Here is a 144,179-nt window from a genome sequence, read left to right as displayed (position 1 = left end):
AAAGAGAACAATTAAAAATGTCTTCTCTGCCTCCACTTGGAGATGACAAATACAGCTACTTTGGGTTAGATTTCTTGAGTCTCTTAGAGACAAAAATTATGTACTACAAAAATGCGTAAAAAAGATGAGAGACTTGAAACCCATTGATTTTAATAGGATACAAGCATCTGATTTACCTCAATTATAAGAGGTGCTTAAACACTTTAAAACCTGATCCTGTCCTTACTATAGGGATTGTTCAAGTTGTATCAATAGGAATTTCATCAAACTCTTTGTCATTTCCCATCAAATCACATATGTTCCAGCCCTTTGAATAAAAGAAACATAATCAGATTATATATAACAACATCTTTTTGGTGATTTGATACAGAATGTGACTACAATCATCTCTCACACATTATTCACCTTGCATGATTTATTATTTATTACACATTTGGCTGGCTTGGTGGATGAGGGGAGAGCACTGGATGTTGTTTATCTTCACTTCATTAAGGCTTTTGACACAGTCTCTCATAACGTTCTCATAGACAAACTGATGAAATATGGACTAGCTAAGTGGACAGTGAGGTGGTCTGATAACTGTCTGAACTGCCGGGTTCAAAGGGTTGTGATCAGTGATGTGAAGACCAGCTGGAAGCCAGTAACTACTGGTGTACCGTAAGGGTTGATAGTGGGGCCAATATTATTTAACGTCTGCATTAATTACCTGTACGATGGCATAAAAGTGCACCCTCAGCAAGACTGTAGATGATACAGAACTAGAAGGAGTGGCTGATACACTAGACAGTTATGTAGCCATTCAGAAGGACCTTGAACAGGGTAGGGAACTGGGCCAACAGGAACCTCATGAAGTCCAACAAACACAAATGCAAAGCCCTGCACCTGGGGAGGAGTAACTGTGCACCAGTACAGGCTGGGGGCTGACCTGCTAGAAAGCAGATTTATAGAGAAGGACCTGGGGCTCCTGGTGGACACCAAGTTGAACGTGAGCCAGCAATGCGCTCTTGCAGCAAAGGCAGCCAACAGCATCCTGAGCTGCATAAGGAAGACTGGTGCCAGTAGGTCAAGGGAGATGGTCCTCTCCTTCTGTTCAGCACTGGTGACGCCACACCTGGAGTGCTATGTCTAGTGCTGTGCTGCTCAGTACAAGACAGACACAGACTGGCTAGAGTGAGTCCTGCAAAGGGTCACAAACATGATTAATGGACTGGAGCATCTTTCCTAGTAGGAGAGGCTGGGACAGTTCAGCCTTGAGAAGAAAAGGCTCAGGGGGGATCTTATTAATGTGCTTAAATACCTGATGGGAGGGAGTAAAGAAGACGCAGCCAGACTCTTCTCAGTGGTATCCAGTGAAAAGACAAGGGGCATAAACCAAAATACAAGAAATTCTGTTTAAATTTTTTTGTTGTTGTTTTTACTATAAGGGTGATCAAACACTGGAACAGATTGCCCAGAGAGGCTGTGGAGTCTCCTTCCTTGGAGATGCTCAAAACCCAACTGGACATGGTCCTGGGCAGCCTGCTCTAGCTAATCCTGCCCTGAGAAGGAAGCTGATGCTCTGGGATGGAGGTGATGATCTCTAGAGGTCCCTCCCAACCTCAACGATTATATGATTTTATGATTTAATTCAGATCATAAATACTTCTAAACAGGCATCTTACTGTGTTGTAGTATTAATAAAACATAACGTGACAAACTACAGAAAATTCCAGTGACTGATTCAATTACATTCTGAATTGAGCTAGAATTTTTCTGTCATGTTTCCCCAGTGGGACACCCAGAAAAGGAGGATCTTCTACTTTCTCTGATGTGCTTTTTTCCAAAACTGAAGTTATGACCACCTGCAAAACATTAACTGAATAAACAACACCCAATAATCTAAAACATCTGCTTTTTGTGAGCAAATCTGAAAAAACAAACTGAAAGCTTTCTAATAAAAATGCTGTCTATCAGCATAATCTTGGAACAGTCTGACAAGTTGCCCAATTCTTTCATGGCTGGTGCCTTTTAAAACTACTCCCTGTTGTGCAGCTGTTTGCCTGAAGTTCCTAAAGTCTGTCTTGCCTGGCCAAGGGTGCTCTCCTTGTTTCCCAGTTCAAAGGCATGCCATGCAGAGCACAGGATTTTTATGTCATCAATAATTATTGTTTAGCATTTTATCCCGCCCTGAGTGTGCCAGATACTTCTCAGAAAACGTATCACAGAAACACTTGCGCCTGGCTTTATCTCTTTGACAGTCTTCACGCCTAACATGGCGCGTTTCCTTTTCTGCCATGTTATGTATTTGTTACATACAGAAATAGCAGGTTCCAGTGTTTGTGAAATCATTTCACTTATTGTCTAGAAAACACAGGACCAGTGCAGCCTTCTTCTATAAGTGATTACCATCTGCAAGCAGAGCTATTGACGGGAGCAATATAATGAACAGCCATTTTTGCTCTATCACTGGGATGTAACAGGAGAAGAAATTGAAAAGCCCGTTAATACTTCTCTCTCTAGCCCCTGGCAGGTTGCAGGTTCAGCTCACCTGAATTGCTACGTCACCTGGACATCATCTTGGACTCAGATTTTGTTCCAGGAGGTTCCAGTCTTACATTAAGGCTATGTTTGATTCCCACCATTTTTTTCATAATACCTTCTCTGAAAAGCAGACTTTCCTATTCACTTGCAAAATTCTTCAAGCTTTGGTATCAAATTTCTATCAGTTTTTTTTTCTTCCTTTGGCAGACATTATTTTGTCCTCTCAAAAGTAGGAAGAAGAAAATTTTTTTCAGCCTATTTGACCCTGTCACAGTCCTCTGGGCAATTTTTCACTAATTTCTTCCTTTTTCCTCTTCTCTAGCAAATACAAGCTACAAGCTTTTTTATCCTCTCTTAGACTCTTCAGGGCCCACCCGCCCTGCCTATTATATCTGACTTCTACTGAGCGATTGGCTCCAGTATTCTCTTGAAAGCAGCACTCTAAAACACTCTTCCCTAGATAGCCAACAGAAAATATGATAATTAAATTTGTGGTTTGCTTTTCATGCTGACCAACAGCATTTCAGTGTTCCCTTGTACTTATCTGACAGTAGCTGCCTGATGGCTCGTTTTGTATTGTTAGCTTTTTGGCAACTGTCATCTGGTGACTGAATTTGTGCCTAACACAGTGGCTTCAGGAGTGAGGCTTGTCAGCACTAAGGTAATTCTATTATTAACTTATTAGATAATGTGAGTAATTAGGTAATAATAGCTAATACACCTATTGTTATTGCTGATGTCAAGAAATGTCCTGAAGATATTAATCTTGCTACAGCGTAAATAGTGACAGTATCATAGATTAACAAATCTAAAACAGGCTTGCACTAATAACTGGCATTCCCTGTGTTGTCCCAGAGAAATGCAAGCCTTTACCAGAAGGTGGTGCTTCAGTGCCACTAAACAAAAAGATTTGGTCCTCTGAATTCAGAGAAGTTCTCAGATAGCAGGATAGAAAACAAAACAAAATCATTTACTATTCCTGCCCTTCTTTTTGGAAAGATGGGCTGAACTACGAAGAGAAAGAAACAATATCTTTCTCCCATAGAAGATGATTTTTCCACATTTGTAAAAGGGACATTCAGATTGACAGTGAAGTAAGTTTTTCATGCTGCCAAGTGCTAATTCTTGCACAGAACAATGGAAATAATTTATAACCATCTTTTTAAATGAATATGTAAGGTGTTGCAAAAATGATTTAAGCTGTATTACTAAATACCTGACAAGAAGCTGCAGTTTTGACAATTTTGATTTTTACTATTTCAGATTAAGAAAATGTTTTCTGATGCCAAAAAGTGAGGATAAAGATATATTCTAGAGCAAAATTAATTCAGAGAGGCCCTTTGAAATTAAACTGTGAGGAATTTGGATGTAACAAACTTCTATAAGTAAAACAATTTCATTTAAATAACATTTTTATTTATGCAATATCTTTCATCCCACAGGAATTCAAAAATTGTTTCACAGGCTTTTGCAATCAATATTTAGCATTTTGGAAGTTCTGTTTAGAAAGCTGGTTTGGAGGGAGAGGGGAATTGTAGCCTCTCTCTTTGTTATCAGTTGTTTGTAAGTTCACGAAAACTACCGGTCTTGGTCTGAAACTTTGTTTGCTTAGTCTACCTTTAACAAATGGTCTTCATTCCCTGATTTCAACCACAGGGCTGAAGGCACAAGAGACCAGAAGTAACTCCTCTCTCATGTCTATACTTCCCGGATGTGCTGCTAGCTCAGAGCATAGCATCTTCAGAGATGCCCAAACTTGAAAGCTATTCTGCTATCCAAAACAGCATGATGCACAACAGTGCTATGGTCATTCCAGCTATTCCTGGCCACCTGCCCTAAAATTGAAGAGAAACAGGCAACTTAGTAGAGTTGAAGAATTTTAGTATTCAAACACTCAAAAGAGAGACCGTAGAGAGAATTTATTGCATCTTACTTTCCCCTTCTACATTTGCAGCCTGTATGAACTCCAAAAGGGCAATAGGAGAGGAGGGCAGTGGTAGATTCTTGTCATGACAGTGATCTAAAGAAGGGAATAGAGGCTTAATACTTCTCCAACCTGCTGCCTTACCAGCACAGTCTTTCTGCAGGACTGTCACCTCTTCTTTTGAACATGTTCACAGTTAGGGCCCAGTTCAAAACCTGTAGAATTCAATGGATGTCTGTTGGAAGTACTTCAGCAAGCTTGGTATCGGGCTTTTATGCATAACACAGAAATGAATGGCTATTTCAATAGCATGCATACTAACAGAGCATCATATCCAGTCATTCAGGATAGTGTGTGGCATTTGCACCTAAATAGAACTTCATCGATAAGCAATAAAAAAGCTCTAAACGTATATAAAACACTCCAATTCTAGTAAGAAATGCTAGCTCTGAAGTAGCACTGCTTCTATAGCTATTACGTTACACAAGGACAACCCCAAACTCCCATACCGTCTGGCCACATGGTGAGCTTTAAAAATGACAGGAAAAGACACAAGTTGAAAAAAGCCATTAAGAACCGGAAAGAAATAAACCACAAGATTCTTAGTCATCATCTGCACCAAATAATTATTTCTAGGGCTAAAAATATATTCTTTAATTCAGAGGCTCTTGCTTTTAATGTGATTGTTTCATTCTGCAAAACCTGCACATCTTTAGGCAGTACACTTATAAAGAGAACTTTCCATGAATTTTCTATTACTCTTTTTGGAATATGCAAAGCTCTTTCTCACTACACAGTATCATGTCATCAAAAACTGCTACATGAAGAAATACAAAAAAGCAAGAACATTATGGGTAATATTTCGTAAAAGATTTAGAAATCTATGAAATGTGAAATACCAATATAATCTATTTAAGTTATCATTGTTAAATTATGCCTGCGGAAATTGCTACAGTTAGCATAGTTATTGTCCCCAACTTAGAGAAGTTAACCAGGATGACTGACAGTGGTATCTGGAGCTTTAAGATTTGAGGAGACTGAACAATCCATCCCAGAACTTATTAAATACTGAGCTAAAAGCTTTTGGCTCTTTGGATCTACCTGATGTTAAATCAGTCAGGAAGAGAACAAATCCAAGAAGTGCAGTAGATGTGGTTTATAAATACAGTGATTTTTTTCACTAAGCGATTTATGTGTTTTTGGTTTCTCTTATTTACTTGTTATCCTGATTTAGATACAAAGGTGAAGTTAAAAACCACAGCTCCCTGATGCATTTGGATGGTCATTACATGAACTGTCTGTGATTATGACAAAGCCTATCATCTTCACAGCCTTCAGTATTGGCACACCGCTGGGCTGTTAGTCACGACTCAGGGCCCCACTGGATTGTTTCTATAAGGATCAGGAACTAGGAATCTGACTCAGATAGCCTCCTGGTGTAGCGACAGAAAAATGCAAGCAAGGTTCGGTTTTCCTGAACATATTAAGAACAACAACAGGTAGATTTTTTCACTCAGAAATTTCCCAGCCCATTACTCCAGTAAATTTTGTGTTCAGAAACCTCCATCCCTCTTCTCAAGACTCACATTCACAACTATTTTGCTTGCCTCCAACGTAGACATATGCTATACCTGTTCTCAGAATTTCTCCATTAAAAGCTGCTGCGGCTTTGCTGAAGATGACCAACAGCCAGAGATAGTAATCCTGCAGTAGGCCAGAAGAAAAGTAAGAAGTCACCTCCATTTCCTTTTGCTGCCTCACCACGCACATCCAAGAAGTGTGGATATAGCACTTTCACCCAGGGTGTTGGCAGCTGGACCATGCCTGGCCCTTTACAGGGAAAGAAAAGAAAAAAAAAAATCTCAAACGAATCAAAAATGCTATCTCAATCTGTGGAAGGGCAGCAGCAAACTACAGAAAGTAAGACAATACTTCCTCTTCGTAGCCTTACTTGTTGGCTACTTACTGAGTCAGTATCCGTATCTGAGAGGGATTGAGTATTATGCGGCAGAGGACTTAGATCTCTGAGCTGCAATAGGAGCGAGTATCTGCAAAATAAACGGCACTATCAGCCCTGTATTATTTGCTCTATGTGCATAAGCAGCGAAGGGAGCCACTTTCAAACCTGGTTTGGTAGGAGGCCAAGGGGCAAAACAAGCATGCTGCACAGGGAAGAAAAGTTACATTTACTGGGCATGTCCTCCTGTTCCTCCCTTTAGTTTATTCCCTGAAACTAACTCTAGCTCTTTTGTATTTTTAATAGCACCTGGAACCTAAGGGCTGGATGAAATCTACTGAGATATTTTCCTCTCCCTTGTCCAAAATCTTTTTTTCCTCTCTTTCTTTAACCTCTTCTCCGTGGAGCTCAGAAACAGCACCTTGCTTGGCGCTCACAGCTGCAACTGCACAGTGTTTGCCCTCCTTGCAAAAATTATATGGGCTGTTACAGAAGGAGCCAGTCATAGCAACTGTTCTAGACTTTTTGACCTGATTTCTTGAGGAAACCAGATCATGCTCTCTTTACATATAAGTATCCTTGTAAGCCAAGGATTCTCCTCTTTGTAGAATCTCTGGTGTCCCAGAAAATACAATTTCCCATACACAGGCATTCGTAGTATTTTTCTCTCATTTTCTGATGTCTCATAAGTATAACCTCAGCATGATTCAGTTACACAGTTACTCAATCAGTGCACACAGGAAACGAGGCTTCACTAGTTCCAGCGCCCATGGAAATGCTTCTTGCTCCTTGGAATTACTTTGTGGTATTATCTGTGGTAGGGATAAAGCACTGCCTCTCATCCTACCCTCCCACCCTGTGCCTGGAAGGCCTTCACTAACTGCCTGTAGATGTTTCTCCCCCTGCGTCTGCCAGGAAGCGTAGCCTGCATAGTCCCTGCTTTTTCTTCACAAGTCCTTGCTCTACATAGACAATGAGATGGTAGCGCTTGCTTCTCTTTACACACTTGCAGTGGCAGAAACTTTTTATTTTGTATAGGCTTCCAAGGCGGGGAGCTTCTGGTCAGCCACACCTCAGCCAGCAGAGCTGAAACCTGTGTCCAAGAGGTTAGCAGAAGGCATTGTGGGATTGTTACTGCAGAACTGTTAAAAGCAATAAGAGCAAAGGCATGTCTGTACTGGATGTGGTGTTACTCAGCCCACACAGACCTGAGGACCTGCTGCCTCATACGTGGAGGAGTGAAGATTGGGATCCTTTTTAACCAAAGATCTAAACCACAGATCCTGATCTTTGCATGTGTATACACAGACTGCTGACCAAACCAGAATTACAACCTCCGCGTAAACAAAATGCATTATTTTACAAAATAAGGGCTTTTCCATCCTAATGTACCCTAGATAGATAGATTAAAATATTTTGAGAACATTTTCTCCTATTCTTTAACTGTAAGTCATTTGCTGGATTCATTCATTTGCAGCTCAGATGGGCTTGATAGTGCTATGCATCCATTCACCAGCATCTTGAAGCTTACAAGACTACTGTGTGTTACCTAATTCTGGACCCCTGTTTGCCAAACATCTACTTTACATGTTTATATGATGTTTCGTGTATTTTTGACTGACTTTTAACTCCTAGTAACACTACATTTGCTTAGTACTTCTAAGGGCTCTCTTTCATCTTGAAGCACTCTGCATATATTAACTAATGTAATCCTCTTAATCGTCTTAATTAATCACTTCAATACTTACTTCTTGTTAGTTCTGTTTTTTCCCCCAGAAATGTTAGGGACCTAACTGAAGGAAAGTGTCTGCTGTAGCATTAACTTCACTTCTTATAGAAATCAGCATGATCTTAACCAATATGCATGGAAAACACTTGATTCTACTGCAGAACCATTTTGGGGTTTGCATGAAAGTGAAAATCTACAAAACACTGGAAAGAAATTTGGTAAGACTTTCTTACTACATACAAAATAATGAGAGTTTTTGAGAAAAGGTAGTCATTGCAAAGGAATTAGAGGAATGTTTTAAAAAAATCTCTAAGAAAAAGCCAAGCACTTACAAGACGCTGGTGACCTTAAAAAGCCAAATGGATATATATGTTCAAGGATTTCTTTTAAAGATCACTCTTGTATGTGCATCATTTTTTACCCAACACTTCAGTATTGAAAAGCACTGCATGCTGAAGAACTGGGTTCACTTCTCTAAGGAAATACATAAGATGTTTTCTTCAGAGGTAAGAAAGGTGAACATGGGGTTAAAATGGATAAAGGACTAGGTAATCAGGACAGGACAGGCAAAGTTACAGGTCTTTCTGAATCCTAACTTGAGCTCCGACAAAACAGATCAACCTTTTAAAAGCAATCAAACAGAAGATTTGAAGAAAGGGACTTCTCTGAGGAGAAAAGGATTTTCGGAGAAGTCATGTGCTTGAGGAGAAAATGAAACAAAGGTAACTAAGAAAAGTTGGAGAGCTGAGGAAAGAAAACCTGCTTATAATAAGTGCTGTCAGTGGGAACATTAATTTTCTTTTGGTTACAAAGTTGGATCAGATTGGAAAAGGAAGTGCTTGAATTTTAAGAACTGAGTCAAACCTAAGCATTTTCTGCAATTTTGCTCTCCCTGTAACTCTTCATTGAACTTTATCCTTAGTAATCTTCAGATGCGTGCATGGCATTCTAAGTCATTGAGCGTTTTTTTCCACCTTGTTTTGAATGGGCCAAGGACCTGCTCCAATAGGGCAACGGCTGTACTCTAAATTAGTAGTTCTCAAACTATTGTTTGCAGTCATCCACAGAGAGCTGGCTTGTCACATGGTTCTGGCTGTAACCTTGTAAACTGAAATAAAAGACACTAAAAAGATGTATTAAATACTTTCTCATGACACTGTCTCAGAAAATAAAACTGGAGTGACCATGCAGTGCTATAAGAGAATCGGGAGTGTTCTTTGACAAATCTCCGATGCTGGATGTGATTTTGCGCATTTCTAAAAATTCAGAAGCCTACTGCTGCTTCTCTGGAATAGTGTAATAATTTACCAGAGAGAAATCTGTTACTAGAATACCAGGAAACAGCAGTGAAATCAAAGACAGAAAAGCAAAATAAAAACAAACTTCAGAAAGGTAGATTCCAGTAAACTCAGGGAAATACTAGCTAAGAATTTATGGGAGGCAAATTCACGGGGAAAATGAGTTAGAGAGACCTGGCATTTCCTCAAAGAAATGGTATTGAGGCACAAGTACAAACTGGCCCAACGCAGAGGAAGGATGGAAAGCAGAGAAAGAGACTAGTCTGGCTAAATCTTGAGCTTGTTATTAGCCCGAAACACAGGAAGAGAGCACAGAGAAAGTGGAAATTAGGTTAAATTGCTACAGACAAGTATTTTTCAGAAAACACAAAAATCAAAAAGGCCAAAGTACAAATAGATGCAATTAGCAAAGAAGACCAAGAGTAACAATAAAGAATTATATAAGTAATAATTACATTAGAAATAATAAGAAGAGCAAGGATAATAGAGCTTTGCTCCTTAGCAGTGATGAAAGTTACACAGTAACAGAATTCACTAGATCATTTGTGATCAGGAAGCTAATATGCTTAATTTAGTGAGAAATTAAGTAAGAAAATATATGACTTCAGCTTAAAATAAAGAAAGAACAAACTAGAGAGTTTTAAAATATGTTATAAATGAAATCAGCTTAAAATAATTCTCCTGTCAGTTTGACTCATAATCACTGTTTACTTAGCAAAAGGCCTGATGTAACTTCACAGCGCAAGCAGTTATCTCTGAGTACTTGTGAAAGACAGGTAAGAGACATGAAAACCCAAAAGAGGAATAATACAACTTTAATGAGGAGGAGGGAGACAAACAGAGGAATTACATTTTCAACTCCTGGGAAAACTGAACAGAGCAAGCTCCATCTGAACATAAGGAAAAACTTGTTTTACTGTGAGAGTGAGTGAGCACTGGAACAGGTTGCCCAGAAAAGCTGTGGACTCTCCATCCTTGGAGTTATTCAACAGTTGTCTGGACACAATCCTGAGCAACGTGCTCTAGGTGACCCTGCTTGAGCAGGGGGCTTGGACTAGGTGATCTCCAGAGATCCCTTCCAACCTCAACCATTCTGCGATTCTGTGAAAAATCTCACAAAATACCTTGTCAAGAATAAATCATGTCAAATCATTCATAAGAAGGTAACAGGCCTTGTTAACTAAGGAAGCAGCACGTTATGTCAGATTTCCAGACGTTAGTAAGGCTCCTGACAGTCCCTTGTGACAACCTCACGAACAGCTTAGGGAAATTGTTCTTGACTTTATTAGCATAGAGTGGGTACATAATTTGTTGGAAAATCAACCTAAAGAATACTTATTTCATTGTCAAAATGGAGGAATGTATTACATGGTATTGCATCTTGAATGAAGTTCAACAGGCATGCATAAAAGTACTATATGTAAGCAGGAATAATCAATTAACTGCAAATACTGAACGTGGAGTGGCTAGATAGGAAGGAATTAGAGGTTACAGTAAATAACATGGTGAACATGACCTAGCAATGGCTTGCTGTTACCAAAAAAAAAAAAATCAGACTAGATTATATAAACAGAATATAGACTGCAAAAAATGCAAAGACATTGGTCTAGTCTGATCAGCGCTAATAAAGCCTCTGCTAGAATATAGTCTCCAGTTTTGGGCACTGCCCTTCAAGAAAGATTTAGACCTGCCGGGCAGACTCAAGCAGAAAGCAGCAAGATTACTAGATGTCTAGAAAACATGGCCTAAACAAAATATATTCAAAAAACCATGATGAGGAATGTGATAGTAGCCTAACATATAAAAGTTACTATAAAGAGAAAGCTCTGTTGTATACATGCATAAAACTGCCATGGGAGGGGCTGATTGATAGGCTAAAAGACCTATTTTTCTATGTACCTAGGCACTATAATTCCCAAATCTCAGACACACTCCTACAGTTCACACTGGGCATTTAAAAGAAAAAGAGAGAGTTAAATGTTATTAAAAAAAGACAAACTAATGTTGCATTTATGCTTTCATTTTTGTAATGAAAATGTCCATAACATATATCATTTATACCTCTGTATTGAGCTCCAACTCAAAAATGTCCAGTTCCTTAGAGCAAGCAAAAGTGTAATGCATATATAAATATTATTCCCAAATTCTTCATATTCATTTCATGCTTCTTGACTTTTCTTTTAAGGCAATGTATCACCCGAGACTTGTTTCTAGCTTCCTTTCATGTTCCTCTCCCCCCTACCAAAAATGCCAGCTAGTTACCATTAACATCTTGTCCTATACTTCCCCTTATACTTGGAAAGCTCTCTTGAAACATCTTTAAAAGAAACCAGAGTGCTGTTCCCTGATCAGAGGGATTCACTTCCACAAGTAAGCTTGTAAAATTAAAACAAAACTGAAAAATGGGGAAAATTCACCCCAAATCAAATAGGAAAATGCTCATTAACTTTCACCTTGGACTGTGACTGATCGTGGTAATGGAAAATTTGTGGCTATCTCAATTTATAGTTTTTTGCAGTCAGGTTTGGTTTATCCACTGGACAAAGGCACTGATCTCATAAAAATATACAGCACTTCACAGTACAAGCAAGCTGCTTTTATGTTATACTCTTCTGTAGTGCTTCCCTTGGTGTTTTAACAAGGCATTAAAATAACGCCACCTAGTAAACTAAGTCATCTGTGCAAAACAAAATAGGTCTTAAGGTTGAAGGCCAAGCTTTCTTTTGTGTCTCAGCGTGCAAACCCCACTGAATCCAGAAATAGCTTTTTTTTTTTCTCCCACAAAGAATGAGAGAGAAATCCAGGTGCAGGAGACATCACTTCTGCAACCATGAGAGCTGAATTACTTCCATAATTCTCAAAATAGGCAGACTGACAATGACTTTACTAAAGTCAACACAGCTAGGCTAATTTATACTAGTTAAGAATCTAGTTAATTTATGCTAGTTAAGAAAACTGTAAGCCACTGATACTACCAAACCAGTTCACATTCTTATAAGCAATGAATTTGATCTATACTAGTCTCAGTTATCAACACATTGCACACTGGATGTACAGAAAGAATTCTCAGAAGGAAATCTGAGATTCATTACTGATTTTAAATACTATGTTTAAAAATGTTTCATGTTTCATAAAGTCCAGAGAATTAATAAAGAATAATTCATACTGTGCTTTACCTGATAAGGCTAAAATCTTTTCTCCTTAAATTGCTGATTCTAGAACCTGAAACTGATTTGGAAACTGTTCAGGAGAATCATCTAAATGTTATTCATTTGCTGTTCTGATGAGAAACCAGGATTCTCGGATCTCCTGCAACTCCCCCTCTGCTACTGCCTTTTGAAAGCTAACAGTATCCAATGAGGTGCTACAGAAAAATTTGAGACTTCAAATATTGCATTAACTACTACTACTCCTGTTGTGACCAGTGGATAGTCAAAATTCAACGGCTCATAAGCATTGAGTGCAAGAGCACTCAGATAGCTAAAAACGCATGATAGAGCTCTGTTTATTTTCATGAGCGCACATTCTTGTGTTCTTGTGAACAACGGGCTTTAAATTTTTGCAGATAATGCCTGAACAACAAGCAAATGGTTACATACAGTTGTTCCATATTTAGGAGATAGCCATGAAAGTTTCATTAACATTGCAAAATCAAGCACTAAAGAATTAGGAAATTCCCTCTGCAACCTTAGCTCTTACAAGTTCTCTATTCTCATACTGCATATCCTTGCAGATACCCTGCTCCAACAAATGGCACATTCCTGACCCAAAATAGGTTAGATTTTGAGCTTTTCCAGTATAATGTGAGAAAAAGACATTTTCTTCTAGTGTCATTTTTGGACACGGTTAAGCTGACACTCCCATAAGAAATTCCAGCCTGAGATACTTAAACTTTCAGTTTAGACCAGTCGTAAGATCATGCAGTGATCTACTTAATGAAGTGTTTAGATTTTTGTGAAGGATTGTAGTCTTTTAAATATGCTTCCTTTCTCACTGAATGCTCTTCTCCCTTTCATGGTGAATCACTTGTAAGTACCCTAGCAATGCTGCATCTTGCAACTAATCTGAACTACACTGTGCTTCCTCGAAAGTTTACCAGGCTTATGCTCTCCCCCTTACTCTGGAAGTCTCTGCTTTGCATTTGGTGGAAAATAGATGACAGCTACTGTATGCTTAACTGTATTTTACTTTTTTTTAAGGGAACCATATTCATTAATTGCCTAAGAAAAGGGTAAATTCAAATACCTGCTACTAAGCAGGTCTTGATAAAAATAAGACTTTATTCTTCTTCAGATATGAGAATAGGCTGTAGGCATTTCTAGTCAACAGTAATTGAGAAGAATAAGAGGGATCCTTTGAAGTTTAGTCCGGGAGGATCACAGTAACAGGACTAGTTCCAGCGGGCTGGTTGCGTTTGTGTCCTCAGAGTGACCCTGCAGGGCTCCTGTTCCCTGTCTCAGTATCAGTGCAGGCAGTCCCCTGAGGATGGGCACTCCCCAATTCACCTTCAGGAGGCTAGAAAATTGAATAGTAGATGTAAGATTTATTTACAGGCAACTAGGATGTTGCAGTGTTAGATTTCTATGCTACATGGTTCAAAAGGTCTTTACAAAACATCAAGCGATAAGATTGGAAGTAAAAGGTGGTAACTTAAGTAATTTATCCAAAAAGGAAGGAAATAGTTTTCTGGGGGGCCAAATCACAGTTCTTGGGAAGTCAATTGCTTTAATGAGACCAGCTATTCATTCTGGTAAGGTAGCTTTAGTTGTTTGTAAAGGTCGCTCTAGTGTGTGTTTATAGACGCAAGTAGTACAACTGAAGCTGAGATTCTATTACGCAGAATACTCCTTTTCTGGTGAGTGAATACACACACACACTACTCCTTTAGATCACAAGCCTCACTTTACCATTTGGCAAATTTTTGAGGAAAAGCAGCACTTCATTTTATCAGCAAAATTCTTGTGTACTAATGTTGAAATATTTTATTTCAACTCTACTCATAAAGACACAACAGGTACAGCGGGTCCATTAGCTGAAAGCAACTGAAAGCTAGGAGAGAGCACACAACTCAGAGGCAAAACAGTCTCTGTAATACATGGAGGAGTATTGATTAATTGTATCTGATCCTTATGATGTCATTTTTATAACATACTTCTGTTGCATAACCAAGTACCAGGCAGAAATAGCAACAATTAAAGAAGGGAGAACTATAAATTAATCCTAGAGTAGAAACATCTGGAAATTCTCTTAGCACATGACTCACATGCCCACCTTTTTTCAAAGGGACTTCCGAGATATTTGCTCCATTGAGCTACATACTCATTGGAAAAAAGTTCAGATGTATCTTTACACATATAAAGTTATCTGCAGTAACATACTAAACAGTCTGAATCAAAGGTGTCTAATAAAAGAGTGTCTAAAATAAAGGTGTCTAATTAAAGAGAACAACATTGAAAACAGAAGGCTAATTACTGGAAACTTTAGAAAGATAATACTGCAAAAGGAATATAGTCCCATTGCCTGGATTATTGGTGGGCTGAGGAAAATATCTTCCCAGCGCAAAGGGAGCATAGTAGTCCATCTCCTGCTTAGAATGCCTACAACTTCCAGCCCTGAAGCAGTAAGAGGAAACATCTGAAGGGCCCTACAGCGGCACAGATCCTGTCTTTGTTTCTCTTGCATCACTGGTGTGAAACTTCTATCACTTGAATGATGTATTTGAAATGCTTTCACTGCAAGCATTTGCCGCCTCCAAAAGAGTTGACAGATCAGTTCCCACGGTGCTGTGTACTTTCTTAAAAGATGTTTCATACATACGGTATTGCATGTTTTTGTGGTTGCTATGGCAATGAAAGTACTTGTCTTTTAGTGAAAACCAGTGACAAGAGACATGAGAACTAAACAGGAGAGTTAGGTTAATTTCTGAGGGTTTTTGGCTTATTCTGTAACTGATATATCAGTTGCTGTACTTCCTTTCTTTTTAATAATAACATGAAACAGAAGTAATATACTAAAAATAATCCCTATAGCTAGACAATAGAAATTCTGCATTTTTGACTTGTGCCAAGGAAAAGATATATCAGTAACTGATCAGAAAACAAATATAATATTATTCCTGCATTTTCTTGTACAATATACTCATCCCGTTACTTTCTAATGCGTATCTTTAGTGTTTTTACTGAGCAATGATAATATGGTTATTTGTGCCCCAATCTGGAGTAGAAAGCAGTTCCTGCACCATAAAGAAAACATTTTGAAGCTCAAATGCCCCACCCAGTCTCACGTAAGGAGGGGAGCACAGTGCCTCTTACTAAAGGTTAACCTACAAAGGAAGAGAAGCAACCACGATACCACACTCTGGGAGAAACCCAAGTATCAAAGAAGGCACAGAAACAATAGAAAGGGAGACTGATAGGAAACAGAGGAACTTAAAATAAAACAAGATCTATTTGGGGAAAACATCAGATAATCCACTGTAGAAGTGGACATAAGACTAAAAATAGTCTTATACACGCGAGTAAGTATATATGCAACAAAGGAAAGAAAGGAATGAGAAAGAAAAGTGGCAATACAGAACTATATCTGGTAACAGAAAGGAAATGAGCTATGAATGTGCAATAAGGTATGGCTAAAACAGTAATACTTTGTAATTACTTGTATAGCAGCAACTTGTCATTAAGCAAAAGGGAGTATCTACATTCTGTACAGTTGTACCGCAATTCTGCTTGCAATACTGGCTTCACCAATTTGTCTGAGTAGCACATTAAATCCTTTCTCTGTTGGAAATAGCCTTTTTCCAATAGTTAATCTCCCAAAAATGTTTTCAATGATGTAGAAATATATGACCTTACAGTTCATACTATTACCTTTCTATTACTCTAGTCTTCAAGGCCATCCAAATCTTTCTGTATGAGCTTCATTAGCGTCAATTCCATTTTATGACAATGCATACAGACACTATAGAGGTTCTTGCTTTGATGACTTTATTGTCTGAAATTATGAACCACGTAAATGAGAAGTAATATGAGAAGCTAGATGAAAACTAAGGCCACAGAGTTTAAGTGAATTAGCCAGCACCGTAACAGCAAGTTTCTAAGTAAGCCAAGACAACCCCAGATCACCAGGGTCTCAGAACAATGCTTAAATTGCAAGCTAGAACTTTGTGGATGAGAGTAATGTTAAGCCATCCAGTCACAAAACCATAGTATTACTGATATAACAAGCTTAGTACTTTTGTTCTTCCTCCTAATGATATCAGTGGTGATGATCTTCTTTGCAATAAGCATTTGTCACATATAAGCATTATCTTACAATGTTGGAACTGGCATTTGTTGGATCCCTTGAATGGTCCCTTTAGCCTCCTAATGTGGCATAAGACTAACTCAGTAAAAAAAAAAAGCTGGGTGGTTTTCTGCTGAACGTAGTATATTAAATGAGCTCAGGGAAGCATCGACAGTGTTAAGGTAAGGGACGGATAATGTATCTAATGCAATAAGGGGAAGGTGAAGGAGCAGGAAGCAGTGGGGAGTAAGGCGTGAGTCAGAGAGTATCTCCCTCTTGGTTGGCTCACTTTTCTAAGGAGCTCCAGCCTAAGTCTTGTTTGTATCTGTTTACTTCATCATTTTCCATTCTCATTTCTTAATCAGTTCCCAGCCTGCAATACCCCATAACCAGCCATCACCCCAAATTCACAGTTCCATTCTCCTTGCACACCTCGACCTAGCAGGTTAACACCCAGGTCCCCATATTGTCCCAGGTTCAATTAGTCTCCACTGCATCCCAGCTGGGCATGTTCTGTCTGTGCCTTGGCTGCACATCACAGAGCACAGGAGAGACATCCCGCTGTCCCTAGCTCCACTTGCTTGAAACCGAGCTGGCCCACAAGCAGCTGCAAGTAACTACGCCAGAAAGTGGTTTTGGGCCTGGGCTATATAACATGTGCGGCTAGGCTTTCAAGAGTGATGTGAACAGCTGGCCAGGATCAAGGTCTGAGAGGCTGTCTGCATCAATCTTCAGAGTAAGGTGCTGAACTCTTAAGAGGTCTTGGAGCATGTTCCAAGTGAGATAATTCAAAGTATACCTTGGCTATGTGCGGGTGGAGCTCCATAGGAATAGCTATAAGCATACTCTGCAAAACTGTAAATACCATTGAAAAGCCCTAGAATCTCTTTACTAAGAAAAGGTTAATAGATTTTAATTGCAAGAGAAGAGGTTTCTTCAATCTGTATGGAAGCATTACATAACAAGCATGCCTCCAAATAGTCAGTTTATGATGTTCAGCCTGAAAAAAGTGAGTAAAAGCTTGAAAAAGTTATTAGCAACTGAAAGCAGATTCTTAATAAAATGTCAGTCAATATTCGAAAAAGAAAGTGCTACCAGCCCTGCCTATAATTATGTCTACTGCTGTATACATTACAGCTACTGGGGTGGGTGTTTTCATACAAGTTTATGCGAGTTACAGCCCATTTCTTGCATGCTCAAGGAAGCAGGTCTTGCAGAATTATCTGATAAGAGAAAGTAATTCCACATGGATTGGTTTAGGCAGAGCATTCACACAAATTAAAAAACAAGAACATAACGTTGTAAAAATGGGCAAATTCACAGTAGAAGTCAGCATTATCAGCATTATGTAATGGGACAATATGATACAAGTCAAGGCAGACAAACAGGGAGAAGTAAATTACGAAGGGCATGAAATGCAAGGGCAAGAACTTGAGGCGATGAGCACAAGTTAGCTAATTAAATTGTTCCAAAAGGAAAGAAACGTGGTCAGATAGGGAACTTGAAAGATTTTATTAACTGAAATGAATGTTCTCTCCAAATGATGTTGTGGGGTAGTGTAGATACTCAAAGAGTTTTCTTTACTACTGAAAAAAATCCAATTTACAGCAATTGGCAGGCACAGCATTCTGAGAAAGCAAGAATTTTACTAGACTTCCTTAAAACCAGACCTTCCTCCAGTTTTTCCTAGCTGACCTTCAATATGATCTGGAAAACCAGCCTAGCTATGTGAGAGGTTGCTGCTCTTTTTGCCTTGTCATTAATAAAGTTTAATAATCCTTATAGACTGAGTTTATGGAAATTTCTGGAGACATGGAATGTACATGTCAATAAAATATTTTTATGCATGTATAAATGTAGGGAGAATTCCACTGGCATTTTCTCTAAAGCTTTGGATGATATCAGTGGAAGCAAAATAAGTAAGGACAACATTGACTGCCTCTGAAAATCCTACTCAAACTGTTTTCACTCCTGCAGTTTGTTTCCTTTAGTTGTGTCCAGTAGAGCTTTATGCTAGCATGCAACAAAAAATCAATCTGTAGAACTGAGTGAATAACTGACATTTTGGTTCACTGGACAAACAGAAATAGACCATTTTAGACTGACCAAATGATCTGTTGATCTAAAATGAAATGCTCCTCCTTGTTTTCAGGTGTGTGTTTGTTTTTAAAATACCTGAAACTATTTGCTGAGTTGGACAAATTTTCACCTGAAATAACTTTTTCTGATGAATACCTTATTTATTATTTTTTCCCTATATCTATCCATTTGTTCACTTACACTTTAAGTCTTGGTCAAACTGGTTGACTGTGGTTATTTTAAAATTTAAATGAATTCTATTTGGAAGCAAATGAATTCTATTTGGAAGCAGATGAATTCTATTTGGAAGCAGATGAATTCTATTTGGAAGCAGATGAATTCTATTTGGAAGCAGATGAATTCTATTTGGAAGCAGATGAATTCTATTTGGAAGCAGATGAATTCTATTTGGAAGCAGATGAATTCTATTTGGAAGCAGATGAATTCTATTTGGAAGCAGATGAATTCTATTTGGAAGCAGATGAATTCTATTTGGAAGCAGATGAATTCTATTTGGAAGCAGATGAATTCTATTTGGAAGCAGATGAATTCTATTTGGAAGCAGATGAATTCTATTTGGAAGCAGATGAATTCTATTTGGAAGCAGATGAATTCTATTTGGAAGCAGATGTACCCTTTTGGTTCATGAACTTGATCAAAAAGTGAACTGCAAGCAACTACATCAATACTTTTCTTGTGAAAGTGACAGACGTATTCTAAGCGCTATGCTTCCTCTATTAACAGAGAAAATATTATCTGTTGTGCCCAGATTAAACACTTTGGAGCTTCATTTGGATTCCTGTTGAAAAAAATACGATGGAATGAGATATTTCTCCTAATTTTGATCTTTTCTTTCCAAAATTTCTAAAGAGAATTTATAAAAAGTCTCATTTGGTTGAGCATGGTAAAATGAACACAAAGCAATTTCTTGCTCACAATTCCAAAACCGTCTTTCCAGCCAGCACTCAAAAGAAGGCTCTTATGCTGTTTTCTTGTATCACAGTACGTATATGTTTCCCGATTTTCTGTTTTCACTCTCTCTGCTCTTTAGATCCTTTTAATTCATATATAATTCATTATCCTCACCCTCCCTTTCATAGGGATTATACAGGATGAAGCAAGTACCCAAAATCTCAGGCAGCCTAGGATCAAGTACAATCCACTTAACCTTTAGATACCAAAAAAATCACACAGTCATCATCCTGCATCTGCCCAGTAAATAGCTGAACAATTTATTATCATATTGAAGGCATCAGTTTAAGGCTTCACAAACCAAGGCTTCCCAGGAAAACAGCATTACAGAAAGGTCCTCTCTGCTCAGGTGCTGCCCAGTTGCCATAATGCCAGTGAGCTTTAGCTAGCACCAGACAAATCAGAGGTCTTAACTTATCACAATACAGAATTAAGCATCACTGAGAAACAGCAGTGGATGTAGGGGGCAGTACCACGCAGAATAGAGACCAACTCCACCTCAAAGAAATTGTAGGTTGCCGTAACACCATAGAGGCCCTGAGGCAGTTTCCCAAGACCTCCTTGACTCCTGCCTTCTTGTCCTGGCAGGCTACACTGCTGCCTGGCTGTTGAAGAGAGGTCAGCTCCTTGCAAAAGTCAAGGAAGAGACCTTGGAGTAAGTGAGGCTCCACATGGCCCAGCTGTACATCCTCTCGGGACTTTCAACAGCCAACACTGTGTGCCCCAGGGGCTGAAGGTGCTGAGTCCACTCTTCCAACTGCCCCAAACTACGGAGCGCTTCAGATTGTGTGTACAGAGCCTGCGGCTGCTTCATTCTGAAGTCTTTAGCTAAGTTAAGATTTGTTTGAGCGTTTAGCCCCATCTTGCTGGAAGTGCAGTGCATTTCCCTCCCCCACACAAGTGGACCCCTCTGCTGGGTGTTTTCAGCTTCTTGAGTTCCCTACAAAGAGCAGGTGCATGGCTTGCATCAATTCAACTGGAGTAAGCAATCTGCTGATATCTCAGTTTCTTGCCACTTCTGGTCCTGTGAGCTACATATGAGCTAGCTGGTTCAGTACCTACAGGTCTCCACGAGTACATCTAACAAGAAGCTGTTCCCTGTCATATGCAGTTCCCTACATGCAAGAATTAATGAACCTAACAGAACTATAAAATAAAAAGAAATAAAAAAAGCAGTAACAGCCACTGTTACTGGGAGGAAGATAGTTACACAAGCAGCAACAACGCTTCAAAAACTTCCGGCAGACTTTCCTTTCCTAATTGAGGAAACCAGTGTGGCCTTGTTCATAGATGAAGCAAATCATTCCCCCAGTTTTGTGCTTGGATGATATCTCACTCTGTGATATATCATTATATAAGAGTAAACTTAATTGTTTCTCTATTTAGTCTGAGTGGGTGGCTGCTAGCATACCTATCACCATCCATAAATCAGAGACAGTTATTAGAAACCCTTCAACAAGTAGCATATTTTTTGAAGTTTCCACTAATGAGCTACAAGCAAACTGCAAACTCTCATTTTCATACACTGTTGGAAAAGACAACATGTTGGAAAAGTCACATGAAATACCTGACAGAAATGCAAAGTCACACTGATCTAAATAATTAAATTGCTTGACCAGGCGAAAGAACTTGCTGTGGGACAAGTAGGCAAAGAGGTCTACAGAACATTTTGGCAGAAAGTTAATGTAAACATTGAAACGAAAGCATCAGTCTGTTCAAGTTTATCCACCACATTGTTGTGGTTTGAGATGGAATTGACAGCATGGAGACAAAGTGGGCTTCAACACCAAAGCATGTTTAGTCACAGACATATTCAACGTTAACGAGTGCCCCAACTTCCCTGTTCTGCAGGAACGCTGGTGCAACCCAGGAGGGACACCAGGTCAGCCAGCAGCCAGCATAGCTGTTTCTCACACAGCCTCCTTGCCTCACTGGGGAGGCAGCACAGTCCAGAAGAAAGGGTAGGGCTAGCCAGAGTGGCAGTCCTGGCCGGGTGGTACGAGGGCTGGTACGCAGTCCCCCCCCCCCCCCCCCACCTCTCTGGTGCTCCAGGAGCATCTCACCTCACAGAGTCTCTATCAGGTCTCTCCCCAGTAACCCCAGACCCCTTCACTTATAGGATTGGCTAGAGAATGCCCAGTTCTGATTGGCTGAGATTCCCATAGTGCCTGCTGATTGGCTGTTTGCATGTGGGTGCTTATAGCCTGCCCTTCTGGAAGGTTCTTCAGACCTTCAATGACCTTCAGTCATTGCAAGGTCAGCAATGACACAGCAATTAACGGCTTAGTTATAAGGGAGTAATTTGAGGGTAAACAAAGTTTAAGAAGCCCCACTCCATGCCAAACTACTACATGCTTGTGTTAGAACGGTTTCTCTTATATGAGGAGGTAGGTTTCTGTGAAGGCCAGTGATCACAGGAGGATCCGGGTATATACTGAAATATTGCTGTAATTTGCTAGCTGCGCTTCCAAGCCTCTCTGTGTAGAGACAATTTGTGCCTGAACGGATTGCTAACAGAAAATTATCTCTCCAGAGCAAAAATATACGAATACAATTCCATTGATGCCATTGCTGTTTTATGAAATAAACTGAATCACATCCTCTCAGTAGCTGCAAGGAGCTGTTGTTAAAACGCTGAACGGTCTTTTCTCCATCGCTGCGCATCTGGTTTTCACAATCGTTTCCCAACCTGTTTGCTCCACATACTCAACCTGTTTGCTCCACATACTCACGTTTGCTCCACATACTCAACCTGTTTGCTCCACATACTCAAGTTTTGCGGCAGCTCTGCAGTTTTGGCTGATCTCTCTGCTTCTGAATACTATCTCCCAACTGTAAAACACACGCCTGACACCTATTCTGGCAGTGGGAACGCTCTGAAGCCGATGCCAGTTTCCCAAGTTTGGCTACTAGCATGTTTTGCTCACAGTCTTCCATTAAAGAGAGAGGACCCTCTGTGACGTGGAGGTTATATTCATACATTTGGAGTACCCTGGGAAATTACTGCCCATGGTAACTGACTACAAAGTTTCAAGCTGTTTTATACTTATAGTTTAGTAATATTAGTCCTAATTTATGAGTAGAATAAATGTATGCAGAGGACTAAAGACAAGATGGCCTGAGATGGCAATTACCACAGATCCACCTGAACATTTTTTTTTCCACATTTGAGTCGTATTTGATAATGCTGTTACACTTTGGAAATAATTGATACGTAGCATTTAATGAATTGTATATTATTAACAGACTTATATCAGCTGTAGGAAACATAATGCACAGAGTCTGAACTGTATTCATGCTTTCAGATCTTTATATATTATTTTATAATGTATGAAAACCTTGCAAAGAAAGCTACAAAAGAGTTGGTAATAAATTGTGATTTCTCTCTTAGGAAGGTTAACAGAGAAAACTCTAAGACTACAATTCAAAGCTAGACACTGCACTTCCTGTCTTTTAGATCTTCTAACATGTAAATCGACCGTTACAAAGAGGATTAACTATTAGAATTGTACGACTGAAGTCCAACATTCAACCCTGTTCTTTATTCACAGCCAGAGTAGACCAGGTGTCCAGAATCCTAATGCTTGTCTTTTCAGTTTAGGTTTATATGATCTGCATACTAAGCACAAGTCACCATTGTTTTCTAACTTTAATTTATTGGTGGCCTTAACAACTGGCTATTTTACTGCTAATTGTACCTTAAATTGCTAGTACAAAATCAAACAGCAATTGGGACTCTAAACACGCACTTTCATGAAGTACAATTATTTTTAAAAATAAATTATCTATTTTACTTCAACATTATTTATCAGAGAATTAGATTTATACTCAGAACGCTCAGGCTTTCTCACATAAATTTACCTTTTGATATTTTAATTATCTTAATGGCTTAAACTTATCATTATTTACTTAAGAAAGCCTTACAGGATGTACTAGAAATGGGATGATGGGGTTAGAAATCATTTTCACAAGTTGCAATAATTGAATCACAGGCATGGAATTGTATCTGTGTCATTAAAAAATGAAGCCTCAGGTCTCTGAGAATCTCCCCTCTTAGCACTTCCTATAAGAACAGGCCTAAGTATTCTGACAAATTCCACTTTGGAAAATTTGTCTTATCTACCCAAAATCCCCCAATGGCTGTGGGACAGAGCTGAGGAGTGGCAGGGAACGAGGAGTCCACCACGTATGACCATGGATCTGGATGGTATTCTGATACGTACTAAGATCCATATCTTCTAAGAAGTAATTTCTGCTTGGAGGAAGTGAATTTAACCCACATGGCTTGCCAACTGCTTTGGGATCTGCCTAGCTGAAAGAGACCGTGAAATAATAATAGTTAGGTTTTCCCCCTGAAACCCTGAACCCTGAACACTTTACAGCTCTAGGGAAAAAAGTCTTTTATTAGCCCATTTTTATATGTGAAAAAAAAATCAGATTTAAAGAGTGTAATTGACTTATCCTGGCTCACACTAGAAGCCCCTTGCAAAGCTGTAGACAGACACTCAACTTCTCATTTCCATCCTGCACTCTAATAACAAAACCATCATTTTTCAGTAAATATTGAGGGTGATCTTGATCTTCACAAAATAGACTGCCCCATACCTTAGAAACAAGATCCACTTCTACAGAATGCAAGACTAAATGCCTACTCTTCCAGGGCCTGGCTTAATTTTTCCACCTTAAAATGTTGTCCAGGCAGATTTGATGGAGTTTTTATATTTGTCTGCGTTTGCCAAATGTATGGTCGCCCGTGATGAAAACATCATATCTAATGTTACGGAACTGCAAGGTCAGAAAAATCTAGTGAGAACTATGGCAATCCTAAACTCTACTGCTGGTTATCTGTGAGTAGTTATCTGGTTTGCTCTGAATACAGGGTTTCTCAGGGCACCTCCTTGCCAAGCAAGCTTGTGTCTCTCTGGTCCTAGAACTTCAAACAGTTCTATTTCCTGTCCAAGAAATATTGTCCTAAAAGTCTTCATGCTGCTGGCCCCCGAATAGCATCTGATGCTGATAAAAGCAATAAAGTGGTTTAAAGTGAGAAACTTTAATGTACTGAGAAGTACATTAAAGTATTTTAATGTACTGAGAAGCACTGAGAAACTACTACAAGCTTAAATACTCACATCTATAGCAACACTAGTAACAATACTTTTTCAAGCTATGGCATACAAATATTGAGCATATCATAATAATAGGAGAGACCTGTTTAGATTACAGCCTGAGAGAGGATGTGGTTATTCCATGTAATGCACATAGCATTTTCTCCGATGAGAAAGGGTTGAGCAGCTGCAAGGTGACTGTTAAAATTGTGTAACTTGACAATCATTGTTAAAAAAGTTGCTAATCCACTTTCAAAACAAGAAGAATTACACCATCATTATTTAGAAACTCAAAAAAAAATAAACAGAGTACTGAAACTTTACTGAGTTTTCAGTTTTCAAGAATCATAGTTACTCATCTTTAGAAATTTCATACTATCATGTGATGGAGGCTTGGCACAGTTCTAGTCTGTGCACAGTCATTCTTTTTTTGGCATCTACAGCTGAATTAAATTGTATTAGAAACACCATTCTATGGTTCCTTCACATGTGTTTAAAGTGTAGTGAATGTAAACAGAAATGAGTTAAAAAGCCTGGAACAAGGATACAATGATTCAACCTGTTAAGATAGAAGGATACAGGGATAACATGAGTGCTTAATTTTAAAGATCGTGTCCGTATCTGCTATCTGTATGGCAAGAATTGTACCCTTTGCTACCTATTCTAAAGATTTTTGAGCAAAGGGAAGGCTGTCACTCTGGCTGCAGATGTACGTATATTTATATTTACGCAGTGTTTCTCACTTTTCCCATTCTATGTTCCTTCCTTTCACTCTGAAAAACCTTAGAGTTAACCCATTAGTGTTTGATTACTTGCTAATAATTCATGTGTCTCCCTTAGGTGGAAGACATTTCTGTCTTTATAACCTAAAGTAATCTACATTTATGTGGCAGTTCCCATTGGAAGAGAACTAAGAGCTTTTCAAGGATTTGTGATCTGGGATAGAGAACACTTTTCTGTTTTATTGTATTAAGAAAGAATATGGCACAGAAGGATTGTATTTTCAAAACTACCCCAAATAGCTGTGAGTGGCTGGTTTTGGACAGCTAAGGCATTAATAGAGAGAACATGATGCTTCTAGGACATTGCTTTATTTGAGTGGTAACTATAGACACTCAGTCTTTTTGAAAATCAAAAAACATCTGTCTCAAGTGGTCTGTAAAAATTGTGGGCACTTTTGAAAGTTTTGAGCTATATGACATCTCAAAAAGCATGCAGAAGTTCTGTGAAATGTTCAGGATCGGAACATAGCTCTCCCGAATATGATTCTTGCTCCAGAATTCTCCTATACTGTCTCATTGCATTCAAAGAGCGTTTAAATTTGTCTTATGGTGGCCAGCAAAAGATTCAGTAGACGTGATGCATGCAGCCCAACTAGTTTAGCAGAAAAAGTCATTCCTTTCTGTGATGACGCTGGCATTTTACTGTTGAAGAAATTGAGTGAAAGGATTTTCTATGAAGAGCTATTTAATTTAAGGAGTTATACAAAAGAACAAAAAATGTATCTTTTTTCTGAATCTATGAATCAGTTTTTGAAGTTGTAGTTCTCATCAATCATTTATTAAAGGACAGTCTTTCTCATCTTCTTTTTCCAAAGCTAGCAATAAAGCCAAGTCTATGAAAGTGTTAAGTTTAATAGAGCATTTGAAAGCAGTCTGAAATACTTTTAACAGGAAGGCATCTGGCTCCTATTTATGTTACTGGGGCCATATGAATACAGCTTAGGCCAAAATACGCCCCAAGTGATTTATATGGTTGGGGCTGATCCATATCTCACAGAAAAAGATAAAAAGATTCCCACTGAGTGAGAGAATTTTACAATGGAAAATTTACTGTCTAATTTACACAACCAACACTGATAGATTTCAATACGAATCATGCATTCATCCACACATGGAAGAGAGAGAAATAGCAAAGAAAACCTCCAAACATGAACACTGATTCTATCTACCTCTATCTAACTATAAGAATTATAGCAGATACGAGTTATGTCAGTAGAACACACAACTGAGGAAGGTCTTCCTGTTACATAATTACTGAAAAAACAAGAAATAAGAAATAAAATTAAGAACTCAGTGATGAAATTAAAATTTAACTTTATTAGGGTTCTGTTGGATACTGAACTTTATATTTATTTGTATTATAACTATAGCTTCTATTTCAGAACAAACAGGTACTTACAGAGATGCAAAAACGTTACAGTTTAAAAGCTATATAACACTACGTTTTTCCTATTTAAAAGTCTGCTGTGCTTCAGTGCTAGAACTCTGTCGGGGTTCCTTTACTCATGGCGAACAACTCAGGAAGATTCATTCAAAAAAGTCCTTCACGTTCTGAGTTACAACAGCCATACATGCTCAAAGTGACGCAGATTAATCTGGTCTCCTCTGTATCCAAGCAGTTGATTAATCTGCTTAAATGACTGTAATTCAAGCCAATCACATTTATTTAACAAAAAAAAATTTTTGTTTGACTATATATTCAGAATCTTTGTTGTCCTGAGATTTAACTTCTGTTCATTATTTGTCCACCGATCCTCTAAATTATAGTGTAACTCAGATAAATAGAGTTTACAAGGAAACAACAATGGAGCCAAGCTTGACTTATCCTGGATCTCCCTGGAGATCTTATATTTCAGTCACACCTGTCCATGTACTCTATCCGCACATCTAACTTCTTTCTTAATTTAGCAGCAACATTTTTGTGAACTTACCAGCATTTTAAGTGTACACCTCCTTTTTCTATTTACTGAAGTCAGTGTTTTAAAAGGGGAATGTCTCATTTCTGCAGTTCTTCCCTCAGGGTAGATCATGCTCCTAGTAGATGATTTGCTAAGTGAAACATGTTTCTTCAGTTTACATAGCAAAAACAGTCTTTGTGACATAAAATAAATCAAGCCACCTATGCTCAAGAACATGAAGAAATGCTAACAAGTAATTAAGCCCATCTCCATTTTCCTCCCTTTACTATAGTTTCTCCATTTGTAAAATGAATAAAATGATACTGACTGGCTTTGTGCAGTACTTTAAAATCTGCAGGTGAGAAGCACTACAAGAAAACTAGATATTATTTTTATTATTGCTAATGTTAGTAATAATGAGAAAAATCTAAATTTTGGCAGCATAGCTTACACCCAGAAGTCTGGCTAAATTAGACACCCTACAGATACCGATAAATGTGAATATACATTTATTTTAATGTCTCCTTACACATCATAACCTTGTCAAGTGGCTTTACTGTAAAAGATTATTTGGCAAACTGAGTTACAGCAGCATTCTTTTAAACTCTCACAGGGCAAAAGATTCTGGATGTTTGATGGAAAGCACTAGTCTGAAAATACATGCTTGAAAATTTATAATTAAAAATTAGGAAAACATTTACAATAATCTGGAAAGTACATGCAATACACATATACTTTTTCACTGTACATATGTATCTCCTGAAATTAATCTTTCCCTTAAGGAATGAAAATAAAAGCTTATCTCACGAATATAAGTTTCCAGTTTTTCCATAGAAAAGGCTGCCTTCCAGTAGACATAGGTTTTAACATTACTTACAACAGCCCTGGAAAATTCTTCTTGTCTTTTTCCTTTGTTCAGACATCAAAACTCTTTATTTCATCTGATCTACCTATTACCAGAAGTAATTTGTTTGCATTTTCATGTCTGACCTTCAGAATAAAATGCTTCACGCTGTTACAGTGAAATAAGTATTACTTCATTTCTACAACAGTAGTATCTCGTTATATGGATGCTAATGTGTTAATCTGTTTTAAAACATGCATTGTCATTCTTCACGTTGCAAACATGCATAAGGCATTTTCTTCGGGTTTTTGGTTGGTTGTTTTGGTGGGTTGCTTTTGCATATATGGGGAAAAAAAATTAATCATTTGGGTCATAAGTAATTTCCAGTCCACTCCTTGCCTAATTCTCTCCATCGGGACTACACAATTCCATAGAGAGTGAACATAAAAAGGCAGCCTATCAAAGAGTTAGTGAACAGAACAGAAAGCAGCCCATACCCTTTTCTGAACTGGAAACTATAAATTCTATTAAGACTCTATTGTGTCTTTGCCACAAGTTACAGTAGTACCAAGTTACAGTAGTAGGCAGCTCCTCTGCAGGTATGCTGCCTCAGGATCATACATAAACCCAAAATATAGATCAAAATATTGTAATGTGATCACTAGGTTTCCTCCATCCATCCATGGAGGAAAGTCTTTGCATCAGCCTACCCCTCTTGCCAATTGCTTTCTCCTGTTGGCTGCCACAGCTACACACATGTAGGAGGCAAAGTCCTGCCTGGCTCTGCCACTGCCCCCTCACTAATGTAAGAGGAGTCCAGAGAAGTTGCTCTAGACGCAAGCCTAGTACTTGCAGCAGTGTGACGGACAATTTCCATTTTCTTCTGTTTCTGCATGGAGACTTGCTGCACGGAGTTACTTTACTCTGACCATAATTTTAATATTTGGCATTTACAGGACACACAGCATCTTGCAATGCCCCAAATCCAGGAGTCATCACGAGGAAAAAAATTTTTAAAAAAGATATAAATAAATATTTGCACCCATATAAATATTTGCACCCATATAAAAAAAATATATATTCAGACATGCACATTATCTACTCAAGTATTATGCTACTTCTCTTTAAAGATGTCCAAATCACTGTTCTTGCCTTAAGCATTTTTAGTATCATTCTATAAATTTGCTGAATATATTTTTGTCTGAATGCACATAAACTGTTCTCTCTAAATTAAATGAGGACCTGCAAATCACATATACCTCATCCCAGCCTCAGATTTAATTACAATTAAATTGAGATGTAATTCATCAACTGCTTCTGAGTAACCTAATAGCTCATGCTTTGTTCTTTCTAAAAATCACAACATATTGTTTCCATGTGAGAAGTATTTCTGACTAGCTAGCTGAACAATTTACAGCAAAAAAAAAAGTAAATGCAATTCAATTAATTTTCTGCTAAGAATTAGTTGTGAATAAAATGATATTAATAGATGTTTATTGTTTCTGATGTTAATTGCTCAGTTGTTCGTAAAGTGTTTGAAACTACAGATTTCAAACAATTATTTTCTACATGCTTCTCATTTTTTGTTAGAAAATTTTTATTAGTGACTGGCAAACAAATATTGTATTATTTCTGGATGGCTATCCATTCTACAAAACTGCTTTTAGCATGCTTTGTGAATACTCTGGTGTAGGTACTGGGGAAAAATTAGATGAATCTTTTTGTTACTGTCTTTTTTCAGAAATGTTCTGATGAATGAACACGTGCACGTCCATGTGCACGTCCAAATAAACAGTACTTGGTGGCAGATGCCAACAAACTCTCTTCAATAGATATATTACCTGCTCTGCATTTTGTGGTATGTATGTGCTTCACGTTAGGCTTCGCAGGGCTACAGTGCTCCCCTACCATCTAGTTTTCTAGTCGATCGTACTAGGATGGAAGGATGTAAAGGATGAAAGCAAACCCTCTTAAATATAGCACATCTCAGAAATGGAGCCATATACTGTTCAAAGCTACTCTATGGCAGATCAACACATATTATATAAAACTACTGCAGGAATTCAGCCAGGGAAGCTAGGTTGCCCACAGCTTCTAAACATGAATGAAAAACCATAAAAGGCAGGCAGAATTAAAAAGGAAAATGAGACAGGTATCTAACTTCCTTGCATGCTCTGAAGCACAACACATACCAGCAGAAGGGTGGGGATGTCCTCCAATAAACTTTGCTGTACTAACACTTCAGTAAATGAGTAGTAGCAACAAAAATGTTAGGAGAATTCTTGTCCTCCAGCAATACAACATAGTAACTTACATCTCCTGCTTATTAGTCATCCAAATACTCAGAGATTACATTTTTATGTATTAAGCATAATTCACACGTCGTTTTTAGGCACCTCTCTGATGAAGAAGTTTTACCGAATTCCATATTCTTGTTGTAGAAAGCCTTGAAAGCACAGATATAAATGGATGTAAAAATGGAGAAGCAAGGTTTATGGGAAGAGGAAATTGATCTTTGTTAGACCAACTGATAAAGTTAGAAGAAATAGACAAGTTTTATCCTCTGTTAATTTGTGTTCACTTATTTTAAAGTAATTTTTACAGAACTGTATCTGTTTTACTCTACTAAATTTCAGGATTTTTCCCTTACAGTTTCTCTTTTAAATTACTGAGCTCCTTCTGAAATCTCGGTTTCAAAATTAAACTCACTAAGGTTCCGACAAACAATAAGATATGTGGAAAGTTTTGCCTTTGAAACTTTCAGAGTGCTCTTTATAAAACCACTACTACTAGCAAGTCAGAGCATGTCTCTCATTTATGTCCTGACTTTTTGAATTGTGATTTCATTGCAGTATTCTGCAGATTTCCCTCCAGCGTCAGCCCTGTGATTGATTTCTTTAACAATTATGTTTAGAAAGTTGAATTTCAGTAGCAGGAAAATCTGGGACAGAACTGAAATACTTACACGAAGCACTAGTATTTTATATTAATATTGAGATCAGTAGAACCGACAGTGTCAGCTTCCCTTTTCTGGATGGACTTAATTCTGAGAATAGTTACTGTTCCTGGCAAGCTATAATCATTTGTTTTTCCTTTTAAAATACACTTCTATGCAGACATATCTGTTGTTCATTTTGCTGGCTAAGGGAGCGCAAGAATCCACAAAGAGGAAAGAAGGTGCCTGTTTAACAAGTCTCTCATAAATTCCACAGTGGGAATCTGAACTGACTAGCTACTCAGATAACTTCCTGCCCCAGCAAGCCGGGGTGTTGAGGGATGATGCATTGCGGATGAATGTTTTCAGGTGCCGTTGTGATCCCTCATAATTGATTTTTTTGTTTGTGTGTTTCAGATTCAACTGAACACTGATTGTTTCTTACAGCAAGGCTATCATGCTACACTACATTTTAAAAATAATAAAGCTCTGGGTGCGGAATACAGCTACATTATCAAGAGGTGCTAGAAAACCTTTAAAATCGTTTTTTGTATGGATAAAAACTACAACTTGTGAATGTGAACTTCAGAATCCTGAGGAAGAGGAAAGAAACGCAAGAACCACTCCTGAGAGCACGCGGGCCCATGCTCCTCGTCACGCAGCACAAACGGAGAGCAGAATCATGAAGCAGATGACTGTAATAACTATTCTTTTCCACTGTGTGTTCGGGCATTACAAACAGGTCTGAACAGTAATTCCAGGCAAATTCAACAGCAGAAAGCGTGATTTTTTTTTTTTTTTTTGCACAGTGACTGAAGTTTCAAATATACTGCATTACACCGAGAGCCATCACCTTTAGCTGAATCCCATTACTCATGATGCCCAAAGAAACCTCTGTTCTTTTTAAGTGCCATTTAAGGATGGCAAGCGCTCATTTTTTTGTAAGAAAAAGCTTCCTTCGCTCGCCACGAAATGACAGGAACTGCCCACAGGGCTGCTGTTTGTGTCTTCTACCACTTCGAACTTTCAGTCACATAACTCATTTGTTTACAATCGCTATGGCAACAATGACTGCTATGGCAACTATTAATAAACTGCCGCTCGCTCGGAAGAGAGAAGAAAAGAGAAAGAAATCAAAGAAAACACATTTAGCACAAAACTACAGGAAGATAAAACATTTAAATTTTCAGCTCACTTAGCGCAGGACTAGACTCCCGTTCTCAGGCAATGAACGAAGGCACAGGACTGACTGTGGAGAAAAAGCCGACAGAATCCGATTATCAGAATTTACCCTGTAAGCTGAAGTTTCCCGTGCTTAGCTCTTTTCAGCTCTCACCGTTCTGTTGACTGAAAAAACTTTCTAAATAAACTTTATTTTAAAATCAGCCATTACCACTGTTTTTACTGGTTCCATGGATCATCTAAGTACCTAAGCACCAGACAATTCTTAGTGCATGTAGTCTCACAAGAGTGCTGCGCAAGCGCTCCTCTGAACTTGGCAACCATTTTGCTGAGGGAAAATTCAAGGGCAGAGAGAGTGGCAGACACATGGCTGAGTGTGTGCAGTGTAACGAATTACGGTCAACAGCAAAGGCACGGTAACACTTCATGCGTGCTCCTAGCCTTGGCAAACGTGAAGTAAAACGTATTACCTTATACTTCGGAAACATCCTATGTGGGACATCATGATATCTCAACGCCCAAGTTAAAAGCCATGGAACGCAAGACTATTACGGGAATAGTTCATCACTACTGTGCTCAGTCTCATGAGCCTTTTCTTTATGATTTATTCTATGCAGAGAAGCTAATGTGGCAGTGACAGATGCCACGCAGGCTAAACAGAAGCTTTCTGTCTGCAGCGTTTTAAATCCCTGAATACAGAGCATCGCCACACATAAATCATGTAAATTAAAGCCTGTGTGCACATGAAACAATTTACTGTCACTAATACCAACTCAACACCAAAAGCTAGTGGAATCTAGTTAGGCAAGATCAAGAGAAGAAAAAAAACGTTCGTGCGAGAGTTGGGATGAAATCCACAGACTAATGTAAGGTGGCTAAGTAATGGTGGGATGGTGATAGAGAAGAGATTTAAGGCACAGAATTATCAAGGAGACAGGAATTATTTTATGATGGGAAAGGAGGATAGTGTACTGAAAAAAATTCCTGAGAGTAACTTCTCTCTAGTCAGTCTTCTGTAGAAAACGGTGCAACATTTGAAAATAGACTAAACAAAATTCTAACAAATACCCTGTAGGAAACTGGGCTAGATCCTTCCCTCTGCCAGCTTAGTACGCAGGAGAAAACAGCATTAAAAGGGAAGACTACAGAGAGAACAGTAAGTGGAATCCACATGATCTCCTTCCTTCTTGTACAGAATTTCTAAAGACAGAAAAATGGAGGTTTTTCGTGGAGCAGACCTAACAGCCAGTGTGACGCCAGTGTAACTACGCTCCCTGGAACTCATGTGGAGGTTATGGCAGTCCAGGTTTGTGGAACCTCCACAGAGTCTTCTGACTGTCCCCGGATACCTGCCATGGCTGGGGAACAGGCACTGCTCCCAGTGTTTTCTACTGAAGAGTAGCCCCCTCCCCTCCCCGCACTTCCAAGAGAAGGATGGTTCACCTCCTCACATCCTCACACAGACCCTCCTACTCTGCCATCCGCTTATATAAAATCCCTCTCAGGCAATCTTGTCTTTTGGATTCTCAGCTGGGGAGAACATCTGAGTTGTTCTCCCTAGCCTGTACGCTCTGCCTCACTCATAGCGGGCTCCTATCAACTTCCTTAAATGCTTTATGTGCATCACTTTCTTAAACATAAACATATTAGCTGCATATATCCTTGCTGCATTAGTAGGATAAACAACACCACAAAACACACCCTTCAGAAATCTCAAAGACAAGGGAGAATGCGTCTTTCAAGAGTACGGTTTTCTAGGCAATGCCAGGTACTTTTTGCCTTTCAGAAGCTCTCATAAAACAAAAGGACACGTTGTAAGGTAATACTTGACACATCAGATGAGTACATCAGAGAAGCACATCAGAGAGCACATCAGAGAGCAAAACAATCAACTGAAAGTGGGAAAGTACCTGTGGCAGAATGTGTTCCAAGACAGTGTAAGAGGCAGCCTGATAAGACAGTTGTCATTCTACAGCTTCTTCTGAACAGTCATTATGCCTACATCGTTTCATATCAGTAACTATCAGTGACAAATACAGTAGGAACTCTTTTGTCAAAAAGCGATCTTTCCAAGGGATGACTCTGGGATAGTGATATGAGAAGGATATCCAGCTTTTTATACCCAGATTTTCAGCAATGTATGCCTAAGTTTTCAAACAAAACTAAGTTTGCAATACAATGCTTAATTTACATGCAATCACTGAAGCCATGCATGCAAGTTAATTTCTTATATAAAATTAGCAACATTTTGTTCAAAGCTTAGTTCCTAGGATGGTAAATTTTATATTAGTATATGAGGATTTATGTTTAAGACTCAGGGTTGTAATTTATTCCACATATATTTATAATGCCATATATGGTATTAACATAAAAAATACTTGGCTGAGGTATTCAGTTGAGGTGCCACATAATGGTACCACTTAGCACTGTTTGAAACCATAGGCTTATTTCAAGAACTGTTCTCTTGAAAACATCTTGAAATAATATGTCTGTGCTGGCATAAGACAAATACCTGAACTTCTTTTCAGGGAAAAGTAAGGAAACAAAGATATTCCATTCCATTCCATTCCATTCCTTTTTTCCCCCTATAAATTGAATAACTAAAGCTTTGAAATATTTCCTATATCCTTCCTGAGCTGTCCCCTAGTCTCAGTTATTGGGCCAGATCCAAAAACTCAGTTTTGTATTGACATGCTTAATGCTGCAGTACCTGAGAGTTAAAATCCAGGGTGCTAATAAATTCCCTATAAGCGAATGGGAGAGAGTTTCGTATCTAGACAGCAGACAGTGTAACGAGGAGACAATACCTAATCCAGGTAACAGGAAATGCTAAGAAACAAAGTGGTCTGGAGTGCTCTGTCTTGCCTGTCTCAAGCTGCAGTTGGACACCTTTCTAAAACTTCAGTTCAGTGCTCAGCGCCCTTGGACAAATGCTTCCCCTGGCGTGAGCACTTACGCATTCACACAGGGAGTCACTTCTAAATCAAGGAAGTGACTGAGCTGAAAACAAGTAATTTTGCAGTTGATGCCACAAAATTAATTCTCAGCCAGATCAGTCCCCAAAACCGGCCAACTGCTTAGCTTGGCCAGCGTTTGTACTGGCAAATGAGACTTTTGGCAGCAGCTTGAGCAATGGTTCAAAAATTCAAGAAACTGTGGCTTAAGGATCTGGTATAATGGTAGAGCCAAGTGCGTCTAATAGCTGAATAATGCTAAAATGGGCAGAACAGCTCTCCCCTCTGTTGCTGTTGGTATGTTTTTCCTCCTCTTACACCAGCAGCAGTACTTGTTTGACACTTCAAGAGCTTGATCAGGAAGCTAAACTGACTTAAAACTAACCCTGTGGGGAAAATAGAAGGTTGTGTTCTCTTCAGGTCTCCAAACTGGCTTCCCATGCAATCAATATTATGCAAAACACTGAGGAGTGTGATGAGGGTCAGAGAAGTGAGGGCGGGACACACGGGGAACAAGGCGGGACAGGCAGGACTAACTGTTAGAGCAGTCAGAACTGTTTGATTGACATGTTAGATCATTTCAACTGTTAACTTCAAAAAGTAAAGTCCTACATTTGACTACTGGCACACAGATCACTTTTTTCTTAACAGTGTAAAAGAATGTAAGCAGGAATTGGTAGTTTTTATTTTTAACAGTAGTCTAGTGTTTTGAGCACTTGCCTAGCCATTGCGAAATGTTGGTCACATTCAATCTCCCTGTGCGATTTGCAGTGATCACACTTCTTTTTGATTTTTGTCTTGTATCATACTTGAAAGATGAAGGTGAAGCAGGATTACATGAAACGTTTCCTCTTTCTGAAAAATTGGGTGTTTTCTGATCTTCAGAGAGTCTATAAAGATATCTGAGCACAGCTTTCCACTGTTCATCAGACAGCAGATGAGGTAACTACAAAATTATGCGGGAATTAGAAATGAGATTTTTAAAATGTATTTATAGTTAATTCTGTTAACATCCAAACTCTCTTTATAAAATGAATTCACTTTCCATTATGTTTTCTCTAATGTTTGTACTGCGTAGGAGTACATTCTATCCCAATACAAGAACAGATACGTTTAAAAAGATTTTTTTGGATTCTATCCACTCCATGCAGTACAGCTATGACCTTATCTTCCTGTTCTTTGGGTTCCTGCTTTAGTTTGGATACCCAAATCCCTGAATAGTGAGTACAAAATAGCGTCTCTCTTTTTTTTTTTACTTGCTCCCATTGCCTGTTAGAAGCCTTTATAGACATCCAAGTGCTAACAAATACAAAATAAAAGAACCTGCTTTTCATGTTGCCAGAGGAAAACTTCAGACCAAAGGAAAAGCAGAAAAAGAAATATTTGTTCAAGATTCTCTAAACTTCATTGAGAACGTGAGTTCTGGTAATTGAGCTCTAGTTATGGTATATCCTGCATTTTCACACATGTCCCACAATAGAAACAATATATATGTAAGTAAAATTAGAGTGTGCAATGTTTTTTTCATGTTATGCAGATACCAAAGTCACAGCTTCTATGGCTTCTCATTTCACCCCTTCAGAAGAAGAGTTCAGAACACATTTCAAACATTAATCAAATAAGCCTGGGTTTCTCCATATTTTTTGTCTCCCTCATGGCTCTAAGAGTGGTTATGGGAAAAGAATTCCAGCCTTAACAATACTGGGGAGGGCTAGTAAAAAAGTACCTAAACCTTTTCCCTTCTTAGTCCCCATCTTTGGTAAGACTGAAAATAGAAGATAGGCACTCAAAGCGCAATTTGTGAAGTATTTAAAAAGCTTAAGGTTGTGACAAGCAACATCTGCAGTGTATAACATTTGAGGCCAAAACGTCTTTACCTGTCTAAACTCAATATACTCTGCATTCCCAGATGCAACTATCAACTATATATGCAACTATATCAACTATCCAGCTCTCACTTGAGACTATCTGGAACCCAAAGCCACACATCCTTATGTCCCCAGAAAAAAATGATTTTTTAGAGACATTCTGGCATTAGTGAGTTCACCTCAGCTACTTTTATTTTATATAGAATGGCTGCATAACACAAAATGCATAGGCAATTCAGAGACCAGAAGCACTCCGGGAAGCAGAGTGGAGGATACTGGAAACTCTGAGGTTGTCCTGGCATCAGTCTTGACAGAGAAACCAACTGCAGATCATCCTAAGGCAGCAGTTACTGCGATGCAAACTTCAAGAAGAGGATGCTGACGCAATTAAAGTAGGGACAACACTTAATATTAAAAAAAGAGAGAGATGTGTGCTATGCAGTAGAGAGAATGAAGCTGATACTTGCCATGAGCTGTAAAGCCTGAGTGAAGGCAAGAATTTGTCCTGAGGGTTTATGCAGCCCAGAAGTAGGTGTAAATGATCTAGTTATCTTCTCTAAGTTTGGCCCAGTAATTTGAATTCCTTCTAGACCAATGCATTAGGATATCTTAGTACTAAATTATTCCTGTTAGCTGGCATGATTTTTTCCTTTGGTCTTTTATTCGCAAGTTCAGACTTTTCCTAAGCTGCCCCATAATGTAACATAAATTTACAAAAATGCAAAGACAAAATACAACACTCTCTGTAGTTCCATCTCCTAAAGACTAACATTCTCCAAGAACCTCAAAGGAAATGCAGTGGCAAAAGCTTTCTAATTAAATCCTGTCGAAACTTGACTTGTTCAAAGCATCAATTGTGTATATATTCGCTGCAAATTTAGATCTATGTACAGATTTTGAACTATGTTTTTTATAAATTATGCATACTTGAGTCTGATGTTTATGAATTATATGTACTACTCCAAACCTTCATGCATAAAGGGCTGAAAAGGACCTGGCCACCTAATACGCCGCAAGAAGTTACCAGCCAACCAAAGCGGTTAGCATTAACAGCTGTGTTCTGACAGATGTGCTAAAGGTGCCTAAGCTGGAAGAAGAGAACAAACAAACAAGATGTTGTTAATAGGAGATTTAAAAACTGAGATGTGAGAGTTTGAGAATGAAAGGGACATGCCACCTGAAAAGAGGGATTTTTTTAGACTGCCTTACTAGTTGACAATGAAAGAAAATGTTCACAGATGGCAAAGAAAACAGTATAATTCAAGGAAGATGCCTCAAGCACGGGGAGAAGTGTTTGTGTGAGTATTAAACATGGAAAGGACATTTTCCCAAATCCCTCAAAAAGCTCAAGAGTGGTAAGGAAGCAGAAGCACAGAACAGTATATAGATATTTCATATATTACAGAGATTACTCTGCCTTTCATGAGACAGCTAACAAAAACCTCTCTAATTCTTTTTTCAAATATAGCAATGGCTGCACCAAATTAGACCCAAGATCTCTCTAACCCCATATTTTATCTACAACAGTGGCCAACAAAGAGGACCCTTAGAGCAGCATATAAGATCAGAACAAGCATCTAAGAGCAGGGCAAGCACATACTGACTTCCCCATATACTCACCCAGTATTATTGCTTTATTTGCTCCAAGCATATAATATCTCAGAAGAACAAACTAAAACCAAAACACCCTGAGGCAGCAGGGTGTATTATACAAGGCAGGGAATTTTAGGGTGTTAAGTCCTAATTTTAGTGGTGAAATGTAGGATTAAACTTGAGGTGTCATACAGGGAAATCTATGCTTAAATCATGAAACCAGTAACCAAAAAAGTCCTTGCAATCCCTAGATCACTCAGAAGAAGAAACTATGTGCATTTTCCCCCAGAAGGGGCCCTGAGCCAGGATTCTAATAGGAGCCAGTTGAAAGAGGCAATTTCTCTAGAGCTTTCTAAGTCCCAGATTTAGTCACAGACCTACCTTAGGAAGAGGAAATGTTATCCCATCTCTTCAGCGAAATCCAGCTTCTTTCTTTTCTTTCTGTCTTTGTGGGCTTGGGTCTAAACTGTGAGCTACTGTAAATTAGGAAATAGCTTTCTGTGATGCAAATGCAGTCATTTACATTGTTATGTTTTGCCCCAAAACATAAATTCAAACTTTGGGGGGGATGTTCCTAGCACATAAAGACTGTTCCTGTAATGACTCAGTGTAACAATGATGAAATGTGGTTACTGCATCATGTACAGAGGCAAATGTGAGCAGTCCCTGTTGCACTAATAAAATAAATGTTAAAACATGTAGAAAAATAGAATTTTATCTTCCCTTTAAAAAACTAGAAATTTATAAAATAATTGCTATTATTATTCATCTTGGCATCACTACCAGTAGCCAGAGAAATCTTCTCGCTACATATGATGCTCCCCTAATATTCTATACAAGTAAAGAAGAAGAAGCCTGTAAAAAACCTGTAAAAAACCCTGGATTAACTATCCACTTCAAATTTTGCCTTATGCTTCAGTATAATTTTGTACAAGCTTTCACTGAGAAAAACTTTTCCAGGTCAATTTAAAGCTATGCGACTAGGGTGATCCCTGGAGGCAGGTTTCACTGGATATGTTGTATCTCTGCTATCAGATCTCTTTATTATCTCACAACCAAACTGACTCACTTTTTTCTTCAGCTCATGTCCAGTGCTTCATATATTTGGTAGACTGGTTTTTTTTTATGTCAAGTCAGAATTTCTCTTACTCCAGCTTGTGTCCATTGCCCTCTTGTCCCTTCACTGTGCACCTCTGAGAAGAGTCTGGATCCACCTTTTCTACACACTCCCATTAGGTTTTTGAAGGCAGCATTAGGATCTCCTCTCTGCCTTCTCTTCTAAAGGCAGACCAACCCCAGCTCCTCGTATGCCATATGCTCCAGTGCCCTGACCAGCACAGTAGCTCTCTGCTGGACTCGCTCCAGTGTGTCAATGTCCTTCTTGCATTGGGGAGCCAAAGACTTGACTCTGTACTCCAGATGTGGCCTCACAAGTGCCAAAGAGAGGGGAAAAATACCTTCCCTCCACCTATCAGCTTCACTCTTGTTAATGTGGTCCAGTATGCAGTTGGCCTTCTTTGCTGCAAGGGCACACTAGCATATCTATAAAAATATGTTACTACTCACAGAAGTCAGGAAAAACAAAGGTTCTGTTTGAGTGGGATGCTTAAACGTGCCATCAGGCCTTTCTTATTCAAATTTCAAACAAAACAATTACCTCTCTCTTCTACTTTATTGTCCTATTGTCCATAGGAGACATCTTCCAATCAACATGGCTACTTACTGCTTAGCCCCTAAGGGAAAAATAATACAAGCAGTAGATGATTCCAGTGATTAAAGAGTGCAATAGGAAAAATGGTTTGAGGGGAGAAAAGTAATGAGAAGCAGTGAGGAGGAGTAATGGCACGGGAAGAAAGGAAGAGGGACTAGCAAAAGGGTAAAATGGGAGGACGTAGGGGAATGGGCAAGAGAATTATTACAGAGGTATCTATTTTGAGGTAGGAAAGAATAGTCTTTACAAGCATTTGGAAAGGCTGGCAACACTAGCAAAGGCATCTCCTCAAGCTCCAGAGCCGACTGCAAAAACAGACCCTGCTGACCTCCTCTTTCAAACCCTTTTAAAGTTCTAAATGCTATAAAATCTATCCTAGTGTTTCAAATAAACTCAGTGACTGCTTGCAGTGCGTGAATCCTTGATCAGTCTTTTGGCTTTGAATAATCAGCTTTCTGCAGTACACAGAGACTCTGGCATTGCTTCTGAGTGGTCAGTGCCAGCAGCAACCTGAATTTCAACTATTTTAAATGTGGAAGCATCAAGAATTTAAGTCTACGTCTAGTGGCTTGTGTGGCCTAAAAGGAGATGTTATGCTGCTTTTTTTTTTTTAAACAAAAACACTGAACAAGCCTAGCGGTTGTCCCTAAATTGGCTGATTTTCTATTAATTTCACTTTTCAACTTTCAAACTCTGTGTTCAAACTACACCTCCTATTTTTTAGCCTTTTGCCCCAACAGGATCAAATAGGGCATTTTTGTGTAATGAACTCCTTTCTCCATGACCACAGCTTTCACTGTGGACAGCAAGAACGTTGCAAATAGGGCTTTTATTTATTTATTGTATTTGTTATATAACACCCATCCCCATGTATCTGGCTGCCCTACAAAAGTTAGTTAAAGACAAGAATAAATAAAATAAGGCTATACCCAGTGGCCAGAGAGAAGCAGCTGTTCTGCCAAGAGAAGAGCCAAGAAAAAACGACGACTCAGGAAAAAAGAGCTGTTGAGAAAAAGGAAGATAAATTGATCAAAGATGCACTGTCTAGAAAGGTCAGGAGAGTTCATATATGAAGGCATTTGCATGCTCTGCCTGCTTGATTGCCATAGATAAGCATTTTACAGTTAGCCCTGGAGGCTAATGCCATGGTGTGCAAACATTGATGAACCAAAAAGTGCTCTACAATAGTCCAAAAGTCACTGCAGTGTGATGAAAAAAAAAAAAAAAGAATCATGTCACTCAGCTGTAACTTACACAGAGATGACGACCGCTTAGAATTCATTGGTCAGAGTCATCCCCATAAACAGTCAGGTAAAAGTTACTGTGAATGCATAGCAGAAACCAAACAAAAGGGAAGATAATTACTCTTGAAATCTAAGTCAATACCAAAAGAATTACAGAAAAAATAAGTTTTTTTCTCTGTCACAACTCAAAGATGACAGAGAGAAGACATCAGAATGATAACTTGGAGAATTAAAAAGAAAAATTGTTAGCACCCCATTTATCTCACACTCTGTTGTTTCTCTTACTCAGGCATTGGTAAACTATATTTGAAATATATCCCCCCTCTAAACAGTGGGGGTTCAATAGTCTATTCATTTAACTTAACATAATCCAGAAAAATGATTAATTTTGTGCCACATCAGCATTCTGCACAGCCACATGATCTTAGCTTATCAGAGAGCACAAATACCAAGCCAGACCCTCCCGTCTGTTTGTCTGCATCACTATTTGAAGACGTAGAATGCTGTCTGGAAGACACATAGTCCTTAGCAGTTTACACATGAGATGAGTTATTTCATCCATACTTCTGCGCAGAAACACAAGGTTGCTCTACTGTTCTTCCAGTGTTGCTCTTTCTTTGAGTTTCCTGCTGACCTTGCAAGTTCCACTGGAGACACCTGCCCCATACAGCAGCAGAATGAGAGTATGTTAAGGCACATGTAAGGGTATGTGTCCCCTTCAGGCAGCAGCTGTGCCAGCTCAAGCAGCTACAATGCCTGTTCATCCCTGGCTACTCACCAGTGCATCCCTTCCAGTGTTTCCCACCGTTTCTGTCCTGCCACCAGAGCTACTCTGTAAGCACCTCCTAAAACATTTCAGTGAAGCTGAGTCTGATTCACAGGATTCAATGGGAATCTTATGTATATCAAATTCCTAAATAAATCTTTGCAGTTCAAAGCATTATGGGCTCAGACCAATTTATGCTAAAGTAAATACCCAAAGTCATGACACCATAACTATTACCTGTTGTTATAAGAATCTTACGTTCTCTTCTTTTCCCTTGTAACCACCAAAATCCTAGCACCGTTAAAATTCCTTCTAGGATGAGACTGTGCTTTGGAAAACCTTCCTTTTAAAATTCCAATAGCTAAATGGAAGATACTTTACCTTCCACCAAATCCCTCTGTAAAGCCTCATCCTCCTGCCAAATTTCTAGCTATAAAGATTTTGTGACTTCTTCCCTTCCCTGGATTCTTTTTAATACTTCTTCCTTGCCCATCTCCAAACTCAGAAGACAAACAAAAGAAACTACTACATTGCATACAGCACTCACAGCAGGGCCAATTCCTCCACAAATTGATTTGTTTGGTACAACCTACCCTTATTCTATGTCTCCAGGCAGAAAGCCCTTCAGGGCACAGCCTGTCTCTTTTCTGTGCTTAAAGGATACAAAAGGCACCACCCTCACCAGGAACTTTGGGTGCTATCTGGATTCTAAGTGATGCTTTGATCTCCCGGCATTATCGGGCCATCCCCACAAAACATCAAGCCCAGATTGCCAAGGCTCTTCTACATTTTTCATCATACATCAAATCCACATAAAAAGGAACAGACATTTCTTCTTTTTTTTCTTCTAAAGGATTCCTTCGCTTTCATTTCTCTGCATGCCTGCTTAAGTACAATGAACCCATCCCTCTACTCCCTAAATCTGTGCTCACAACTTAATGCACACAGGGCCCCACAATTGCATACAGACTGATGTGAGCTGGTCGTCAGAATCCAAACCTCTCAAAGCATATGTTCAAACATGGATTTTTGAATATGCAAAAACTGCAGATAGAGTAGTCGTAGTGGGAACCACACCAAACATAAATCTCTGCGAGGGTTTTGACTACACTATCTGTATGCAGTTACCAAATCACCATGCAAATACAAACGGTGTTTTCTAAACTGCTCATCACCCTAGGCCCAAACTGAACAAGTGCAGAGATTGAATTACCTCTTACCCATGGAGAAAGTATTGCTTTTGATCACAGAGTTGAGGTTATTGGCAGGGTACCAAGAAGCTCCCAATGTGGCTGCCTGTATCACGCAGAACTGTATATGGCTAGAGGGCAAACATAAGACTCCCAGTGTGCCGACATATCAACCTTTGTAAACATAAACATAGAATGAAAAATAAGAAGAGGCAAGAGTATATCATGTCAGCAGCACATGCTGTATTTATTATTCTACTGCATATGCTCTGAATAAAAATATCTTTCCAGGGGTTCCACTGACATTCTCCTTCAAAAGTAGGTGTTTCTAAATGCACAACAGCTGATGAGAATACTTTTCAAGTTTAAAAAGACCATATGCTGAGAAATCTAGCTTAGGAATGTCTACTTTTCTTACTACTTTTCAGTTTTTATTTTCTCACTATGGTGTGTACAAAAGGGTACCTTGTATGGTAGTGCTTAGGGATAATAGCTCTCCCAGCCTCTTCAATCATCACTTCCTGCCATTGAGCAGATTACAGAGAAGGTGTATGCTGTAGGAATCGCTTTCTAATAAACTATGTACGAAAAAGGAATTCTGAGCATTTGAAGTGTTTCTTTTCACAGTTATAACTTGATTACAACTTACATTTGAAACAGACTGCAAAACACAATTTTTTTTAAACTATTTTGATTGTTCTATTTTTAAATTCTGATAAAGGATATCATAATGATTGGGGAATAATGAGATAGCCCATTTAGTCTAGTTTCACTCTTTTGGTTAACTTACATCTAAGTTTCATATGAAACATCTTCAAAGTAGTCCTGGCAAGGAATTCATATCTGTTACTGTAGGCTATGTGCAAAGTTGTCATTTTTCCTCTGCGCTTGCCCAGAGATTCCACATTTTTCTGAAAACAAAACAGCAAATTTCTACACCTCATCTGAATTGGAATTCTTGCATTTCTCATATGCTTTGAGACTCTGCTTTTTACTCTTCATTCACAGAGTCCACATGTACCACTGGAATGCGAGCTCTACCAGGAGTAAGGCACCTTCAAGATCAAAGTGTAGATTTATCAATAAAACAATAAAGAATAGGAAAACAAAACCACTTTAACTATACAAAGTCATTGTACAGTCATACTAAGCGGATTCCACTCATTACCATACTTGTGAACAAAAGGGAGAGGCACGCACAAGGAGGAAGGGCAGACTGACTTTAACGAGTTTGCAGAAATGTAGCTGAGAGATTTGTCCCTCAAGTTTCATATGTGTGTAATACAATTAGTGCTGGATTAATGTTCTGTAAGTGCAAGGTACAGAAGCGTCTCTGAACCCACCAGCTTTAAAAAATGGTGCTGTACCTATTCAGAACTGTCTCCCCCCCAAAATTTCCTGATAGTAACTACATCAACAAAATTGCAAGATGAAACTTTTCTAATAACATCCTTGTGTTAATCTTCTTAGAATTTAAAATGGGAAAATGCAGGAGAATCTACAGGGAGAGAGAAGTTAATATTTTCCTAGCTGCAAGACTGTCATTCAGGTATGCTGCAGAATGCTATACTGATGACCCCAAAATAGTTTTAAAACATTTTTCAAAAGACATGATCTGTTCAGTTTCACAGAATAAGCTATAGAGGCAGTGAAACAAGAGACATGTTATATGAATTAATCCTAATTCATTTATTCTTCAAGGATCCCTTTTAAGACTTTCCTGTCTCAACTCCTTCAATACCAAACTTTTCCATTTACGTATTTACTGAGCAGTGGTACTGTTTGCACTGAACTACTGTGATTTAAAAGTCTGTGCATATATTTACAGTCACATGTATGATTACAGAATAAAGCCAGGGAATTATCTAACATATTAGATTGTTAGAAAAGGACAAAGCAAAATAGGTAAGGCACTTTTGGTTTGCTTGCTTGTTTATACTGTGTGTGATCAAAATCAGGAAGGGAAGATATTATTACGATAGCAAAGTAGGCAAGATGTACACTACCCAGCTCTGGTTGCTTTGGCTAGTTGCTTTGGTTAATTCCAAATAATACTGTCGCTGTTTTCTTTGCCCTACTGTAGAACTGGCGTCTCTGTCTAGAGGGGAAAAGCTTTCATAGATCTTAGCATGAGAGGAAGATTAACACATGTAGCTTATTTAAATATTAAAGCCTAGTGATCAGAATCACAACGACTACACCTACTATACTTCAGCACCTAGATTTTACTGCGTATTTCTCAGTCAAGTGCTATTTGATGCAATGATAATGGCAGGCAGAGAGGCGTGTAAAGATGTCGATGCCCTCTGGCCTGAGCTTTTAGCCAGTTTCTGGAGCTTTAGCAGATTGTTGGCTAGAGATGATAGCCAGGGACTTCTTTGTTTTCAGAAACGTGCACATGATCCTGTTTCACTGAGTAGTGAACATATGAGCAAATAGTTTCTTTCCAGGTTCAGAAAAGTATGCATTTCTAGTGACTACTGTTTTCCAAAGCACATCTGACTCTCAGCCACCTACAAGGACGGTGTGATTGTGCTCCCACTTCTGTTCATGCTTTGTTTAGCTCTCTGTTTTTGGCAACACGTGCATCAACAACTACAGCCCATCAATCCTCTAGCCTTGCATTTGCAATGAGTTGTCAGGAAAACCCACCAGCCCATTTGACTCAGCCTGTCATTGGCTCTTGCCACCTCAGCTACTACTTTGGGCTGCAGTTTCTGTTGTTTCATAAAAGAGAATCTGATTATTCCTTACCATCTTTTTAAAATCCCAAATCTAAAACTTTAAAACCTTTTGTTATAATGACAACAAATACAGGCAATACCTTCTCTTTTACAAAAAATTAGCACTTGACAGTTATAAAGACTGTAGTTTAACCCCAAGTGATAAAAGCCTGTAGTAGCTGAGGATGTTAAACAATGAATGGATTTATACCTATAATCAACTGTTTACAGTTCTCTGAAAGATATATTGCATTTACTTTATGTATGACACCAAAACTGTTTTCGACATTATGTTCAGGCCAAAGGCACTTCAAAAATAACAGTATTGACATTTGAGAACGGTAAGATTAAGTCTTTGAAACGAAAGCATTTAGTATTATAGTCAAGGACTGGTACACAAATAAGCAATCAAAAACCAATGGAAAACAATGATGTATGTGCCGGTAAACACAACATATGTTTAAACACGCTCCTTTGCTTCTCTGTGCCAGGAATTTCACAAGACAGGATGAGACCATCAAAGACCTCAGCACTTCCAAAGGGTCCTCCCCCCTCAGCTCTGCTTCCCACACCCAGCTGCGCTCTCCCGTCTTCCGTTCTTGCCTGGCTCTGAGGCTTGCTGAATCCTTTTGTGAGTTCGTTCAACTCAAAGACCAGCAAGGAGGCTTCAGATTGGAAAGTTTCTAAATCATGTGTAGATGACTGTATAACTCAAGTTACATTCTAGTAATTTGACCTGTTGGTCAGGGATTAATTCAACAGCCACAGACAGCTCTTACTACAAAATTACAAATACAGATAGCAGAAAAGCCTTTCCTTCACTTTTCAAAAACCAATCTACTGGGGACTGTTCCTAACAAGTAATGTGATCGAATGGCCACCTAAAGCATGTTTAGGAGGGTAATGGTCTTTCTCAAAGAGCTTTTCTTAAGAAATATCCAAAGCAATTGGTGGATAGTTTAACACATTATCTCAGATTTAATAACATCTTCTGAACAAGGAAAAGATCAGCTACTAAATAGATGTTTCACAGGATCCTCAGCAGTGACAACTTTTGAAAACCTCTAGCTTTTAACACAGAGATACTGCCTTGTGCTAATACCAGCTAAAACCATAAGCTTGTATCTACAAGAGATCATAACATTTCAGTGTAAGAACATATTGATTCAACTGCACTGGGAAGAACTGACAGCTTCTACTACCGTTATGATGCTTAAAAATTACCTTAAAACCTCCTAATTCTCGTAACTAATCTAGCATCTGGTAAAAGTCACTATAATAATTTATCTGATTTTTTTATCTATTTATGAAGGAAAAGCTCATACCATCTAGGAGTTGAATAATATCCATTCAAATAGTTTGAATAGTTTCAATAGTTTGTTAGCCCCCTGGCTGGCTATGCTTCATGTCTTCTTGTTTAGAATCTTGTCAAAACAGTGGTGCATGTAGACAACTCATATTGAATTTTCAGTTAGCGTGATTATTTGGACAGAATTACACCTATGTGGTTGTTTCGTACAACATTTCCTGTGTAAAGAACAAAAGTTGCATCACACATAGAATACTGCTGCCAATATTCTACAGCAAGTTGAGATGTCATCTTACTATTTGATTTTAATCAGTTCAATCAGAAATTTTACACGGGTTTTCTTCCTTAGCAGTTACTGGAAGAATCATTATTTTATTCAACTCAAACGGCTTCAACCTGCTACATCCTTAATGTTAAAACCTGAAAAAGCAAAATATCGGGAAACACGGCGTTCATCATGATTTTAATAGCACTTCTACAATGCTATTTCACAGAAAAAAACCAAAAAAAAACAAAAAAAACACCAAAAAAATCCATGTTCTGATGTTAGGCTGCTTTTGTGGCAACAATATTTACTTAAATATATTTTGAGACCTAAAACCTAGTTGATGCTATTCTTCTTTCAAGAATGACCTACTATGGAAAAACGTACCTGACTGTCTTCACAGTTCAATTATGGGAGACATGTAGGGTTGCATGTAGGGTTCCTAGGAAAGGAAGGTTGCAAAGTGTCATAAATGGCAGTTTCATTTTTTTCATTTAGAAAAAACTGAGTAAAATATTATTACTATTGCTTATAATGCCTACAGCAAATAAATTTCTTAAATGTAAAAATAAAAAATCAAGAAAAAATAATTAAAAATGTAAGTTCATTTTTCTGTACTCTGGTATATAATAATGTACAGTAACATTTATAGTCTGCTACAAATAGTATTTTGAAGCCATTTTGAAAATGACTGCTGGGGTTCTACTTTACACATATACTATACAGATTTATGCTCTCTGAAAATAACACATATAGGATAGATGGGCAAGCCATCTCTCCATCTATCCAACATATGTCATTTTCCGAGAGCACAAGCATGTCAAGGAACCCAAACAAATACGACATGCCCTGTATCAGTTTTATTTACAAAGCTGTTCTGCTGAATTAGAATTGAAATGTGCTATTTAATTAAAAAAAAAAAAAGACAGACTGTAGTAGAAATTATCTTGCTGCTTTAAGATTGCTTTGCATCCTGAGTGCTGGGACCTCACTTGGAAGTAATATACGAGGACTCTGAAAATACTCTTTTATTGTACTGTGTTAAAAGTAATGGAAAGAAGAGAATAGTTCTGACATCCGGACACTGTGGGAGAGGCTATTACAATGTCCTAATGTACTACTGCAGGAACTGAATATGTCCCCCTCTCCAGGGCTCTTATCTGAAACACTCCAAAAATGAATGGAAAACTGCACTGTTATAACAGGGCTTAGAAGGCCAGAGCTGAAGCCTGCCTCTGGGAAAGCAGCTTAGTAATAAATAAATAAATTAAATTAAAAAAAAAAAAATGAAGCAAAAAGACCTTTTGCTTTTGCAAGGCTCTTCAAACAGCTTTATTATTGTACGCTGCATAACCACAATTAAAAAGGGAAGAACTGAAAGGTTAGAAGCCACTGCTTATTTATGAAAAGTGCTGGGGTAGATTCCTTTATATTTATCAATGTGATTTCAGTGGAAACCAGTTCAAGAAACAGCCTGACACATAAAAAGTAATTGAATTTATATTTACCTTTAGAAATGTTATGGAATTTTGGACTTCTATGGAGATTTGTTAGTGATGTTTCCTGGCAGAATCTCAAGGCACTCAATGTTTAGAATGGGAAGAAGGCCTCAGATAACCCTGTAATCAACTATCTTAAGCCTACATTATAAGCAAGAGGAAAACTCAGGTAGGAAAAGAGTGCCTCCCTAAAAAATATACACCTCAAAAAGCCTTTAAAGGTAAGTAAGAACCCTACAAGGAAAAGAACCATCAGCAAAGAGAGCTTTGCCTTAAAGGATGACAAGTGTAGGAATAACATGAGAGCAGTCAAATGCCTAGTTGTGCTGAACTTTTCAAAAGACATTAAATAATAAAAAGTTTCTCATGAAAATAAATTAGAGAAAGACAAGGTGAGAAGAAACTGGATCACTAGACCCTGAGGATGCAGTTGAGATTAATGGCAATTTAGCTACATTCTACAGTAATACTTTATCTAAAGATGATGTTATACAAGATGGCAATCATAGGATTATCTAATGGGAAAAAGGAAAGAGCAGCTGAAATAGCCAGATTCCAAGTGAAAGCAAAATTCTGATTGTTTACTGGTGATGCAGATCTGAGACCTAGATAATGTCCATCATCCCGCAATACTGGACAAAATGCCCTTTCAGGATTATCTAAAGATATCTATTTTATAAATTCCCCACTGATACATTCATCTGATAAACACACAATACCCTTCATTCTTCCTATACTGTCATGAAGTTTTTGAGGCCTTGAGGGGATTGTACTAAAGACGTATATTTTTAACATAGTCCAAGGAAAGTTCCGTCATATGTAGAGACCTACATAGGGAAAGCTTTTTCTGGATCACTGACCCAACATCTTACAGAACACTTGGTAATCTGCAGAAGATCGTACACATTGATCCTGATGGTTTCCACATATATACATATTTCTGCAAGTAAAGTATATTAAGAGTTCTGGTTCACGTCTATGCAGAGTATAACTTTGTGATACATTGAAAAATGTGTAAACACAACCTGTATTTAAACAGGTATTTAAACATTAAATATATACAACCTATACTGGCATTCACATCAGTGGGATTAGTGGGAAGTGAAGTTTGTAGCATTTCATACTTCTTTTGCACTACTACCAATGAACCTTTAGATATCACAGGAAAAAAAGGAATGAAACTGTTCACACATCATTAAGAAAACAGGAGAAATATAAAATACAAAAGTCTAATCCAAGATGAAGCATAATTTATTTTCATGGTATTCACATAGGGCCATCAACATCAAATATTATTCCTGCATTTCAAACAAGATTTCAAAGGTTCTAAATACATTTTGTGGGCAGACAAGAATTCCGAGTTTCATTTGTTACTTAACTATTGTGAACTTTAACAGCTCGTGGTTATACAAAGTTCACAGTACCTTGTTTTAAGCTGTTTCAATTCAGCATGACCAAAAGCTGCTGAGTGCGATCATCTCCCTTCATTCATCCCTTATTTTATTCTCTTGTTTTGAGTCATTGAATCACTGGAATTCTGTCTTTAATAACTTACCGGAAACCTGATGAAAGAATTACGTGCTTTCGAATTCCTAAGCTTAACTGGAACTCAGGAGTAAGAAAGACTTTTCAAGAAGCGCTCATATCTCAAAGAGAATGCTGCTTTAGAGATATTATTCCCAACTCTCTCTTGGGTGATGTATTTTTAACGCTATAGGCTAAACTGAAACTGTAGGCTAGCTGTACAAAGAATTTGATAGTGATTTTAAGGAATTAATGAATCATCAGGAAATTAATATCAAAGCACAGCTGAGTGGCTTCCCATTCAGCCCTTCTGAATCACCCCTCATTTAGCGAAGCAGTCACTGGACAATGGGGGTTCTGCCAGAGCAAAGTGTGAGTCAGGAGACCTGGACTCCCATTGTCTTCACTGGGAGTTTTGCCTGCATATGGAGTAAGCCGGGACTTCTGGTGAATGGGACCTATTCACAGAGTAGCGAAGTAAAGCACCCGATACATCACCATTTTGAAGTTAACACTAGGTGGTAGACATAACTGGAAGAAATACAGACTTTTTTGGAGTCATGTGAAAGACTTTTATAAAGCAGCACTTCAAACTTATTGTCTCTTGTTCCCCACTATTTTGGCCGTAACTGTTTTGTTTTGCAAGGCATCTGGCTGTTTACTCTGACAGTCCTTTTGCTTTAACAAATTAATTAAAATAATTCTTTTTTGCATCCAGTTTGTAGGCTGAAGAGATATCTCTGTTCGGAGGGCAAGAGTTGATGTCCTCATAACTGGAAGCGGAAATCTGTTCCACTTTTCATGCTTTCTACGGTTGTTCAGTTGGAGGAGGGAGAGTTTTCTACCTAACCGATTCTCAGCATGCTTCAGTGTCAGTGCATATTCACTGATCTATGAAGACACTCACAGCTACCTATTTGTGATACAAACTCTTCCATGACCCCAATCAACATGAATGGGACCTTCAGTCCCATTTCCTGATTCTACTGAGAGAGGAAAAAGCAGAACACAGGGAAAAAGCAAAGGTGAAAAAGGAGAAGACAAAGACAAGTAAGGAAAAAGAGCAAAACAGCAGGACTGGAGAGCCTGCAGAGAAAAAATAACACAAAAGAACAAAAAGAAAAGGAAGATTACAGACTACACACAGAAGGAGCATAAAATAAGGGATGATTTGGAACAGGTGACTAAGAAACAAATGGGAGCAAGGTCTAAGAAGCTTCCTTCAAAACTCAGATTCATTGATTTAAATGGAAGCAGGACCTACCCTTCATCATTTTTCTCTGGATCAAGGGAAAGTGGTGGTAGACCACAAGGGGAGATACACTTAGTGGGAGCAGAAGGGAAGAGAGCAATGAACCTGCAAAAAAATGGGGAGTAGTTGCTCTACCAAAGGATAAGAGAGAAAGCAGCACTTTTCTGGAGGTAGAGGTGCAGAAGGGAGCTGGAGGGGTGGAGCGAGCGACTGCATGAAAAGGAAACTTGATATGTATTATATAGTGAATTTGTGAATGAAATATACTGTGGCTGAAATATTTGTTTTACATCTTTCTGTTAATAATTTCTGATCTGAATGAAAAGACTGCTGATTTCTTCTTTCTATAGCTCCATTTATAATGTATTCCAGAAGAGCTTTCATTGTATACAAAATAAATCTAAATAAAACCAATGTACAGTGTATCAATCCCTTGTGTTGATACAGAAAAGAAAGATATTTTTAAAATGTGAACTAACAAAATGTGATTGTCTTCTTAATTTTTAATTATATTTTTCTGAATTTCTTTTGTGCAACAGCAATATTCATATCCTCTCAGATACTGACTTGTGAGTGACAGAACCTAGTCCTTCTGAACAGAATAAATTGAGCCGATATTTCACACTACTGGCATGACATCTCTCCTTTCAAATATACTTGTTTACCCTGCTATCAAACACCTTCACAGGCTTAACTTTTCTACAGATCTGATGACAGGCATTTGATCCCATTTCAAGAAGAACAATGAGTAACAGATATTAACGGACTGTTCCTATTTTCTTTTAAATAAATCAAAGATTACCAATAAGTTCTGTGGGCCCTGGACCCCAGGAGAGAATGGAAGTTCAGAATGAAAAGCATAGCAAGAAAATAAATGCTGACTACCACACAGCCTGAATATCTGCATGCCAGGGATACTACAAAATGGAGAGGTATTCTGAGATCTTCTATGGTATATGAAACAGAGACCATCCATCGGAACTTAAGGTCTCTAAATCATCTCAACCAATGTGGACTGCTTATATAGGGAGACAGAAGCAAAGACGATTTTCTGCCATTCTGTTTTCTAAACCTAATGCTGTATTTTCTCTTGCTGAAAATTTGCATGTTTTCTCAGAGCCTGTTTCTTTCTCACAATAAACAATGCAAAGCCCTCCTGCCAAAAAAATGTCCAAATGCTAAACAGTTGCTATTATAGTCATTATTATAACAGCAACTTTGAGCTGTATGCTTTGAAATTATAATTATTTTTACAAAAGATTTTTATGTGTCTTGATTGCAGCACTTGCGATTCTGTAACAGTAAGTGTGTATTTAAAAAGTTGCATTAGCTTAATGCTCCAAATAAGTGAGTTTCCTTAACTGAACTTCATATAAATGAGTGTTTTTCTTTGTATTTATCTTATTTGATATTCCAGCAACATACTAGGATGTATTAAACAACTGATAAACCATTGTTTCAGTAGAAACATAACTATGGGCAAAGATGTTGAATAAAAACCAATATTTTACATGAAAAGTGTTTCATGCAGATAATACCGGATTATGTTTTAGAAATGAGCCTTTCCCTTTAGTCTTATTTCTCACCTTTCTGCTGTTGTTTTGGTTAAGGACACTGAGAGAGTCTGCCAAGAAAATAAAGGGATGGAAAAGGGAAAAGAAATTTGAGAGACTGTTTGCTGTAAAAGCTAGCACATGAACTAACAATAAGCCTGTACCCGGTTTAAAGAACATCCAGGATAAAGAGCAAGACAGGATCCAGTGGGCTTTTCCAGCAACTGATCTCATATGGAAAAAACACAGAAAATAGTTCAGCCAGTAGGACACCCACCAACAGTGCCATTCTCTCAAAATGGGACAAGTGTGGGATCATCGCTCTAACCTGTCGCTACCCTGAGCAGCAAGGATCTGAGGTAGCAGAGGACCCATTACAGCGTATACTTCCAGCCAGCGCTTCCCCAGGGGACTGTCAGTAGTTCAGCCAATTCAAAAGCTAGTTAAGCTTACAACCGATCAGAGAAAAGCTTGAAGAAAAAAACAAACAAAAAAAACAGGAAGAGGAAACAGAGAGCGACCTGAGAGAGAGTGGTAGCAAATTTCTGGCTCCAGTGCCATGCTCTTTTGTAAGTAGCCACAATGCTGCATTAACTTTTCAAGTGAACCTCTCTGTCCCTTGGAGCCCATTTAAGAGGCAGCAGTTGCCACTAACTGTGGGAAAGGCGCAGTGAAGCCGTGCTGTGCAGCAGTTCGGATCAGAAACTCTATCAGCTATTGATGAGAGCCCATTAGATTTCTTACAGTGACACAAACCCACCCTATCTCCCATCCCTTCCTAGACAGCCTTGCCTATTCTTTGGTGAGAATTACTCCATTGTATATATGGACGCTCACACTCTCGATAAGACACGAAGGGGAAAAGTTCACGAGCCACGTTCTCTGCGGATATAACTTCATTTCCCACCCCGCTTCTCCCAAGAGGGAGTGGGTGATCTGACTCCCCATGTTGAAAGGAAAGACAGTGGCCTATTCAGCTGCAGTCAGACATACAGTAAGTGTTAAGGCCCAGGCAGTCTAAGATGCTGAATGGAGATACCAGAGGTTCATGTTTCTCTGCTGGGAATTTTCACAGAGCAGAAAGGAACGCCAGATTTTTATTGTATCACTTTCGATTAAAAACCGACACAACTCGCAAGCATAAAACTGCAGTTAATCTCATGGCACAAGACTCCAAAACGTAGGAATAAAAATGACCCACTGGATTTGTTGGCTGGCTTGATTCAGCAATGTTAAGACTGTAATGGGACACTAAATACAAATGTAAAAACAAATCACCGAAAATCTGAGTCTTGCATATTAGATTGGCCATTACTACTAATCATTCTGCTTAAACTCAGACAAAACAATTTGCTCTTAAAATATTCTTTTGATGGATTGGTAGCATTTTATAATCATCCTTTAATCTTCACCATCAATAGAATGGCATCATATTTCACAACATCATTTTTATTGGCAACCAAGTTTGACCAATGATTTGCCACATATCAAAGACAGACCGTAGTTCTGAGTAACCAGGGGAGGATATTTCCTGTTAAAAATGCCCAATTGCCACATACCCATACTTGCTCACAGACCAAAAAGGGGTTTTGCTTATCAGAGTATACGCAAAATGATATACAGTGGATTTATTCCACATACTGGATAAATTGCTTTTTATAACCTGAACCTTGCTCAGAGTCAATAGTTTTCATTATGACCAAAGGCCCAGTGATTGATAACGTGTAACTTGTCATCTCAGAAAACCTGCTTTAGTATCCTAGAAAACATTTCAGTTTGCTTACCAGGTATCCCTGCATCAATTAGAAAGCACAGCCTGGCTCCGAGTCTAAATTTGGATGGAATGGGAAAGTCAGGGTCTCAATCAAATGTACACATTTAACAAAGGGAGCTCCAAGAGGATGGTGTAATTCTATACGAGGTTAATCATTTTCCTTCAGTTATTGTAGAGCACAAGCAAAGCAGCTGCACTCACGTGTCCTTTAGATGGTGGGAAAGAATATTTGTAAAAATGTGTCCCTGGCTTAGCACATACAGAGAAAGGGGGGGCCATAGCTAAAATGTGTGAATAAGAATGCTAAAATAATCCAGCATATAATCATGACTCATCAATTTTGTTGATTGTTTCAATTTTGTTTTTTGGTTTTTTTGGAATGATGCTTCTATTGGAATAAAAGAGGTAGGTAAGTGAAGTGTTGTAAAAGCTGGCAAACCTAGTCTTTAAATGTCTGTCTCTGTACCAACTAAATAAAGGTGTTCTTTTTGTGAACCACGACTGGGACTTGTCCACAGCTAAACTTATCACACAGAACTTTCTTAACTTATCCCACAAAAACGTGCGTTCAGTCATTAGACTTTGATATTGTCTAGATAAATCATCATTAAGCTTTCACAATATGTAATTTTAACTTCATTAATTATCATTAAGCACATGTGATCCAGGAGGAAGAACGCAAAGTGATTCCACAGAAAGCTCTTCCACTTGGCTTTGGTATTTATTTGATATATCGTTTCACTGCCAACATTTAGAAAAAGGAGAACTGAAGCACTTGGTGAAAAAAAGGAAACACCAGTGCTGTAAAGAATGAGATGGGCTTTCCTTACAAATGACTCTATGCTAATTCAGATCAGCAGTACGTTTTTCAGAAGTAAATCTTCTGAACTTTAGCTTTCACCATGCTTTGCCTCATATCACGGAGTGGTCTTAGAGGGTGCAAACTGTATTCCTTTAGGATAAAAGGAAACCAGAGCACGCACTCTTGGCATTGATTCACGTTCGGTCCACAAAACAAGGTGAGAATTCATTCAAAGTAACCCTCCTGCAATGCACACAGGGCAAATGTCAGGTCGTCAGTACCAGCTGTAGATCTACTGATCTGTTCCTGCAAGTCTTCATATCTGCTAACATAATATAGCCTGTGTCTTCTTTGATGTTTATAGAGCACATGTAAGTATATAAATTAAAGCACACTATCTGGTCTGACTGACTTCAGTAAAACAAACATTAACTTTCATTGCATCAGACAATAAAGTACATCTATTGTCAATCAATAAAAAAGTACGTTTTTTATATATGTCTGGCCAAAATTCAGATATCTTTCAAATCCCACTGTGATAAACAGATGTGAAAACAAAAAATGCCAAACTTCAATTTCTCATGCTCGAAAAAAGAAAGAGCCAACCAAATATCTCAGGAAAGAAACACTGCATGGTCGTGTGGAAATACTGGGGAGGCCGAGGCTGTCTTAGCTCTGCCAATTATTTGATACTTTGTATGGATTAAATTTCACCTCTCTGAGCCTCAATTTCTTCATTGGTACAAACAGGTCATAGTAGTAATTAACAGTTCTTCTCAAATGGATTGGCGCTTACAAGGGAGTCATATGTATATTCTCATTTTGTCCAACTTAATTGAGGATTGGGGACGTACCATTTACTATGAATAAACCCCTTCCTTCCTGAGAGTTTAATTCCAGTTTTGCCTGTGTGGAATAGTTTTCATCAAGCTTCAACAATACTTCATTGAGCTTCTACCTACAACTCCAAAATTTTAAATTGGATTCAGCCAGTATTAATTGATAGTGCTGATTTATTAATGTGAAGGCTATGTTTACTTTGAATGTTAAGCTTATTCCAGCTGGGATCCACGCACTCACATATTACACTTCTTATTGGCTAGGAAATGAAACAGTTGTACAATTCATTGTTTCATTTCCACTTACATTTGCTACAGCTGACTTCACTGGGTGTTTGTTTGATAGGTGTAGTCATATGTGAAAGTAACAATACCTTATGCTTGAACAGCAGCTTCCGCTCTAATACCATTACCTGTTTTACAAAGGCTTTCAAATACTTTGCTGAAATGCTTTAATGACTGATTTTGTCAGCCACAACCAAGCAGGGCTTGAGCTTACCATGACACGTGGTTTGAGTTGGCTGAATCCATACTGCCTGTCAGGACAAGGTTCAAGTTGAAGCCAGTCCTTACCCTATACTTGCATTTCCCTGCTTTATAAGCCACCTGGTGCCTTGTCAAAAAAGGGCTGAAACCGAAGCCCAAGGCACAAAGGAAAGTGCCGAGCTAATATGCAATATTAGCATATTAGCAATATGCAATAATACTGACATGCTCACCAAGGCCTTAGCTCCTTCTCCATTTTTATGACACAAGAATTGAAGCATACAGAAATTATTTTGTCAATGTAAAATTGGTGGTAACACCAGTGACTGCTGCTTGGTGTTTCTTTACAAAGCAGAATAATAATATTTCTATTTTTCTAATATGAAATAGTTAATTCTAGGATTAAATATTGCATATGAAATCTATCAAATCTGTTGTGTATTTAGCGGGAAATTCCAATAGGTGCATAGGAATTTTATGCATTGCCAGGAGACGCTGCACTAGTACCTGGTGACTCATTTATTGTTATCCATAGATATCTAAAAAAGATATGTATTGTAATATATAGCATAGTATTCTTTGTATCATTTAATTTCCTTATTTCACAGTCAAAGATAAGTAATTAATAAAAGGAATGGACGTCAGGAAAGGCAGGAGAGAGGGAAAAAGAGGAAAAGAAAATTTTGAACAGGAGCATGTTGCCAACAGCTTAATATTCTGTTCCTCTAAGCAGTACGCAATAATGTCTGTTGCTTACTGAGAGCTAAATAAAAGCATCACTGCTGAACTTAAGCTAAGCTGTAAGACTGCTCATTGCCCATTTTCGTTTTGTCTCACTGAATAGCTAATTCTCTCTCACACGATTTTACGAGTCTCTCATAAAGTCTACTACTAATGAAAGCATTAAAGAATGACCTACTGTTGGATCACCTTAGTTTGGGACCTGACCCCTGTCCTGTTAAGGCAACTGGAACATTACCATTCATATGAACTCGGGGCAGAATGAAGTCCTCATCTGGGAAGTTTCACAGCAAGCTACGCCAAAAAGAAACATCAAACAAGCAGCTCTCTAAAGGCCAAAGGTCTGCTAAGAGGTCAGCTCCAATCTCCAGGCAAAATGGTGAAAATAGTTAAAAACTGTGCCATGAAGAATAAGGGTGAGATAGAAATTTAAGCATCCCATGTATAAGAAATTGCAGCATGCGGTGTTAAAGAGGAAAAATGGTTTCTGATTTTGCAATAGAAGCTGTCAACAATTTGTCTTGCCTTTTTTTTTTTAAATGAAGCAAATAAGGAAATTCAGATGTCTGTTTTCTGTCTTGAGTCAGATACCTACCATCAAAACTCTGCAATTCTCCACCCTAATGCAAACCTATGTTAATCACAAGTATGGTTGCTTTTTACTATAAGTTGTTTTTCTCTACATTATTAATTATTATCTGAAATACCGTTAAAATAGCAAGCACTTTAGCAAAACCACTACTGTGATTTTGTGGAAGTAACACTACTCTTAATTTTATTCCTTACCTATTCTTAATAATTTTAATGTGCCTATAACCTAGGACTATTTCTACAGATTCATAATGGCTCTACAGGAAAAACATTGAAAGTCACATCCTGTATAAATAAGCTGCTTAAACTATACCTTTAGCATATATTTATGTAAATTTTCATTTACATTTTTTGTCCATCTTCTCAGAAAATACTCTTTACAATCTCATGAAAGATATGCTGAAATACAGTTATTGAATATTTTAAACTGACTCGACCAACATTTAAAATGAAAATGTTCCTCTAAAAAGCGAAGGAAGGTCTTTGTGTATCCCACTGCCTCTCCTCCCCAGACATCTTTTCAATAGCGCAAAGTTTTAAATGTTAAAAAAACTGAAGGCCACTTATTTCGCAAAAGTGGATGTTTTATGCTTTCCCCTTTATCATGCACGCCACGCTTTTGAAACAGGCTGAATGGAGCTTAGGATCCAGGGCTAAGCAACAGGCAAGTCTCATCATGTATTTTGAATATCTACAAGAAACATACAGAGAATTATAGCTGATTGATCATGTTTTTTCTCTATTCTTGATAATGCTCCAGTTGCTTCTGAAAGATACGTCTGGTTCCCCACCCTGGAAAGCGTGACTTCACGAATAACTGACTCTTAGAATTAGAAAATATGTGATAACCTTAAACCATGCCTCTCTGTAGAGCAAACTAACACGCTCACATACTTTAATCGTTTACTTTAAAAAGCACAGGAATAGCGTTATATAATTAGGTTTAGGCTTTTCAGCTTCCCAGTATCGCTCTAATCAAGAGGAGCTCCAGCCTCCTCTGCTGTGTGTGTGTGTGTGTGTGATCCTGCAACTCTTCCTGGGGGTCTGATTTTGCATTTCTAATGAGGCTGAACTGACAAAGCGTGAAAGTGGTCTAAAAGGAAAAACAAAGGCAGCGACCCCGTTTTGAGCGTGCCAAGACTAATCAATATTCCAGAAGCTCCGCTTTCCCCTCTCTTCTGATGTGGTTGTATTTTTGTCGGAGCTGGGCTATTAGTCTCCTCCCCTTTCCTTAAGTTACAGCGGCAGTGAAGCGCTGTCTTGCGGAGCACATGCAGACTGTCAGGTTTCTGTCTCCTGCTCGCTGAACTTCGCTGCTCTGTTGCGTTTGCTGGGCAATCGCCACCTCCTCGGCCCGGCGTGCCTACAGTACCGAGGACCCGAGAAGGTGAGCCGGCGACGGTTACGTTTGGTGGGGTTTCGAGCAGGGCGTCTTCATTCTTCACGCTCTTCCTTTGTATTTCACTTAGTGTAATGTGATCTTTTTGGTTATACCTATGTTCTTTCTTGATCTTGATGTTGGTTATAAAGGACGGATTATCTGCATTAATGGCCTCGGGAAAGAAAAAGCAGCGTGAATGAATCGTTAGGTTTTTTTTTTTTTTTTAATACAAAATACTGAAAACTAATTGTGCTGAACTGAATCCTTGAGGCTGGCAGTATTCGTGTCACCAGGCTAGAACTCTTTGCAGCTTCTATGAATGTTCAGGGACTGAAAACAAGTAACACATAACATTCTGTTAAAATTCATGGAGAATATTATACTAACGTGCCGGTCTTCAAATAGATGGTGATCACATGCCATCAACATGATGTTACAACATGGTATTTTCCCTAAAACATGCTGTTTTAAACCCTGTGTATTTATACTCTAAATGTTTCCTGAAAAATGTATTTTAAGTACTAGGTTTAGTAAAAGTAAGATGTTAAATCTGTATCATGTAGAAACGGAGATAAATTTTAGTTGAAGTAGCTAATTCTGGCCATTTGTGAACTCCCAGTTTCCTCAGAAAAACATGCCTGTGTAGTATTAATTAATGCTTCAGAAAACTGGATTCTCAGTCTGAAAAACACCTTTGTGCAGATTCCATTATTCATAAACAAATTCGTGTCAAGCAGCCATAAAAATTTTCATACTTAAATGAAAAGTAATGAATGCCCTCATGGAGGGTTTTGAATATTAAAGCATTTTAAAGTTGATTCAGTGTGTGATTCTTTAAAATCAGATTGTAGCCCCGTACTTGCTCAGAGGCAAAGCTAACCATTCCTTTGCGAGGTGTGCTTGTGTTGCAGTCTGAAATGACAAGCTAAGTGGGATATCACTTCTGATGTTTTACAGATGTGCTCCGAATAGTTTATACACTTCAGAGATGAATATTGTCAACATAAAAGTGTCAAAGGCATATCTTCTAAAAAGTAGCTGGGGGATAAATAAACTATTCCTGCTGTGTTTTGCCACGTGAAAAGGAGGAGTTCAGCCAATGCATTCAACCGTTTAAAAAGATCTGAATGCAGAATGTTTTAAACGTTCTAGTTCAAGCAAAATATTTCTCTCCAGGGATTAATATGAGAGTGAGTTGGAATTTTTTTCAGATAACATGTGCCTGCTAAAGAGATGAAAAGTAGGCCTGACAGACAGTTTTAAATATTATAGCACCTTATGTGCCTATGAATTGTGCCAGTTTTACTTTGCTATACCTCTAGTGACTGCAAAAAATTTGCTCCTGCATTTTATCAGCATGACAGGAGATTCAGACTTAATTTCTGAAGGCATAAAATACATACCTGAACAGTCCATATAATCCTTCTTTCAGAGCGTTCTTCGAACAATCATTGAGGTTATTTACCAAAAACTGCAATCAGAAACTTTGATAAATACAAATAACAGAAGTCTTACTGAAACGTGGAGAATAACTATTTGCTTCCATGTGAACATATGGCTAATCATTCCTCTGAAATCTTATTGTGAGAGTTGATATTTCTTGTCTTACAGGTTTCTCCAGTGCCTCCCAAGGTAAAGGGTCTTCCACTTTTCTGAAGGGATTTTGACAGAAGTAAGCTGTAAGAGAAAACTTCCTGCAAGATAGATGACTAAAGGTAACGGAGAAGATCCAAAAACTGGAACTAGGATGGAACGCTTTCAACAAGGAGTCCGGAAACGTACACTTTTGGCCAAAAAAAAGGTGCAGAGCATAACAAAGGATGATGTTAAAAGTTATTTATTGAGGAACGCCTTTGTGCTCTTCACTGTTGTTGCTGTGATTCTCGGTGAGTAATTTGTTCATTAGGAATATTCCAATGCTTTTGACAATGACAATTTGCATTACAAATGAGATCCCAAATTCTTCTGTGCTGATAAGAATGTTCTGGCTTGGAGAGTTTGGGCTTTGACAGCTGCATGTTGATGTTTTGGGAAGAGCCATTTTAATTATTCCAATATTCCTAAGGAGAATTTTAGCGAAAGAAATTAGCTGTTATGGATTCTTCTCTTAAAAAAAAAATCAGAAACAATAACTATATTGAATGTTCTCAAGAAAAATCGTATTCTGCTGAAAACAGCTGCAGCATAATGCTCAGGATATAAATTTTACTTCCGTAATCTATCCAAATTAACATTTTGCAATGACAACCAGGAGTCCTCAGTGAATGAAATGGAAATTAAAAGGTTACTTATTTCTGAGCTAAATTAAATACTAGAGCATCGATCTTTTCACTCTTCCCTTGTCAAAGGCAAAACAACAACCAAACCTAAGCACAAGCTTATCCTCTCTCAGTTGCTCACAATCTTACACATGCATCTTTCAGATGCAGTTAAGGAAACAATAGAAATGCAACTTGTTTAAAGGACTGCAAGATAGCATCTGATTAGATGCCTTTTCAGGGTGTACGGAGGGAAATCCAGAACAAACAACAGCATTTAGATTTGGAATGCACGAAAATGTTAACTTAAAATAGAGTATTTTGAATGTATATTAGAGAGTCATCTGAGAAAAACATATAATTTTTTTTACCAAAATTTGCTTTATAAAATTATGGGATCATTTTTGGTCATTTTCGTTAACTTCGGATTAATTTTCTAAATGACACCATATGTTTTATGAAATAGCATTGCTTATAATGTGAGTAGAAACATTATGACTTTCCCTTACTATTTTTTTTTCCAATCAATTTAAAATATAAAACTGTGCATCTGCTCAACAAAACCCAAATGTTAGCATCTACATATAAGGGTACATATCCTACACCTACATAGGTCCTAATGTCCATGATGAGGCTGTTCCATATGAATTTGCATGCCCTGTTTCCAAATCTTTTTTGAGAATTAGACATTTTAGGGCTTAACCATTATCATTGTTTGATACCATATCTGCAGGGTTATTTTAAATTAATTGCAGTTTTCATGGTCTTTCTGGGAGAGAAAGTAATAATTTACATATGGGTAAAATAAAGTATTTTGCTGCTATAACAGAAATATCATTCTCTCATATTTTATCAACAGTATTTGAACACAAATGCTTTTCGTTCCCAAATAAGAATTTGTGTGATGTAAAAAAAAAACAACCTACATTATTATCAGGGTATAAAATTTAGGCATTTTATCTACAGTGTTCAGGAGAGGCAGAACAAACTAAGCAGGTTTTTAAACATTGTCTGATTTCAAAGCAATACGGTTCTTAGATTGCCATCGGTCTGTAGCGGACAACAGGACCAAAGCACTCGTGCTATTTTCTCACTATCGTCTAGCTCCGACGTGACTCCCATCAGACTGGCAATGTGGGAACAGAAACGTAGGCTGGACAAGTGTTTTTACTGTAACTGCATGTTCCAATTGGCTTTAGATAACTGGTGACAAACGTCTGCCCACGGCTCCACTGCCATCTGCAGCAATGGCAGAGTACCAGTAAAGCTAGAGCACGAGTCGGAGGATTGACGGAAACGTGCAGCACAGGGTGAACCAGACGCGCAAATTCGGCTCGTGAACCTAGAGGCGTACCTGGTGTACGACCTGGAAAAGAACCCTCTCGTTACTGTGATGGAATATTCCACAATTTTCTTGCATTTGTTTTTTGTGGTGTAATTTTATGGATTGCTTGTAAAAAGGTAAAACTTGTCTTTTTGGAGGGTTTTTTGCTGTTGTGGAAATATTCACGAGTAAGGAACGGTTGGCTGAAGAGTTTGGAACAAACAGTCAGTGGTTGAACTGCATCTGTCCAGTTTGGCAAGAACTGAAATGTTGTCGTCTCTCAGTTGTTTGGGGACCTATGGAAAATCAGATGGTGGGCTTGATCCGCTTCCTAGCGGACAGTAATCAACAGCATTGCAAAATTAACCCAGCAATTAGCACCGCTGACTGCGTCATCAGAGATGCCTGAATGTGTATGTAGATGGAAACCGAACTGTACTCAGGTCAGGGTTGAATCGCTTACAAGAAATAATGCTCAGTGATGCTGTCTGTAATCTACACAGACCGAGGATATCAGTTTCTAGGGCTGTTAGTCCAACAGTTTGCATAAGGCTAAACTCAGCAAAAGCAAAATTTAAGCTTAAAGGAGAGTAACAGTGCTTCAGAAACATTTCCTTCAAGCCTCTGTTGTCAAGGGACTGAGATGAAAAAGCCTATTTAGCAGAGCATTTCCGACTTCTTTGCTGCACAGGATTGATGCTGGTAGAGGTTAAGTGGTTAGGATCATATGTCTTAGCCCTGTTTCAGGACTGTAGCTTATAAGCGGCACTTGAGTTTGTCAGTTGTGTCTATGGAGGCATGCACTGTGTTATGAAGGGAGTAGCTGCAACATGCATTTGTTTGTTTTGCGTACTTATATTTTGTAGACAGAGCAGAGATTATCTGGCATTCACATGATGAAGAAGAACCGTTTTTTCCTAACTTCTGCTGTTACTCTGATGAAAACTGAGTTTACTAGCTGCTACAATACAAAAATGATAAAGCTTTAAAAATCTAATTATGAAGGTACCGGAAGGATAAGAATTAGGTATGTACTATTGGCTATTTTCTAAAAACCTCAGGAAAGAGCCTTCTGACTTCATATTTTGCTTAGGTAGGGTTGGTCTAGCATATCATCATCATCATCGTTGTTGTTGGTTCTTTCTGATGTAATTTAAACTGCTTTCAGGCCCTTTGAGAAACTTTGAGAAAAGCATGGTCAACAAAGTGAGTTATGATGAAGTCTTTCAGATTCTGCTTGCACACCTAGAAACAGTAAATTAGGTTTTTTACAGTGGATCTTGGCAATAACCAGTAGACCAGAACTGCGTGAGGTGGATTCAGGAAGCCAGCCCGCTGGTGAGTTTCGAACGTCAGAACGACCCGCAGCAGTTCAAGGTAGGCGAGAGGTCTTGATGGCTCATGGAACGTGCGCAGCAAGTCTAACAAACTTTGAAGTGCTAGTCAAATTACTAGCAACATCTCAGTGGCTGCCCTCCCTCCTGTGCTGCTTAGCTTCACCACCCTGTCTCCAAAATGCCTGCTTTTCAGCCACCCTTCCTTTAGCAGGCTCTCTTGATTCTCTGCTTCCTATCTTCCTTTTTCCAAAAATGCCAGAGAAGTCCAGACTTTACTCTGGCAAGATTTCTAAATGCCCCAGAAAATCCTGTGGATTCTGACACTTGCACTGAAGGAAAGATCAAGATACAGAGAGATCATGAGAAGCTCTCTACGGAGGAATACTGTTTTAACTGAAACACCCAGTCATGCAGAGCGAGGTTGTGGAGCAAGAAATACAATTTTGTTTCTGCAAAACTGTGAAGCTGCCATGGTGCCAAAACTTCAGCTAAAATCCTCTTTACACTGCCAAAGTTAAATGCTGTAGTTGTCCACTGGGATATTCAAGGGGACAGAGATGGGTCCAGGTCTGGGAGCCTGTTCTGATTTCTGGCTACCCGTCCACCTGGAGCACAGGGCTGGCTGTGTCATGAAAGACAGTCCCTGCTAATTGCTGGTAATGTCACCATAGATGTAATACTTAGATTGGCCCATAAATCTATCCCAGAACCACCACACAAGCCATATGTAGGATGTCAAAACTTTTTAGCATCCTTAAAGTAACAAGTTAAAAATACAGGAAAAGGACAGGAGAGATGATGGGATTACCAGCGTCCCTATGTCCCTGAAACAGCAAACAGTTAAGTAAAGCCTTTAGATGATCCTTCATGCTACACAAAAAAAAAAAAACCCTAGACGACTTGAACAGTGAAAAGCCGTGCAGAGCAGCAGATTCTCCTATCTCAACACACTACTTGTCTGAACAATAATTTAAAATGAGTCCTAAGAAGATACAAGTCTCTAATACGCAGGTAGACAGAACCCCTGGATAGCACTCACAACACTTTTGTGTTGAAACCGATCTTTTCTGCTACTGGCAGATCCTCAGTATCCACTGAAGACTGAGAATGACATACCCAGAGAAGGGTATTTGACCCCGTTACACACTGACTATGAACATTGTGACAGTGTTTAAGGCAATCTTGGTAAAATTTGCATGAGAACAAAACAAAGATCCATCATGGTAGGAGAAAAAGCTGTGGGAGGCAAGTCCTAGGTGAGAGAGCATGGTAAAACATAAAGACAGAAATCCAGTATCACACACAGAGTTAAGAAATACACAAGAAAATCAAGATAGTTGAGGGACGACTAGGGAAAAATTAATTCCGTTTTTGCTGAACTCAGAAGCTCTCTCTGTCCCTATGCTCTCCTAAAGAACCTGCACAGCACAAATGCTCTTTCACACTGAGTGATTGCAATCTTCCTACTAATACCTTAAAAACATCGCTAAGCAAAACCTTAATTCTATTTGAAGTTAAGAAATATATACAATTTGGGGAAAAAATGTAAAAAGAGCTGTTAATGTCCTTAAAACAGAGTAACTTAAAAATTCAAAATTGATGATCCCTTATAAAAAGTACAGAAATAGTCAAAGAACTTTAACTCTGCTATTAACAAGCTAGTAATAAGAAACTCAGACTGTGAAATATTAATAGCACACTAGTTTAGCAGCTACTTGCAAAAAAAGAATTACAGAAAGTTATTACCATAATCTTAATTTCTTATTGTACACTCCAGTGTTATTGAAATGAAACAACACTGGTTCTTGGACTGCCATACAAAGCACAGAGTAGCAATACACTCGGCTACTTTGTGAATCACAACTGTACGTCTTGGGACAGTGACTACAGAGATATTAGGAAAGGTACAAAATGCCCTAAAAGCATAACTTTACTACTGTCTTATTTATCTTATCTGTTAAATTGTCAACTCAGTGAACTTGCGCAGTGGTGCTGAAGAGCATCGTTTCTGAGTTGTCATAAAACAATCTAGAGAAACATTCACTGCCCTCTGCCTACGGATGGTACAAATGTAGTACCCAAACAAAAGCTTGGTGGGCTTCTCAGTATTCTCTAGCAATTCAGGTGACATTGATTCAGCGAGATTGACGTATTTAATACCACTTCTTACAAAGCAGATTTCCGGGCTATCCTAGGTGGAATGCAGGATGTCAGCAACGTGAGACAGTTAGGATGTTTACGTGATTCCTAAGAGATTTTACTGAGAAATTTCCCAGCAGTGGGAGTAGAATATGGCAATCATGCTATCGAAAGATATGTTAAAACAGAAACAACGTTCAGCTTAAAAACTGTCAAGAAACAATTCTGGCGTTTGTACGACCGCCAGATGGGACTAAAAAGACATTTCAGCAGCAACTGGATTAGTGCTAGGGGTTGCCAGTCCTTTCCACTTTGGAGTATGTGTGCACTGCAGTCACTATGGTGACTGCAAAGCAGTACAAAACCATAAGCAAGGTGCCAATAACTTGTATGCTGAGTAAATGTTTAACATGGTTGCATTCTTATTGGTGCCCTCACTATTGTGAAGCGAGAATGAGTTGTCGTCTGCGCTAGAACGTCTTCTTTGAGGTGGGCGCATAGAAGGTGTAGCCCAAGAAAGCGTGTTCAGTTGTTTATGAATTCCTGAAACTTTCCGTTCATCTGGCTTAAATTTCTCACATAATTTCTTGAAATAAGCAGGCATCTAAAAGTTTCCAGGGATTTTCTGATATCAAAGAAGAAACAGTTTTAAAAAATATTTATCCTTTTAGGTGAATTGAGACAGTGCATTTGAAAATGTATATAAAGAAAGCTAGTATTAAAGAAAGGTAAATAAAGAAATTCAGTGTTTTAGAACATTTTTTCAGCATCTTTAGGATTTAGCATCTTTTATCACATACTTGTTGCCCAGCATAATACAGCCCAGTTCAATCTGGAGCTTTGGAGAAACAAATGCAAATGGTAAAAGGAAAAACAGTAAGGAGCTAAGGGATTTCTTCCTCATGAGCTAACTTCTCTAAATTAATTGTTTACACAATATACTGTGAAATGTACAGTGCATATTAGAAAACAATTAGGCTTCTGACCAAGGAGTTTTGAATTAGATGACTGACACAACAAAAATAATAGAGCCTACAGAATAGAGAAGACACTATGGGAAATAGGGAAAGACCAAATAACGAGCAATAGTTATACACCATGTGCGTGGTTCCCACTGTTTACTGTACCTTGGCATAACTGAAAATTAACTTATTGAAGAAAGGTCTATTAAAGATGTGGTTTAAGTGTTCAGCACCATTTACACAGAAACATAAACTGCTCACTTAAATTAGTTCAGGTAAAAGCTCTGTTTTAACCATTCACAAGGACTGAAATAAAAAAGAGACTGTCTTTGTATGAATATAGCAGGAGCAGTAATTAGGGAATTCCTGGCAGTAGTAACTGAAGGCAGCTGATAAATAAGACGACTGCATACATTTTGATATCTTTTAAAATCATTTTGACTTGAGAATACATGTATTAAACGAGGACCTACAATCTAGTCCCTTGATCAAGGTCCAGAGGCGCAGAGCTCTCACCTCAGGAACGCTCTTGAGGAAGCTCTTGAGGAACTTGACTCACCCTTTTCCTTTCAAAAGGCATGGAAGTTACAGGAGGCTGCAAGTCCACCTTTCCTTTCAAAGTTGTGTCCTTGTGCCGAAGGAAATGCAAGACTTACTGTAAGGGCAAACATTTACACCAAAAGAGTAAAACACAGCATGACATTTTAATCTAATGGCTAAAACATTCACCTGCAACAGGGAATCCAAGGTTCCCGGAGAACCCACGGAGCAAGAACAGGAACACAGGGCGTCCCACATCCACTTGATTCTGTATGTGTGTTGGCGTGTGGGACCTGCTCAGTTTCTGGATCCCTGGGATTTTTACTGGAATTAGGCAAATAGACATTTAGGTCACAGCAATTCTGGGAAAAAACACAAGCAGAGCTGTGAGAATTGAGTCTTTCAAAGCAAATGGATGAGCACCCATTACCTTTACTAAGCTTTTTATCTGGAGGGACTTTCAGGGTCACAGTTTTGGACTTCGGCACTTATTTTGTATTCAAGTATTGTTCCTGGTGCCAGTGTCCCTTTGCCATTTGTGTGACCTTTAAGATAGGGAAGTTTTGCCATTCTGAATAGTGCCTAACAGTGAGGAGAGAGGTATCATAACCTATATGGAGAGTACGTCTTAATTAATCCTCCGTGCTACAACATTTCAGAATCACAGACCAGCCGCTTTATCCTTCACATGATTTAACTCTTAAGATTTTAGGCACTGAAAAGGCTTACCTGAGGCATCTTTTTAATCAACTAAAACAAAACACTTTGAAATTTGTATGTTGAAAGAGGCTGTTAGCCAGTAAACTGAACAGACAGAGGGTTTTAGTTGTGGAAAGTTTCATCAAAGTCATCTTAAGATTTTAGGGATGAAGTGGTTCAACTAACAAAATCAGCCACTTCAACAAAGAGCTAGGAACTGCAAGTATACTAGCTATCTTTCTAAAAAGATGACAATACGATTCCATGAATTAGTCAGAAACCTGCATTCCTCATTGAGAAAATGTACTGAATGATAAGTTAAACATAAATAAAGGATTACAGGAATACTTAACCTGATAGGGCAACAGTCTTGCCTGTTCTACAACAGGAAATCCTTCCTTTCAGTCTTTTCGGGTTGTTTGTATGTGTCAGCAAAATACTGGATAAAAACAGGCCTTTCAAGTCTTTTAAAGATGTAGAAGATAACTCATAACTCAAAGAGAACTCATATCTGCCATGAGGCAAACACCTCAATTACAAATTTAGAATATCAACAGTAAACTACATTAACAGGTGGTTTTGTAGGAATGAATCTCTAGCTCCTGAGAGATATGAATGCATAATTTCAGTGTCCCGCAAGTTACGGTATAATATCGCACATCCAGGAAGGCAGGCCTACAGTGAACTGCTTTGGTAACGTGTGCCCGAGGGGGGATTAAGAAAACAAGAAAAGGCAGCTAGCAAGGTCTAACCTCAGGCTCTCTCTTAAACTACACCAGAAATTTTTTGAACGCTGTTTTCTGGGTATGTTTGCACAAAGTTCTTGGCGCTAAGGGACCTCAGTCTCATTGACTGTGACTCCTGAGCATTACTGTACTGTAAAAAAGACAGCAATAAAGATGGGCAGCTGAAACTGTTGTAGAGTAAAACAGAATCTAGTGCTGTTACGGATTATGACAGCTTCCAGTAGAAGAAAGACAGGCAAGAAAGAAATGCAAAGGCAATAAAATAACTATGTAAACTTTAAAAGAGAACAGCTTTCTTATCTGTTAGGAACTAACCTTTATGTGAATAAAAGCATGAACACTAGTCCAAGAAGCTGAAGCAGCAAAGTAAACCCAGCCCTGAAAAAATAATTATTATAATAATTTTGTAAATCACTGAGTAGCACCTTAATTATAAATTATGCTTCACAAAATGTAATCTGAGAGTTATTGTATATGCCTGATCTTTTCATATGCATAGTAAGGGAGAATGCCCGAATTCTGATGGAACTGCTTGTGATTTTTTGCATCAGATTTTTTTATTCTATAGCTCAGAGACGAATAAGAATGCACAACCTAGGAGTAGTTTGTGTTTCCATAAAGTTTTCATTTGGTGATGAAATCAGGCATAATCTCCCTATTTCATACAGAACAGTCTGCTTCAATACCAGAAGTGAAAACTCTTCTTCATTCCAAATCCTCTACCTAAGCCCTGCAATTACTTCTCTTTTGTTGTAATTTATAAGACAAATCAAAGATACGAAATAAATATAGAGTCAGTTCAAGGAAGATGGGGGAAAAAAGTAATAAAAAAATATAGAGAGTAACAGAGAAGCATAAATTGGACAAGAAGAGAAAGATATGCTGGACATGCTATCATAAAAGAAGAAAATTACCTCTTAATTGGGGAAGAAAGGCAAGTGAGCCAAGTAACTCATGGGAGAAGGGAGAGAATGTAAGAGAGTGACACAGGAGCCAAAAACTAGCAAAGAACACACTACAACGATTTTTTAAAAATCTTTCTAATGGCACTGAAATGACCCTAGATTTGGTATACACATACACTGGTATAGGCAGTACATCAAAAAACACTAATTATACTCATTCCTTAATTACATCAGTTCTTTCTTACAGCTTCAGACTGCTTATTCCCTTCAGATACCTTCTCCTTACAAAATCCAAGAAGAGACTGGTGTGTCTACAGCGAAGATAATGCGCAAGTGCTAAGCCATAGCAAAGAAAGGCATTTCAGGAGTTCAGGCACCACCAGAATTAGGCAGCATGAGGCAGAGTTTTAGTGACTTAATTTTGAGCTGCCAATTAAGTACCTACGTACCTATGTAGGTAAAATAAGTGAAAATGACAAAAATACCTCTGGATCACAAAAGCTAACTAAATAATGAAATCAGGGTCTGGTGTGATTTTCTCCTGGATGGTAATAGCTCTCACTGGATGAAGTATATTTTTGATAAATCAAACCACAACCTCTTGCACAGAGGAGTGTCAGGTTCAGGAGGCAGACACTCCTCAGGCGCGCAGTGACTGCAGCCCTGGGACCCAGTCTCTCCTCTGTACAGTCAGAGCAGCATGTCCCTCTCGTGCTCCCTGAGCAAGAATGACACAACGACTTCTCCCCTTCTGATGCCGGGAACAACTTTTGACACCGACCCTTTGGTGTAAAATCTGCTTTTTCGTGGACATGTCTTTTTTTTTTTTTTTTTAAATAGTCTTAAAATTCCGTCCAGGTGGAATTTGAAGATCTTATGCCAGCTCTTCTCTGATCTTCCATAGCTGAGTTGGAGCAGGAGTTCCAGCTAGACTACTGGATGTCCGGAAATCTCAGAGAGCCTCAGGGTGCACGTGTGCAGGCACAACAACTCTGTAGCACATGGGCAGTGACTTCAGCACTCCCAGGAAGTGTCAGGCCTGCCACAGATCAATGCATGCCTACCAGGACTACCATGGGTAGTCTCTTTGTGTTCAGGAAGCACAGTGCATCCTGAATAAAGTGCATTTGTGTTTTATGCACAAGCCAGGTAGTCCATTCTTCCCAATAGAAATAAGTCAACAAGAAATTATAAGGTGTATCATTTTGCTGCTAGCATTCTCCCATATCACAGTAACATCTCATATCGCAACCTTTTGGATCCCAGTCATTTCAAGGATATTTGGCTCTTTTACAGGACTACTTCCCCGATTTCCCTGAGGATCTCTCTCCAGCAAAGGAGAAGGGGACTATCTCTGTCCACATTAACCCATGTTCCATTTCAATGTAGCCACATATATAGTCACATAAGATATGAGAGCTACTTTGGGCGTACCTCCTTAAGCTCTCTACTGCAGGGGCTTCATCGAGTTAAAACTGAAGGAACGTATCATACAAGAATAAAAAGAAACAGAGGTGAGAGTCTGTGCTAGGTCTCTATCAGAGGAGTTCTGTAAAGGAAAATCAACTAATTTACGAGGCCAATTGATACTTGGTCTTTTTCAGGTCTGAAAGAGAGCAGAAAGTGCAGGTTGAAAACAACTGCTCTGAAATCAGTCTCAGAAGAGAATTAAATTAATTTTAAACCATCTGCCTATTAGCTCCAAATCTGGATTGCTGTAGATGAGGAAGAGTAATTGATCAGATTGCTTAAAAGGGTATGTTTCCATGATGGATTAAACCAGACTATATTCTGCCCCTGTCCCTGGCTGCATATTTCCAACCGCACTTGTTTTGTCTCCTCCCTCTCTGTTGCAGCAGCACTGATGTCATCCAACAGAGCACTAACCCTGGCCAGGGAACTAAACTGGCAGAAAAATAACCCAGTAAAAAACAGTTTCCTTCTGGGTTAGTTCCCACGTGAGCTTGGCTCAGTATTTGACAAATGCAAGTGCATTGTAGGAGAGGTAAAAAAAAAAAAAACAACGGATTAGCTTAAATTGTAGCCCCTTCCTGGCTATAGCAGCTTTGTGCTGACTCCCCACAGCATCACCTGTCTGTTTGATGCCACCTATGCCCTTCCTTAGGTTACCACCTACCTCAAAACTTGCAAAAAAACAGCCTGTAACTGTCTTTCCCCTGCACGGAATTTTCCCTTTTTTGTAATCAAGATTCATAGAGTGCTCTTCAAGTTGTCCTACCAAATTTACTTTCTGAGAAGGAGGTGGAAAGAAGATCATAACCTTACCCCTTTAGCATAAAGGAGGCCAGAGAGATGTAACAAGGCAGCAGTGGTGACTGTATAATGGAGGAAGTAGTTTACTTACTTACACTAGTAGTAGTGATTATTATTAAATGAGTCAAAAAGCAACTGTAGTTGGGCTCCTAAACAGTCATTAGTATAATAAGAGTTCATCTTTAGTATAAAATCAGTGAAACTAACAAAGAACCACTAAAAAGGTTGCTGCAGAATTTAGGTTTATAGTATTTAGGTTAGCTACCTAGTATTTCGGTTCATCAAAATGGCACCAAGGAAGCATACGTCCCTGCCTACATAACGAAAACTGAAAAACAAAGAATGAGCAGATATCATAGAAGAGAGGAGAAAAAAAGGTTCAATATAAAAATATTCAAAAATATAAAGAACCCTATCAAAAGCATGCAAGTGAGTTCACTGACTGGTGAGTCAGTGGTTTCTAGCGGTGGGTTAAGTAAGATTAAGGAGGACTGATTTTGTCAGCAGCTTGAATTATTTCTTGCCAATAGAGAGGTTATTTACCTGTTCTTTGCAAGAAAATACAGTTGAGGCCTTATCTGAAACTGGTTGTTAGAAGAAAAGGTGTCAGAATGAAATGGTAAATGAGGCAGAAACAAATGAACCAAAGAACAAAAGCATTCATTGGAGAGCTCTGCAGGAACATAAGAATGAAATGGTTGTGCAGCTAACAAAAATATACAGTGTCCCATTAAACTGTAGTAGCCTGCTTCTCTTATTGGCTCTCGCCCAATTTCTGTTATAGAACAAAATGCTATTTGCTTGTTAGTTACAAGGTTTTCTGAATGATCATTAACTATTATTTTAGTGCATCATTTTACCTAGTTTAAGCTAAGCCTTTCCAGCTAGTGTGAAGTTTTCTGTTTCCTGCTGGAAAACAATAGATGAGTCTGTACCTCATTTATTAACAGAAAGGATATCGATATGGACATTCTTTAACAGCGTTTGAGATTTACTAGTAAAAAGCGAAAGTGCCATTTAACTGTTCTTGGTGCGTTCTGTTTGAGCTGGCAAGCACTGATATGGGAAACACAGCTCTTGCACTATGTCATTAATATATCATCTAGTAATTACTTCTCGAAATATACTTGAGTGATTTTTGATCAATTCAAAAGTAAAACTGTTAGATTTTGCATATTCTGCATGAAAACATAGTATAGAGTATAGACATTTAAAAATATATAAACTCCAAATAATGTTATGGTCTTTTATTTCCTGAGTGTTTCTGAAATAAGGTAGAGAACAGAAGTTCATATAAGGATTCATTTTAAAAACTGAGAATTCACTGGCTTAACAAAATTGCTGTTATTTTTCACTTAAACTATCATGACTGTCCTTGGGAGCTTCTGTATTCTCGTTAAATTGTCAGTTATTTGCAGTAGGGGAAAAAATCTATCCTCCTCCCTTTATTAAATCTTTATATCTAATTCTTGTAGGCAGGCAAATTTAAAAAAGAGAGGAGGACAGATTTAAATTTCCCTAGGGTTCTTGAATGAGCACTTAGATCTGGGTAAAGCCTCATCTCTCATCTTCTAATGATGTGGAGTTTTAAACTCACGTGTTGGTGTGCAACTTTTATCTACCTCATCTATCTGTCACACAACATAAAGAATCATGTAAAACAGTTCTTTACCAGTGTGAGACCAAAGGCATTTTGTAATACAGTTAAGAAGCTCTTTATTTGCTGTATGGGAGATTTTAAAATTCATTTTCAAATTCAATTTAGAAAAGTATATAAGCTTATGATACTCTAGTAAAATACTACAGCAAATTTTTGTAAAGACCACAGACAGAAAAAGAAAAAGCATCTCCGTAATTAAACTATTCCTAAAAAATGCATAGCTTAAAAGTATTATTTTTTGTCTTGCTGCTTCAGAACCTGATTCTAATATTCAGTTCACCACATTTTGATGTTAATCCATTTAATAAATTTAGTATAGAAGGTTGTTCCTTAGCAACTACAGATGTACACACAGTTTTAAAAGCCTAATAAGAAGAATACCTTTCCCTTTCTGGCACTGCAGCTCCTGGAAGTGAAAGTCCCATTCACTAAAGTCTTCCTGTCCTGGGAATAAGCAATCCCAAATCATGCCTACCATTTTTACCTTTTCCATCCCACCTGCACCACTGTCAGCATTATTTTACCCTTCTGCAACTTTCAAGTTTTAAATCCTCTCTTTGCTGTAATCATCTAAACTGAAATTCATTTTGAACATCAACATTGGTATAAAAACGCCATAAAACAATTTAGTTCTAGGATTTTTCTATATTTTTGGGAGGAAAATTTCCAGTCTTTCCTCCATTCATTGCTTCCTTTCTACATTTTCACTTGTCATCTTCTTCCATAAGAAGATGTTGCAACGGAAGTAAGGCAAAGCACCTATCTCCAACACCCTACAGCAACCAGGTGCTTTCTCACAGGTGGTTCCTGGAGAACCCAACACCATAGTCTCCTTTACTGACTGAGGTTAATACTGTAACGCAGGCTCCTGTCTCTAACATTGGCCAGTAACTTGTTCTTATGAAAATAATTTAACAAGAACAACAAACAGTATAAAGCTACCCTTCCTCCAACATGCCTTCTAAATTACTAATTGCTAAAAGGCAGGAAACTTCTTGAGTTAAGGGTTGTATATAGATTGTTACGGCTTAACAACTCCCACAGATCTGTCCTACGTGAACCTAATCCCTTTTGGACCAATGCATTTCTTATACGATTTAATTCTGCATTGTGGAAAAAAACCCGCTGTCTTGTCTTTAAGCTTGTTTAGATAAGCTTATTGGGAGCATAAGCTGCCTCCCCATTGTTGTGTTGTGAAAAATAGCAAACTATCATGAAATGATAATTGCAAAAAATAGTGAGTAGATTATTTTCCAAGCAAAATAATCGAAATCCATTTTGCCTTTGTTGTTATGGAAACTATTTCAAAAAAGCTGTGCTACACCTCCAGTCTAGCTGCCTGCCCTTCTTGGTGGAATGGGAACAACGCCTTTCCGTTACATCGTTACCTCCGCTAGAGTAAATGCACTTATACAGAAAATACCCTATCATCAGGATTATCTGCAAATTGTGTTTTCCATAAATTTGACTGCATCACTGACAAGTACACCTCAAAAACCATCTTTTTATAACTCTAACCTCATTTACTCCTTTGTGAACAGTATAACTTACTCAGCAATATGGTTCTGTTATAGGATGAGACACCTTCAGAATCCAGCTCCTTAACTTAAATAAGCAGTATTGATTTTTGTCTAGAAAAAGCCTGAAAATTCTGTCCAGAAGTCTGCTCTTTCCTGCAGTGCAGAAACAGTACACCATTTACCATTTGAGAAGTTAGGCTCTGATATCATAGATTAGTTGTTCTTTTCTGTTACAAAGGGTAGACAGAAACCTGCACAACAGGTTGTGGGAGTATGTTTCACACAAGGCTTTGTTTCACTACAATTTTCAGAATTAATCAGAAACTTGAAACTTTTACTGAGAAAGGCCAGCTCTGCTCTTCAGTCTTGATCCTGGAGGGTGCTAAGCACTTCAGCTTTTACCACACACACGGGTGTGGATGGTTGCTGTAACACTGCACAACTTCCTAAGGTTTATCTTCTCATACAGTAGGGTCTTACTTCCTGATCTTAGTTTGATACCTAGTCATTGTGTTTATCTTTAAATCATTATGTGGCATTATCTTACTACTTACACCTGTGGAAAAGCTGTCTTGCCAAGTCTGACGTCTGTGTTTCAAGTTCATCATTTATGTTAATAAAATTTTGACAGGAAGGATGTAGAATCCACTTTCTAGGTATTTAAATTCAGAACAGAAAATTCAGTTTCTTCTCCATATGTTCTAAGGAGAAAAGAGACAGGTAAAATCATGCCGTTCCGCCTTAATAATCACAGACTACAGTGACTCTTGCAGTGGGGGAAATCATTTGCTTAAATTCCTTCTCGTGTTGCTAAGATACTAAGGGAACAAAATTAATTTTCAGAAAGTCCTGTGGAGCAACTACTACTATACCTACTTTACAAGCAGGCAAACTGAGTCAAAGAAAGAGTCTTATGATTCAGCCACACCTTCACATGAAGGAAAAGCAGTCCTAAGATTATGGCAGAAAAATTAGTAGCTATCAGGTGTCTGCTCCATTCACCAGAATACACTACCAGGGTACATTTTTTCTGCTTCTCATAAATTCTGTTTGTACACTGCAGTGCTGTGTAACCCTCTAATTATTCACAAAGCATATCAGACAGAAAAAAAAAAGAATAATTTTTAGGTTTACATGAAGCTTCAGAAACTTGGCTCTCACTACCGATAATATTCATTGAAACAGCCATATACCTAAGCCCTGGTTTCCTCTTAGGCCTCTTTGTACTGCTTGGACAGTAGTGGACTAGATAATCAAGCCCTTACACTATAGCATAAGGACTGGGTCTTATAGCAGCCTCAGAAACCTGTACTAACTTCAGTGGGGCTTTGTACTGGTGCAGAGACTAATCCATGTGGAACTAATTGCAGGACTGTGGTCTAAGTAAGAAACTGGTCTAGTTCTATTTGCTTATTACCCAGTTGTCAAAATGTACTGCTCATTAAGTCCAGAAACAAAGGGTCTAGATGGATTCTTTATATCTCAGAAATGCGTTTCCCATATAAAAAGAAAATAATCAGTAACACTGCAATGGAATTTAAAACCTTACTGAAAAGAAAGAAACTCTAAGGCAGGCGTTTTTGTGCAGAATAATGCAAAGAGGCCCTTTCTCTAAGCAGTTTATGATTTATTTTCGCTTAAAACAACAAATAATGCAAGACGCAGTTTCGCTACATGAGCCCATAGAACATGAATGAGGCTAAAACAAATCTCACAGCTCTCTTCCATAATGCGAGCTCCGTGCTCTGTTCCAAGTGTGTTTCAGTCACTTTTCTCCCATCCTGTACCATCTGAATTTTCTGTCCTGTACAAGAGCTCTCTGGACTCCTCTAACGTAACCAACCTGCTGCAGTCCCTAATAGCATGGTTGGACAGCCTGGGGTCACTGACACGGGAGTTCGAGCTGTTTCCTTACGTCAGCAGGTGCCAACAAACCAGTGCAGGAGCCATAATACAGTATATTAGGAAGCAAAAATTTCCGTGGTAGGCACAAAGTTTTTATCTGCAGCATGGATCTACCAGACTAAAAACGGGTTAAAAAAAGAAAAGCAGAACTGGTTAAAAAGTGGAACGAGCAGATACCAGAAGCTTTCAGCAGAGCGTTCAGTTTTATGAAATTTTCAGGATGTTCCCAAGTTTTAAAAAGTTCCAGAAGTGAGCCTGAGTGCTCTGTTTCCTAATACCACTGAGGACGTATGTCCATGATCAGTGTTAGGAGATGTAAGTCTGCTTGGCTGCCAAAAGGGACAGTGCCACTCTTCTCCAAGGCACATTTCTACCTGTTTCCTTGTAAAGGTACTAATGCTTGTGCAGCCATGCAAACAAGTCAGCTCAGGGAACTGACCCAGCAGCAAATTTACCTAGTAAAATAAATTATTTCTGTAGCAAGATCAATCCTCTGATCCAGCGTTCCTTACAGCCACAAAATCCCAAAGGCCAGTAATAGACAGTGGGAAAGAACATGGACGGAGGAGCGGGAAAGAGGGATGGGTGAGTTTCGCCGTCCATATGGTTAAAGAGTGTTCCAGATACAACCATATGTTACCTGGCTGGGTGTAGAAAGTCTATGTCAGATGGGCACCAAACCACTTAACGCTCAGTAAGTTGTAACTAGTTGTGTCAATTAACCCTATAATTGCGAGCAATTTGTGCCAATGTGCAGGACAAAAATCCAGTAAGTTCCAGCTCAGAAGTTTGGATTGCCGCATGTGTCAGCCTGTTTGTGGCTTCCGGTTGTAAGTCTATCTCAAGCATCACTTGCCTGTTCCTTGCGAGGTAAATGGATTCAGGCACCCCTTTCCCCTGCTCCTCCAGGCATTGAAACCCATCACTTAGTCATCCAGTAAGACCTTCAAACACTGATTAGCTGCTGCTTTGCAAGCGCCTGCGTTTCTGAAGGCAGGCATGTATAAAGCTACTTACAACCTGATGTTGTTGTGCTGCTTAAAGCCCTAACCACAATGGGATTCTCAGCGAAGTCTCCCCTAGCTATCTCATTCAATCTGAAGCATGCCTATAGGATCATGCCCTACGCATAGAACAGGCATGGACAAGACTTCTGAAGGTCAGTGGCTAGTATGTATATGCATTGCATATATATTTACATTCAAAATTCCAGAAGTCAGAGCACTCAGCTGCAGAAGTAGGGATTGTTTCCTTTTCATTAACACCCAAGAGGTACCTTTTACATAAAACTAGAGTTTAAAAATAATAATGCAAATTTAGCCTTCTGAAACTGCTACACTAAAAAACACCTTGCACTGACTTTAATAGGACTATTCATATAGCTACTGATATTTGAGAGAAAATATCGGATGCAATCTGGAGTATAACAAATACTGCATGTTCTAATCAGCTATCTCAGTAATAAGTACTACACAGATATTCATGTTCATTTGTTACTCTTCCTTTAGAAGAGTAAGTCATGATATTTTTTTCCCTCCCCTCAGGTGTAATCCTTGGATTTTCTCTCCGATCATATAAGATGAGTTATCGGGAAGTCAAGTACTTTTCATTTCCAGGAGAACTACTCATGAGGATGCTGCAAATGCTGGTCCTGCCACTAATTGTATCCAGTTTAGTCACAGGTAAAAGAATCAAAAGATTTTTCTTTCTGAAATTTTCTGTTAAATAATTTGATTAAGATGCACACACCAAATCGTAAGAAATGAACATTCCATATGCTAGAACAGAAATGTAATAACCTGCAGAATGAGATATTGCTGCTATTGCTGTTTTGGAGATGGTATCACAAGGTTCAAATTAATATGCAAAGTAATTAAAAGATGTTTTTCCAAATTCCAAGTCACTCCAACTGTGCAAATTATTTTATGTAGCTGCTATGGAGCAGACTTTGTACTTCAATTTCTTCTCTTACTGTCTAGACTGATACCTTCTTCCATTAAATCTGACTGTTACGAAAGATAAGAAATCTCAGAAAAATAGTAAACATTGCATCTATGTTCTAAGACACAACAAACTTTAAACTATTAATCACAGGCAAGAATCTGTGCCGCTGATCTGTAAAGCATCTGTCTACCTCCTGTCCTTTTAGCAGCAAACTGGAAACAATAAGTGATAGATATATTGTTTGGAGGAGATTTTATCCCATCCGTTCGGATATCCTTTCTTCTGGTCAGCAACTCTATTATTAATCTTCAAGCACTCTTTATTAAGTTGTTCTTTGAGCTATAGATATAATAATTAATTTAACATGATGATGGATGCCCAGCCATTTCACCTCTAGGAAGTCTCATGCAAGAGCTCTCAGATTTTGAATGAATATTAAAGCTCAGGGCACACCTGTGATATATTCATCCTTTTAATTATATGAAGAAAAGAAGGCATAGATTTTGCTCTATCAGCAAATCAGCGGTACAGCTAGGAGAAGAACTTGATCAGAACCACCTAATGTGCAGTCCTAAAATCTAAATATCTAACACACTATCTTTATCGATAGAGGATCCGGAGCCTATAAGCTGTTCTCTATTCCACTGGTTTTCAGTCATTTTAATATCAGGATCTACTTTTTGAAATGCATATAAGTATAGGCCCCATCTGTACAGGTTCTAAAGCCAGTATGCATATATATGAGCTGTTAATATAACAATAGAAAACTATAGTATTCACAGTCAAAAAATTAATCGCCTTCACATCTTTCAGGGAGAAATGTTTGTCTCGATACACACAGGCTATATGGATATGGAATGCGTGCTGAAACTAGAGAGAAATGTATAAATCTTGTAGGCAAAACAATGACAGGTTTTCTTCCCAACCCGTCTGCTATAATTCTATTACTCCTTACATTCTGTATCTCATATCTCTTTGCTATCCTCTTCTCTCTTCCACGCACAGAATCCCCAGCTTGACTGGCCATTGATAGAAAAAAACCACTACACGTAGAAAGGGAAAGACATTTACCTTTTCTTGGTGTAAACTGAGACTGACACAGCTGCTCCTGCTGCCCCATTTTGTAGGTTGAGTCACTGCAGGAACAATTATCTGCTCAGTTCCTTGTAGCTCTGCATCCTTATTGCTTCCTTGAGAGACCTGAAGGTCAATTCAGGAAATTTGGACTATCAGTCATCCTATACAAGCATTTGCATTTACTTATTTTCAAAATTTAAGCTTTCTTAATCAGGAACAGTACAGTGGCAGAAAACCTAATGCAATTCACAAATGACAGATTTCAATCTAAAAAAAATTCTAAATGCAACAGTGCTATGTCCTTTTTTTCATGGGATTATGGAAATTTTCCAGTTTATTGATAACAATTCTGGAAAAAACTGTTTTCTAAACTGAAAAAGACCTCATTAGCACACAGATGATTTTAAAACAAAAAGATGCTCTTAAATATTTGATGCAGAACTGTCATGCTCAGGTAAGTATACAGGTATTATTTATTGTCTAAATAACAGACTGTAATCTTTACAAATATACTGTTGTGCAATTTTACAGACACTCTTGGTTTATATGTGTTGCACGTTATAAGCTAATTAATTGGATAAGAGTGTTATGCTTCTCAAATCAGCTTCTAAAACCACTCCCTGATGCATCCATGAGCCAAATCTCTTATTTTCTGTATTTTGTTCAGCAAAGTTGTAACTGTAAGATTCCTCCCAGGTCTTGCACACTGATAATATAATTACTTCTTCCCATTGTAAATGATTTGAATAAGTATTTTTATTATTTGTAGGCATGAGAGTGTCTCCCAGATACGGTGATCTGGGTTCCCATTTGCATTTATGTGAGTGTGCCCAAAATAACCGGTTATGAGGCTAATGTCAGAACATATGGTCTCTGAGGTGTTAGACTGGTCACAATTCATTTTGTTGCAAATTATTTGGATGTCAAAGGAACTTGAACAGTAAAAATAAAGCCATGAATCTACAAGCTGTAGGCTGTTCTAAAAGTGATAGATAAATTCAGAAAGTGAAGAGCTCTAATTGATAGACAAACACAGTTCTCATAGTTATTCACAGATTCTTCAGAAAATAAACTGTAAATATTGAAGTCGACTTTTCTATATAAACTATTTTGATATTTTCATGAAATACACGATGCAGAATCATGTTCAGAACTTCAAAATCACATTTAACTTATGAATTACCATTATTGCAAGTAGCTTGAGCAGGTATGCAGTTTTCTCCAGGAGATTCTGTCTTCGGATGCGTATGTTACAAGGCATGTACTAACATCTGCTTGGGAGAAAAGAGAAGTTATTTGCATACCTTTCACCATCTTTTATTGTTTATAGGAAAATATGATTATATGAATATCTGACTCTTCATCTTTTGTGGGTTAGGCACAAATCCAGCTGCATACTCTATGCTCATCTTTATTCTCTATATTCTTACAAATATGAGAACTCATAAGTCAATATTCCCAATCAGTATCTCTTTACAAAGTCAAAGTCACAATTCAGACATAGTATATGGGAGGCAGCATAAATAGCTAAAAGATATAGGTGAAGTTCCTGTTGGGATTATTTTTTGCACCAGATCTGGCCTGAATTCTGATACGAACACAAGGCTGACAATTTTCCCCCATTTCTGTTTTGAATTTGCTGCAGTCATAGGAGTTTAAAATATTTCATACTTGTTATTTCATTATAATCTGAAACATTTAACATAAACAGTTTGCTTGATATAATGATTTTAAAATATCCGTTGCCCATAAACAGAGTATAAAATAAATGTATGTGCACATGTTAACAATTTCACTCATTATGAAATAGGCAAAGACTACAAGATTTGCACCAGCATTAAGAGGACTATGCATTAACGTTTTTTGAGCTATTACAGCAAGATCATCATGCAATTGAAATTCCAGCCTTTAATACTGGCCCACAAGGTTTGTCAGCATGTTTCAGTTAGGAAGACTGTACTTCACTGCATATAAGGGCATCACAATGAGGTACCCTTTCCTAACCAAACTATGTATTTCCTGAAATCAAATTCACATAAATGATTCATGAACAGTCATTTTAAAAAGCATAGCTGGAGCATGACAATTTCTCTAAGGGCCATTTGCAAGTATTCTGCACAATTCTAGTCATATCCCGATTTTACTGACAGGCTGGATCTCCTTCCTCCAGATTCTGAAACTTGGAATGTAGTTTTACAGGGACTAGTACTATTAACTGTAAGTAAATTATGATTAACTCCTATGCATTTATTTCAAAGATCTTTGTTCGCTAAAATGCAGTAGCGTATAAAAAGCCCAGTCAAGATCTGACACCCATTTTTGCTGGAAACTGCACAAACACAGTAAGAAACCATCCTGTCCAGAAAAATCTACTAATATGAATCAAGTAGGGGAAAGAGGGAATGTGGAAGCAATGAAAGAGAGAGGTCCACTGACTTGTCGGAGACTACACGGCAGGTCAGCAATAACAGAATCCAGTCATGAATATCAGTACAACGCACTGTGCATCAGTTGATAATGCTTGTCCAAACTGTTAACGGAAGTACCACCTCCACAGTACAAATCCGTCTTAATCACAGTCCAGAATTTTGTGTGCAAGACTGTACAAACACAAATCAAAAGACTGAACTTTCATACACAGGCGAAACGGTTCGGAAGACTGAGTGTGTAAGGATTACTTCAAATAAGAAAAACATTAGTAAGCCTAACCTTTAACAGAAAAAAAAAAAAAAAGGAAAAACTGCCAGCAGGATAAGAAACGTAATAATCTTGTGTTATTGGTTATCCTAAAAATTCAGCTCGCATCAACTGTATGATGTATTGGCAAAAAAAAGCCATATGCCAAAATCTTCACCGGCGCTGGTATATATTACCTGCTAATTAAATGAATGAAGTTGTACCACATTCCGTCTGCACAGGAAGACAGTTCATGAAAATGATGTGGAAGTTCTGGTTTTGTAGTTTACTAGTGTAACTTTTAAGGCTGCTATGCTTTGAAGGCACTTCTGTTTCCCAAATATTGAAGCTATTAGAGTGGATTTCCCAAAGCACTGTAGTATGTAGTTTGTAGTACATCTTTGTTTATATTAACTTCTCATTCTAATTACAATCATAATTTGGCTGTCTTTCATGGACTGTAGAAGATACAGAAACTTCCCTGACTGACCCTCACACAACCATTCAAGAACAGACTACGACCTCAATAACGTGCAGGAGAAAAAAATGACTTTCGTTTGGGCAGAGTCGGAGACTCAGTAGATTTTGTCCCCAGGCTTTTTCAACATGTACATATTGCTTACCACTACACAAAGTATAGAAGGAGTTGGCAACATGCAGACAGGTGGACTTTCCATTTGTGGATGCTTCTTAACTAATCTCCTATATGCATATGATGCTCTTGATTCCAGCTGTCAGTGAAGTGCAATGAGTGGTGGCATCGGTAAAAACAATTAGTAGGGAACATGGTCTGTTCCCTGACTGGGACGAAAACAAAAGGCACATAGAGTGACTCAAGTAACCAAACCGAAATAGAGATCACAACTAACGGACAGGCTGCAGATGCAGTTGCTGGAAGTTACCTGTATCGAAACAAGGATATAATGTTCAAAGAAACAACTGAACTAGAAATAGGCTGTAAGTCACTCCCTTACATAAGTCAGGAAAAACGCAGCATCTGGAAGTGAATAAAGATTCAACTGGTGAAGAGCCAAATTCTGCCCAAAGCAACTTTTAGATGTAAAATGTGGAAAATCAACGCTGTGACTTGTTGTATAACCTTAGGCAGATCGTGCTATCCTTTCGTATGTCTGCTTTCTTTCAGATGTGATGCTGGCAAAGTTTTTTTTATGACTGCTAGGCAGAAAATAAGATGACTATATGCGCTGGAAGTTTTCATGGAGATATGTAGATTAAGTTGTCATAGCTCAGCTAAAGTATATAGATTTTTTAGTTATATCACGGTAGAGATGGAGACAAACAAGCAATAGTTACAGCAAGAATGGTATGGGGCCATCAGAGAGACAGTTACTGTAGAAATATTATGCCCAAAGTTATCTGGTGACTGCTTGCAGCTAGTTGTGATGATATCACCAATAATCAGATATGAATAAATGCAGCTGCTTAACAGGAAAGTGTTTACCATGAAGTTTTAAAAAAAAACCTCCCCAAATTAGCGTACGGTATGATGGACCTACGCCATGTTGAATGACAGGAGAGCTGTGATACGGTGGCACAGCCTCCCCCATCCACGTAACAGCTGTGCCCAGTCCTCTGTAAAGGCACCGTTCTAGAAAATACTACATCCTACGGTATGTACAGAAATTAGGTTTTTTATTTGCTGCTCCAGCACTTGGAATGAGGCAGTAAACATGACACACAAACTGTAGCTGGATGAAAATGCCAATTAGTCTTATGAATACCTCTCTCCTCTAGTAAATTATTAGCGTATTTTATTTTGATAATCCTAACGTCTTTTCTTAACATACTGAATTAGTTGCAGCGAATGTAAAGGGCCAGAATTTCAGATTTCCTCCTCCTAACCCCTCACATCAGTTAACACAAAACAAGAGGAAGGTTTCTGGTAGAGACCTGTGTATTATTTCTTCAAAAGAAGAGGTGAGGGATCCATCCTGTCTCTAGGTTTGTGGAAGCAGGAGTCATGCTCCATGAAGCCTTTCTGTAGTTTCAGTATTCTCCTGCCCGCTTGCTCATCCTGTCTACTGTGGAAATTATGCTGCCATTTACTAGAAGGTCTCAGGTGCTGTCTCGTTTCAGCCACAAATATTTATGATAATTTCAAAAGATGGAAAGTCTCTCCTTGATACCCATATGTATAAATACGGACTTAATCCATATGATTGTTCTACTGACTCTGAGAATAGCATCCACTAGGGGAACAAATGCTGTGGAGCCAGCATTATCCTTTGCTCAAGAAGAAAAAGGAGGTGCATAGCAGTAAACCCCTTTAATTCATTCTAGTGGATGCTAGACCCGTAGCCTGTGTAACATCTGCGGTACTCAGAGTAGAGCTGGAAGCCAAAAATATTAACAAAAAAATCAGTATTATTTTCTGTGTTTCAGCTTAAGAAAAGAACATTCCTGATACAGTTCATATAATCCATACAAGAAAACTGAGAAATGATTAGGCAGTATTTGCACAATTTAGCTGGTCAACGGAGCAATTTTTCCAAATTCTGAAATGAGGAAACTTTCCAACTTTCCAAAATTCTCCCATTTTTGAGTGTTCTAAATAAATTGTTTTAGAAGCCAGCTCACTCAAACCCCAATGGGAAGATTTATATTGATCTCCGTTGACTCTAGCTGTGGACAAAAGATCAGAATGGACTGATTCTTTATGACAACCACCTTTTGGATTTCCCAGTCTGTTTATTTGCATGGGAAGCCTTCTACTGAGGAACCCTGTAGATGTTGCGTACTGTAATAAGCCTACTATCAGTAATTGACACTTAACAGCATATATAAGGTTCGAGAAAACCAACCTTCCTGTCTGTTCAGTCTTTATAGACATCAAAGCCCATGAACATCCTAGGAGTGTTCTTTTTTTCCTTATATCTTCCTTTTAAGGAATGCACAAAGTGTCATTAAAAACAAAAATATATTTACCTTCTTTTTCAGGCAACCCTTCATTCCCCACCCCAAAATACTCTATACAGTATGTATAGCCTTTATTCTCTGCACTTGTACATTTCATGTCCGCATCACTTTACGCGCTCAAAGGGTATTCAGATAGGCAGTGTGAATAACTGGACAACAGTACTATTTAATTTGAACATCTAAGTACTTTTTTGCACAAATAAGGGAGCACTCACTCTTGGCTTTGTGTGTGCCCAAAACTAAGGCCGGCTAAAAATGTGACCGTGCAAGATATAACATTGGTAAAGATCCACTGTCGTGTAAATAGGACCCTTTGTAGGAATAAAGAAACAAGTGAAGAAACAGTACTCGTGTTGACCCATGTTCTGTAATGATTTCTTCTCAAGCTAGCCTCTATATCGTAGAGTAGGGCCAACAGCAGCTAAAAATCTACCAACACTTTGTGGAAGAAACATTTTTACACCATTTCACAGCAGCAGAAGAAAGAACAATGAAACTTTATACACAGTTACTATAAACACTAGCTCATCAGTGCCTGTATAGTAATAGTTTAAAGTAGATATCTGTTAAGTCTGGCAGTATCGCCTCTAATAATCATCATTTAGACAGGCACAGAAAGATGAAAACATTGGAACTCTCCTATACTGTTCCCCTCCACAGCCCTTAAGGGGATGTGGGCAGGACAGATTTAATAATTCTGCCATGTAATTCTAAAATAGTTTGGACTACAGCTTCTAACAGTTACAAAAGGAGTCTAAGCAGCAGGGCCACTACATTTTGGAGACTCACTAAAGAAACCAGAATAGGTTGGAAGTCATTCAGCACCTAGAAGCATTCATTTTCAAGTCAACAATTTAAAACAAAAGAACCATGAGCAGATTCAGCATGCGTTTGACTACGATTTCCTGAATATGTTTCCTGAATAAGTTTTTGCACAAAAAGTGCTCCAGGAAGAAATGAACTGTCACCTAGCTGAAAGTCAAAAAGCCTTGTACGAGATGTAGATATTAGAAAATAATTATTTGTTGAATAACTATACCTTCGGATGGAGCTTCTTATTCAGAAAGTGCTATATATCTTAACCTATGCAAATAGTGAAAGAAAGGAGACACAGAATGGGTCATATGATGTAAATATGACTTGACTCAGAACCATTTCTGATATGATTTTGCAATAGGAAATATACAGCATATCCTCACGAGAGCTTGAGAGAATAATTTTAAGTGAACTCAGATACCACTAAAACTTAAAACTCACTGAAAGCAGAGGTTAAATTGCTGCACATAATGACATTCTGTATAAAACAAATGTTTAATATACCATGTAATAAGAAAACCAAAGCATTATATACAGCATCCAATGATGAAAAGTAAGCAGCAGTAGAGTTTTTGATATCTTACTCTCTGCAGGCAATAGGGAATGAACAAACAGCCAAGGTCTTCAATAAAGAAAGAAAGCAAAAATACAAAAGAACCTGTAAGATCATTTGAGTTTGCTACTACCCCTTAATTTAAATGCTGATTTAAGTTTCATTGCAAAATATAGTTTTTTTAGTGGACCAACTTTAAGTTGTTATCACAAAGTATTGAATAAAAGTTTGTTACACACCATTAGCCAGCTTGCATTGCCCAGTGGATTCCAACTGAGTTAATAATAGGTAACAAACTCCCATCCACAACGGCTTTTGCCTTGATTTTTTATCTTAGTTCAAATGCAGAACGTCTAGGCTTCACTGCACATAGGCAAGTCAGCAGACAGAACAAAAAGCAAAAACTATTTGGAAGAGCATGTAGGAGTTAAAGCATCTTGCCTGAGCGCTGACGGACTGTTGTAAACAAACTCTGTATCTTTATTAGCATTCCTATTGCAGTCAAAGGCAGAAAGATTAAAAATATCTTAGCGGCAACTTACGGCAGTTCTTTTTCAGTTAAATATAATTAATTCTGAAGTGGTTACAAGAAAACAACATACCTGAAAACTAGAACACAAAAATATGAAATGTAAAATCAGCTACGTAAGAGTGCAAATGGAAGAAAGAGAGACTCCAAAACAGCCCTTCAAGGAAAACTGCAAAGTGTACAAAATGCAAAAAAGAGTTTCCTCAGCAGTTTGGCCATTGGGACACTGTGAGCAGCATTTTATTAATGATATTGAAAGCGGAAGCTGTAAAGAATGATGTTTTCCATGCTGAATTACTTCATGACAAAATGACAGATGAAATACAATGGTGCAAAGTAATACACCTAGGAAAGATGAACATACTACACCTATGCAAGCATGGGCTCTGAATTAGACGTAGGTACCCAGGAAAGAGTTCTCAGAATGACTGAACAGTGCAGAGAAGGTGACAAGGCTTATCAGGGGTATGGAGTTCCAGCGAAATGCGAGGAGAGACTACACAAACTAGAATTCCTCAGCTTGAAAAGACTCTTTGGCTTCCACAGCCGATGTGGAAGGTCCACGTAAAGATCCACAGAAATCATGAATCATTTGTAGAGGCTTAAAAGGAATAGTTATTATTTAGCTGATAATTATTTTTCATAATAAAGGAACTGTGGGGTACCCAATGAAATAATTCGGGAGAAGACCTATAACAAGCAAAAGGAAGTACTTTTTCATGCAGCACACAAATTGCATTGTACCTTGCCACAAGACTGTTGCAGAGGCCGGAAGTTAACAATTTTGAAAAGAAACTAGAGATCTGTATTCACAGATTCATCTTTGACTATTAAGCCTGGTGTAACTAGCAACTTGGGAAGCCCCTAGTCCCCATTGATGGCTGGATGCAGGGAGGGCAAGCAAGGGGAAGTGAGTGCCACACTTGTTCTGTTTCTTATAGTCTTTCTGTAAAAATCTCTTGCCAAGTAGCATTGAAGACAAAAAAAACGGGTTGGACTGACCTTTGGATTAACCCAGTTAACGATTTCCCATAGATTTATGTTAAAACGTCTATTGTTGCACTCTGTAGAATTTCAGATTCGAGGTCTTTCTGTAGTTATCCTTAAAAATATCTCAGGCAATGGCTACTGTCAACAGTTTCAATTTCCTGACACCAACATACCCTTCTTGAGAGCCAGTTTAAAAACAAGGAAAAATTCTTCCAGAATATGAGAATCACCTCACCTGCAGCAAGTATAAACCGACTTCATTGACACAAAATTAGACATAAAAGAGATCTAAAAACCAAATGCATCAAGAAAGAAGAAAAGAACTATACGTAACAATATCAGCAAATCTTAATTACACCATGACTGGGAATTTGACAGATAGCAGTGGAAGAGCCATACTGCAGTACAACAAAAAACAGCCTGACAACTTGCCAAGGGAACAGTGACACCCAGGGATATTTAGGTATGTGGAGGCTCCTTTAACAGCTTTTGCTTTCCTACTCATTTCACCTTTTTCCCTCTAGCCTGAACTCCATGATACGCATTCCCATTTCCTGTGTGTGAATACTGCACAACTCCATCATATTTGCTTCCTTCTCAGTCTGCCTTTGCTATTACAGAGGCTATACAATATAATTGCCACAATCATTCATGAAGACCAGAAGCATCTGAACAATTACAAACGTTCCTGCGGGAGTAACGCTTACCTTCCTTTCATCAGTGGTGTAAGATCTGACAAACACAAAATGCTTTCCAAAGCACCCCATCGGCTACACAGATCAATGCAGAAGGAACAATTGCAGACTGAAACATGTTTGCATAAGCAGAAGGTCATCACCTTCCAGAAAGAGGAGACTGTAATGGTCTCCTCTGGTCCTCTACTCTTTGTTTTCACATCGATTTTTCTTTTTCCCTGTTGGCAGTTGTTGACTGATAATATATTATTTCCATTTAATTGTAAAAAAGATAAGAAAAATGAAATTGCTGGATCTGCTGCATGCTGTCCAACTGTGCATTGGCATTGTGAACTTTTATAAGGACGATTCATCTCTTCATTACTGGAAGCAGAGATTTGGAATACTTGTCTCTTGACAGCATTGCTGGGTGCCCCACCTGAATTCTGAGTAATGGAGAAGGAGGAAAGCCACTGTGCACTACAGGAGCTACAAGACTCAAGTCAGGCTTCCAGTAAATTAGTTGATTCTCTGGACCATGAGGAAGGCTACTCAGCAACCTATTCCTCCTGGTATCCAACCGCATGGCACAGCTCTCTCTGGTGAAGGGAAGAGAAAGAGGAGGACACAGTCACTCAAGACAGAAATCTCTAGCTGGGGAAATATTTGTTGAGACTAGAAGCCTAACTAAGGATCAGCAACGTCTGGGATGGGAGCTGCACGTTTACAGAGTCAGACAGACTATTCTGCATCAGCTGCAAATCCTTTCACCCACGGACAACTCTTATTGCATATATTTTCTTTACTCTCTCTTCCAGGCTATTCTTGAATATATTCTTTATCCTGCAGTTCAGGGCTTGAGAAATCATTCTCATTAGATGAATGCAATATAATGTACAAACAATTCTGTTGTATGTGGAGTTAAGGGTCTCTCAGAAGATAAGGCTGCAAATTTTAAAGAGCTCATGTGGTAGCTAGGAATTGCTTTCAGTGGTGGCATAGGTCAGTTCCATGGTTGACAACTTTTTGCAGAGATGTTACACAGAGTGAAATATATTTTCCTTATCCCTCTCTTGCAGGGTTGTCTCCAGTTGAGTTCCTGAGGTACTCATGAACACAGCAAAACTTTTGCTAAAACCTAGAATCTCCTGGACAAAATTGCTAGCCTTTTTTAATCAGGTGGAAAATCTTTTGATGCAGATTTTTCCAGCTCACACAGTCTGATGTGGTTTTCTCATCATCAGTTTTGGCTTGGTCTGTGCCACTTCTGTGCACTGCCTCAGATACTCTACTTGAGCCATCCTGGTGACCCTTTTCCCCGTCCATACAAGGCCTTTCTGATCACATTTTCTTGAAGTGACCTTTTTCTCCGCAGGAGTTTCACAATGAACGGCTATCACAATGATGATCTACAGAAGAGAGGTAAAAACTACTGGAACATAGAAAGACTTGTGAAACAAACTTTTGTCGTTATTTATGGACCCATACCATGTGGGAAGCGTAGAGAGCAAATTCTAACATAGCAATTCACTCTGATACTGAGCAAGTTACACAGGAATAAGGAAAACAGTAGAGCCCTCAACTCTCACTTCATCAGACGCTTTCAGGTATTAATGCTGTTTGTAAAGACTTATCTCCAGAAGTCTGGTACCTAAGAAAGTTAAGTGCCTGGCCCCTGGGTTGTGAAGAAGATTTCAAAAATAGGTCCTGCCTATACTCTGAAAACTTAAAAGGTCAGACAACAAACAAAGAGCACTTATTAGAAATAATAATAATGATAAAAAGATTTTAAAATTATTCTTCTAGTATTTGGAGAGCGTAATTTGTAACTCCTGAGTGCTTAAAGTTACCGATTCTGGTATTATTCTTTAAGAAACACTGCTTCACTGAAGAGTTTGAAGGGCCTCACACATATCACAAATCGTGGTTTACTTAAGATGCTTCAGTTAAGCATGGGTATGTTTTTTCAGGATCAGGCCCTAGTTTGTAATAATTACATAGTTAAACAGAACTCGCATTTCTTCAGGTAATTAAACCTTTTCACCCTTAGGCAGTTATACCAGTAGCTCTTCACTGGTGGTAGATAAGAAAAAGAGAAGTGCAGCATAGCACTAGAAGCTCACTATTTGCATCAGAAATAACATGCTAACGCTGATTTCTTCTTACATAAACAGCTCCCTTATTTTCTCTCCACTTGTATGCAAAGCGAAATACTTACTTTATTCTGACATTTCACCACCCACTTCTAACTGAGATTTGAATTCTCAGATAATATCAGAGATTCTCCAGTGAATATAGCTCCTTTTCAGAGTTACAGCAAAAAATAGGTTTGGTCAAAAGTTCACTTAATGAATGGCTGTTTCACTAATGAACACATTCTTGCTCTGAAAATCGGCTTTGTTCAATATTTACAATTACAGTATGTCTTAACTCCAGAAGCCTTGAAACAAATAAAGTTGTAGGATTTTAGCTTTCTAGGCCTGGCTAGTATCTGTCCCAGTGCTAAAGAAGCTGTTCAAAGAGCCTGCATCAGTAAAGAAGATACAGTTTTCAAATCTAAAATAGGATTCTAGGCTTCTTTTCTGTTCTGCAGAACATCAGAGTCCAGCAATAACAGTGATCTCAAAAAAAAAAACAACAAACTTCTCTTTTCTCTTAGAAATTTGTATTTTTAATCCTGCCTGCAAGCAGATGATGCTCATATGGCAGCTGTGTAACACTTGAGTGTATAAGCCCAAATCTATTTTTCAGCCCTACTTAGCATTGTAAGATGCTAGAAAAGAGCTGAATAATATTATTAAAAAGCACTAACTGCTACTATCAGGCATTCTAGAGGAAATCTTAACTTCTTTCCATTGCCTCCTACCAGTCTGTAGGGTGGAGAAAGACAAAGCAAAAAATGCAAGGCTTTGATGTTGTAAGGCTTTAGCTGAATCAGTGACCCTAAGTTCAAAGGCCACTGAAACAAAGGAGAGGAAAAAAAAGAAAACAAAAGCCTGCTCACATGAAACTCCAACTCGATACTTTTGTAATGAGTTCTCAGAACAGCCTTAACATTATTACTGAATTATGAAAAAAATCCTAAGTACAATGCCAATTAAAAAAGTAATCGACTAATTGCAGCTGCAGCAATGACTCCTTAATATTCATAGTCCGTTACCAGAGGACCTTAAATTCACAAATAAGAATCAGATTTCTCCTAAACTTCATTTGATTGTTATCCATTAAATTCTTGGGGATTTAGGATGTAATTATGATTTAGTCCTACGGTCTGTGAAGGAAAAAGGAAAATTGTCATGAGGTTCTGCATCAGGATGTTCTTATTTATTATTAAGATAACTAGTGCTTTATAAGACTGTTAGTTCATCAATTTAAAAATGGCTATATAATTTTTTTCAAATGATGGCCACATCAGATCCCATGCTCTTGAAGTAGACTGCAATTATATATCGGAATTCTCAGATTGTTTATAGATTCTCTGTTAATATAAAATTTGATTTTTGATGATATATAAAATTTTACATGTAGATTTTTTCATATCAAATCCAATTCTTTGGATTCTTTGAAAAAAAATCTAAAAATACTCTACATCATTGTCAAATTACTTATTGCTCTGCAAATTCTAAAGCAGTTACCAATTCCATGCATTTCCTTTTGCCATAGGTAGATAATGCTACTGCATATTATTTGTACCTGGGCTACAGAGCGACTGAGGCCACACTATGCTAGGTCCTGCACCAAAGTCATTACGGTCTGGGTGAAGTTTGTCTTTCAGGACAAACTTCCAAAGTGGGAGGATATTATGTCTACGCTATTGACTTCACTGCAGTAGATAGATAACTGAGCTAATTTTTAATCCACAAGGGGAGCAGGATAGCAACAATAGGCTGTATGTAGCTCCATGTCAAGTGATTTATGTTGCTTCATGTGATTACAGATAGCGCTGTAACTTGATGTAAATTGAAATTATACTGGAGGTGTTAGGAGAAAGGTCAGAGAACGAAAAGAGACTGAGTCAAGAACAGCCCATGGAACCATACATACTGTTGCAGAAAGCACAAACTGAAAAAATGCCTGGCATATGGAAAGGAGTGCAAGAAACTAGAAGGATTACAAGAACATGTAAACACCAAGCAGCATGTATGTAACATAGACCAAAAGGAAACATGAACAGCTCAGATGAATTCTTTGGAAGACTGATGGGCAGCACTGCAGCAGATGCATGAACTATTAGTTTTTCAAGCAAATTGAAAATTTATCACTTGTAAGCTGAACACAGATGCACCAAACAATGTTTCGCCACTGACAAGATTTCTAAAAAAGAAATAGGGTAGTACTGCTTTGATGACTATCAGACCTGTTGCAAGGATAAACAGTAGCTACTGCAATAACAAAAAATGACATGCAGGATTATTTAGTGAGAGGAGGGTGACTAGAGTAACTTCAAATTACTCAAAAAAATCAAGTCTTGTTGAATATATTTAAAGGCATTGTCACACAGTTCTGTTCTGAATTACCTCAGTATTGCTGGATTAGCAAAGAAGGATGATGTCTCAGGGTTGTGATGAAATTAGAATTCAAAAGCAGCAATCCAATGGCCACGTTGCTATCAGAAACAATAGTAATATACTACCATTAGTTCAAATCTTAGTAGAGTCACGTCTGATTGGGCAGAATTTCTTTCCAAATAATAGCTGCTACGTGAGCTCTATAAAATGGATTTAACTAGTGTCAGATCCTAGTGGACAGTCATCCAAATAAAAAACTATCGCTGCAATTGGCTTTGTTATTTTAAGTTTTAGTGAAGAGGCCAAGAACTGGCTGGCCAGCGATGCTGGACCACATTTTCAATGAGAAAATGATGGCTCCAGCATAGCGCTGAGGCAAATTACAGAGCAGTAAAATATCCCATGTCATCTTACACACAGATAGATATGTCTACCTGTATCTTTTTTAGAAAGGCAACCTTGATTTTCTCTTCTTTAAACGTTGCTCTCCAACTAGAATTATGTTCAGTTCATTTTCAAAGCAAGGTAACAGAAGTGTCTCTGCAGACTTCTATTACATACTGAAGCTGTAGAAGCAAATACACTTTCACATTAGGCTACATTACTAGCGGCTACTCCTTTAGGGATAACTTTAATCTCACATCTATATTCTAAGTTGTGTCATATTATTTTTTCAGTAGCAGTTAAATTAGATGAGGAATGATTTAGCATAGTAAATAGTTTGCAGCTTCATCACATGGGAGACATCCACTCAAATAAGAGAAGCGCTGTGCATTTGTGGAATTTTAATAAGTGCTGCACGTATGAAAACATGTCTTTGAAGGACTCCAGGCATAGTCTGCCAAAACTCAGGCCAGATTTTTAGCAGATTAAAAGCTTCCACATGTATTTCAAGATACTGCATTATGAACTTTATGGAGCACTAAGTAATGGATTTAACACCCTTCAGAAAGGAAGGGTATCCCTGTCAGTGGGATCTTGCCAGGAGGTAGTACATTTTGTGTTTAAAGTAGTAGATATTTTGGGCAATAAGTTCAGAAGAAGTGAAAAGTAGTACTTTCATCCTTGGTGAATATGGCAGAAGTCTGTTATATCTACTAGCATATTTATTTCAGCCTTGTAAGTACATGCCCTGTAGGATTCAAGCTATCTTAACGCGCTTTGCCTTATCAGCTACGACGATGAACTCTTTTCTAATTAAACTGAAATAATTTGTCATCTTACATTAGGCTTTTTCTTAATCAAATGTTATGTGCGCATTGTTTCACTGTGGTTATAGAAGATGAGCGTTTTTATACCCAACAGAAGAATCCCATTTCCAGGAAAGGGTAGTACAAATGTCTGAACATAAAAGGATGTCTTTTTAGAATTGCACTATGCAGGTAGCACAGTGTTTTGTTACCAAAAAAATTGTGAGCTGCTATTTTCTGTGTTCCTGGGTTTCTGATTCTTGGCTTGAAGACAGTCGGTCCTTTGTACTCTGTTATTACAATGAGGTAACCAAAGAAAGAGAGTCTTGGTCTGAGACTGTCAGCTGTTACTAATCACTGCTCCATGGCTTGCTGTGAATCCCTGCTTGCCTCTCCCTCCTGCTCTGCTTAGCACACATAAAGAAGATAAATTACTCCCTAGTTTCCCTTCAAAAAGCATATTGTTTGGCACATTCCAATACTGTGAGCAAAATGTGGAATAATGCGAAGAGTTAAATGGGTATCTAAATAGCCCCGCAGCAGGGTCCTTCTCAGGCAGATGTGCGTTTCAGGAAATATACTTTAGTATTGGCTATCCAAATGTATTCTGTTATCTTGCAATCCTTAGAAGTCAACCAACTATAGTCTTCAAAACAGCACAGTATATTCCTCTTGTTTGCTGCAGTAACAGAAATATCCCTGACATTCAACAAATGCAGTATGTGTGTGCTGTATGTACATATTTTATTTTACTGTGAGCTGTAATACTTTGGTGTTTATAAATTATTTAGCAACAACAATCACAGACTGGGGAGCTTTACTGAAATCTTCCCTGCCTTCACTGACTGACACTGTCCTGATAACAGGTAGAGAGAAGAATTTTAAGGAAGAAAAGGAAGTTATTTGAGCATATTTAAAACAGCACCATGGAAGCAAGCGAAACATCAAGTGAGCAAGGCTGTGGAATACGCTACCACTAAAATAGCGAGGGTAAAAATAGCAACTGATTTGAAAGTGAAGCTCAATACGTTTGTAAGCAAGACTGTAGAATGCATTTCCCTGCTGTATCAGAGTACTGTACTTGATGACCCAGGAAATACTTTCCACCACAGATTACTGTCATTGTAATTTTTTTATCAGGTGACAGCTAATCTTGGTGCACTGAAGCCCAGCAGAGTTTCATAAAGTGAAGTTATTCCACTGAAAGAGTAGTATCAGTGATGTTACCTTTCTGTGCTGAATGACAAGAACATGGTCTTTCAGCATTCCTGGTAAACTGGAAGGTGAAAAATCATTGTAAAGCCACCACAGATTGTTTGGCCCATTCAATTGTTTGAATGTTAGATGGTCACACCAGTCAGTAATGTTCTGATATTATTTTACACTGGTTTCACAGAACTATTTCAAACCAACTGTTCTGTGAACACCAGAGATAAATATGTACAGCAAGGTTAGATGAGCATCCTCTAGAAAAGGGGTTTCTCCGTCATATGCAAGGAACTACTGCAACCTTTCTCCTTGCTGAGGTGGTGGAGTATCCACAAAGAAGTACACACCACTTTATTCAAGTGCTTATCTGGACTCTTCCACGTGTTGTCAAGTCCCGTCTTTCTCTTAAGGTCTGTGATTTCTCTGATTCAATCATGCAGTAAGATTTTTTTTAATGTAACAGGAACATCTGTACATCTTCATGAGGCTATATTTTTAAGTCAGGTAGTCTTGGTTTAGTAGTCATGCCCCTGCAGAGCTCTCCTGACCCCAGCTGCCCTTTCACACATCTTTGTTCTCTCCTCGCTGCTGCACTAGCATACGTTTTTTATTCAGCTCCGTGGTGAAGTGGAGCGGAGAACAGAGCTCGCTTAAAAATAATCAGGGGAAAGTGAGGAATACTTAACTTCCTTTAGCAGCACTGCCACCAAATAGCAGAGGATGTAGTTTGACCTGACAGCCAAGCTGAAGTAGTGGCAAACTGCTGCCAAAAAGGCTAGTTCCATTTCTGCTTCCCTTCCACTTCCCTTGTACAAACTCTGGTATTCATATGACTCCCTTCTGAGATGATTCAGAATGACAAACGGACAGAAAAACCAACCTTACAAAAACCAGAAGTTAGTAGTTTTCTAGTGGCAAGGGATGGGACAGGAGTACAAAGTTGCGGGGCCAGTCAGCTACTAAGGGCAGCCACCCTTAGCCATTAAGGTGGCTCATTAAATCGCACTACTGTATTCCAGCCATAAGTTTCATTAGTCACCTTGGCTTAATCATGGTCACGTAACTTTGGATCAAATATAATTACTCATTTTTCTGTGAGGTATTTGTCCGATGTTTTTAATGAAACTGGAAAAGATCTTTTTATTTTGCAGTTTTACTGTTCTATTGTTATTGTTACTACCATTGCTATTAAAATAATAATCTAAAGTTTGGATTAATTTGGGGCCTGATCTTGTAAAGGACTCAGAGGTCTCCGCTTTTAACTTTTATTTAATTTTTCTTCATTGAGAATGCTCAGCACCACTCAGGACATGCGCAGCAGCTGTCCGGATAAGAGTTCAGAGAGCTTCATAACGTTGATTAAACTCAGGCAGTATTATTTCCACTATTTTTACCTAACTAATAGCTTTTCCTTAGAAATTTTCTGTCAGGACATTTTATTCTGACCTTGCACAGTGTTATTCATTTCCACATATCCTCATCAACATACACAAAAAGGATTGTTCTCATGGTCTCAAACTGTGAGTTTACTCATCACACAGAGCTCAGTGGATGTAGGGGGTCGGGAGTAGCCCATTTAAAACCGCTTCATTAGGAGAGTGAAAGACAACCTAAAAGAAACAAAATTAGGGCAACACTCCAGAATCAACAGTTGCCATTATTGCTGTTCCACCATAGGAGTCTTTAACGAGCAACTGCAACCTCCTAATGAAGAGACTGTAAAAGATAAACAGGAAAATAATTAGCAATAAAAAGATGTTATGTCCGTAATGTTTTGTTTTAAAAGATTGAGTCTGAAATATCTAAAGGAAATTTATACGAAAATCTGTATTAGCAAGGAAGTATTACCAATTCAGTTCTAAAATGCTGATTTAAGATAAATTTATAATACTCTTAGAAAGTTTCCATTTACTGTTTCTCCCTTTATTTTATTTATTTATTCATTTATGAGGACCAGAATGCATAGTTTGTCCTATACACTCATTCAGTATTAGTTCATCATCTTATAAATTTATAAATTCATCATTATGCATCAAAAATATTTTTAAAGTAAGCAACAGCTTAAAACATTTTGGGCAAAATGTTATATTCTCTTATAAAAAATATAATAATTTTAGTAGAGGAAAGCAGACAGATACATTTCTTATTTTTTCAAAACGTTGTTAAAGGCCAGCACAAGCTTCCAGAAACTAGCATTTTAGACTTAAACGGTAGTAGTTGAGCATTATAATTTTTACGATTAAAACTATTCCTACGCATATAAGCATACACACGTGTGCACTCCCCTCCCCTCCATGACAGTCTTGCTTTCTTTGGCGAATGGAAAATCACTGAAGTCATTAGGATCAATGCTAAATGGGGCAAATGTTACTCTGCTTGTAGTGACTTTTTCTGTTTCAGAAAAAGCAAAAAAAGAGGAATCTTGCTACTTGCCCACTGGCAAGTGCATACCACTTACTGTTGGAACTATTTAAGGCTGATGAGTCTAAAGAAAAGCATCCCATTTAAAAACTGGTAGTTGTAGGCCCTGATTCAGCGAACCACATTGTTAACATTAAGTATTAAATGTAATTCCAAGAATGCTTTGCTGGTTAGGGATTTAGATGCAGAAATAGGGCTTAATCATAAGGGCTGCTGACCAGTTAACGTTGTGATGAACATGTATATTCCTTCTGATTATGGAACTATGTATATTCCTTCTTTCTAAAAAAGCTAAAAAAAATAAAATAAACTGGGCAGGAACTCTCAGGTACTGCTATAGCAAGGGAGGAATGTGCTTAAACTGAAATCTCATGTTTAAGTAGCTTACATGTTACGACTTTGGGACACTGTAAGAAATCTCTTCTGTAAGAAATCAGTTGATCCAGTTGCACTAATTAAAGTCGAAAACTGTTCTTAAGTTGTAGGATTTTTTAGCAGAGACTCTGCTTTTTGGCTTGTAAGTTAACTCCTTGGATTTTCTTTTCTTTTCTTTTTTTTTTTTTTTTGAACAAGCAGCCCCAGAGCTATTAGTTTAAATACGATCTGAAGAGAATATGCTCAAGTTATTTTATCTTTTCACTTACTGAAGAGTACAATGTCATCACTCTGTGTTTAGCTCCATGCCTTAGCATAATCCAAAATTATAAACTAGATTATGTACAGCCTGCTTGTAATGTTGAGGAAATGAATAAGCAGAAGTACAGAAATAGGAGTACTTCTAAATTTATAATTCTAGAATTCAGTAGAATCTAGAATCATAAGTACACTAAAATAAAAATATTACTGACACAAAAAGAGTAATAATATGGTAGCTATTCAAGAACATTACTGCTTGATTAGTTCATCCTAATTTGCAGAGCAATGATGAAGCTAAAGAATAAAACAATGATTAACAATTTAAAGGTTTTGATAGATTTCCCTATCAACAATTTTGTCTTCTTTTCCCTACATCCTTTCTCATTTTTCTTTCTCTTGCAGTTACCCTACTTGCTTGCTTGCTGCCTTTCCTACCTCTCAAAAATACTCTCATTTCGTCTCTAACATCTTTGTTAAAGACCACTGCAGTGCTTTGCTTTTTGTCCTGACGCTCTGGAGAACTCCTTGTTATGTCTTTATTTCACTGGCAGGGTGACCGATTCCTCACTTCTTTCCGAAGAGAGGGAAGGAGTAGGTGAAAGGAGAGGACAGGAGTGAGGGCTTGGGTTTGTTTGCGGGCTTAGAGACTCAGGCCTGCCCCTTTCTTTCTTCCCTTCCTTCCCTCCCCATCAATACCTAAAATCATTCCCATTCATGCTGTGTGCACACACACGCTAGGGCAGATGACGAGCTCGCTGCTCGGCGTTGCCTTGACGACCCCGGGCATCCCTGCGCGCTGGGGCCGGTGGCACGGCGGAGTTTCCCAGGCCCCTCGGCGGAGGGGAGGGAGAGGAGGAGAGGACGGAGCGGAGGGGAGCGAGGCGGCCGAGACGCCGGAGCCAGCAGCCGTGCGGAGGAGCGAGCAGGATGAAAGGGACACATACATCTCCTGCCGAACAAGGGGAGTTTGGCTGGCTGGCTGCGAAAGGACAGAACGAGGATACAATGGTCTGTGACACATGAAAGCTTCAGAGCTAACTTTATTGCTTCTCCATTAAGGACCCTTCCAGAGACCCATTCAGCTCTAAGAAATCTTGCCAACCTCTTAAAACGCGGAGGAAACAAAACCCTTCGTTTTCTCATGTTTTAAAAAACAGATTTAAAATATGTTTTTAGATAATTCTGGTTGTTGGCATGCTGGAAGCCTTTGCAGTTTCGACCCGGGGAGGTACCGAGTGTCCCTCTCGAGAGGGCCCAGAGTTCCCGTTCACTTCGGTGGGAGGGAAGGCTGCCCAGCAGCTCCCAGGCAAGGGCTCCCCGAGCTGCGAACTGGCTTCCTCCTCATATAGCTCTTGTTCATACCTACGCCTGCCATCCCTCTGCTTTGAACGCTTGCTACGATACATGCCACAGGCAGCTAGCGCTCGTGAAGAGAGGAACTGTTGTCCCCCGCTTTCAAGCTGAAAAGTCGTGATATGACAAGCAAGAACAGAAATGAGCCCGAGCAACTAAAATAAGATGCGGCCGGAGTCACAGCCGGAGCGCGAAACAGGAAACCAGGCCGGAAGGCAGCTTATAAAGAAAAGAGCATGACTCTTGCTCCCTGACATGCCGTTTGTACACCGTTCATCACTCTGTCCCAGAACGAGTCCAAGGATGAAACAGGATCACAAGCTCTAATCCTGCAACACAGCAAGCTTTGGTGTAAGAGATGCCCTGCGCTGACTCCTAGTGATTTTTGGAGCGTAGGAGACTCAGCCCAGTATCAAGTGTAGAGTACAAAGAAAGAACAGAATTGGTTACAACAGTAAGCACCTAAGCCTGTGAGCCCTCAGACTGACAGTGCTCAGTATCTGGCCCCGAGCCCGTTCCCCGGCAAGGGCAGGATACAAAGTACTGATTGATTTAACAGCCGTGCATTTCCCAATCTCCTCACCAAACTACATAGGTTCAGTTTAGCTCTTCATGTTCAGGATGCAACCAAGTTTAAAATAGAACTTAGCCAGAACAAAAAACACATAGCCCATTTCTGCTACTTTCAAAATGGCAAGTAACAACATAAAACAATTTAAATTAAAAATATATAAAGACAAATTTGACTGGAGCAGTATGCATGCATTTTTTTCACTTTTTAAAATGAACTGCTTTTTAAGTTACATACTGATACTTCAAAAATAAAATTCTTAACAAAGGCTGTCTGATATAAACGTTGTAGAACTCATTATCAGATCTACAAAAACTCCAACAATTATTAACTTTATTTTTAAGCATTGGTTAGTTATAGTAACAGTTGCATTATGTTAAGGAATCTAAACAAATAAGCAACTCTCCATCCAGTGACAGAGTGGCTTCAGCATTTACTTTCTGTTTATAAAAATAAGAACGCTATTTGTTACTCGCTAGCATTTACCATCCTCCTCACAGAATTTCAAAGTGTAGAAGTGTACACTTACCACAACCAAGTATTATCATCTAGTTTTACAGATAGAAGAGTTGAGCAGAGAAGTTAAGGATCAAACGCTTCAAATGTTGGGTTTCCATTTTCAGTTTCATATTGTGCTGTAATGCTTTGTTCTTCTACCACAATGGCGCATATAAATCAAGGAGTTCAGGGAGCAAGTCTACTGATCTTAATTTTGTGGGTACAGATCTCACTGGCACTAGTGGCTTCTGCTGAAAGGACAGGCATGCCCTAGTTGAAACGAAAAGGGTAAGTATGAAGCATGTGATTAGTTTTATACTTTGGAGATTTAATCAGAGCCTGGAATACAGCCTTGATCGCAGTAAAATCTGATTATCTGGAGCAAATTCACTATAACTCCAGCAGTACGTATTTCCTTCTTTATAAGATAGAAGTATGATACATCTGTAATGACAGGCATTTTGAGAAAACATTTAGTTTTGCCTGGTCACGATTCTAGTTTTATGTTTCCATATTAATTTTATTCAGGCAGTCCTTTTGCACTATTTTACATGCCTTTTCCTGCGAGACGGGCGCCCAGAGCAAAAGGTGGGCAGCTTTCGTTATATTCTATACCTTTGGAGATGGAACCGGGATAAACAGTCAGCACACGTTTGGATTAGAGGGTGCCATGTAGGGGTGCGTAGGAGGAGAGAGTAAAGGGCTCCATTTCCTGACCTCTTTCACCGGTCTGCACTTCCAAGGCAAGGGTCCAACAAGAAACATTAGCAGTGTTGGAGACAGCTGGGGTGGACCCCCGAATGTAGTGCGGGGAAGTTACCTGACCACTTGAAATTTTAAGGAGAGGCACACTAACTGCACCTGTTTGGAAGGAGAGGGAACACTGCCATTTCTGACAGTCCTCAGGAGACACTCCTGTTCAGAGAGTCGGCGTTCCCCCCGGCAGAACTGCACATCCACTTAAATACCACAGTCCAGCCCTGTTGGTGCAATCTGATGAACAAATACTTTAACAGATGCCACACTGAGCACCCAAGTATTCAGACACATTAAGACCAGCCAAGAATTAGGATTAATGTCACAAGTTTTGCAAAGCTTATAAAAGACTCTAAAAGACTCTAAGTGCTTATTCATACACTAGTGAGCATTTTCTGAAACCAGCTAACAGCATTTAATCCATTTTAACTCCCACGGTTTGGGACAGAGGTAAACTCAGGTCATTCTATTAAGAATTGACGAGAACTCTTCATACACCTTAATTGTAGCAAACATTATCAACACCGCTTGAGAGTGCCTTTTTCTTTCTTACCATTACAAATGAGGTGCAGATTTCTAAGGCACATTTTTCAGACTGTGGTAACTACGCTAATTAAAAACTCCATGTATTGGCTCAGGGGAATATAGGAAAAGCCACCAGACCAGTAATCTTTGCCTGTAGCATGTGTTAACATAGCACAGAAAGCTGTAAGTCTTATAATAGCTATGTAATAACAAGCAACAGGGGTGGGATGGGAAGATAGTGGCACTATGGGCTGCAACAGAGGGCCAGCATATACTGGATAGCTTTAAATGTCCTGGTCGTCAAAGCTCTTCCCGCAAAACGATTTTCATGATGCTGAATTTGTAGTCTTTATTCACAACTATATGAGGTATATGTCCTTGTGCTTAAATTTACTAGGAATTGCTGCCCTGGATAGTAAAGCATCAGGGAAGATGGGAGTCCGAGCAGTAGTCTACTACATGAGTACTACGATCATTGCTGTACTGATTGGTATAATCATTGTGGTCATCATCCATCCGGGGAAAGGTACAAAAGAAAACATGCACAGAGAAGGCAAAATTGTGCAAGTGACAGCAGCAGATGCCTTTCTTGATTTAATCAGGTATGGCTATGATATTGCACATGTTCTGTACCAATAGCAACAATAGTAATATTGAGATTCACACCAGGATAGTAGAGAATCTTAGACAGTGACTGGATAAACTAGCCAAATTTCTTGCAACTGGGTGACTCCAACATCTCTAGCACCAACAACACTGCAAATTAAAGAACGAGACATGGATTTATTTTCAAATCAGGCTAAGTTGCAAGGGAAGAAACTGCTTTTAAAAATTGAAGCAATATTACACACACAAAAACGATTTCTGTTCTGCTGTCTGCATGGGTCTTTTCCTCTCCTTCCACAGCACAATCCTTATTACCAAATTCCTCTCCTTTCCTTTACTTCCAACTTTTGACAGGCTTCTCACTTCACTTGAAACTCTGATTGGTTATTCATCTTAATTTTGAATTGTTGCTCCCAAACTGGGTCCGTCTCCTTAGCTTTGTTAATCTGTAGGTATGGGAAAGAAATTCCAGCGATAAGCAAGTAAAATGCTTGAAACGAAGGAGCACAGATGTAAGAGTTGATTTTCTCCTTGCTCAAAGAGGCTCTGCAGTGCTTCTTTTACACAGCTAACATGTCACAAGATGTATTCCAGGGAATAGAGAGGCTGAGGTTTTCAGCTCAGAAGCTTTTCCACAGGTAAAGATCAAAAATTTGTGTTCTACTAACCCTTTTGGAGAAGCCAGAAACATGGAGAAAGGCCTCCGAGAGTCACGCTGCCAGGAAGGGGGACTTCAGAAAGACCCACGAAGAGGTTTACCCTCCGATTTCCTCAATATGTATTCAGTTAGGCTGCCTCTAATTCCATCAGAAATGTCACCATTATGGAAAATAAACAGACAAACAAAACCTCCCTGTGTAAAAAGTACACATACACGCACGCACACACGCGCACACACGTAAATTTATATGACTGTGTGTTACTTATTAAAGAATACTCAAACTTTAGGAATATTTATTAATATTAATCGCAACAAGACAGTAGACCAAGTAATAAAAGTCAACACATGCTAGGCCATGTGACTGTGAAAATCATTTGAGAAGTGGAAGTGCACTAAATAATAATGACTTTTTTGTTAATCTATATTCAGACAGCATTAATAAATGCAAAATTAAAAGTCAGCACAGCGCCACAGAGCTTTGTTTGGCAATTTATCTAATATTCTGCTTCGTAAGGAGACTTGCTATACAACATTGGATACAGAGATTGCAGTCGACATGATCTGTCCAACTCTACTGTATCTTGACTTGATGAAGCTAACCAGGCCACTGGCATATGCAAAGCTCTGCTCATTTTATGCATAAATACATACGTATTCATCTAAGGACACCTTTGGAAAATAACCAGTCAATTCCTTTATATAGCTGGGCCACTACTTCAGGTATTACTAGAATCTTACTACTTCTCATGTTCTTTTCTTTCCTTTTCACAGAAATATGTTCCCTCCAAACTTGGTGGAAGCTTGCTTTAAACAGGTAAAAGTGTTTTGCTACTTCCAAATGAAACTCTATTACCATAGCTTCATATAATAAAGTAGGAAAGTAAAACGTAGTAGTGGTTTTTTTTAGGAATATCATGCTTGCACTTGTACTTACAGCAGGGACAAGTCTTATGTATCCTGCCAACTGTCACCAAAAAGCACCCTAGCCAAACCTGTGCTTTGTTTTCATCCATTTCTTTTCAATATTTGCTATAAGAAGTGGAGAAAACCCACCTGGCCCAGAAAATCAAAAGATATATTTTCTGAAAAAGTCAAATTCATGAGTCTGTAGCAAGCTTCACTAAACTCAATACAGTTTCCTTTTCAAAAGCAATGTAATATTGGAGTGGGAGAAACTGGGATATGCACCATCTGTACAGAGACTGCATCACGTTCAGGAGTGTCCCATGGGAATACACATAGGTTAGAAACTGAAGCAACAGTTCTGTGGGCATCAGTAAGAAAATCTAAACAGGGGTCTCCCTGTCACCTATGACAGGAATGCCAAAAACACTGCACTTACTTGCTTCCCAAATTTCCCTATCACTGGCCTAGTAAACTTTGCCTGTTATAAGGAGAAAATAAATGTAACTAGTTAAATTCCTTTACTAAGAAAGTACAATATAGATTCAGTGAAACCTAGTATGCATATTGCTGTAATCTCATAGCTTTGTATTGACCCCACAGACAATCTCGAACGGGTATTATTTACCAATTGTTGCTGTAGCAACGAAAAAGCTGGAATGCGGAGGTCAAGAAGCAAGAGTATAAAGTAAAAATTTTCAAAAGTCAGGCTGCGTTACATCTTGCAGAATATTTTTTAAAACACAGTAAAAGTTTCTGCAGTCTCATAAACAGAGACCAATAAAAAGCAGTGACCTTCTACATTAAAGATTTGTTCAAGATTAAAGATAAACTACACCCAGCCCTAAAAACAACAAATACCATGCTTCTATTTTCAGTAAGGATGACGATGAACTCAGGGCAGCGATGGAGAAGGGCGGTATGGAAAGGCAAAAGCCTGCATCCCAACTAGATAACAAAATTCAAGGAATTTAATATAATCAAGTCTCAGAATGAAATTATCTTTTTCTCAAAGTAATGAAAAAATCAGGATATACCATTACAGGTATACAGGTAGCAAGCATTCTTTAAAAATCTGTCAGGTTGGGGAGTTATCATCTGTAACTGGTGAAAGGAATCGTATTGCTTTCAAATTGCAGTTTCAGAAAGATTAGGGTATTGATTTAGGCAGTTAATAACTAATTAGCCTAATCTCAGTTGTGCTGAAGGATGGAAAAGCCTTGAAGGAAAGAGAAAAAACTCTTAAAATTAAAAACTCTTAAAATTAAGTAATAAATGAAAAAAAATATATATGAAAAGTTGGATAAAAGTTAACACGAGCTTCTGAAACATAGATTGTACCAGATTAACCTCTTGTTTTTCTTTCAAAAGATTGCTGGGGTTTTTCTTTTTTTTTTTTTGGGGGGGGGGGGGTTGTGCCATAGAAGTACAATAGCTCTAATCTACTTTGACTTCTGTAAACCAGTGTATTTAAAACCATGTAGGAAGTAAAATAGTTGAGTAGGGGATAACATTATTGTAAGAACTGTAAAGTTTGTGGAAAGGAGGCCCATCTGAAGATAATAAGAAGTTGCTGTAGGACCAGTCTTGGTCCTAGTTCAATTGATGTTTTTATGAATGACGTTGCCACAAAATGTACGAAATAAAATTTTCTGATGACACAACAGCTGAAGCACTTTGTGTCAGCCAAAGAGGCTGGCTTGTCCTTGGCACAGTATAACCCTGTGGAGAATATAATGTAAATCACAACAGTAAAGTGAGTTGGCCGTTGCAGAGATTGGCAAGCTTGGTAGCGCCTTACAGCTCTATATCACATTCCAGAAAGGCTAACAGGAACTTGTGTTTTGAGATGGGAACTCATAATCAGAAAAAAAGAAAAAAAGAAAGAAAGACAGGAAAAAAAACCCTAACCTAGCTCCAGGATATATTAGTGAGATAACTCCAGTAGAAGAAATAAAGTACTGATACTACCAGAAAAGTCACAAGTGAAATTTTGTCTGGAATATCCAGTACATTCTGATCATTACATTCAAGGAAGACACAAGCCAGGTGGAGACAATGGAGAGAATAGTGGCTGGGATTATCGAATGAACTCAGTGCATTAAGCAAAAGGAAGCTTGCTTTAGAAACTAATTCAGGTACAAAATACCAAAGTGGGAACAGAGGTGTTTTAGATAAAATGTTTATACAAGTAGAAATGGAAATCAGTTCACCATGACTAAATTTAAAGTGGAAATCAGTACAAGGTTAACCTTCGTATCTAAAAGGTGAAGTCCTGGAAAAAAGCTTCAAATAGTTTTGGTGACAAACTGTCTCATTCAGTTAGGTATTCTACAACAACAGAAAACTCAACTCAGTGACTAACAGTCCTAAATCCTATGTTCTTAATTAAAAATGTCCTGTAGATTCTGTTTACGTTATATATATTGTATTTCTCATATGCTTTTCAGTTTGAAGGGATTTCCTAGAAACAGTTCAATAAACAGGATATGTTTAATGACAGTTGTTTCTGACTTTCATCAGCAGATATGCTTACTGAAGTACCAGGTTTTTAAATTTGTTAGACTGATGCTATGAATTTTGAATCAGGTATCAAAATTAGGATTTTTTAGGCATAAAAAAACATTTTACAGGAGAAACAGGAAGGAGTAAGATTCATAGGTGCCCAGATGACGTTGTACATCTGACCCTGTAACGTTCTTTTCAAAAATTTGCATCAGGTTTTTCACATGTTTCTCAGAAGATTTATAGAGAACGATTATCCATCTGGCACTCATCTGGCTCAGAAACACCACGTTTGCTGGCCCAAACACAGAACGCTCGTAATACTCCGCAGTCAAAGGGCCTGTACTAATTTACAGCTGTTCCCATATGGAAACCACCACTGACATATACGCTCCACATTCAAAGCACCTCTTTTGATATATTAACTGCTCACATGCTGTCTTGTCTTCCCTTTAGCAAGTTTATTTCCAGACGGTACTGGAACCCACTGGAAGCTTTTTCTTCTTCTTTCTCACTATTGCGAGCATACAGGCACCCTACTGACCATGTAAGGACTCACAGCAAGGTTTGAACCTGTTACTTTCCCCATCGGTAGCAAGCACCTCCCAAAGCAGCTCCACCAACACACAGAACGAGCTACCATTTGCAAAGTGTTTACCTTATCCTTAGTGCTCAAAAGATCAACTACTACTGAAATGTTGCAATGCTAGGGCATGGAAAATTGCACTTTCCTTAGCATAATTCATTTTAATGAGGTACAGAACTTCTCTGGATGTGAAATTGCTTTCATGCAAAATGAAAGGGAAGGGCTGTGTGCAGCAGAATAATCAAGACAGGAAGCTGAAGGACAACAGGCTTCTAGATAGAGCTGGGAAAGAGTGTATAGGATTGCTGATGGGAGAAGAGCCAGGAAGGAAGACTAGGACCCTAGGTTATTTTAGGAAAGATCTTCCCATTCAGTCCTCTGCTCCTTTGGAGTCTCTTTCCTGCTCTTATTTCTCAGCAAGTCCCTGAGGTAGATAAAACTGCTGCTTCCTCCTTCTTTGCACATTTTCTTCCCAGGAAACAGCAAGAATGATGAATCCAAGTGCTCCTTCCCCTCCAGAATGGCCCCTGCACTATAGAACCCAGAAGCCAGGAGGAGTCCCTGCAGGAGTGAAGGAGAGCCCACCAGAGAGCTAGGGAAATCCTTACATTTAAACCTCTGCCTGAGAAACAGCAGAACCATTTCAGGCATAACCGGTACCATTCAGCCCCTTGTACCAGGAAAGCCTATAGGGACAGACATCCACCCTTGCCTAGCAGGTGAAGTTAAGAATAATAAACTGAGAAGTGCTGGGCTTTAGCTTCACTTCATTCTTCGCTAGTTTCCCCCCGCCTACTCCCCCCCCCCCCCCGGTCAAAGCCCAAAGTCCCCGTTGGCACTCTGGCTCTATCAATACTTAGATCAATGCCAATAACATCAGTGGCAGATGGGAATCACTGCAAACAGCAGATTGTTAAACCAGACAGTATACTTTCTGGTGCTGGTTATTTCCACGTGACACATGTTGCTGCCTTTGCTATGTGCTGATCATTTGGGTTTGGGGGGATTTTTATTAGTTACAGGAGAATCTAAAAAGACTGAGTGCAGATAGACATTCGACATATCTAAAACTATCCAATTTGGGGATATCTTAAGAAATCTTTGAAATTTTTCACTTCTGTCCTTTATCTCTTCACTTCTCTCTCTTTGCTCCATTTGAAGATCCTACCTATCACGGGGCTAAGCAGTTACAAGCAGCCTGCTTTGTAGGCAGATACTGCATTTTAACTGCTCATTCTTCATGCTCTGCTTGAGGATATATCAAAAGACAAAAGAAATACAAGTGAACTTTGAACATCTGGAGAAAGATTGGGGGGGATTGATTGGGAGTAATTTGGGGGTCGGGGGGGCATTGTGTTGTAAATAGGCAAAATTTGATGCCAGCTGAAGCCTAGAGAACTAGAAATGTGCATCTGGTAACTGCATTTCTTCTGATACTTTTTAAATTAATATTCTTCCCTTAGCTCATCCTTATCAAGTGCATTCACATGTGCACACATGCGATTACTAACTAGTGCATGCTGTCTATTCCTAGTGATAGTCTTGGCTGGACCTGTTTCATCCGTTCTTCTGTGTATACTTAGGATGCTTTCACACAGGTCCATGTGAAAAGGAAAGAAAAACTAAACCAAGAAGATGGGATATCATTGTCTTATTGTCTTCATTTCCCATTTTTTTAGGCTTGCACTTAAGGTGCAGAGGAACGGGCTAGCAAACTTGTTGCTTTTAAAGTCATTATCACTAAAAACTACACCACCACATTGCTTCAGCACAGATAGAACTAATTATACTATCTCAAAGTCCTGGCAGTAAATCATGAGTTCTCAGAGCAGCTACACATGTGATTACCCTGTTTGCTAGTTAACCACTGGAAAGTGCGACTACAGTGGTGTAAAGTTGCTTCTTAAAAAGTTATGCATTATATTCAGGTGAAATGGCTGTGGGTATTTTGTACTGCTAATGAAAACAAAAGAATAACAAAAGCTGAAACAGGTAATTCATTATATTATGCAGGAATGTATATATATTGTCTGTTTCATAATGAGATAATTAACATTTGTTTTAAAGGTGTTTATTAGCACCATGTCTTGCAACAAAGTCCAGAAGTGCCATTATTTTTATATTTTAATTGCAGAAAAAGTTCTTAATAGAAAGCTATTAGGATTAGCATGTACCACACAACATCCACCTTGCTCCTAATTTGCTTTCTATAAATGAACTTAAAGAAAATGCATGAATATTTTATATCTAAAACCTTACCAGGCAAAATACCTCTGCCTGGAGACAAAGTGGCCCAGACTTATCCTCAGAAATGACAGGACTTCAGTGATGTTGTACTAGCCCTTCACAGATCATCTGTGAAGGTGTGGGGATTCTAGGAGAACATAATCAGCTCTTCGGAGATCCCTAGGCCTGCAATGTGTTTTTACGTGAGCAGTTTTTCTTTGTCTCATTTCTTCTAATATCTTTCATCTGTTGGCTTTTTCACCCTTTTTCACAGTTGACTTTTTTCACAGGAAATTTCCTTTGTAGGGGTCAAGCAATCTTGTATTTTGCCTTTAGTGTCATCTGAGAAAGCACTAACAAAAAATAAACCTCAGCCTACACTTTTTCCTAAGAAGAAATCTGCTTTGCAATTCCTTTATTTGATTTTCTTCAATTTCTTTTGCTTCACCAAGAACTTTCTCATGACCACTTCTGATAGATAGATTTGAGTATAAAAAGACAGATACATTCACAAAGTTAACCTTAACCTCATTTATCAATAATGAGAGAAAGACTAGTTCAATTGACTCTCTCAGAGCAAATAAAGTTGCTCTGATTCTTGTTGCTCAAGATTCCCATTTTGAATCTCACTCTAAACAAACAGTCTTTCTGTATTGTCCTGTGAAGGGTTCTAGAAAGACTACTCTCCCTAGGCTAAAGCTAACATTTGTGAATATCTACATCCTACCAACAGAGCAAGTCAACAGAAAAGCCTGCATATCTGTGTACCACTCTCATAGCTGAAATTGAAAAAGTTTTTGCATTGCTAAATGAGGTCCTAAAATCCATGCTATAGCTCTGAAGAGCTATAACTAGTAAGGGACCAAAGGCATCCTCCCGCTGGAATACAATTGCAGAATCAATGCTAAAAAAGAAGGAATATGCTTATTGCCTCCTAAGAGGATTTCTAACTGGGTGTTTAAAGGAAAGACACTTTATGTGATGTGTTTTTTCCTCTCTTGCTGCCCAGCTCTTTCTCTGTCCTCCCGCAATAATTTTTAGACCCAGTGGCCATTTCCAACCTGATCTTGACACAGGGGGACACAGTTTCAGAAAAACCCAGACTGTATCGCCACTGAGGAAAAAACAGTTAAGACAGCTCCTGTCCTATTGGGACAGGCTGCAGCTAGTCAGATAATCGGTATACATCTAACACTGTCAAACAGCCATGCCACATGTTGCTTTTGACCTGGTCGCATAGGTAGGAACGAGAGAAGAATCTGAGGGTCATGGAGGAGAACTGGGGAGAAGATAGTTATGATGTGTCTAGGGAAAGTAGGAAATAAATCCTTAGGAAATCCTGTAGGAAATCAGGCTTTAATTCCAGTGCTCATAAAGAAGCTTGCTTTTCAATGTTGGTCTAATCTGCATGCCCACAAGTCCAGCATATTTACTGCTTTCAGACTTTTGCCTTAAGTAAATTCGCCTAGCTTTCTTTTCTACTTAAAAAAAGAAATAAAAATATGAATATAATATAATCATCATACCCCTAAACATAAAAAAAGAATTAGAAGTGCTTGACGTACAGTATTAGGTAGTATTTAAATGTTATTGTCAGGACTGTGATAAAATTCCTTCGGTGTTAACTGCTGGATAATTTCCATTTCCACTCTACTAGCTCTGTCACTTAAACAGGCAATCCCATCCCCTTCTTCCCTGGCTGTGTAGTCCTACTCTCGGTGTTTTGCCGTCTGTGGCATTCAATGATTCCTCAGTGAGCTGATTCACCTCCATTCCCTTTCCAAGAAATAGCCGCTTTTTTTGCTGGATTAGTTTTCTGTCGACATAAGGAGTAATACTGGCTCATAGAGAGACCAGACTAGAACTGGCACAGAGAAGAAATTATCACAAAATGGAGTGGGCAAGGGAGTGGAACTGTGCTTTTCAGTGTCAGGCAACTACTACAACAGCTTGGTTCTCTCGTCTAACTGCCGCCCAAGTCTTACAGCTTTTTTGCAAATTTTATTTCAAATTCAAGAATAGCTGACTTCCATGGACATTCGTTCTGCTATATTTTATTCAGAAATTTTCCATAAAGCAACTCTTACTTGAAATTCTGAAGTTCTTTAAACCTTCAGGGGATACAGCAAATATCTGTTAGGCGTGCATCAAAAGTATTCAGGTATGGAAAAAAATCAGAAATTCAGAATCACAGAAGGGCCGAGGTTGGAAGGGACCTCTGGAGATCATCTAGTGCTCATGCAAGGTCACCTAGAGCATGTTGCCCAGGATCGTGTCCAGACGGGTTTTGAATATCTCCAGGGAAGGAGACTGCACAACCTCTCTGGGCAACCTGTTCCAGTGCTCTGTCACCCTCACAGTGAAGAAGTTTTTCCTCATGATCAGATCAGTGTTTCTCAATGCTGATATTCAAGTTTTGCATCTTCGTCATAAAATATAAGCTCCATTTCACTCAAATAAAGCTTGCAAAGTGTGCAACAGTCTCCAAGTATGACTAATAATACTACAGTTCTTTGGCTTAATCTTTGGTTTTTTTAGAGAGGCCCAAAGAAATAAAAATCAAAAGTTGCTGAATATGTCACACTTGCATCCCATTGCTTAATATGGTGTTTAGCATCCTGAGATAAATTTGAAACATTTTTCAAGAGGTATTTAGTAGTCTTCATACACAAAAGAATTTAAACAGGACAGGGATGCAGGGCTTTTTGGAGCCCAGAGAGAAATAATCAGGATATGCATTTCTCTTTTGAAAAATAATAGGTGGTGGAAGCCTGGTTTTCAAAGTACAGATTTAGTAGTATATTCAGATATTGAATTTGATTTGCCTGTCCCATAATGGGACCACTTCAAGTAGAACCCTTTTCCTAATAAAGAGATACACCGAAACTGGTGATTTATTACTGTGAAAGCAGAGAAAATTAATGGCTTTGCCATAGCAATCTCCTAATCTCAGGTTTAAAAAAGAAGAAAGAGGTATGTAATATTTAGGTTGTTTTCAGTATTTTTTTTTAATTAAAAAGATGAAAAAGTAAGGAAGTCCTGGAGCGTATGAAAAGATTGCAACTATCCTAAATGGCTTATTTTGTAACAGCTTTGCTGTATGAAGTAAAAATGTTGTTGGGAAAAATAACAATTTATAAAAACACAAACTAAGAACTCCCTAGTTTTGTCACAAAATTCAGGAGTATGATAAACATGCATATTTGATTTTGACTTATACACGTGTATGAGATAGTGATAGTCTGGAAGCTAAAGGTGAAGCTTTAGCCCTTGCAGTTAATATGGGTTTTTTATGTGGCCTTCAGTAAAGCCAGGTTTTCATCACTGTTCACTTTACCAATAAATGTTACATCAAGAATTCACATGTCCTCTAATATGAATTATTTCATGTGTGATGATTTTTACCTTTGTTTGCTATAATTCACAGTAATTTCTCCCTTCCTTTTCTTTTTGTTTTACTAGTTCAAAACTAACTATGAGAAGAGAATGTTTAAAGTAGATATTCCACCCAACGACACATCCACAGTGGCTTCCATAATAAGTAATGTGTCAGAAGCAATGGAAACCCTTGCCCGAATGCAAGAGGAAATAGTTCCTGTTCCGGGTTCTGTAAATGGAGTCAACGCCCTTGGCTTGGTGGTTTTTTCAATAAGCTTCGGCCTGGTGATTGGAAGCATGAAGGAGCAAGGTCAGGCATTAAAAGACTTCTTTGATAGCCTGAATGAAGCTATCATGCGACTGGTAGCTCTAATCATGTGGTAAGTGCCTCTTTGACATAGGCTATGTTAAGTCATTAATAATATTTTTTCATCAGAGTCATCCACTGGCTAGCAAGAGTCTGTGTTTGACAGGAAGTCCGATAATAATATCTTAACTATCTTCTAACTTTTTGGTAAATGAACCAAGGAATTGTAATTCCTTATATCAATAATCTTCCAAAACATACCTGCCCTTTCACAAGAGTGATTAAAAATCAGGGGCCATGGCAGAATTTGTTACACTTATACAGGCCCATTTTATATCTTTATAAGTAGACAAAAATCACATCAATATGCCACCAAAGTTTCCTTGTAACCTACTCTGACTTCACTAAAGAAAACTGATAAATTTCTTGCATAATCTTATCTCTACGCAGTAAGACCTTGTTATCATTCCTTTCCACCACAACTGGTTCCTGCAATTGTGTTGTAGCACATATACATATCTCCCTGCATTGTAGCTGCACTGCTCACGGAAAGATGTTTGCAAATCATGTTTGCTACTTCCTTTACTGTGTTCAACAGATAAATAAAATCAAAGTATTTTCCCTCAAGCATTATCTGTGAAGTCTCTTCAACAATGAAGATAGAGTATTCCTCAGGTAGAAGGTTTAACTGTGAAAAGAAATGATGTCTGAAACGTCTTGTTGCCTTCTTTACTGCAGCAGATTGTCTTACCAAAAAAAAAAAGTTACCATAAAAAAACCCCAAACCAACCCAACAACACATCCGCATAAGTTTAGTACAAGATGCAAAACTAGAAATAAGTATATTTTTCCAAAAAGTAAAATTCTGTTCTGCCAGAAAACATCTACACAAAGCAAAAGTCTTTTCTTCTCCTTCTTCACACCTACAATTAAGATAATAAAACAGTGGGTGAGAATTGTTACTTTTGAGAAGTTTCTACATGGATTTGATGGCTAAAAGTGTATCTAACTGAGCTGTGTTGGATAAATGGTGTCCTGTGGTCCCTTGGTATAAAAAGATGGACATTCATGGAAATAAGGCTGTAAGTCCAGCTGTAACAGCATAATGTTTCTAAAGCTCTTAATGAGTCTGTCACATAGAGCTAGCCCTTCGTTTGTAGCTGTGCTTACCAGAAAGGCAAAAGTAGCTTTTACCATCCTTACAGCTGACCCCACAGTGCAGCCAGCCTCTGTTGTGCGGGCGGATTCCATGCTGATTTGTCCTATGCCCCACTGGGAAAGGCCAGAAGCAGCCTGAACACTTGAATTCCAAAGGGAGCTCATCTCTTCAGATGTCTGAAAAGCATGCTATAAAAGTTCTTCTCCCGACTTTCGCTTACCAGATCCTGAATCCAACAGAAATGGTCACTGCTGTGATTTCATCCAGGTTGACCTGCTAGGAGTTAAAGAGTTAAGATCTTTAACGGCTTCTGAATAATTGCGGTCATCCAACTCGTAAAATCCTACATCCATGCATGCATATAAACTAAAAACGTGGATGGGGGAATGGATCTCTACTTTGTTCAGTACAATATTGATTTGATTTCTTATTTGCAGGTATGCTCCACTTGGAATCCTCTTCTTGATTGCTGGAAAAATTGTTGAGATGGAAGATATGGGTGTGATCGGTGGTCAGCTTGCTATGTATACTGTAACAGTTATTATCGGTTTGCTAATTCATGCGGTCATCGTCCTACCTCTTCTCTACTTCCTGATCACTCGTAAGAACCCTTGGGTATTTATTGGAGGACTGATCCAGGCACTAGTCACAGCTTTGGGAACATCTTCCAGGTACAATACAATATTTTAAAGCTATATAATTTTTAATATAATCGGTTTGAGAAACAATTTTGTCTAACGTAATTGGTTAATTCCATATTCATAGACAACAAACACTCATTTGGACACTTTATTTCAGCTCTGCAGCTCTCTGATATAGAAGATTATCATTATATTGACTTGGGTGGTCTATTTTCATTTTCTGTGAGAAAGCTTGAGCAGGGTTGAAATAGGTCCGTTTGTTGATGCAGACTGTATGGTTGGAAGCCTTGTGACTTTGATTAACCTTGGTGTTGGAGATTTGTATGTGCTTTATTGTGGTCTGTTGGTGAAGGATGAAGTTGACAAGGAAAGTTTTACATTTATGCATGGCAAAATGGTGAGGCAAACAGGAGGGTTTAAAAGGGATTCTGAGAGAGTTTGAGAGCCTTTCTTTACAGGTGAAGTTCTATGCTCAAAATCACAACCTACAGTAGAGATGCCACTTTTGCTCTTTGTTGACGAATTCAGAGGGCCCTCAGATGAGTAAAAATGCTGTTTGTCCTTACGATAAAAGGAATCGTTATTGTACTGAAATATAAATTTCCTATATCATATGATCATTCATGAAACACTTTCCTTTTTAATAAATCTAAAAAGTGACCCCTAAAGACAGATATTTTCAGTCCACCATTCCTCATAACTGTATCTAAGATACTAGTGTTTGGGCTTATTTTAAAGATCTGAATGAGAAGTTATTTGGATCATTAATGTGGAATCTGATTAAGCTTTGTAAGACTGCAAAAGCTTTTGAGGGCTTTAAGAAAATTACGCCAGTATACTAAGGGGTAAAGAGGAATAGTTATTAATTTCACATTTGCATTTTGATGTCAATTCTGGCAAATTAGTGGAATGGCTGAAAAGAGATTTGATTAATAATGATTTAAACATGAACATAATATAACTAATGCCAGTCAACATAGTGAAATTCAGAGAAAATAAATAGTGGCAAATTAAATTAATATCTGTTTTTATGAAATTACAACGTTGGAGGGTAACAGTAAGCACATTAACGAGATATGTTCAAACTTCTGTAACACGTTCCACTTGGCACTGCTCAAGATTCTGAGTAAGAGCCTACACTGATGCCGGATCAAGAAGACGTATTGTAAGTGGATTAAAAACTATTTAAAATTCAACTGTAAGTTGATTGTCATCAAAATATGACAGATTTTCTAGCAGAGTCTTACAGAGTCTTTCTTTACATAAAATTTTATCAGTGATCCGAATGAAAGATAAACTCAGCATTGATAAAGATTTCAGAGACATGAAAGTCTGTGAAGTAGTTAGCAATGAAGAGGCAGACCATTGAGAAGGGAGTAACCTAAATTGCTGGGTCTTGAGAAACCTCTTTACTTTAGTGTAAGCAGATGTAGAGACATATCTTTAAGAACAAAGAGTACAGCCACCCTTACGGAATGGCCACATTATCCTCCATTCTGTGGCAATGTCTCTGAAGAGGAATTTGGTGTCACGTTGACTCAATGGGCATTCCAGTACAATATGAAACAAAAATGATCAACTGGGTTGTTCTTTAAATGAAATGGCTACTTATATGATATTTGCATGTACCAACAGGGGAACAACATTAAGGTGGTAAAGGAATGTAATCATCCGTCACAATACCTTGTCCAGGGGATCTAGCCAATAGCCATGAGAACTATTAAAGGAACAGAAAACATACTGAAGGCTTGAATAGCTCAATTTGTTTAACAGGGAGAAACATTGCTTAGGAGTGATCTAATCATAACTGCGAGGCACCAAAAATGGGAAGTGGGAATTTTTTAATAGATTCTTCTGCCTAGCATGCCAAAGTATAACAAAACCCAGTGACTGAATACTGAAGTTAAACAAATTCAGACAAGGGACTATGTGGAGAGTGACAGTAATTTAACCATTGGAAAAACTTTCCTAGGGCGTTAGGAGATCTCCACCATGAGGAGGGTTTAAATCTAGCCTGGACATTTTTTTTTTTAATAGGCTGGCAGTTCTCATAAACATCAAGTCATCAAAACCCACACAGACACTTGGAAGGGGCAATTGTCAGACAGTCTCTTTTGTCATTATAATACATGACAATCTTTTTTCTCCCTCTCTGTAGAATTTATACTGCGTATTATTTTCTTCCTGTTTCAGTTCTGCCACGCTACCTGTTACATTTAAGTGTCTAGAAGAAATAAACGGAGTGGACAAGCGAGTTACAAGATTTGTACTCCCAGTCGGTGCTACAATTAATATGGATGGAACTGCTTTATATGAGGCTTTGGCTGCAATTTTCATTGCGCAGGTTAACAACTTTGATCTGAACTTTGGGCAGATTATCACAATCAGGTACAGAAGCCGTTATTACCTACACCTAATCAAAGTACCTTTGTGATGACTCCTTCTTGCCAGTATATGAGAGATTAAACAAAAGTGTCTAGAGCTAAAAGCAAGAACTACAGCTGCAGTAGCTGAATAAATGTAATGATTGACATCTGCACAGAAGAAGCCCCACAGTACATATTCTCCATTAGGTAAACCTTTAAAAACTGTAGCCTGACACCTATCACTGCACTTAGTAGAGTCATCAGGAGCAGTTTTTAACAACTTTTAAATTTTCTTTCTTAAGATCTCATGCAGCTGTTGGGAGCAGTAGACTTATAATCAGTACTAGATAGCTTATAATGCTTGTACAAAGCAGCGCCATGAGAGCAGCACAGTGGCATGGCAGAGAGCTACTGCTAGAAGGGGTACGTTTTGCTAGTCACGATGGTCTCAGGATACGAGTAGAGCACGCTACGTAAGGAGCAATAATACTTTTTATTAGACCAATGGATAGAACTAGAGAAGATAGATGTGCCTTTTCAAGTACACAAGCCTTCACATCTCTGATAGAACAGCAAACAACCCACTAAGTACCACTAGATGATTACCGATCTGCATTAATTTATCTGCATTATGTTAATCAAGCAGTTTAAGAGGAAAGCGTGATGGGTACGTGTGCAGAAGAGAGATGTCAACGGGGGAGAGGGGACACTGTAGGACAGAGACACAGATATTTATCACTCAGGAACATCACGAGCTCGGATAAGGTAAATTGGGAATGAAGAAGATTTTCAAAAAGAAGCGCTTCTCTCCATAAAACCCATCTACTTAATTCCATATTCATCAACAGGAGGCAAAACCACTTTCACACTGTCATGAGGCACATCCTGAGTCTGAGGCAGTAGTTTCACACTCATTAGTACTACAGCTGCTCACTGCCACATCACCTGACAGAACAAACTTTTCCTAAATCAGATGTGAACAAGCATATCTCTCTGAAGCTACTAGAGTGTATGATTCAGGATTTCTGCCAGCTGCCTGCTTTCTGCTGGCTGAATGCCAGCTTCCGTAGGACAGAGGATACTTCACCTGGTGTGAAGGTGTAGTGACATGGACAGACAGCGCAAGTGCCTGTATTAGATTTGCTAGGACAAACTTAACCTCCTCAGCTTTTCTTTTAACCTGTTTGAGCTGGTGGAGTGGATTTGTTTAATGGGTGATGACAGGTAGCTGAAATGTTTTTCACTGGCCCTTAGCATCCAGCAGGGATATTTACTATCTCACAAAACCATGTTTCAGGGTTCTGGTTAAAGGTTAAGTGTAAACATTTTGAATTAAGATCCACGCTGCCCTGGAGCTGTGGAGTGTTCAGATTAGGGACTGCGCTCATCTCTTCCTTTACTACTGAGAAATTGCTTTTTTGCTTCATATCTGTTTTTAATGTTTGCAAGACGATAAGGAGAGTCTATTGTGGAAGTCAGTTAATTGCTCTTGCCTTCTCTACGCACAGCATCACAGCTACAGCTGCCAGTATTGGGGCTGCAGGCATTCCTCAAGCTGGACTGGTCACCATGGTCATTGTGCTTACATCAGTTGGTTTGCCTACAGATGATATCACTCTTATCATTGCAGTGGACTGGTTTTTGTAAGTATTTTGGGAGTTAGACCATAAGTAAGTATCTAAGGGGTTAGACCATTTTTAAAAGCACAACAGTCAGGTACATTCTGACAATACTACGATCAGTGGGATCCTTCTTTAGCTGTGGAAGGCAATTGAAAAAAAGCATTAAAAATCACAATTTTTTGCAACTAAATTCTCTTCTTAGAGCAGGTGGTGAGGCGTGTTACTTAATGGTGATTCCTTTTGCATGCAAAAGGGTTACTCAGAAACATGGATCCTTAGGTTATTAAGAAAACTTTCAGACACATTGTAGGTAATTCAATTAGTAAAGAATTGGTTTGGTTTTGTATTTTTTTGTAGGCTGTTAATGAAAACCTTTCCATCAATCAGGGTCAGAGTATGGAAGTTCACTAATTCAAATCTGACCCAGTTCATGGCAGCCCTGCTGCCTATCTCATCAAGGAAAGGTTCCTATGTCTTCCCCATGGACATAGAAATGAAAAACTAGAGTAACTGTCCTGTCCAGCCAGTACAATGTATTGCCCTTCAGCTTCTCCATCCCTCTGTTTGCAGAACACTTAACTGGCAGCCGTAGATATATGGGGGAAACCTTTAGCTCCAGGAACTAAACCATAAGCAAAAGGGTTTCCTCTGACCTCTGTTTCTGACCACTATTAGTTATAGTTTCCAGAGGATTTTTCTGTCTCAAAAGAGCCCTAGAAAAAGTTGCTCGTGTCTTTATCAGAACACAGTGTCTTCAAATGGTAATCCAACTACATGCCCATAGCCTAATATAGGTGGACGCTCACCAAGTAAGGAACCAGTCTCTCCTTGTCAGGCTGCCTCCTACATCTTCTGGGCAGAGATCTTTAAGAAGGCTGAATTGTTTTGGTTCACTTTGAATCATTTCAGCAGAATTCCACCCTGAACTACTGGCCATAGTTTATGGTCATGAGGGAAATGACAGTAAGAAGGTAGACTGTCATTGGCTTACATCTCAGGAGGATATAAACCCAAAGCACTATAGTATAGAAATGCCTCCAAGAAGCCCCTACCACATGGTGCCTTTATCGCTCTCATCACACATCAGCTGTTTCTTGCTGTGAAGTTGCCAGGAATATTAACACATTTTGCGTCTGTAAATCCTGATATATTTTTTCATTTCTATAGATGGAATCATGGCATTAACTGTTCAGATAAATGAATGCACATAACACTGTTGAATCATCTAGCAGCTATTTTCAAAGGCCATTTTAACAACTAGTCTGCATGCTTCCCTGAGCAAGTGGTAAGGTCAAGGCTGATTTACTATTTCTCCATAGGGATCGCCTCCGTACCACTACCAACGTCTTGGGCGACTCCATTGGAGCAGGAATTGTTGAACATTTATCACGGCATGAGCTGAAGAACAGGGATGCTGAGATGGGTAATTCTGTGATAGAGGAAAATGAAATGAAGAAACCATACCAACTGATCTCACAGGAAAATGAGAGTGAGAAACCATTAGATAGTGAAACCAAGATGTAGAGTAAAGAAGGCATGAGTCCAACACTACAAGTGTGGAAAGCTTATACTTTTTCCAGCCATTTATGTCTTGAATTCACCAAGTCTGCTTAGTCCTTGTTTTCTCCCTTCATGCTAGCACTGAAAAATAATTAATGACAATATATTCCAAATTAGCAGTGATCAAGGTATATGTTGGCTTCCCACTTAAAAAAAATTAACAGGCAACACTACCGGTCCTGCTAGACATGTGCTAACTGAGAATAAAAAAAGAGAGATTGTTTATTAAATCGTAAAACATACCAGTGTATATGTTACTCCGTCCTGTAAATGTGATCTTATTCTTTTTTTTATGAACTGGAAAGTAAAAGCAGATAGCAGAGCCTGAAAAATGGTTTTATTTTTTTAAAATACCTGTTGCAAACATCCTAACATCTATAAGCACACAATCAACATTTTAACTCGATAACCGCATCCAGCTAAGTAAATTAACAGGCTTTTCACTTTTTTGTCTGATGTCATTTTTCTATAGTGTTACATCCTTGTTTTATTACCAGCAGCACAATAAAAAGAGGGACGTTAAATGAAAGGATAAAAACGGAGATGTGTTAAAAAAAAAAAAAAAAAACAATCAGCACTTTTATCAGCTGAGTTGAAATAACATTTCTGGGAAAGTGATTTCTCCTGGCCACAATTTTTTGCGTTAGACTCAGCTGATTTGACAAAACCAGCCTGCTTAGCAATCAGCTCCCCCTGACTGCAGAAACTTACGCGTGCATGTATGTATATGTACCTTCACCCCCTTATCTTCAGCACTGCAACTCAGTCGAACTATCTATGTGTATAAGTGTTCACAAGGGGCAAAGCCCTAGATTGTATTGTCTCTGGGACAGGGTACGTGACTTCCTCTATGTTTGAAAAGAACATAGAATGCTGTGGACATGCCAGTTACCTACTTAAGAAACACTAATAAGAATAGAAGACAATGCCAGCACTTTGCAGAAGGTACAGAAGGGTGAGATGCTCGGATCCTACTAGGACTGGATCCTAAATCAGCCTGTGCTGAAGTGGCATTGCTAGAATCCCCGAGACCAGGAGGAGATTTTCCAACTGGAAACCTCGCAAAAGCTTGGTCATTCCGTTGATAAGTAATGAAGCTATTAGCTGGATTTATATTTTTCCATCTGGAGAAGAAGGCTCTCTATCTCAATGTGAAATTTCCAAATCTTTGTGTGTTTATCAGCAGTATCTCAAAAATAAAAAATAATCCTTTAGAAAGTAAAACTAATGGGTGCTTTTTTATTTTTTACCAGGAAAAATATATAACTTGCAAAATAGTAAATACTGTTATAAATGTTGAAAATGTTGTTAGAAAGGTTTTTTGAAGCGCAATATTGTAGGTTTCCTTTGGGGAACAGATAAGGAAAGAACGAAAAAAGGGAGATAATGCACTTGTAATCCTGTGGCTTTTTTTTGTCCGTTTCAACATTACTCCCTGATGAAGCCCTTTTCTAGAAATATAAATTATATATTTTTTTCTTTTTACCTTGTATTAGTATGGAAGCTAAAATGGGAAGTTTTATAATGCAGTTACAATTGGGGAATGAAGAAATGTTAATTGAAAGACACACCACTGTTGAACGGTCTTTCTTATTCAAATGTTTGCTTCTCTTCCTTTCTCCTGTCTCCCCTCCCACCCCGAAAAAGAATTCTGATGGAAGAAATGAAGGATTCCCTTGCAATATCCCAGTTGCCACTCAAAAAATGTTCAGGATGTTGCTTTTGTCACTAAAAGCATATCAGTGTGGTGTGCAAGTAACTGCAGTGAAAATGTCAGCATGCTGGTTAAAGGCACATCTTTCCCCGTGTTTTGAGTGGTGAGGCAAGACTGGTTTTTTAAGACTGACAATTCCTGCCAATCTTCTTCAGTTGAGTAACCCAGACAATATGGGCAGGAAATCTCCAGTGAAGGAAGTAAGCAGGGTTTAATACAGAGTATTGAGCAGTCAGACCTACAAAGCTCTAAATGAATCTCTGACCGAAAGAAAACAAGTGTGGTTTGTTTGGTTTTTTTTGCTAACAGGATGCAAACCTAGAATACAGACAGACGTTTTCTGATATGTAATTAGAGATATTTTTATATAGATACTGTATTCAGAATGTGTGTATAAAAGTTAACTGTAGAATTTATGGTGTAACAATTTAATTTTTGTTAAGATTCTGTTTGGAAATACATTGCAAAGATTTAATGTAAATGGCTGTCTTTCTATGACATCAGCTGAGAAAAACGAATTGTGTCACAAAGTATGTGATCTTTTTTATACTAACTTTGTTTCTTATGGAAATCAGGTATTATAGAAAGATTCCTTTCCCCATCACTCACTGGTTCTGCATTGATATGCACCCAGAGTGGATTGAGAAACATTACTTTGTAGATGTATTTTCAATAAAATTAGTTTTACATTACTGCTTTTTTGTGATTTCTTTCAAAGGCTCTGTAACAGAAGAAACTTCAGACAAATTCAAAGTATACGTATTTGTAATATGGGATTTCAGGAATTCCAGGCTATTTTACACAGCAAAGCCTTGATACAGCAGTATTTCTGCATTCAAATATCTCTTTGAGCTTTCATGAACAGAAATAAGTAAGTGAAACGGGACAGACAAAGGAATGCAAGGAATGGGGGCAGGGCAGGGAGCCCCAGTAAGAATAAAAAGAATCAAAGTTAATTCAACTGAAGTTCATCCAAATTCAAGCACATAAATTCATACAGATATCTAGAAAATATTATGTGATTAAGCATTTACAACAGCTTTTTTTACTGACTCAGCTACAGCAAAGCTGCCAACTTGTTTTGCATGTGTTCAAAATTCAGAAAGTGTCACTGGGCCATGGCCAGCAGTAAAAAACATTGACTGGCGTATTTCAGCATCTTAACATTGTAGTCATCTTCTCATCACTTTTCTCAGAGAAATGGTTGGTGATGGTCTCGAGATTCATTCGGCATCAACTTCATCTATGAGAGTTATCGTCTGATGGACGTGAATCTCTGTCAGAGGGACTGGGAAGGTGTAAAAGACAGGGGCTGAGTTACTTGCATCTGGGAAGGTGTTGGCTGGAGCACAGGGAGGCAGCAGGGAGAAGTTCGGACTTTCTGAACATAGACCAACCAACCTCAGGGCAACGGTCTTCGTTAATTTGTCTGTGATATTTTGGATGAAAACAATATATAAGTGCAGCAAGTTTTGTAAACATTTTTTCAGAGAAGTAAGACAGGATGTTATAAGGTACATGAGCGTGATTTTTCCCAATTTTTTTATAATAACTTACGCATTCATTCATTCAATCCAGTTAATTATCTTCCTGATTCTAGATTTACTATCATGATGGGAAGAGCTAAAGAAACAGATTTAATGTAGGCTTTGCAGGTCCTAGTGGGACCATGGCCCCGCTCACTATTCAGTGCCCCCATGGAAGAATAAAGATCTCTGGTATTCTGTAATTTTTCAGCAGTGTTTTGATTTGGAAGTTGGGGTACAGAACAGCCACAGCATTCTGATGGAAGAATTTATGTCTCTGTAACAGCATGTGGCCAATATAAAGCAAAGTGATCATGCATGTGGAAAATCAACTGGCACAGGAAAGTGTTTCTCTCTTCCTTTTGAAGGACTGAACTTGCAAAAATGACATCTGTGTTCCAATGTACACACAAATCATGAGAAATTTAGGGCATTTTTAATACATGCTTGCTATGACAAACTTACACTGGAAAAGGTGCAGAAAAGTGTATCTTGCTTCTAGCAGGATCAAGTATGCACTATTTCCCAGAAAAAAATCTGAGATAAACTGATAGATTACTCCCTGTCTGGGTTTCTGTGGTAGCATTTTATTGAGAGATCAGCTTACTGTGGAACTATGGAATAATAAACAGTGGGATGGAGAAAGATGGCTACAACTCCATGCCAAACTAAAAACAAAACTTGCAACACCAGTAACGCGGCAAGATTCCTCCCAATAACAAAGAGCACTGTAGTCAGATTATATAACTCTGTATGGTGAGCCCTTTTCTTTCTCCCATCCAGCTACTCTGGATTTTGGTATCTAAAATTCCAAAATTTCAGTACAGGAGCACTTGCATCTGTAACCAAAGTTTTTCTTCAGCATGCCTCATTACACATTTAGGGCTGCACAAATAATTGATTTTTCACTTCAGTGACAGAACTGAAAAACTGAGGAGAATAATTCTTCCAGGGCATCGTGAAACAATTTTTTTACTGCTTAAAAAAAAATAATTATTTATTTCAGGTATAATGACATGTTTCATTCTCCACTTCTTGAAACATCCTATCTCATTTCTGGATGGCTTTTACTCTGTTTTAAATTAAAACAAACTCAGCTGTAAAATGAACTGTTACTCTGAAATAAAACATTGAACTATTTTGTTAGGAAAATGTCAAAATGAAGTATTTCAGCTTTTCTATGATAACTCCTCACTTTAAAGCCAAGTGTATCTACAGAAGTTGGCACAGCTTCACAAATACTTGCCTCAAAACTGCATTTTTCAGTAATGTATTTTTATATGACCACTTTTTCTTTGCTCTTTACAACTTCCTTTCTCCAGACATTGCACATTTTTCTGCTTTTCTTGATTGCTTAGATTTTTTTCTTCAGTGTACCACTGGCTTTTGGAGTTTTTCAAAACTCCCTAAAAATGATAACAAACAACTCCCTCTTTCCTGATATTTTCTCCAATATTATTATTATTACTGCTCCTAACCTTGCGTTCATATCCTGCATCTTTTTTTCTCAGTTCTCTCAATTCCTACTTTCCCATTTTCTCCAGTACCATATTCCTTTCTCTGTCTGTACCACTTTCTCTTGTAGCTCTACTCTTCATTTTTCCAGTTTCTCCTCCAAGAAGTCCACTGCAGCGAGTCTTCATTCTAGTCACGATAGGAGCCTCGGTTTCCTCCCTAACCCCAGAGAAGTCTCTCACCCTTTCTGTGTTTTGGTTCCGTAAAATGGGGTCAATATCATTCCCCGATCACCAGGGTTGTTACAAGAGAAACAGAGACTGTGGAGAGCCCATATGCTGTGTAACAGCGCTGACATATGCAGCTGGGTATTGTCTGTCTCGTGTGCCTTCCAAACCCTGGGGACCTTGACAAAGGTCCTATGGACGTTTATCTCCTGTGCTGTAGATCCTTGAGGTGTACCCAATTGGTGAGAATTTATACTACCTTCACTTCAAAATGAATTTGTTCTTCATAAGTGTAAGTAAAATCAGGCCAAAACCTGTGGTGCGTGCTGGTTCCTCTCTCCCATGGCAAAACCCCCATGAATAGCGATAAGGAGGAGGATAAAATAAAGAGCTGACTTGGATTTGACTCAAAGGGACCAAACTAAAATATAAATATATTCAGAATGAACTCAGTGCTGCCAACAGATAGCAACTGCCATTGGGTCTGAGCAGGTGCGACAGACTTCCCTTCCCAGATCCGCCAATTCACCTTGCTCCTGACCTGCAGTTCCCCTCCTATTCTAACGCTGTTCCTCTCCCAGGCAGCAACTCCTGGCTGTGCCAAATTGCATGGTGGTTTTCTGATACGCACAAATGGGGACTAGGATGAGACCACCCAATTTGCTTTCCTTTACAGGCTAAGCCAGGATGTAAGGCTGAGTCTCCAGAAGAAAAAGACTACGGGACTAACCCACTGTGCCACTTAGCCTCCACAGTGCAAAAGAGCTATTCACACACTGCCAGCACTTCATTTTTAGATGTACTGTGGCTCCGTAACAATCAGCCTGCTAAAAGCTGCAAAATGTTTCCCAGCAATGACAGCCAAAATTTTGGTCTTATTGGATTATGCTGCCATCAAGAGGCAAATATTTTTTACAAGTAATATTTTCCCTCCAATTTAAAAAAATTAAGTGAAACACTATGAGGAACAGTTTAGCACAACATTGAACATGTTTGCTTCAGCTGCAGTAAGCCATTGTTACTATAATCCAATTTATTCAGTTCAATAATATATTTATTCATCTTGTACTGTATTCAACATAGCCTTAAAAAGATTGAGCTGTGAACGTCTTCATCCTTGTTATGTTGATTCTGAGCAAAACAACTGTGTGTGTGTGTGTGTGTGTGTTTGTGTGTGTGTATGCATGTGTTCATTTGTCCCTCCTTTTAAGTGAGCATTTCTCAAAAGAGATGAAGGTCTCTTAGCAGAAATGTGTTCCACGGTTCCTGAAACACCCCTTTAGATTTTGAGGGAATGGTGGTGTAGGGGCTAATTTGCTAGTACTGGTCCTTAACACAACTTGAATCTCTCTTCTACACGCATCATTTCACTTTGAAGATTAAACAAGGGGCTTTCTCTTGGTAATGGGATGTTGTTCCCCAAGGTGCTAGGAAAATGCTAATTTCTGCTTTTGGAATCAATATTTGCCTAAACTTGTCCCTATTGATGATAACTAGTAAAACTTCCGTTTGCTTTGTTTTTCTCAACATAAAAAAGATTTTCAGATATTTTCACTAAAACAAGCATTTATTGTAGTAGAAGACACTGAAGACAGGATATAGACATTATGATTTTTCAAGGGATTTTAAAGCCAGGCCATATGTTAGTCTTTCTGTGGGAATCCTTGATTAATACCTAACTCAAAAAAGTATCATCCAGGCTGTCAGATGTGGCCAGAGAGAATTTGGTACCTCTGATGAAGAGAAGAACATACAATACTTTTTAAGTCTCATTGCTTCTACGGCGGAGTCTGGCCTAGGCCATTTCCCACACTCCACGGCTCTAACCTGCCACCAAGCTATACAGCCCCTCAGAGTACAGGCAAAGCATGACCACTGCATCTTTCTTCCATGTGTTTCCTCCTGGGTGGCTGATGATCTGCCTCAAAATTTCTGAACCATGTCGGAATTCTCTGTGGTAGACGAGACCTTCCGGGGCTAGATCCACCAGCTAGGGGGAATCTCTGTGCTGGCATAAAGCAAACACTATATGGCACTTGGCCAGGGCCTGAGCTTTTCCCTTGCAAATAAGCAGTGCTGCCAACTCTTGCAGTAGTAGGCACGGCATTGCAGACTCCTGGAGTTCAGAATCAGGAGCATCTTGGATACATTATCTTTAAGTAAGTTTCCAGCCCTCACAGCTGTCTAAAAACATGATCCCAATGTGACATAATGAATCAGAATGAATCAGAAAGCTTTTCACAGTATACCCTAGACTCTGCTGGGTGAAACACACTCCAGGAGTAAGTTTAGCTCTGAACCCATGAGAGAGTTTTGTAAGGGAATAAGGGCACTAGAAGGGATACTGGGAACTACAGACCAGCAGTTGTGACTTCCTTCTCTGGTAAGATAATAGCATAAAATCATTGAGAACATGGAAAAACACCATCTGTTGCAAAGGAGCTGGCATGGCTTCTGCAAAGAGAAATCCTGCCTCATGGACCTGAGTTCTATGCGAGCATCTACAAGCATGAGGATGAAAGGAAGCCAGTGGATGCAACACATTTGGATTTTCGAAAATCCAGTGTCAGCAGAGAGTTCCCCCAGAAACTGGTGCTGGGTCCTTTTCTACTCAGCATCTTCATCAGACATCTAGAGACAAGTGTTTGCTGTGAAGTTTCTTAGGTGTGCAAACAATTTTATGCTCTTTCAGGTAGCTAAATTCCATGCCAATGGCGTGGAATACCAGAAGGAGCTCACAAAACTGGGCAAAAATGTGCTGCCCAAGCCTCATTTCGGACAAATGTAATGTAATGCACCCATGGAAAAATTATCCAAACCACGTGCTCATGATGCTGCATTCAATACTGGCAGTTACAAGCCAAGAAAAAGACCTTAGAGTTGTCACTGACAGCTTTCCGAAATCATTGGCTCAATGTACAAGAGCAGTGGGAAAAAAAACAGCTAAATGTTGGGTGGCATCAGGAAAGATATTAAGAACAAGGACAATAGTGGATACCATTTTGCTGCTATGTAAATGCCCTGGTGCACCCATGTCTTGAGTCCTGTAAACAGTTCAGGTCTCTGCATTTCAAGGAGGATGTGCAGCAATTAGGGAGGTACAGAGAAATGAGCAAGGAAATAGAAGAGCTGTGTTATGAGGAGATATAGAAAGGCTGGGACTCGCTAATTAGAGAGGCTGTATGATGAAGATTCACAAAATCCTGAAGGCAGTGGAACTGCTATTCACCAAATCCAGGCACATTAGACGCAGGGGGAACTTGATGAAACTACTGGGAGAATGGTTTAAAACAGATTTTAAAAGCCCATCTTTACAAAGTGGGTAGTGGACTTCTGAAATTTGCTATTGCAGGACATTGTGGAGGCAAATAGTATCAATACGTTCTGAAAGGATTAAACACATGCATGAATAGGTCTATAAACAGATACCAAAAGGAATGGGGAAGGATGAACTGTCAGACATCCTTAATTAACTTTGGATGTTAGGGAAGTGGACCACAGAAAGTGGCCAGTTCACGTGCTTTTACTAAATAGTGTCTCCCCTGTTGGGCAGTGGGGAATATTGCCTTCAGCCGAGCATTGTTCTGACTTGGTAGGACATTTCTCAAGTGTTTAGCTTTTCCACGTGTCCTGCAATAGCGGGCATTTGGGCAACACAACACCTGGACTGTTCTGCTAGATGTTGATGAGTATCTTACGGCACCAGTAATACCTTCTGTGGCTTTCCACTTCACTGACTCATGCCTTGAAGTCTTACATCTTGTATAAAGTAGTCATTCTGGGGCTGGCAATTAACAATTAGTATCTTTCAGTAAGAGCTAGTCTCTGCTTTCACACTAGTAATGCTGTGTGTGCTAATGTGTATGGCATGCTATCTTCTTTTATAGAAGCTCACAAAGTTACCCTGTCAAATCTTTTATAAAACTGGCATGGCTTCCCCAGGCATAGACCTCTCTCTAGCCTATTCTATACCTGGAGCAGCACAATATGCTTCCTGGATCTCCCAGTTACGTCATCTCCCAGTCTGGACAATGCGAGATGAGGTTAAGCAGTGAACAAAAAGCCACATCTTCTCACCATCTGGTTTCCTATTCCTTAATACCAGCAAAGCTGACCCCCTTTCCAAGCAGCCTGGTAAGTATTGATGTGAGGCTCTACAACTGTACTCTGCTATTTTCCAACCAATCCACTCAGGCACAGAAAGCTCAAAGCCTGAAGCACATAGACTCCAGCTCATCCGCATGACCAGTACATGTACTTTCAGGAAATACTGCTTTTGTCATTGAGATGTTTCTGTCACTCTTTGCAATATTCTCTTGAAAACTTTGGGAATTATTGGGACCCTGAAAACAAAAACTCCAGAAAACAGACTTCTTTCCAGATCATCACACTCCTCTGATCAGAGGAAGCAACAATAGATGCAGAAAGACAGCAACTTGGTACAGCATCTTACCATCTGTTAGTGAAAGTGTTGTCAGTACCAATCATTGATGAGCTTAGTTAAAATTTTTATAAGACAAATCAAATACGTTAATTAACAAATTATTATAAAAAACTGTTCTTGTACAACAGCTTTACGGATTTTCATCTTTGGTTAGCAAATCTATGAAAGCATTTGATCAAAAGCTAGTTACTTAGAAAACCTAGCAGAAGGATATTTAGAAATGGCGTGCTGTGAAGTTGCTAAATTTTCTCTCTCTCCTGTGAGACAATGAGCGTTATAAGTTTTTATTGTGTTGAAAAGCAGTTTGGTAAAAAGTATGCAAAAGGTTTCTACCATATGACAAATCAGACTTCTCAGTTGATTCTGAACCCCTCTAACACATTTATTTGGGACAATTCAGGATGGTCGCAAGTATCTGAAGTAGTAAAATCCTGAGTGCTTCAGATTATTGCGATGTCTGTGTTGTAATCACTGTGCCAAGCATGAGGCAATACGAGACTCATGATTTCCTTCCCTTAACAGGCCAGGATTGGAAACAGTTAATACTCAATTATGGGGTCATCATGTTAGCTACTTTTCCCAACAGTAAACATTAATTCAGCTGACATCATAGAATAAATTATACATTTATAGCAAATTGTTAATTTCATTCTTTCGCCTCCCTCTTTTTCTTTACTCTTTTTTTTGCTCCTGTCTCTTGCTCTCTGGGGTTAGGACTGGTATTTTTGCATACTGACGTACATTGCCTGTAAAGCAAGGGGGCTCCTTGGAGTCCCTCTCAGAGATTGGAGGGTGGCCATCCATCCTCATGTCATGACATTGGTTGAGACAAGAAGTAGCACAGAATTTGTTAGCTCCCCTTCACTGGAAGCTTTGCGTGTAAAAGCTGCACTGCATCAGTGAGGTTTAAAGCCCTTTCAGCAGAGTGTATATAGATACACTGTTCCTACAATATCTAATTTCAGCCTTCGTAAGTGCACAACTTTCCATGCAGAGAAGAGTAGAGAAACTTGAGTGACAGACGTGACAATTAGCCCTGCAGAGAAGGCCAATCCAAGAACTGTGAACCTGTTTCCTCTTCCCATCCTCAAGTGGGTTCAGAGGTTTTGCAGTAATCCTTTACAAGAACTTAAAATATATGCAAAGCCACGAAGTGCTAATTCTTTGTTTAGGCTGACATCTAGTGTTCCTATGTAGAAACACTTTAAGTAACTCGAAAGGACTTTTTTGTTAAGTTTCCCATTTGGATGGTACACACTCAGCCTGAGCATCATGTGAAACTTCATTGTTTCAGACTGAGGGCATGGGGCATTTTATCATACTTTTGCCTGAAAATGATTTAAATCAGCATTTTGATCTGAATTTTGCTTAAATTTCAAGTGAACCAAAACCAAATATACAAATAAAAATACAGGGATGTCAATCAATACACAAAAGAACCAGTTTGCCATGGTTCTTACACATGTGTACACGCATGTTGTGAAGACAGAGCAGCTCTGTTATATGAAAAGTAAAATTATAACTGTTCCTACATATTTTAAAAACAGTCAATGCATAGTTTTTCTGGATTAAGAATGCTACCTTTAGACATGGCACTCAGTAGAAGTGATATGTGGAAATCCATCTAGGATTTTCTGATTTTCTGCTCTTCACTTTCCATTATGCTAATTAAAGGATTTAGTATTGCGTTCAACTTTCAAAAAGAGACACAAGAATTATTGGCTGTAAAAAGGGCAGTGTGAAAAAGTCAATAACCAGAAAGGACAAATAAAAGCAGAAAATAATCATGTGTTTTCCAATGGGCTGAATAGCAACTCCTCACTGTTCGTATTTGGACACATCATTTCAAAAACTATGTAACTGCAAAAGGGCATTCAAAGAAAGGCAACAGAAATTATATTAGAGTCATGGAAATTCTTCTAGCTGAAAGCAGCATGGAAGAAGTAGGACTAGTTGGAGTGTTATTAAAGAAGACATTAAGTGTCCGAGATTTGCAAACTGTGAATGGAAAGAAGATGTGCCATTTATGCTCTTTTCTAATGAAGGAGCAAAGTGGCAGTCTATGAGATGAAAAGGTGAAGATTCACACATTGCAGTTACTTACTTCAGATTTCATTGAGGCCAAGATTTCAGCAGAATCCAGCATCCAGCTTACGTGTTAATAAAGAGAATGAGAACATCTGTACTCAAAGCAGATAAATTCATACACCAGCCTTTAAAAGGGATATAAATCCTCATGTCCCTGGGCATCTGCCAGTCTGTGTGACCACAGTAGGAGGAAAATCTCCTGGGGGTATAGTAGATCCCATGCTTTCTTTAGGAGTTTTGCACTTTCTCTGAAGCTTTGGCTTGCTTGCTGCAGTTGCCAACATCAAATTATCAGACGAAATGAACCAGAGGTCTGATGGCAGTTCTCATGTTCCCAACTGTTACAGTAGCATATGAAAGCAAAAGACATGTAGGTACATTACGATAGGACAGAGAGGCAAGAAAGCAAGAGCCAGTGATGCAGATGTCCTGTAGTATCACTGATACTACATCATACATCTCCTCTCATGAATTTACCAAGCTCTACTGTAAAAGCAATTAGGGTTTGTTTTTTACCTCAATCACTTTAACTGGGAAGCTGCTTATTTACCTAGCTGTTCCAGTCGTTAAGAATTTCCTTTTGATTTCCTACCTTTATAAACCCATTCTATAGCTATTTGTTCTTATTCGAAATACCTCCTACCCTTAAATAGCTCTTCACACTTCCCACTTCCATTGAATTATTGTTTTCCTTCTTAGCCTTCATTTCACTGGATTAAAATTCACCCTTTTCTAGTCTACTCCTATATATCTCTGTTGTCCTGATTGTGCTAGCAGTCCTTTTTTACATTTGAGCACCTACTCTTCCTGCACATAAGCAACGAGAATTGTAAACGGTATTATTTCAGATGAAGTTTAGGAAGCACAAAAACATTGTGCTTCCTAATAGCCAGCACATACCTCATTGACGCATCCTAAGATCTCAGTTGCTGCTCTACCGCCACCTCATTTTGGCTACATGCAGTCACCCTGCAAACATTTTCAATTAATTATCTCCCAGTTTATAGCAAAAATTCTTGCTATTAGTCCCCAAGTGCTATGATTTTGCACTTTGTACAAATGAATTTCATTGCATTTAATCAGTACATGAGTTCTTTTTAAATCAGCCATTAATAGAACTATAAAGATTTGTCTCAAGCAGGGCACTTGACCAGCAAACCTCCCCTTCAACATTACCCTTGTCTGTTTCTCTTTCAGCCAATGCCCCAAACGCCTGAACAGCTCTATACAAACCCATCCTCTTCAGTTCAGTTAATACTTTTCCTCCTGAGAGCATACCAAACACTTGACTGAAGACCAAATAAATGTCACCTAGTAAATTGGCTGTGTCAAAAAACGTAGTTACATTAAGAAAGAAAATGATATGGTAAGTTTGGCATGATCTATTTCTGGTGAATCCATGCTGCATTTTATCCCATTGCATTTACTCCCCATGCCCCTGTCTTCATGATTTCCTTCTAATTTTCACCAAATCCTTAAATTCTACTGAGATCAGACCAGGCTGGCATCGTGATACCGTATACCTTGGAGAGACCTGTAGAGTCTAACTGCCTGGGCAGATGCAAGATCAGGTTCAATCAACACTATTTTTGGCCAATATTTATCTAACCTGTTCTTGAAAAGTAACAAGGCTTTGAAAACTTCCATTTAACCACATCCAGTGTTACGTTCCAGTTAGAATTATCTCTTACTGTTCAATTTAAACCCTTTCTGCAGCAAAAGATGATTTTTTTTCTTGCTCTTTTACCACCCAGAACAGAAAACAATTGCTCACTTCTCTCTTTATAATAGCCTTGCTATATTGGCTGTGTTTGGCAGTCTTCTTTCTTGCAGATTAGACAAACCCAATTCCCTCAGCCTTTCCTAATAGCTCATGTTTTACAAACCTCTTACATTTCCTGTTGTTGTCTCTGGGACTTTCTCCAGTTTGTTTTATAAATATTTAAACTATTATACGTTCTAACCTATTCACCATAATTTACTGTATAATTTTCTTGCAATCCTATAATTCCTGTTTCAAGCATGAATAAAATTTGGTAACCAGTACAGTGAGTGCTTGTTGTGCAACATACACACAAGCATGCATGTGCCTGTACAAACAAATACACAGAAGAGCTGCCTATGCCTGGTAACCAGCATAGCCATTGTTTCATTGTGTAGCAGATAAACAGATACACCTGCAGCCCATCTAGGTATCTGTTTTTCCCTCTCCCTTTCATATCTGATCCTACAGACTTTAAAATGTAAGTCACTTCAATCGCTCTTACAGAGTTCATGCCTGCTGCTCTTTGCGACTACTTCAAAAGAATTACTACTAACATAAAATTTACAAATTTTTTAAAGAGTACCTAAGCCAGCTGAGTAGTGGATTCATTATAGCATGAACAAAGGGAAAATTGATGTCAATTTCTATAGTATTCAGAACTGCTCAGAGAACATCCATATGAAATTTCAGCCAATGCATAACTTTCCACCTCAACAGGGAACTCATTACAGGATGATTCAGCTGCTACTCGTTCCCTGCTCACAAAGTACCCTGTTCTTTCTAGAAAGGCCAGCTCTTTTCAAATGGATGCTGCTGCTCCACCAAACTCATGTTTGCCACCAAAAGGGTGCTGCTTTTCCCTTGACTGATTGCTGGGTAAAGCTGAAGGACAGTGCATTACTTTACACAGTTGCAGTGGATGCATGCCTGCTGGAGGTGAGAGTTGGCCCTGGAAGAAGCTCTCGGGATAGGGATAGTTTGGGACAACAACGTCCTTTCCCCTGCTTGAAGTTTTGCCACTATACAGAAAAGAATCTAAAAGACATTGAGATAGAAAAATCATGATTCTGTTTGGTGATTTGAACACAAAGTAGAGATGGCTATGTTCTGGTCTCTACTCCAATGCACACTTACGTATTTATATTAAACTGTCACTGAATAAAAACACATAAACACAGCTTGAAGCAAGGACTGGAACCTAGAGATTATCTCTCTCAAGTGGGTGAACAGCCGTGTAACATTGCCTGCCCACAAATCTATCAAAATTCCATTTAGAACGAGGTAGGTATTTTGACCCCATGATTGCATATGCACCAATCAAAACATACATTCAGGAGACAGAATATATAACTAAAAATGCAAGCATACAGAATCATTAGAATATAGACTCGTGAAGATGTGTCTTGGAAACTTGTGCCTTCCCATGTTCCAGGATCTCCCATCTTGTGTTGCAAAGGTCTCCTAAAACTTTTCCCACGTGTAGGCTTTCCCCATGTAGAAGTTTAATAAAGTACTTGTACTTCCTATATGTTGTCTTTTTTTTAAAGATCAGTACATCATTTTGACAGCAGAAACAATTTCATCTTTCTCTCTCATTCCTTTCTTTTTCCCCAGTATAAGCTGATCTATTTTGAAGGTTCTCCTTTGTATTCTAATTCAGAGCCTAAATGATATTTGTTTATGAGTTTTTCTTTCACTCCTTTCCATCACAGAGGTAACTAATCCCTCCCTGCCAGCTCCGTAAGTGCTGTTGCATCAGTTTACAGGCTTGAATTCCAGGCTTGTTGTCAGAACAATGTGATGAAAGAGCCTGAGTAACTGATGCAAGAGCCCAGTTCTCCAGTGGCAGCTGTACCTGACTTAGCCCATTTTAATGCAAACCCCTCTATTTATCTGCCTCAGAGAATGCTGCAACCCCTATCCCTCTGCTCCTCTGCTGCTAACTATGCTGATTTTGGCAGTAGGACTTTCAATGACTTGCTCTCATCTGACCTGCTTTTGCCATGTGCTTAAATGAAACGCACTTGAAAGGATGTTGTGCTGCAGCAATTGCAGGTTTTATAATGAAGGTGTGTTCCAGTCCCAGGTAGATTTCCAAATTTCTGGCTTTCTAACGCTTTATGCTGAAAAGTGGAAGGATGTCTCAAGGGGTTACAAGAGCCTGGACTTGCATGACAACACAGAAGAAAAACTTCTGCCTTCTGCTGCTTAAAAGGCAAAGGAATCCCTGCCTTTGTTACTTGAGATGATCTTAGAATCAGTCCTACTTCAAAGCATCTTCTGGCAAAAGGTCTACAGAGCTTTCAGCTGTTTTTTTTCCAGTCATGATTTGCGGAGTGCAATTGCTGGTTTTAATATCACCAAGGGCCAAACTCTGGCCTTACATGCTTATACAACCACTCATAGGTGTGATGAAAAGCTTAGTGAGGAATTTAAGCAGAACTTCTGTTCTTTCCTCTCCTCTCCTCCCCTCTCCTCTTCCTCTTCTCTCCTTTCTCCCTTCCCTTCCGATCTCCTCTCCTCTGTCCTCTCTCTCCCTTCCCCTTTCTCTTTCCTCTTCTCTTTCCCTTTCCCTTCCTTTCCTTTCCATGAAGAAGCTGACTAGGAGGAATAGGTGAGGTTGATGCATGTGAGAAAAACACCCTGTGGGGGAGGAAGCCATAGTACAGGAGCGAGCTCTCTGTTCTCCCCTTTACAGCTCCAGCCACGGGGATTGCAGCACGTTTTCTCCTCGGAGCCTTTCGCTCTGATTTCCAAGTGACCCTTCCCAGTGGTGATGCTCTAAACCCCTCCCTTCTTTGGAAAGGAGAATAAGAAATTGGACCTGAAGTGCCCTGTGAACATGTGCCCAGTGCCCTCCTAGGGGAGGAGATGATCCTGTCCCAGATAAAAACGTCACATTGGTAGTGCTCACTTGAGTTCCTTCATTTTTTGCTACCTAAATATGAGGGACGTTTAGCGTAAACATCCCACTGTTTATCTTCCCTGTGAGTCCTGCAATAAGTATCTCCGTATTTATTCTTGTTTATGCTTCATTCAAACAGTAAATGTGGTGTATTCCCTTCCAGCAAACAAGCAGTTAACATTCAATTTGAATAACAGTTCCCAGAAGTTTCATTTACCTCAGTAATTACTGCTAAGGGAGAGAGAAAAAAACCCAATCCTTAAATCCCCATAGTTTGCTGGTAGTTCCTCTTTGCAGCTGACCTTGTGTTTACTGATATATTTTAATTCAAGCATGAAAAATTAGTCAAATACCAATAACTTTGTTATCCAGAGCGCTGACAAAGGAAATAATGGAGCAATTAAACAACACATTGGAACAGGCTCATTAAACAAATATAGCCACCATTTTACTGGCAGCAGCATCTTCATTAAAACTGGGTTAAGTATCAGGCAGAGAGAGAGAAGGTGGGGGGGGGGGGGGCTGCGCAGGATGTAATGATATTTTGCAGGACAGGACACTTTCCAGCATGGGAAAGAAGGTATGAAAGTGTTTTGTTTATGTTCTACGAGAGAGTCAGGGCCAGCAATGGGTTATGTTACGTTCTCCTCACATGATCAAGGACATTCTGGGTTCAAACTGGAGTAACTTTCTAAGGGAAAGAAATCATCTTGACTCAGCAATGAAGTGAGTAGCTCTCACAAAGTGCTGAGTGGACAATATTGTGCTCCAGTCTACCTAAGGTTATGGGTGTTCCTGCTCGGACCTACCTGTAAATCTCCAGAATCCAGGGGGACTAGTCACCCTGCTTACTGTCAGGCATTTGCCTAAGCACAACAGCCAACTGGGAGGGAATGTGACCAGATACATACAGAGCCCCAACGCCAGAGAGGCGAGAACCAGCATCCTTTTTCAAGCTAGTTCAGTGTGCTCAGTTTTCTGCACGGATACTAGGATTTTCAAGAATGTATTTATTGTCCTCTTGAGCAGTAAGTAACTAGCTATTTGAACAGGTTGTTTGCTCATTTGCCAGCTCTTCTTTTCCTGCTTGAAGTAAGTGGCATTTATAACAGGAGGGATCAGGTGGAGGAGAGTTCTCTAGGCTAAGAATATTCCCTGTCTGAATCTGCAAGCAGATGTCTTGAAATGACTAGATTCTCCTGGGGAATCTATTTCTGCCAGAAACTGCAAATCTGCCTCAGCCTGAGCCTTTAGAACTCACTCAAGTAAATATCTTAACTGTCTTCACAGGTTATTGTGTCCAAGTCATGTTTGTAGCCACAGTTCCTCCACAGTGAAGATCTTCACCTGCATCTCTTGCCAGTCTGTGAAAATCCAGCTCCTGATACCAACCCGTTTATTAGCTTCACACATCATATCATCTGATGTGGGAACTGGATGCCAGAAAGCAACCCCACCCTTCCCTTTCCAGTCTATACAGGATTCATGCATGCAACATTTAATGTTAATTTGAAGTACGAAATCTCTGCCATACATAGTTTGGAACAATTTTAATTTCAGAGAGTAATTATTCAGCCAGCATAAAAATGTATGAGTCAGATCTAGAAGGGAGTGGTTCAGTTAGCAGGCCCAGCAGGGCAGCAGTGCTCTGCACTGCCACGTAGGACAGCCAAGGGCTGGTGGGAAAGCTCTCAGAGCAGGTGGGTGCTGAATATGTCACACATGACAGGAGTGCAAGATGCATTTTTACAGTACCAATACAATCATGAGTTGGCGTCTTTGAAATGCTTTATGATCGCTGAGGATTTTTCTGCTCCTTTCTCTGTGAACTCTGCAAAGGGGCAAAGAAAAATCCAAACAGAGCAACTAAAACATAAGCACAAGGGAGAGAGAGGGAAGTTATGGCAGTGGAACCCTCCTCATTCCCACAGAAAGTGGTCGCCTTGGCACATTCAGGGGCAGCAGGATACATGGAGGTCTTCTGAGCAAAGGCAGCAGCCACATACTTTGGCGTACTGTCCTATAAAGCCCTGAGGAGGTCTGTGGTTCCAGCAGCACTTCCTCCCACCCTAAGGGAAAATGAAGCCGATTACTGGCTTGGAAATTAAATGATAAGAAACTATAAACAAACTCATCCATGGGAATCAGCCTCACCTCAAGCACTCAACTGTTTTACATCCCGCAGATCTCCAGCTAGAGATCCTATTGATCTCCTATAATCGGAACTGTGCACAAAGCCTGATACAACTCTGCTGGCACCTTTAAATTTCCCTGAAAGGCAGAGCAGAACAGTTTTTTTTTTAGGGCAAGAGGAAATATAAGAAGATGGGGGCTTATATAACCACCTCCACTTGGAGCCTCCGCTGCAGTTGCTGCGGCAAAGGGTAGGAATGGCCACAGCACAGAAGTGCGGTAATAGCTGGTGATAGCCCAACTATTCCTCAGGAATATTATCAGCTGGGTGGAGCCGCCCCTCATTCAGGCCCAGAAACAGGAAGCCCTGCAAGCTTCCTGCAAACATTCCCCAGCCATGTGGTTCAAGGGAAGGTTAGACAGGAGGGAGGCGATCATTTTAATGGCTGGAAATGTGGGGAGCAGATATGGCCTGGGGACAAAAATAAAAAGGTTTTGGGTGATAGTTCATGGACATGTAATTTCATAAGAGAGAAAGGACAGAAAGGAGAGCGGATGAAAGGAGGTGGATGGCGAGTACTCAGGCTAGTTTGTGATTTGTCAATATGAAGACGGAATCCAAAGACACACTATCAGCTAAGATCACTAAAAAGTGAAGCAGTGGAGTTCAAAGAGCATGCTGTTAATTAAAAGATTAGAACATTGCAAACATAAAGCACCAAGTTCATCAAGAGTCTAGCTCATTTTCAGCCTCTATTGATTTTAGTGGGATTACAATATATATTCTGCTTTCAGAGATGTTTAATCAGTTCTTTTGTTCAAATAATGATTTAAGCACTGTTCTGTTCCTGCTCATCAACCCCTATGCAGGACTGATCCCGTAGGCTGTTTCACACTGAACAGCATCTTGGGGATGCAAACTAAACAGGCCATCATCTCACCAGTCTGGCTGTCTTATTATGAAGAGAATATGAACAACAAAATTACAATCCCGGCTGAATGCAGTATGAACGTGCAGTTATCACTGTGCAGGTTTATGTCTGCCTACTCAGCTACCTGTCTAACCTCCCAGAAGAGCCTTGGCCTAGGCTTTGTGCAGGAAAACTTAAGTCATATTTTGTATCTAGATAAGTGTTACAATAAAATCATTCCTGCAAACAAAGGCAAACAAGTTATTATGCACCAGGTGAGCTGCAGGAACTGCCTGCGTGAGTGCTCTTGGCCCACGGCAAATGCAAGGCAGTATGATTTAGCTTAACTTCCTTTCACTGCAGGCTAAGCTTGTACAGGTGTTGTGAAGTTCACCTATCAGAAAAGCAGGGTTTATGAGGTTTGCAAGTAACATAACCTGAACTAGCAGAAAAGAGAACTGCCAGTCCCTGCTATTACAAAGACATACCCATGGAGCCAAAGTGAGATTTTAAAAAAATGATGTTTGGGCAAGTAACAGTAACAGGAGCACCATGGAGGGTATAGGTTGTTTTTCATTGGGCAAGAACTGATACTTTGAGGTGTTTGAGTACAATGTTATCCAACACAATGTGATCCAGGTTCATGCCTGGTCCTTTTCCACTATGGGTCAATAACAGCCATGCAACATACCCAGAGAAAAGATGTGTGCACACGTTAACAGGGATCAAAGGGCCAGGGTCTCACCTATAACAATCTCCAATTGTACTACCCTAACAGCGTAAAATCTGATTCCGCCTACATGTGTACTTTAGATCAGAAGAAAGGGTTCATACATCTCTTGTCTCATTCCTTCTGCTGTCATATCATTATTTTCTGACTCAGCTCCAGGGATTTTAGCCACACCGAGTAAAGGTTGCTTTTTGCTGATTCTTGTCCCATTGTGTCCTGCATCACATAGGAGACCATCTAGTGAAATTGGGGTCCTCTCTATTTTCAGGAGGAAGCTCAGAGCACTCAGCAAGTACAGTTCACACAGAGTAAGGAGGAGAAACGGGCAAGCATCACTCCCACTGTCTCTCACTCATTGCATCAGTGATGTCTTCTCTGAAAAAGCTGGCATGGCTCTTTCCTTGTGCATCAGGTGAAGATAATAAATGCACTTGATACCATGGTATCAGAACATGGTAGTTGTACTGACTGTTGGTGGATGAAGTCCTCCTTATCTGAATCTGATGCAAGTGCCACACAAAAAACAAGAGCACAGGAAAATCAATAATCCAGACCTAACCATTTTATTGGTCCTTCCAGTCAAAGGGTCCTGCCAGTTATTACAGATCACTACATCTACGACATCTACAATCCCTCTGCACGCAGGCTACACCAATCTCATGCTGTGGTAAATCCTATTCCATCTGGGCTGAAACAAGACACAGGGTAATATGTTCATGTTACAGGAGTCAGAAGGAGGTCAGTGGGCATTTGGAGCTTTTTAGGGACTGTTGTCTCTCAGGCCAGAGCAGGGTCAGGCTCCACTGCTCTGCAGTTAGTGAGACTTTGAGTGAGAAGAATATAGCCAGTTGTGGCACAATGGAAATTTCCTGCTGGCTTTAAGCCCAATGGCAGCCATGGTCCTGGTGCCGAGGAAAGGAAAGGGGGGCTAGAGGTGGGAGAAGACAAATGTTAAGAAAAAGGAATGGCTGTCACTGACATAATTGTTTATTTTGGTCTATTTTTGAGTTTATTACTTCAAATAAATCATCTTTATTTGCTCTTTTTGTGCGAATGAC

General features: G+C 38.8%; 1 protein-coding gene across 1 annotated transcript; it reads left to right on the top strand.

The window, feature by feature from the left end:
• The first annotated feature begins 60,244 nt into the window (after positions 1-60,244).
• On the top strand, positions 60,245-125,629 carry LOC104147789 (excitatory amino acid transporter 1). The gene is made up of 10 exons (XM_009680640.2): positions 60,245-60,577; positions 62,183-62,457; positions 80,385-80,522; positions 105,101-105,305; positions 106,742-106,784; positions 115,653-115,948; positions 117,472-117,705; positions 119,869-120,063; positions 121,550-121,684; positions 122,983-125,629. The coding sequence occupies exons 2-10, from the start codon at positions 62,277-62,279 to the stop codon at positions 123,185-123,187; spliced, it is 1,632 nt and encodes a 543-aa protein (XP_009678935.1). The 5' UTR covers positions 60,245-60,577; positions 62,183-62,276; the 3' UTR covers positions 123,188-125,629.
• The last annotated feature ends 18,550 nt before the right edge of the window (positions 125,630-144,179 follow it).

Source organism: Struthio camelus, chromosome W, assembly GCF_040807025.1.
Source record: "Struthio camelus isolate bStrCam1 chromosome W, bStrCam1.hap1, whole genome shotgun sequence".
Lineage (NCBI taxonomy): Eukaryota > Metazoa > Chordata > Aves > Struthioniformes > Struthionidae > Struthio > Struthio camelus.
This window is presented reverse-complemented; position numbering and strand designations above follow the sequence as displayed.

Bases quoted from the DNA above. Each gene is read 5' to 3' on its own strand.
- LOC104147789 (XM_009680640.2), top strand. From the start codon at position 62,277: ATGACTAAAGGTAACGGAGAAGATCCAAAAACTGGAACTAGGATGGAA. The intron at 117,706-119,868 runs GTACAATACAAT...TTCCTGTTTCAG, and splicing joins GCTTTGGGAACATCTTCCAG to TTCTGCCACGCTACCTGTTA. The intron at 121,685-122,982 runs GTAAGTATTTTG...ATTTCTCCATAG, and splicing joins ATTGCAGTGGACTGGTTTTT to GGATCGCCTCCGTACCACTA.